The 121896-nt window shown below is 49.8% G+C and overlaps 1 protein-coding gene across 2 annotated transcripts; it reads left to right on the plus strand.

The window, feature by feature from the left end:
• Positions 1-27862: 27862 nt before the first annotated feature.
• Positions 27863-121434, plus strand: Znf236 (zinc finger protein 236). Of its 2 annotated transcripts, none has more exons than XM_047526301.1 (31): positions 27863-28133; positions 34009-34151; positions 35466-35630; positions 39271-39449; positions 40862-40986; positions 43794-43966; positions 45663-45806; positions 46292-46495; positions 47200-47428; positions 68520-68792; positions 69641-69844; positions 75695-75836; positions 76367-76627; positions 79616-79869; positions 80699-80800; positions 81505-81656; positions 83483-83586; positions 85752-85903; positions 87507-87719; positions 89876-90158; positions 92116-92219; positions 93316-93684; positions 94401-94546; positions 94640-94880; positions 95231-95410; positions 98245-98432; positions 111143-111274; positions 113816-114010; positions 115159-115288; positions 117813-117989; positions 119234-121434. In XM_047526301.1, the coding sequence occupies exons 1-31, from the start codon at positions 28079-28081 to the stop codon at positions 119353-119355; spliced, it is 5541 nt and encodes a 1846-aa protein (XP_047382257.1). In that variant the 5' UTR covers positions 27863-28078; the 3' UTR covers positions 119356-121434. The 2 variants fall into 2 exon arrangements, with proteins under 2 accessions (XP_047382257.1, XP_047382258.1); XM_047526302.1 differs by lacking the exon at positions 27863-28133 and adding an exon at positions 28449-29410.
• The last annotated feature ends 462 nt before the right edge of the window (positions 121435-121896 follow it).

A 121896-nucleotide genomic window follows, 5' to 3' on the forward strand; every position in this document is an offset into this window, starting at 1 on the left:
GGAGGGAGGACCACGGCAAGGTGACCCTCGGCATCCCCACCCCAGAGGCTTGAGGACAGTCAGCACGGCTCGGGTCTCAGGCTGACACTGGTTTGCTGTTGGTCACTCTGAAATGATGACAACGATCGCACCGTAGACTTGCCGGTTTTCACAAGATTTCCCACCTTGTTTATTTGCCCTTGTTTCTATGGCTACGAGCGTTCAGCCCTGCCTGTCCACTCATGTTCGTCTTGTCTGCTGTCCCAGTGGCCTGAAATGGGCTTCTAGTTGCTGCCCCAACCTGGGTGATTGCTTCAGATCTCAGTGGAGATAAAGTGAAAGCTTTAATTTCCTTCCTCTTGGGGCTGAGTGTCAGACATATCTTGCACATATCTTGCTTCTTTTGCAGAGTTTTCTGTACAGCAATTTCCTGTATCTCAAAACTGAGTCTCAGAATCAGAAAGCCAGAGCTGGGAGAACGTTGGCCCTCGCTCCAGAAAGTCCTGGGCCTGGGAAGACCTATGTGCCAGCCCAGGACCGCAGAAGCTCCGCTGCCTGACCTGCCCTAGAGTCGCTCTGAGAACAGGTCCTGGAACCACCGGTTTGCATAGGAACCTTGGAGGGCTTGGGGAGCCAGGATATGGGAATTCTGTGAATGACAAAGTATTAAGACATAAAGTCCATTGATGTTCTGAACCCAGGCGGGGCAGTGCGGGACAGGAGGCCACCCAGCGTCCTTCTGAGCACCTTGATGAGCCAAGCCTCCACTGCGGGTGGCGCCTGCGTAGTGGATGGCAGCTGCCCAGCTCCTGGAGCTAGGGACCCGCCCAAGCGAGTGTCCCCTCTCTCCCTCCCAGTCTTACCCCTCCTAGACAGCAGCACTCCAGAGGGGGCGAGGGGTGGTCCCTCAGATTAGCCTGGGCAGGCTCAGTGCTTGGTCCTCCCCTGAGTCCGAGGCAGAGGCTGTCCTGGGGGAGCCCAGGCTGGAGCAGGCCACTTCCGACCTCACCTGGCTGCCCCCTCTGGCTGGCTCCGGCCCCTGCGGCTCCTGTCATCTCTGGGTCTCTGCAATTCCTTTGCAGTCTTCCCCTCATGCCCTCCCCCACCCATCCCTGGACGATGGATGAGTCTCACTGTGGGTGAGGGGTGCGGTTTTGCCCTTGGCTCTCTGTCCTGTGCTGGGGGCTCATTTATACCCATCCCACCTGCCACACTGTCCCCAAGGACAAACCTCCCATCTGAAGGGAGGGATTAAAAAATCCAAAATTCTGTGGAAGAAACATGCTCAGATCACCAACAGGGGGATCGTAATTTAGAGATCATCAAAGGGTCAGTTGGCAGCTTTGCTATCCCAGGGGCTGTCTGGTCTGGGCAGGTGCAGAGGACCAGCAATTCCACATGGGAACTGCGGTCACAGCAGCGAGGCCCCCCGGGCGGTCAAGACGACTGGAAAAGAGCAATTCACTGAAGTCGGAGAGCCCGTGGAAGTTGAAACTCACGTGTGTCACGTCACTAGGCCACCGAGTGAAGAGGGCATAGCGCATGCTGCCAGAAGAAATGAGTCCAGAACAGGTGACGAACTACAGCAGGCCAATAAAAATGCACAGGAACAAATTTTAAATAGATGAAAATAAGAACAGGCAGAACAATGACCAGGAGAGACACGTGAGGAGACCGAAACCCCACAGCCAGCAAGCCTCAGGACAGCTGGGTGACGGCTAGCTGCAGGAGGACGCGGAGCCCAGCAGGTCCCAGGTCCCACTGGAAGGAGTGTGCACTGCTGCAGGCAGCTGGCCACCAGACCCTCAGTCAGCCTGTCCATAGCTGCTGGCTTGCCTCTCCTTGACCATGCTTGACCTGTCCTTGCTGGAAGTGACACTAGTTGCAAGAGCAAAAAGAAAAGAAGCCTAAGTTCCAGCAAAGTAGATAAGGCATTGCAATAACTGTCCAGTGGAACTCTACATAGCAGTGAAAAATGAGTGAAATACACACAGCATCACAATGTCGAAAGAGACGAAGAAGCACAGAAGCCAGCACAGCGTGATGGCACTTCTGTGAAGACGCACAGCAATGCCACCTGAGGCTTCGGCGTCCAGTGGTGGAGGCCGTGGAAGGATGGCATGATAAGCTCCACACTCTGTCTCCAAGGGCTCCTTCCTGGAGGTGGGAGGTGGCCAGCAGGGTGACACACGGGCCCATCTCATAGCTGGTGGTCTCCTGCACACTGGCCCTGGACCTGGAAAATGACCCTGCAGCTGTGCACAGCAGTAGCTGTGACCACACGGGCCCCTCTAATGTTTCGGAGGCCAGGCAATGGGGTATGCAGATGTCGGTGACAATCTTTCTACAGCATTGTGCATATTGATCAGTGCATGATCTATTTTCAAATCCAAAGTGCAGGAGTTAGAAAACCATAAAAATATTTCTACTTTGGAATGAAATAGGCTAACTCTGATGGTAGGATGAGACAGGAAGAGGAGAGCTTGCAGACAGAAAGGTCGGTGAGGAGAAACAAGCCTTGAGAGGGGAGGGTGCAGGCTGGAGACTGTCTCTGGCCGCTGCATCAGAGAGGAATGGATGGGGGTAAGCCAGCTGGACCCGGTGGCTGGCTGCAGGGGACCTAACAAGGACTGAGTTGCCAGTGCAGAGCAGCAAACACAGGGTATTGTATGAAGCAAGGTCGTTGGCCAAGGACAGGCAAGCCAGCCCAGGTGTGGACAGGATGACTGAGTTGTCAGGCTCAGGGGTCCCCCAGGTGTGTGGGAGCCTGAGTCCAAACACTCGTCAGCACTGGAGTGCCCGCGGTGCCAGCCACTCACACGCTGGGGGTTTTCTGAAGGGAATGGAGAGGACAGAAAGCTCAGGGAGGGCCTGCTGGGGTGGCAGGGTGCCCAGACGGAGGACTTGAGTGCATCTCAGAGGGCCACAGGCGAGGGGCTGAATCAAGGTCTGACACACTACCTGGGAAATGGGGAGGACCCTGGGAGTGAGGGAGCACTCTGCAAATCCCGAGGTCCCACGAGGGATGGTGTGTCTGCACAGTGTGCTTCAAGATGGCCCCAGGGAGCGCACTTGCCTGGGTGTCCTGAGGAGCATCAAAGGCATCCAGGAGAAGCTCTCCACCACACTGAGGTCTCCACCAAGTCCTGGTCCAAGGCAAGAAGGGAACGCAGGAAGCAAGACCCTGAAAGTGGTGTGGGAGGGAGGGCCGAGGTCGGCTGGCAGGCCGAGGGAGGGATGGGAAAATGGAGGGCAGGGGGACACACTTCCCTGTGACCGCCTGGCTCCAGGCTAGTATCGCAGGTGGTGGGCATTTTGTGTCCAGGGTTCTGTCTGAGAGGAATGGAGTAGGCTGCTGTCCTCTTTCAGTCTGGATTCACGGTGTCCCCTGCCTCTGCAGGGGGTCCACTCAGGGATCAGAGACTACAAAAAGGGAGCTGCAATCTGAGTTTGCTTGTGACTCTTTGGTAGGTTTTCATTTTCATTAGAGCTGAGTGTAGCTGTCCGTCTGTGATCACGCGGACAGGCAGGGACGCCCTGAGCCTGGAAGAAAGCCTGCCCCAGGGCCATCGGCTGTTCCCTACTGTTTCAGTCAGTTTTTCCCTGCTGCAACCAAAGGACCTGACAAGAACACTTGGAGGAGGAAAAGTTTATTTAGCACTCACAGTTTCGGAGGTCTTGGTACACAGACGGCTGGCTCCACTCCTCAAGGCCTGAGGTGAGGCAGAATATCATGGTAGAAAGGTGTGGTGAAGGGAAGCACATGGGGACACGGCACCAGGAAGCAGAGGGAGACTGAGCTTGGCTCACCAGGGACAAGAGACCCATCCCAATGACCCACCTGCAGCCATGCCCCAGCTGCCTACAGTGACCACCCACTTACTCCTGGTTAAGGCTCTCATAACTCAATCATTTCACCTCTAAACTTTCTTGCATTGTCTCTCACATGAGCTTTGGGGGACACCTAATATTGAAACCATAACATTCTGCCTCTGGCCCCCAGAAGTTCATGCTCATCTCACAGTGCTAAATACATTTAATCCATTCAAGAGTCCCCACATCTCAACAGTTCCAAGATCACCCAAAAGTCCAAGTCCAAAATCTCCACGGAGACGCAAAGTAAACTCTCAGTATGAGCCCCTCTGAAAAGCAAAAGCAAGTTACATATTTCCAATATGCAAAGGTACAGAGTAAACATTTCCATTCCACAATTGAGGCATAGAAGGAAGTGATGAGACCAAACCAAGACTGAAATCCATTTGAGCAAACAAGTCCTGTACCTCCACGGGCAGTGCCTGGGCACAGGGCATCCTGATGTTCTCTCAAAGGGCTTGTGTCTCTTGCCCACACCCGGCCTTGGTGGTTGCAGCTGGCGTGGCCTCTCTGTCGGCTTGTCTGTGCTCGATTCCTGCAACTTTCCTTGGTAGAAGTCCAGGACACCGGCATCTCTCAATCTCGGGGTCTCCACTGCAGCTTTGGCTTCCTTCTCACATTTCTATGCTTTGCCCTCTGAGGGGCAGCCTGCAGGGCCTCTGACCCTGGGGCACTCTGCCTGGCCTCCCAGGTCTTCCTTTGACATCTTGGTGGGAGCCTCCATGACCCCCTAACTCCAGCACCCTCCAGGCCTGCAGAACCAGCACTGCATGGTGGACGCAAGGTCTGCCCCCATCTCAAGCAGTAGCTGAGCCTCCAGGGACCACGGCTGCAGCAGCCTCCGAGCGCTTGACAACTGAGACGTAAAACAACTTCCTCGGCCCGTCTGTGCCAGCAGTGTGCCCACTGGTCATCTTCCTGAGATGGGGTCTTGCCAGTGCCCGAGATGCCCTGGAGCCATGTTTCCTATTGTCCCTGGGCAAAGTACTTAGCAGCATCTCTTTAACAACCATACCTTCCTTTACATTTTTCTGCCCAAACTGCAAGTTTTTCACATCCTTCTGCTTTGTTTTCTGTTCCTGATTATCACAATAAGTTTGGTTAAAAGCTGCCAGCAATACCCATGCCACCACCTGAATACTATGCTGCCTAGACATTTCTTCTGCCAGATTAAGGAGCCCATCACCTTTAAATTCAGCGTCACAGAAAGTCTAAGCACAAGGGCAAAATGCAGACAAACTTCTTAGTCAGAACATAACATGCATGGACTCTAGGCCAATTTCCAATAGAGTCGTCATTCTCTGAAGTTGTAACAGGGGTTCATTTTATGCTGTGGATAATAGCCCTTGCTGCTCTGCCACTGTGACTTATGTTTAAAATGTACATCTTTCTCCTCTCTCCCCACCTCCTCTCTAATCTCTCCCATCCCTAATCTCAGGGGAAATAGGATTACCTTTCTTCCCCATCCAAGGTCGAGTAATCTGTCCTTGAACACACACCAACCATAGGACAAGGTGATTCAGACCTGGGCGTGGCACCAGAAGATCTCAGAAATGACAAGCTCCCAAATTAACAAGTGAATTACAGTTCCAACAGAGAACACGTGGGATGTGGCCTTTGAGTCATCTCTTTAAATCCCCCTGTTCCTGCTGATGGGCAAAACCACAGCCTTTGGGACAGGAGTCCTCTTTCTCCTTTGCTAGCAAACTAATGAAATATCTTTTTCCTTTTTCTCAAAACCCTGTCCTCATATTGGATTGGCATCAGGGACGAGGCCTAAGCTTTCATTAACAAAACCTCATGACCCCAATCTTTACAGTGTACATTCTGGTCTTCTGAATTCCTATCATAATTGCCCATTCCATTAACATCCACTTACAATATTCTACAGCTTTTCCAGTTTGCATTGCTAAAATTTCCAAAATCCTCCCATAAATTTCATTAAAAAAAAAAAAAAAACCCAAAAGCTTCTAAACTACATGGTCGGTTAGTCACAGCAATGACCCTACTTTTCAGTACCCATTTCTGCTTTATTCAGTTTTTTCACTGCTAGGGCCAAAAGACCTGACAAGAACAATTAGAGGAGAAAAAGTTTATTTGGGGCTCATGATTTGAGAGGTCTCAATTCATAGACAGCTGACTCCATTGCTCTGGACCGGAGGTGGGGCAAAACATCATGGTGGAAGACCGTGGTGGAGCAGAGAGGCTCAGTACACAGCTCCAGGAAGCAGAGAGAGAGAGCTCTGCCCCACAAAGACCCCCAAAGGCTCATCCCCAGGGATCCGCCTCCTCCAGTCATCACTACCTGCCTGATGTTACCACTCAGGTACTCCCTACCGGAGCATTCATACACTGTTAGGGTAGGCCCTCAACCCAATCATTCCACTTCTAAACTTTCTTGCATTGTCTCCCACATGAGTTTTTTGGGAACGCCTCATATCTAAACCACAACACCCACTATCCGGTGGTTTCCTAGGAGGAATCATGGTCCATGTTCATGGTGGCACTGTAGAGGGCTTGCAGGGTGTTAAGCTGCGTGCGGGCCTCAGAGAGCAGCCCACTCTACTTGCACTTTACAACTTGGGACCTAGAAAGTAATGTGGTATTTCCTGGAATCACGTGGCTCGCCATCTGTTTTTCTGTGAACGGCAATTAACCCTCAGCATCTACCAGAAGTACACGGGAGAAAATAAGTCCACTTTCTTGAGTGTCAGAGAACAACTGTGCCTCTCCCAAGTTCTGAATGCAGAACCTCCTGTCTCCTATGATTCGACTTGACCCAAGCACAGGTGAGGAGTGTGTGGAAGGAGAGCAGACTGTGGCTCATCCTCACCATACCACCTGGGCAGCACAGGCAACTGACCAGAGGAGTTTCTCACCTTCAGGGAGAATTTGCACAGCTAACAGTTTCCTGACTTCAGATGCAAGAATGTATCTGTGTTTCATCTACTCAGAAGAAAAATTATTAGACTTTTGTGCCCACACCGAATAAAAACTGCTTCTGAGAACAGACACGATCTTTCGAAGCTGGAGGTTGGCAGGCCTGGAAAAATGCTCTGGGGACCTTCCAAGCCACGCTCAGGTGCTCCACGTACTCCTGCTTACTGACGTGGAAGCACACACATCAATCCTACTTTCAGATGGTAGCCACATCAGTCAAGTTCTTCCTGCAAAACACCTGGATGTTTTATGGAGACGAGATTTATTAAGTGTAATTAAGCAACACTCACCTACGTTTTATTTTATTAAATGTGGAGGCTGACTGCAGAGTTTGGAAATTTCTAGGCAGCAGGGTCAGAGGTTGTTTTATCTTTAATGGTCTCTTTGTTCAGAGCGGTGTGAGATGCACAGCTGGGCAGGTCGTGGAGCCTCCTGCAGAGCACGACCGCCCCACACTCAGCATCTCATGTCATAGCACCTTTGTGACAACTCAGGAGCCAACTTTAATGCACGGGTGTAACCTGAAGCCCGGGTCTCTGCGAGGCCTCCTCTGCTCCAGGAGCTCACCTGGGCCACAGCTCTGCGTCTGGTCGCATGTCTCCCCAGCTCCTCGGACTTCTCTGGCTTGAAAGAGGACTGGTCAGGTATTTTGTATACAGCTCCTCAGTTGGCATTTGTCTGGTGATTTGGTTGTGATCAGACTTCTATTCTGGAGTTTGGAAAGAAGACCCAGCACTCAAAACATCGCTCCTGATGGCATGTCAGAGTTGCATGCCTGTCACTGTGGGTTTGCGGCTTGGTCGCTTGGTGATTGTGGTGTCACTCAGGCATCTACGTTGGGGAGTTGCTTTTCCCCTCGTTAGAGGGACGTGTTAGTTGTTCCTTCCTGCAAGGTCAGTTGTTTCTTGCCTGGCATTGGCTGTGGACATGTCTCCGGGGTCCAGGACGCATGTGCTAGGCAGTTCTGCTGTGACTAGTCTCAGGCAGCTTTCTCAACAGTGAACAAAGACCCAAAAGAACTACTTATGGGTGGAAAGTGTATTCTGCTAATGGGTTCAGAGGTTCAGTCCATAGACAGTCAAGATCCATTGCTGTGGGCCTTAGCTGAGGCAGAAGAGCATGGTGGAAGGGCACAGCAGAGGAAAGCAGCTGGGGACATGGCAGCAGGGAGCAGAGAGAGACTGAGGCTGGCTCACCAGGGACAGAATATGGACCCCAAGGGCAACCCCCCGGCACCCACCTCCAGCCACACCCCACCTGCCTAGTTACCACCCAGTTGATCCCTATCACGGGATCAATGCACTGACTAGGTTCAGACTCTCATAACCCAATCATTTCACCTCTAAACTTTCTTGCACTGTCTCACACATGAGCTTTAGGGGCACCTCACCTCTAAACCTTAATGTGACCTAACACAGCTTCCCACCACCTGGAAGTCCAAGCAATGAAATGAGGAGTGCGTTGCTGAGCTGCTGATGCAGGATGAATGAGCCCTGCGTAAAGTGGGAGAGGCCCCAACTCCCCTGCACCTACCAGAGCTAGACCCCACCTCCACTGCGCCTACCAGAGCTAGACCCCACCTCCACTGCGCCTACCAGAGCTAGACCCCACCTCCAATGCGCCTACCAACCGAGCTATACCCCACCTCCACTGCACCTACCAGAGCTAGACCCCACCTCCACTGCACCTACCAACCGAGCTATACCCCACCTCCACTGCGCCTACCAGAGCTAGACCCCACCTCCACTGCACCTACCAGAGCTATACCCCAACTCCACTGCGCCTACCAGAGCTATACCCCACCTCCACTGAGCATACCAACCGAGCTAGACCCCACCTCCACTGCACCTACCAGAGCTATACCCCAACTCCACTGCACCTAACAGAGCTAGACCCCACCTCCACTGCGCCTACCAGAGCTATACCCCACCTCCACTGCACCTACCAGAGCTAGACCCCACCTCCACTGCGCCTACCAACTGAAGTATACCCCATCCCCACTGCATCTAGATGGGGCCTAAGTGGAGACAGTCACTTCTCCCTCAGTCCTTGGTAAATGCATAAGGAAAATACAGGAAGGACCCCAGAGGGCTCCAGGAAGCCGTTCAGGCTGTGGCATAAAGCAAATGCAAAGACCACGTGGGCCCAGCAGGGGGCAGCAGATACAGCCCCGGGAGAGCAACTCTGTCGCTGGTTTCTGTGAACCCGACCTCAGCATCCTTGTGGATAAAACTGGACAAACCCCCTTTGTCTGCCTCAAATGAAGTGAGAATCAAATGGTAACATGACGAAACATTGTACTAAAATGGGAGAAATGTTATATGAAATTGCAGAGTATTTGAAATTTCACAATGAAGTAGCACAATGCCCCAAATGAAGATTCGTGTTGTCCCTTTCATGTTGTTAATGATATCAAATTTCATCCAGAATTTTGATATTTTACGTATTCCTTCTTTAGCATTTTTTTTAGGACTAAATGCATTATTTTAAATAGTTTTGAGAAAGCTGACACTGTGTTTCTGCAGGTGGTTGACACCTTGGTGGGGATTGGGCGCACCTGCGTGCTGACCCCACCCCACTTCCACATTCTTCACGCTGCTCAGCCCCGGGTCATGTGGGAGGCTGCGGCGTGGGAGAGGCTGCCTCCTCTCAGCTGGGCGCGGGCGACTCAGAGGCACAGAGGATCAGGTGCTCATGAGCAGCCCTCAGAGACCTCACTCAGAAGATGCCCAGGCCCTGGTGGCTGCTCGGGAGAGGGCCCTGTCCCGCCTCCCGCCCACACCTCGCTCTCCTGGATGACAAGTCATGACCTCCAGACGTGGCCTGCCTCTGCACATGGGTGACATTGAACAGCATCGTCACCGCCACAGGCACGGATGGAGCTTCTGAAGCCTGGTGCTTGTTGGCACTCGGGCACCCCAGCCCCGCCCTGCACCTGTGGGCAGTGCTCACCCCATGGAGGAACCCTGCCCCTTCTCTTGGGTCGCAAAGGGCTTGATGGGAAAGTCAGGAGATGAGGCTGACGTGAGGAGTCCCTGCAAATTCCAGAGTGGACTGGGCAGCTTGTCTACTTAGAAGTCGTTATTGTTATTATTACTATCATTTTTGCAACAGGGCCTTGTTACTCACTGTGTTGCCCCAACTGGCCTTGAACTGGAGGTCCTCTGGACTCAGCCCTGGTAGCTGGACCACACCGTGGGCACATGATGCAGCCGGTTGGTTTCCACATTCTTAGATGCAAAATAAGCCAACTACCCTTGATCTGCTCCTGTGGTCCAGTGTCCGCGGCAAGCAGACACAGATACACTGTGTCCACAGACTGAAGCTCAATATCGTAAGGTGTGAGTTTCCCCAAAAAAGTCTATTTGAAATCAAAGTTGCCTTTTTTTTTTTTGTAGAAATTGACAAACTGGTTTTAAAATTCTGAAAATGTCAAAATGACTTAGAATAGCTTCAAAATAACTTTGAAACGGAAAAAAAAATAGAGTTGGAGAACTTAACTATGATTGATTTCAAGACCCACTATCAAGCTACAGTAATAAAGAACAGTGAGGTAGGGGTGGAAAGATAGGTACATAAATTAGTAGGGTAGAATAGACCAGATATATGGTCAGTTGCTTGAAGTAGTGCCGACAAGACCTTTTTTGGGGGGATTATAATCTTCTAAAGAAATGCTGTTAGAAAAATTGAACAGTTGTATTTTAGTAAATGAACCTTGACTCTTACACACCATATAAAAAAATCAACTCAAAATGGATAAAACTATAAAAGTTTTAGAATAAAACAAAATCTTAGTGACCTTGGGTTTGGCAGAAATTTCTTAAATATGATGCATGTGTACAAAAAACGTGAAACAATTGATGTTGGACTTCAAAGAACTTAAAAAGTATAACTGGGCATGGTGGTTCACACTTGTAATCCCAGTGACTCGGGAGGCTGAAGCAGGAGGATCACAAGTTGGAGGCCAGCTGGGCAACTTAGTGAGACCCTGTCTTAAAATTAAAAATAAAAAGGGCTGGGGGTGAGGCTCAGTGGTAGAGCGCCCCGGGTTCCATCCCCAGCACACAGAGACGTGTATGCCAGTCAGGCTGGGTGTGGTGGCAGCGCCCGAGGCCACAGCTACTTGAGGCGCTGAGGTGGGAGGTACTTGAGTGCCGGTGTTCCAGACCAGCCTGTGAAGCTGAGCAAGACCCATAAAAAAAGAAAGCGAACAAAGACACTGCTGCAGAAATGAGCAGGCTTGCCTCTCCTAGGAGCAGGGCCGCCCATGACACCCCGACAAGAACTTCCGTCCAGCACACCTGAGCAACTGCACCTTGGTAAGGCGAGGACAAGCCCATGGAGCCTGGGCAGAGGGTTGGAAGCGATCCCACATCAAGGAAGAAGCCCGAACGGCGAGCAGGCAGACACAAAGGAACTTGGAGCAAGACGTGCACACCCGCGGGAATGGCTGAGTGCGGGCACCAGGAGCCGCGAGGGTGCAGGGACGAGCCACCCCGCCCGTTGGGAAGGCACCAGTGCACGTCTTCTTGGAGCATCAAACGTGCTGACCACATGGCTTGAGAATTCCTCCTAGGAATTTACCTGAGAGAAGCGGAGCGCACATCCACAGGAGCACTCGGCACGGAGGCTCACGGCAGCTTTCTCTGTAATCAGGGCTGAGGCCAGGCTGGGGCCAGTGGGTCACTGCACTTAGGAACGTCTGCCGGTGAGGTGTCCCTAAGCTGACGCTGGGTGCCTCACGGGCTCACCCGCCTCTGAGTCCCATCTGCATTGGTCAATACAGCCCGTGTCCATCAGCGTCACGGGGCGCACACACCTCCTCTGCAACGAAAAGGGATGCGGTTTCCATTCACACGCCAACACGCGGGGGTGAAAGAAATCAGACAAACCAGATACACAGCGAATCATCCCACTGGATGAAATCTAAACTGAGCTGACTACAAGAAAACAAGTGGTCGCCTGGGCTGCAGACAGCGCAGGAGGGAGGGTGAGGAGATGGGGCTCTCCACGGGTGGCCCAAGACACTCGACGGACAGCGATGGTCTCACACCCGGAGACCAGGGCCGGCATTCCAGCTGCCCTCCGTATGTGCAGTCCAACGCAGTCCGATTACAGCTTGTGGAAGCTGCTACAAATAAAATACGGTGCAATAAAAATTTAAGGAAGAAACCCTTGGTGGATCTAACTGGATAAGTGAGACATGGTAGAGACAACTGGAAAGAACCAGAGTGGGCTAGATGTTGATAATTAGGGCTTTGTTGACATGTCTTAAAGATACAGCAATAGTGTCGCAGAGGTGAAGAAAATTCCAGGGTTAGGAAATTCATACCGCAGGGGCAAGATGATGTGATGTCTGTGATTTATTTCAAATAGTTCAACAAAATAACCTATAGAACAATGAGTAGATAAAGCAAATACAGCCAAACTATCAAGAACTGATGGATCTAGGGGTTCATTATATTGTATCCTAACTTTTTTATGCTTGATAGTTTTATAAATAGAAATCAAAAAAATTGATCAAGTATATTTGAAAACAATCAGATTAAAAAAAGAAAAATATTTGAATTATCAAATTCAATGGACATATTTAACTGGATACTACAGAAGACAAAATTAATGAACACATCTTTAAGAACTTACCCAGAATGAGAGAGAGAGAGAGAAAGAGAGAGAGAGAGAATGTGTGAAAGAGTCAGGAGTATGGAAGCTAAAGTGGAAGGCCTGCCACATACAACCAATCCCAGAAGAAAGAGAAAGGAAGGTGCCAAGAGGAGACCTGCAGAGACTATTCCTAAGAGTGATTCCTGAGAAGGAATTCTGAGCACTGCCAAGGGATTCCTGGGAGCTCGAGGGAGAGAAGCCCCCACTCAGGCACACCAGCCAATCTGCTGGTCGAGGAGGGCCAGCGCTGGAGGACTCAAGGGGAACAGGCCCGAAGGCTGCATCCATCTGCAGCAGGAGCCTCGTGAAAGTGGAACGTGTCAGTGGGCTGGAAGAAAAGGACGGTGAGCCTTGAATACTAATACCACAAAAAATATTTTGAACCAAGTGAAGACATTTTCAGGTAAACAAAAAATGAGTTTTGCCACCAGACAGCCTCATCCAGAGAGCTCCTCAGGAATGTGCAGGGCGGGGCAGGAAGCGATCCCAGGCAAAGCCACATGGACTGCATGTGGAGAGAAGCACCCAGCAGGCAAGTAGGCCAACCACAGCGACAAGGCTTCGTCAGATGCTGCCTTCTGCAGTTTAAAACCGTGGGGTATAAACAGGCCAGCAGGAGCCCAGCGTCAACCAGAGAGGTGAAGATGGTGATCAGCACCAGACTCCGGAGCACCACCGTGAGGTCTCCAAGGCGCCCTTCAAGCTAGTAGAGCAGAAAAGCAGAATGACAAAGCAGATCAACCAAAGAAGACCCGGATGAAGAGAGGATGAACTTACCACGCGGGACAAACGGAATGCGTGAAGTAAGGTAATAGCTGTGATATTTTCACACCGTGTTTTTAAAATCAGAAGACAAGTATAAAAAGACTCTGCATTATGTTCATAATGAAAAAACGCGATGGACATAACCCACATGTCCATGAAAATAAATAAATTGTGATATAGTCAATAATGAAATATTCTATAACAATGAAAATAAATGAATCATGGCCTCATGCTTCAGCATCGATGAATCAATCTCACACACACACACTGAGCAAAGAAGCACAACACAAAAGAAATCATGTGAACTTTAATGAAAGGTCAAAGTCAGGAGCAACTAAACAATGATTCGTTGATTTGAATCAATGTCTGAATTAACTCTAAGCCCACAGAGAAAAGGCCAGGAGAGCAGGCACCTCCAGAGGGACAGCATATGGGAAGGACTCCTAGGGACATCAGGAGGGTGGTCTGGAAGGAGCATTATGTGGCATACAAGGCTTGGCCTAATACTAGCACCTCCCCTGGTGGTGGAGCCAGGAAGGACATGTTTCAAGCTGTCTTGCATCAAACCGCAATTCAATTTTAAAACAAAAAATAGCAATTAAGAAATGAAAGACAAAGCCCCACATGGTGGTGCATCCCTGTAAATTCAGCAACTCAGGAGGCTGAGGCAGGATCCTGAGTTCAAAGTCAACCTTAGCAACTTAGTGAGACCTTGTCTCAAAAATAAAAAAAAAGGGCTGGAGATGTGGCTCAGTGGTTAGGTGCCCCTGGGTTCAATCCCCAGTACAGGAAAAAAAAAAAAAAAGAAAGATAGCTCTCCAGTGAAACTTCCAAGCCATCCACGGAAGATGGTCTGGAAAATCACCCGTGGTACGGGAGTGGAGGTCATGAGGAAGACCTGAGGAGACAGGCCTCTGGGAGACTGGGCCAGGAAGGAGTTAGTTGGTGTTTGGTCAGGAGCGCACTCAGGGAAATGTCCCAGCAGGGGCGACATGGAGCCTGGCTTTTAATGTTCTGGAAGGATCCACCTGGGGAGAACTTGTAACAGTAGTCCATTTTATGCTTTGAATATAGTAGCCCTTACCGCTCTGCCACTGTAACTTATTTTTTAAATGGATATGTTTCTTGCTCTTCCTCTTCCCCTGCTCCTCCCCAGTCTTTTCCCCTCCTTAATCACAGGGGAAACAGGATGACCTTTCTTTCCCATCCTGCAGAGATTTATTTATCCTTGAGCACACACCCACCATAGGAATGAGGTAATCCAGACTTTGGGGATGGTACTAGATCTCAGAAAAGGCTATCTCCCGAATTATCAAGTGAATTACAATTCCAACAGAGAAACGTGGGATGTAGCCTTTGCATCACCTCTTTAAAAGTCCCCTGTTCCTGTAGCTGGGCCGAATCACAGCCTCTGGGACAGGAGTCTCCTGTGTTTTTCTCAAACGCCTTCCTTGTATTGGACTGGCATTGGGGACAAGGACCCAGCTCTCTGCAACAAATTTATGGAAGGGTTTGCTCACCAGAGTTTGGGCAGGGCGGCCAGGCCCCAGGACAGTGGTCATGCATTAAAGATGTGGTACTCCCTCGCTGGCCCAGAAGCACAGGCAGAAAAGGAAAGCGGAAGACAGAACTGGGGGCTTTTGGAGACAAGGGGCATCTGGCTCCGGGCTTGGAATCGTTTCTGGAGCAGGTTCTGCCGGGGAAGGCTGCGGCTCTCCAGTGCAGAGAGCCAGGGCAGAGGCTCTGCTCGCCAGCGCGGGTCGGGGTCGGGTGGGCACGTGCGGCCTCGCGGCCAGGTCCGCGCGGTGCAGGGCACCAGTCGGCACCCATAAGACGCCCCCACTCCCGCAGCCCCCTTCCCCAGGCTCTGGAGGGGTGGGCTCTCAGCCTGGGGTGGGGCCTCCAGCTGAGGGTGGTCTCCGGGTAGGTGGGGTCTCTCCTGCCAAGGAGGGGTGCGGGCTGGGAGGCCTCTCTCGGGGCAGGGCTGGGGGGCCCTCTACCTCTCTGGGTGGTGGGCTCCGTGCTGGAGCAGGAAGACCCGCAGCTGTGGAATCCGCTGAGACCAAGGGTACCTAAGGGCCCCAGGGATGCTAAACCTCGGTGTGGGGTTTTACTGGGGGATGTTTACGAATCATGGAAATTAAATCATCGGCACTTAATCTCAGAAGTCTTAACGCCTAGACTCGGTTCCAATATAAATAAAACCTTTCCTCCTTTCAGGCTCATTATCAAGATTTTGAGAAATTTTAAGAAATCACCAAATGCTTCCACGGTATCAAGACAGCAATTAATGGCAATACTCATAAGGGTTGTAACATACTTGCCAATGTAAAATAATGTCTAGGAACCTATTTCAATGAAATAAATATTTTTCTTTAATGGAAATCTCATTGAAAATTATATTCATAGCAAAAATGAGCCTCCGTGCACCCTTCAGGGGTTGGACATCAATCCCAGGGCCTCACGTGTGCAAGGAGCCTTCCACCACTGAGTCATGCCCCCAGCCCCAAATGAGCCCCTTCTGCAAACTTCATTTAGAAGATCCTGGGTAAAATTCTTACATGTGTTTTAAATTATTTAACCTTTTATTTGAGACTTGCAAAATATATATAGTTAATATAAATTGAGGAAATGAAGATTTTAAATGCTTATTTTATTATTTACCTTTACTGTATCAAGTGGTTTCTACTGAATGTCTAATGACTCTTGAATCTTGTATTCTAAAAATGACATGAATTACAGATGCAGATTGACCAAAATTGTCACACACTAGGACTAGTGTGGCTTTCTGAAGTGCCCCTCAGGGTTGGTCTGAGTTGCACACGAGGAGAGACCAGATTCTGTAAGTACAGCTGGTCTCCTGTGCGCCGCGGTCATGAGATCATGTCGGTTCTTGCGGTTCTACAAATCATCGTCATCCCTCCGTCCTGTTGTGCTCTCAACGTGAATCTTTCAGTGACGATGGAGAATACATCGTGAGCAGCTTAGATGCCGTAAGGGGCTTGGAAGTTCATGCACCGTGAAACGCAGATGTCCAAGGACAGGGGGTGACGTGGTAAGTACCACCACAGAAACGGGGGAAATGTGGCAGAGCAGAGCCTCAGAGGGAAGTGGCCTGCGGGTGCTGAGGAGGAGGCACAGGGCGAGTACGGGCACCACAGGCCTCCTGCGGGACACAGGAAAGCTCTGGGTGAGTCACGCAGCAGCCAGCCACTGCACAGCAGGCGCGGTGATACGCTGTTGTGTGCGCAGCTCCTTGGGCCCATTCCCACAGGGCTCTCCCGCCCTCATCTCTTGGTTTGACACTTGGTGGAATTTTAAAGGTATTGAAGTGAAATAGCTTCATGGCTTATTAACTAAATATGGATGTTTCATGCTTTTCTGCTTTAAGTTGAGTGAGAGGAGAAAAGGAAAACATGCTTGTACACTTGCACGTCAGTGCACATAGACTGCTGCTGAAATCAACCTGGACGTGAGCGTGAGCCCTGTGTAGTACTGTCACCCTTCACACACGCAGGCCTGGGAGGGCTCCTGAGCACTGCTGTCCATCACTATTCAGGGGGCATGGTGCTCATCCATACTCAAAAGTCACCATCAACCAAGCAATGTTTTTACTTTTTGAGAATTACTATATGATCTGAAACATTTTTTGGTCACCCAAAACCTGTGATAGTACATATCACAATAAGACACACAGCTGCCATGAGGAGGACCTGCCCTGCCACCCCAGGAGAACATATATTAGGGAATTCAGTCCAAGTCCAAGGAAAGTATCCAGATGCATCCATGGAGCAAGGAGGGAGGGGGAGGGCCGAGGCAGCTAAAGAATGCAAGAGGCCTCAGTTCATCTCTTACCCCAAACCGTGACCCACAGGCTGCCAGACAAGGCAGTCTCAAGGTTGTTTTATCTGCACCCTCCAGGTTTCCTAGGCTACTGATTTGATTAAAGGTTTGGGCAAGACCTAAGAAACCTTCTAGAAGAATCCTTCACCAGAACCCTTAGGACTCGCTGCTCTCAACTCTGATGCAAAGCTCTGTGTTCATGAGAAACGCCTGGACTTGTACTGCCTACACTCCTCGAGGTTCGTTAGGCCACGTGATACTGCCGCCCAGACCTCTTCCGTGTTTGGAATTTAGTTTGAAAGCAGAGCAGAAAGAGAGTGGGAGACAACAGCGGGGAGGAGAGGGTAGTCTTCTTACCACTGGGTGTTCTTCTCAGGAGAGAAAGGCACCAGAGCTCTTCTGCAAGTGTGGCAGGCCCAGGGCTGTGGAGCCAGACTTTGCTCTTGTTCATAAATAAAGCATTGTTACCTTTTATAACAAACATTGCAGCAAGTGGAAAACCACCTCCTGCAGCCAGCCTCCAGGGGACTGAGAAATTCCAGTCCCTGTGAACAGGAGGAGGTAGGATTTGGAGTAATTTACCACAGTAGGCAGACTTTAGCACTCTTGGGGCAGCTGAAATTTAAAGACCTAAAAACATCTTCTTCATTAAAGTTCAGTGCATTCCATTAACTTGACATCCTCGAAAAAGTTATTAGAACAGAATTTCACTGAGGCGTTTCGCCTGGACCATAGGAAGGAGGAGTAGATTACCTCCAGGGCTCCCAGTGTGTTGGCAGGTGGGTTCCTACCGGCTTCTGGGGGCCTTGTTTTCAGAACCACCATGCTCCAATCAACCCTCTACCCTACCATGGCTGATCCAGCCTCAAGTCCAGCCTAGGGCCTCGGGCTTGCCCAGGCCCCAGGAGGGCTCAAGGCTCACTTCCCCTGCATTCTCCTTCCCCTAGACAACAGCATTTATTTGCCACATCCACCTTCCTACAAAAACTGAGTTTCTTCAGATCAGGTGGTTTCTTACTCACTGTTTCTATTCACATCACACAATGTTCCATGGAACACGTTAAATCGGTCTCAACCAGACAGCATTATTCCTCCCTCGCTGAGTGGTTTATGGAGAGGTCGACTGGTACCTTAGTGTCCGTGAGTAGTTTGTTAATGAGGACTGAGTTACAGTGCTGGAGCCACTGCCCAGCACGCATGAGGCCTGGAACTCAATCCCAGTACCACACAGCAATGACACAAAGGCCGAGTTCTGAGTTCAGAGTGAGAGATTGCCCTTCTTTGTACCTCTGTTCCTTCAGAGCTGCACACTGACCCCAAGGATAGCAACTAGTGATGACTGTGACTTTCTCTGGCCAAACCCCACTCAGGGACCTCTGAGCACTTTTTCTTTTCTTTTGGCACTGGAGATTGAACCCACAGATGAGCTACATCCCCAGTCCTTTCTGTTTTTTATTTTCAGACAGGGCCCTGTTAAGTTGCTGAGGCTGACCTTCAACTTGTGATCCTCTTACCTCAGCCTCCAAGTCATGGGGACTACAGGCATGCACCACCACGCTTGGCTCTCAGCACTTTTTCAACCAAGTCTTAATGTTTGGATTTCATATTGTTTCTGCTAATTCAGTTTAGCCAGAATCCAGCCCCCCACAATATCTAATTATCCTTAGTATTTGAGCAGGTTCCTCATCCAACATGTCTACCCCCTCCCCACGTGAGGTCTGATCACCTGGCCTGCCTCTAAAAGGAATTATTTGATATTGCCTATCAGTCCACCCACTGACCCCACCCTGCTTCTTGACTCTAAACCTACTTCTCCTTGTATTTGGGGTTGATCCCAATCTCTCTGTCCCACTGCAAAATCCCATGGAAGTGGTCCCTACATTTTGCATAAAAGTCATGCTCCCCTGTCCCTGAATAAAAATGTCCTTGCCGTCTTTATAACAAGTTTCATGAATTTTCTTTAACAGTGAAAACAAGTCCGGGAAAGGGAAAACGATAATGCTGGTTTTAGTAGCTACCCTGCATTGCAAGATTATTAGGCAAGTCCTTTGGAGCCCAAATATACTTTCATTTCTCCAATGCTGACACCAACCCTGTCAGGTTAAGTACTTTATGTGCACAGAAACAGGCTTCGTGTGCTTAGATAACATGTCCAGGTTCAGAGCCTTGGATGTGGCTTTTTTTTATCTTAATCCTATTCTGATGAGTCTCTACTGTATAGTGCAAGTTTTCATTGGTGTCCCAGAAAATCATATTTCCATGAGATTAATTATCATCCAAGTTTCTAGAAATAAATCTCTAATGATGCTCAAAACTCTCTCATGGAGGTCACTGTTTTGTATGTTTATAGAGAAGACTTTTAGTATTGACAGCAAACTCAGCCAACTGGATTTTAAGAAAATTCATTATCATTCCTTGGAGATTAGTGACTTTAAACTTAATAGTTTTTTCACCTGATAAAAATCAAAAGGAAGCCTCACTCTTGTGTCTGTGCATCATCAGAGTCAACTACACCCTACCCCCAAGGGACTGGAAAGGCTCCTGGCTTCCTCCCAAAGCCCAGCGGTTAGTGTCACCCACGAGTTACCTGCTGAAGCTTAGTAACACCACACTGTTTGCTTTAACTGTGATCTAGCCTTGAGGTCCTCGTGCCAACACCAGCTTTCTAACTGTATGCCACGAACCCTGGTGAGGATTACCCACTGCTAGGGCTGCAGTTCGGTAGCCTTCATTATGTGCAGAAATAAAAAAGACCAAAGACCATTTTTTAGATGCCATAGCAAGAGAGTCAGCAGCCACCAACATCTGCATTCTGGCAGAGACAGAAAGGCAGGTGGAGCAGTGGTAGAAGCTTCCCAGTGGAGAAAGATTCACTTCCCGGTGGACGTGCCAGGGTCTTGCTTGCCACAGGGAGTCACCCCATTTAGTGAGCTGTCCTCCAGAACTCAGCGATGCTTGCTTCTCTCCCTGGAGTCCTCAGCCTCTACACAGGACCTTCAGCCAGGCCTCCGCCCACACTTTCTTGTTCTACCTGCTTCTCAGGCCGGGCCCAAAATCAGGCTCTGAGCAGGCGGCTGTCTAAGGGACAAGACAGGCACTCGAACGGTGACGATGCTGTGAGGGGATGAATGAACGAGAACACCGAGGGATCCGGGCTTGGTGTAGAGGAGGCTGCAGGTCGTCGCTGACTCGGCCCTGCTCCACAGGCAGGGAGGGCCAGCTGTGCGCTGCCTGGAGCCTGCTGGACAAGAACTTGTCAAGACCTTCCTGTGCAGGGCCAGACATGGGGGCAGACATTCCAGAACCTACTGAGTTTAAGACACCTGCTTCTTTTGTAACAGAGTCCCTTTAAAATCAGAAGCCCCAGCCTCCTCTATTTCCTGGTAAGTCGTTTTCTGTGACTGAGTTTCCTCACACTGAGGTTGGAAACCGAGGAACGGGCCCCAGGGCGGGCTGGAACACTGGAACTGTGGCCTCTCTCTGGCAGCAGAGTGTGGCTTCTGTCCCCATAGACTGTACCACTATTGAAGGATAGGAAGAGGTAGGTTAGCTGCCCTTCAGGTTTGTCCTAACTGGGGTGAAATTCATTTCCCTTTTTGTGTTGTTTTCTCTTATTTCTGATATGGGTGGGTGACTGGATTTAGTTCATGGGAGCTCCAATAGGGCCTCTAGCCTGGGGTGCCAGTAAGACACTGTCTTGTTTTTTTTTGGTTCTGGGGATTGAACTCAGGGACACCTGACCACTGGGCCACATCCCCAGCCCTATTCTGTATTTTATTTAGAGTCAGGTCTCACTGAGTTGCTCAGCACTTCACCATTGCTGAGGCTGGCTTTGAACTCAGATCCTTCTGCCTCAGCCTCCCCAGTGGCTGGGATTACAGCTGCACCACTGTGCCTGGCATAAGACATGGTCTTTCTATCGATGAGGATATTTATGTCTCCGCTGGTAGAAATCAAAATGTGTAGAATTGACAGCAGTGCCAATAATTCTCAGCCACTGAACCAAAAATGAATTTTGTTAACAGGAGATAAAATTGACCCCTGCCTTCCAGGAAAGATGACCCAAACATCACATTTTATTTTTATTGATTCTTAAAAATTATGGTAAAACAAGCATAACACAGAATTCACCACATTGACATTCTGAAGACGTTCACAAGGCTGTCAAGCCAACACCACCACCCGCCTCCAGAGTGCTTGTCTTGGTAGACCAACACCGTCTCCGTTCCCTGCTCTCTCCACTCCCAGCCCCTGCACGCGCCCTCCTGCTCACTCTGCCAGTCTGGTTACTTGAGAGGCATCAGGTAGGTGGAGGCGGCTGCATTTGCCCTCTTCTGACTGGCTGGCTTTGCTTGACACAGGCCCCGTGGGGACAGAGCTGGATCAGACTCTACCATCGGGCCATGTGACACCACCATGCACTGCAGCCGAAGCCCTGATGTGCTGCTGGTATGAAGTGTTATAAGGGCACTGAGATTTTTTTACAGTTCTCCAGATTATTCTAATATGCAGCCAATTTCGGGAGCCACTGCCCTCATTCAATACATGATATCAAACTAGACTAAAATGCATGCACTTCCTAAAATAAACTCACATTAAATAAAAAAGCACAAATTCAAAAAGGAAAGCTGTATTTTGTATATACAAGGCAAAGTTGACACTAAAGACAATGGACACTACTAGAAATAAAGAGGGACATTTTGTAATTGGAAAAGTTCAAAAGGTCAGGTGTTTGTCCATGTTCTGTTGCTGTAACAAAAGAGCTGAGGCTGGGTACTTTATAAAGAAACAACGCTTATTTATTTCATACTTCTGGAGGAGGCAACCCCACTTCTTGGCCTTTGCCGAGGGCCTTCCTGGCTGCATTGAAACAGCAGAAAGAAGGAGAGGGAAGTGGCCCCCTCCCAAAGGAGACAACGTGGGGGGTGACCTTGTTTCATAACTGAGGTCCCACGAGAACTGTATCAATCCCCGCTGAGCGCAGTGCCCTCTGACCTAGTCAACTTCCCTGAGCCAGTGGATGGACGAATTTCCAGCCACCATCCTCTGGGGGCATACACGAACCACATCCCAACCAAAGCACCCAGTAATAGCCCTCAACATCGACGGGAAGTGATGGGACCCACAGGGAAATGGACACCCGGAAAACGTGGACCTTTCCCGACTGACGGGGAAAGCAAGCGCATGCGAACATTAGCACCGGCACAGGGCAGTCTTACCCCAGGATGAGCAAGTTGATAAGCAGAATGATCACCAAGTCCCCCACTTTCAGAAGTTAAGAAACGAACTTCTGATGAGCTCACGAGTCAGACGGGGGAAAAAAAAAAGGTCAAAGTGACATTCTGGATATGGCTGGTTCTGTAGTATGAACCTGCCCCCAAGGTCATGCACTGAAAAGTCGAGTCTGGCCCCTGGCACTCTGGACCTGGATGATGCAGCACAAAGGCTCTATGGACACTAGCACTGGACTCCAGGACCATGAGTCAAGTAAGTTTCTGTTCATTATAAGTCACCCAGTCTCAGGCATTCTGTCATAGCAGCAGAAAAAGGAGAATAGATGGTAATAAAATGACTAAACACAGGCCCTTGTGGGGTATGGGCGAAGTCGTGGTTAGAATATCATAGTCTCAAACACACAGTCAGAAAAGGAGGACGGCCAGAAAGTGAGACTCAAACACACAGTCAGAAAAGGAGGACGGCCAGAAAGTGAGTCTCAAACACACAGTCAGAAAAGGAGGACGGCCAGAAAGTGAAGCTGAGCTTCTGTTCCAGGTAATTAGGAAAAACAAATCTAACCAAAGTAGAGAGGAAGGAATGGAAGAAGGAAAGAGGGGAGGGAGAAAGAAAGAGGAAAAATCTACAACCACAAGAATGGGAGTTATACTCCATGTATATATAATATGTCAGAATAGATTCTACTCTCATGTATAACTAAAAAGAACAAATTTTAAAAACACATTCATGAAAAAGAGCAAAAATTAACGAAATAAAAACCAGACAGCATATTTTCAATTGACTAAAATGGGTTATTCCAAAAGACTGATAAAATCAAGATTCCTGCAACAAGACCTTTCCAGAAGAGACAAGGTCATATGAATCTGGGTTCTCCCTAGACATGAAACCAACAGGACATACACACAAAGATGTACGAGCATAGGAGAGGGACAGATGGGAACTGGCGCATGCCATGATAGTGGAGACCCGGGATGCCAACTGATTGCCTGGCTCGGTCTGAGTCTGAAGGCCTTCAGTCTAGGGGAGCTGACGGTTCTGAGAACTGGGCAGGGGCTGCTGGTGCCAGGCCTGGAGTCCAGGGGCCAGAAAGCCTGCAGGTCTGATGTCTGGGGCAGGAGACCTGTGTGCCAAGCTCTCCAGGCAAAGTACTGATTTGCCATTTCTTTCTCTCCTGGGCCCTTGGCTGACTGGATGGTGCCCCCCCAAACTGAGGGTGGGTCTCCCCATGAGTCCACGCAGACCCGCAAGCTGACTCCTGTGCAACACCCTCACGGCGCACCCCAAAGCATGCTCTACCAGGTTTCTAGGTGTTTCTAATCCAGTCAGGTCGACACCTGAAATCAGTTCTCTCACACAGGCAAGAGTTAGCAAGGTCAGGACGGAAGGGGACATTTGTACACATTCCAAGGGTCAAACAGGCTACACTAATGCACTTGAAAACTGATGAAATGACAAGTCTGTAAAAGTGCTGACACTGATATGTTTTAAAAAAAACAAAGAGTTCACTAAATATTTTGAAATTAAATCTGTAATTAAAAATGTGCCCTTAAAAAACTCCTGTCTCACTTGACGTCAAAAGTGACTCTAAGAAAATAAAGTGCAACTGCAATCTTCGAGAACTCTTCTACAGAGTAAAAGGTAATGGACACTTTCCAGTTTGTTCAACAAAGCCAGCATCATCCAGCTAGCAGAACAAAGACACCAAGAAAAAGGAAAGTGGAAGCCAGTTCATGTATGAAGACAAATGTAAAAACCTTCAACAAAACTCTACCAAACAAAATACAGCAATATGTACGGATATTACATTACGACTGAATTGGGCTTATTGCAGGCATACCAAGCTTGCTTGTTAATTCACCGTATCAACCGAATACATCAGGAAACTCCTGTGGGGGCAGGACATGTGGCTGTGGACACAGGTGGAAGCCCCGAGGCTGGAGGAAAGACTGACTGGAGGCTGACAGGTGCCCACTGCTACTCTGACCCAGGCAGAGACAAAACAGGTAGCAGTAACCAACCTAGTTCAGCTACTGAAGATGATGGAGGTTGGGGGGTTAAGCAAGGGCTGCAGTGAAGGGTAAACAGAATGATTCCCAGACACTATCCAACAATAAAAAGGGATGAGCTCCGAATCAACACAGATGATTTTCAAATTAACTGTGCTCAGTGGAGGGGCCAGGCCCCCTCTTGTGCAAACAGTACAAGCATGTTATTTCACATGTACTAAACTAGGGAGTTTGGGCTCATCCAGAGACAGAATCATGAGTGGCTGCCTGGGGAGGGTGGGAGGGAGGGTGGCAGAGGCAGGAGGGCCTTTCAGGGTGAGGAACGCGTTCTCTTCACATGGTGATGGTTTCGCCCTGTGCAGGTTAGGACCTGGCAAACCATCCACGTGATAGTTTACTGAATGCCAGTCGTACCACAGTGAGCCACTGGGCCAGGATCTCTCCTGGGTATTGGGAGGTGGGATGGCGGTAAGCGCTAGTGGCACTCACCTCCCTTTCCTTGGCTTGAGAGAACTGATTTCAGGTGTCGACCTGACTGGATTAGAAACACCTAGAAACCTGGTAGAGCATGCTTTGGGGTGCGCTGTGAGGGTGTTGCACAGGAGTCAGCTTGTGGGTCTGCGTGGACTCGTGGGGAGACCCACCCTCAGTTTGGGGGGCACCATCCAGTCAGCCAGGGCCCAGGACTTGAGAGCAAGGGTGTGGTGGTGGAGGTATAACTGCTTTATTTCAGTTCAGTTTGAGGTAAAGATGCAACGGTGCAGCTGGAAATGCTGAGAACATGGCTAGAAAACACCTGATACAGAGGACAGAGGTCTTGGGTCACAACAGTCCAACATTCGCATCAGTCCCCACGGGATGCCAAAGGCAGAGACCTTGATTTAAAGTGGGTTTCCGTGAAGTGTTCTCACTGGCCACGTAGCTGGGCCCACCTGGTTCAGGGCTCCAGTGATGATAATCCTGCATCTGGGCTGTGCTTTCTGGTTGCCTGACTCCTTAGGCTGCAGGTTTATGGGGCCAAGGGAAAAGCTCTTGCCCACATACATCTTCCTTTTTCCTCTGAGACGCCAGTGTCCTCTGGTGGTAGGATAGGAAGTGGCGGTGGCGTGGAGAAGGGGAAAGCCCTCAGGAAACATTCCTTAAGAAGGAGATGGGCGATGGGTGTGGTTCAGGGGTGTTTCCTCTGGACACTGTCCAGTCATCTGTGAGGTTCTTGCACGTTGTTTTTTTTTTTTTGGACTGGGGATTGAACCTGGGGTGCTAAAGCACTGAGTCACATCTCCAGCCTTCTTTATTTTTTGAGATAGGGTCTTGCTAAGTTGCTGAGACTGGTCTTGAACTTGCGATCCTCCTGCCTCCGCCTCTTGCTCTACTGGGATTACAGGTGTGGCTGTTGTGCCTGGCAACACTGTCTTCAAATGAGAAGGTACCAGTGTTCTCACTGCAGAGTTGCCTACTCTGTGAAGCTGAGCCTTTGCTTTTCCTTCATTCTGCTTGGCTCCAGAAATCTGTCTTTACCAGGGTTGCCATGAAGAAACAAGCCCACAAACCTGCGAAAGGGGTATGGCTGGGCATGATGCACATTCTTCCAAAGCAATTTCACCAAAGTAACTTCAGTAACTACACAAGATGGTAACTTTACAGAAAATTGAAGGCACAACTCTTAGTACTCCTTAGGAAGAATACACATCATCCAAACCACAGATCTGTCTGATTTTCTGGGTAATGGAATCTTGCAACTAATTATGCTCTCCTCTCTTCTTGGGCTAAGGAGTCTGGAATCCAATTTTAAATTCACCTTTTGTAACTAGAGGATTTGATGGATTCATTTACCTACTTCCTGTCTTTGGTTGTCTATTTTTTTCTTTCAACATGATTTCCTCAGATGTTTATTCACTCTGACAGGCATATATTTTTGTAAACTGCTTCAAATTCTCAGAACAAAATATGATTTAAATTCAAACGTATATAATCCAAATTAATTTATATGTCCAAAGTTTTCTATGATTGCCTTTAACCCATTTTCTCAGCTTTATGTGCTATTTGAGCCCTAATATGCATATGGAAATAACACTCAGACTTTGTCCAAACTTAAGTTCCTGTTTTGATGGAATTAGAAATAGTAAAGAATGAAGAGGTAAGCCGATTTTTGAATCTTGGATCTGTCTTTAGCAAATTACTTAACCCCTCTCAATCTCAATTTCTTCATCTGTAAAATGGCATCTCCCAGTATTGCTGTCAGAATTAAAGACATTTGATACAAAAGCATACAGCATTATTCAAAAACAAATGTTGATAAAACAATCATCACTTGCCATTGACTGGCTGGAAATAACCTCTCTGGTTTCTTGCTATTTTTTTAAGTATGAGAAGCTTATCTGTCTATTTGAGATTTTTCAGGAATTGGATGACTATATGGAAACACATATGGACATATGTAAAGCAGCTGACATGAAGTTCCCTTCTTGACTGGTCTTCGCCTGAAAAGATCTTTCCTAACCAACTCTTAAAATGCAACCTTTTTCTAAGGTTCAGTTAAAAAGCATTTTTCCTATTTTTCTAGTGGTAATTAGTCTTGCTTTCTCAAGATTCTCTACTGGATTTTTAAAAACCTGTGTTACAACTTTTTACAGGTTTGGCGTCTTTTTTGCCCTTCCAGGTTCCAAGTTTCTGGCCAGTGGATTGTTTTTACTTCTGAATCCCCATTAACACTGGTATGTGGACAGAAATCACCATCTATTGCTTTGAACTAACTTCACTGAGGCTAGTGAGATCACATTAGACTAATTCTGATTTCCTTGAGCAAACGGTTATTCTGTCTGGTCATTTATCATTTACTCTTAACCTGGCCTAAAACTTTGCTGCCCTGCGGGCATGTTGCTGGGTGGAATGACTGGGCAATACCAAAAATGCACAATGAACACACCTGAAACCCTTAAGTTTTAATACTAATATTTAATATATTACGGAAACATCACTGACTTCTGTCTATGTCCTCCAGGCTCAAGGTCCACCATCAGGGTGCACTTAGGTTCCCAGTCCTTTCGCTCTGGCAGGGATGGTCTGGCGTGATGCTGTCTGAGGCATCCAGAAAAGCTGCAGGAAGGTGAGGTGCTCAGCAGAGAAGTTCCTGAAATGAAGCCAACCTATGAAAACCCAAAGGAACACGGGTAAAATACAGGCTTGGCGCGAAGACCACCCCTTGGTTCACTGGTTCCTGCGGTGACTCCACAGGACTCCCAGACTTGGTGGCAGGCCGCCGGAGGCTGGGATGATGCTCAGACCCGCCACCCTTAGGACCCCAGCCCGAGGCCGGGCCAGGCCACGGGCCCTGAAGCCTGATGGGCTCAGCTGGGGCCCCAATGCCCTCCGCCCGCACGGATCGCCCCAGGGACCCAGTGCCACGGGCGCACAGGCCTCCCCGGCCCCCGTGCGCGCCGAGGGCCAGCCCGAGGGCTCCGGCCCGCGGACCCACAGGCCGCGCGCCTACACCGGCCGCCCGCGGACGGGCAGGTGACGCCGCCGCCCGCCGGGCCGCGCATGCGCGCCGCGCCGCCCCCGCCCCCACCGCGCCCGCGCCCAACGCCCCCGCCGCGGCCCGCGGGCCATGGAACCCGCCGAGGCCGGCGCGGTGCGAGCGCTGCCGCCCGCGCGTCCGGGCGCCGTCGCCCCGTGAGCCCTGCGGGCCGGTCCGGTCCGGCCGCCGCCCCGCCGGTGCCGCGCGTGCGCGCCGCCGCCGAGCGAGACGCCAGAGAGGGGTGGCCGCCGCGACGATGCCGCGGGGCCGCCCCCCGAAGCCCCGGGACGGCGCGGCGCGCGGCGACTCCGGTAAGGCCCGCGGCCCGAGTGCCCGGATGGGCGCGGGGCGCGCCGGGAGCGGCGGCGGCGGCGCGATGGCCGGCGGCGCAGCGCGGGCGGACGGATACGGGCGCCGCGGCCGAAACCTCCGCGCTGGGCCTACTTTCCGGGCGCCGCGGCGGCGGGGGCGGCGGCCCGCGCGGCCGCTCCGCGCGCCCGCCCCCCGCCCGCCGGGCCCGCGCCCGACCCCGGCCCCCTCCCCGCCGCCCCGCCCCGCCGCCGCGTGGGAAGCGGCCGCCCTCGGCCCCGGCCGCGGGGAGGCGGGCGGGCCGCGGGAGGCAGGCCGGGGCCTCGCGGCGGAGCCACCCGGCGGGCCGCAGCCGGAGCTCCGAGGGCGCCGGGAGCGCAGGGCGGGAGCGCCGTAGGCGCCGGGACTATCCCAGCAGCCAGAGCCCAGGGAGCGCAGGGCGGGCACCCTGAGCCCAGGAGCGCAGGGCGGGCACGTAACCAGCGACAGGCTAGCCCAGGAACCCGGACCTGAGCCCAGGGAGCGCAGGGCGGGCACGCAGCAGGCGCCGGGGAACCCGGGAGCGGGACCCTGAGCTCAAAGAGTGCAGGGCGTGCAGACAGCAGGCGCCAGGCGAACCCAGGAGTCAGGACCCTGAGCTCAGAGAGTGCTGATCGTGCACATAGTAGGCGGGCGAAACCAGGATCCCGAGCTCAGGAAATGCTTCTTGTGCATGCAGTAGGCGCTAGGGCTAGCCCAGGGGCCCGAGCTCCCCAGATTCTTGACATACACATAGTAGGTTCCAGGACTAATCTCAAGATGCCTGGACCCGAGATCTAAGAGCTCAGTGTGCACAGTAGGTCTCAGGAACTGTTCCTCAGATTATGCTTGGTGATACTTTGCTAAATTCATGAAGTAACTTTGGGTTTTGAAAACTTGCAAATGTGCCTTCACCTCTCCTCTGTCACGGGGGTTTAATCGCTCCTCTCACGCAGTTGATGAGAACGGTTGGATTGTAATACCCAGAGACTCTGCTTGTGGCGTTGGTGTTTTTGAGGTGGAAGGCTAATGGGTCCAGTGGCAAGGAGCACTGCTTGAGTGCCGATTTATTTCTAACCTTGGGAAATACCTGCCAGTACTTAGTCCCAGCCATATTGGTACTGAAGTGCCCCAGGACAGTTTGTGCATTTGGAAAGGACCCTGCACAGGCTGAGCAAGGATGGTGCCTGAAATCTGTACAGGAACGGTGGATTGCTCCTGGACTTCATGGACCTTTGTGTTTGTGTAGCTGGTTGCTTAGGTTAGTGACTCATTGTTAGACTTTTTTTGGGTTAATACACAAGCTCATTACAGAACTTGAATTAGAAGCAAAGATGGAGGCACCCAGAATAAGGTCAGATTTGAAGATGTAAAGGAGTAGGCAAGCTGGGCCTGGTGACACAAGCCTGCAATCCCAGTGATTTGGGAGGCTAAAATAGGAGGATCGCAAGTTCAAAGTCAGCCTCAGCAGTATAATGAGACCCTGTGGCAAAATGAAAAAATAAGAGGCCTGGGGATGTGGGTTCAATCCCCAGTACCAAAAAAAAAAAAAAGGTAGGGAAATAGTGTTCTCTGAAGCCTTTAAGGAGAAAGGACCATTGGTTAACTGGATCAGTGGGAACTTAGAAGCAAGACATGGCAAACCAGAAGTTATTATTGCTGCTGCACTTGACATAGTTAACAGGCATATAAATTAGAACGATGTCACGGACCTGGTGTCCGTGACAACTGTCAGAATTTGTATCCATTGTTGGTGGTTTCTTATTGCCTCTTGCTGCTTTGCCTTGCCATTATTTTGTTCATTTTTTAAAAATATGACGTATGCAAAGAATAAAGTGCAAACTGGGCATGATGGTGCATGCCTGTAACCCCAGAGACTCAGGAGGCTGAGGCAGGAGAATTGCAAGTTCAAGGCCAGTTTCAGCACTTTAGGCCCTCAGAAACAGACCCTGTCTCAAAATAAAAAGTAAAAAGAGCTGTGGTTGTAGCTCAGTGGTAATGTGCTCCAGGTTCAAAGCCCTCACCCTCCCAAAGCAGGAATAATGTAAGGTGCAGTGTCTGCTACTGGGAAGAAGGCTTGGTGGAAAGACAGCAGAACTTCCTGTCCATGGAACCTGCACTCCCCCCTCACCAGCTGGCAACAGTGTGCCCCTGGGTTCAGGCTCCAAAGCTAAGAGTAATTGTTTGTCTTGTTCCCCGTGTAAGCCTGGTAGCCTTTCCCTCAGAAATGTACTTGCAGGCTGCTCCATCCTTCCCTCTCCAAGGTGGAGCTTCTTAACTCGCCTCTGCTGGCTGTCTCCTCCTTGAATCCAGGTGTCAGCCTGGGTGATCTCTTCAGATATAACTTGACAGCCACACCCTGTGAAAGCTCTTGAGTGGGCTTCTTGTCCCCTGGATGTAAACCCTGCACCCCAATCAGCCTTGAGCCCACACCTTTCTGGGGTCACTAAAGAAAGTGCCAGGCTCAAAAGCGTGCTGCTGGGCTGTTGTCCAGGCCTGTTACTTCCAGGTGCCATCGAGAACTCCACGCTTCAGCTGGAAGTGAGGCTGTAGACACTGGCAGGTTTTGATTGGTTGTGGCTTAACATACTGAGTTTTGTTAATTTGTAATGTGTGTGTAGTACCTGAGGAAAGGGTTGTGGCCTAGGACACCACCAGGAAGGGTGTACTGAGCAGGAGGACGGCAGGCCCCATCCCTGGGGAGGCCTGGGCTGGAAAGTCTACTGAGGTGGGCCCTAGACAGTCCAGGGGCTCTGGATTTTAAGTTAGGTTCAGGGTGCAAACTAAAGCATGTTTGCTTTTTTTCTTCTCCAGTTGTACTTTAATTTGAATCATTTTTTTAAGTTTGTCTTTGAGCCAAATTAGTGTTGTATCATTACTGTTTGGGAGAAAAGACTTGCTGAAAACATGATTTATTATGTCTTCAGCTTTGTTTATAAAGGGAAATCTTGTTTCTTAAGATACTTTCTTTCTGGAAACGTCTTAGTTTTTAAGTGAAACGTTATTCTCAAATTTACAGGATCACTCCATGTCTCTTAGGGTTTATCTGTTGGTTGTGGTGAAGTCCCTGATCATCTTTGGGAACAGATTAAGAACTTCATCACAGAAGCTGTGAAATATTTTTATATCTGGAAATAGCCTTTTAATTTTGCATTTTAGAAATTTAGTTGAGGGACTCTTTTAGTGCTGTATACTTATCCTTTAGGTTAAAATACTACTAAGTTTTTAAAACACAGATTTAAATAGATATTTACTTATGCCTTTTTAGTATTCTTACCATTACTGCAAACGTATCTGAAGGGAATAACATATCAATTGATGCAGTCCCAATAATCATTTCACTCGGGCCTGTGGATTCATAAACATTTTAGTTTAATACAAACATTTTCAAAGTTTGTTGTATCTGGATGTAGTTAAGAATAAATAAAATCAAGTTTATGCATAATCTTTCCTCAGACTTTTTAAAATTTAATTTTTTTTTTGATACTTACTGGGAATTGAAACTAGGACCTTATGTATGCTAGGCAAATGCTCTACCACTGAGCCACATCCCCTCCGTTTCTAAATTTTGTGTTGAGACCCTTGAGTTGCTCAGACTGGCCTTAAACTGGCCACAAGCTTGCCATTGTCCTTTCTCAGTCTTCCTAGTACCTGGGCGTGCTAGACCGTACCTGAAAGTGGACTTTTTTATTTTCTTAAATGTTTGCAGTTGTGATCTTTTAAATCATTAATATTTCTTTTTTATTTGTTCTAATTAGTTATACATGGCAGTAGAATGCCCTTTGACACATCATATTTAAACGGAGTATAATTTCTCATTCTTCTGGTTATATGTGATGTGGAATCATACTGGTCATGCAGGCATATATGTACACAGAGTAATAATGTCAGATTCACTCTACTACCCTTCCTACCCCCATACCTGCTCCCCACCCTTCTACTCAGCCTTACAGTGAATTAGCATCTACATATCAGAGAAAACATTAGGTCTTTGGTTTTTTGGGATTGGCTTACTTTGCTTAGCATGCCATTCTCTAGCTCCATTCATTTAGCGGCAAATGATAATTTCATTCTTCCTTAAGGCTGAGTAATATTCCATTGTGTATATATACCACATTTTCTCTATCTATTCATCTGCTGAAGGATACCTAGATTGGTTCCGTAACTTAGCTGTTGTGAGTTGAGCTGCTATAAACATTGATGTGGCTGTGTCACTGTAGTATGCTGATTTTAAGTCCTTTGGTACAAACCCAGGAGTGAGAGAGCTAGGTCAGATGGTGGTTGCATTCCAGGTTTTCTGAGGAGTCTCCATACTGCTTTCCAAAGTGGTTGCACCTGAACCATTAATATCTCTTAAAGCTCAACTTTGCCCTTCACCCCAAGGATCTGCCGAAGAGTGAACTGCTGCTGTCCCCCTCTCCGCCCACCTCTGCTGCACACACCTGTCCTTGCTAAAAGGCAGGTTCTGCGCCTGCAGGAGGCTTGGCAAGCTAGGGACTGCAGTTTATCTTCTGCCCAGGAGCGTGCAAGGCTGTGGGAAAGCAGACCCCTGCAGGAGGAGAGCCTTTCCTGGCTCCAGGTTTCTGGGATCTCATGTTTTGGGATCAAATTCGATACAGAGTTGCATGGGATGTGTTTCTAGTCCCTGTGCAGTTCAGGTGCTTTATGTATTTATGTCTTAATTTTTTTACTTATTTTAAAGAATTGTAGTGATTTGTGACATTCTTGACAAATTCAGTGATTATTCTTTAATATTCTTTGCTGTGTTCCTTCTTGCTGGAGGGTACTTTAAAGTTTGTAGCATTTGCCTGATTGGCTTCATAGGAACCTTTGTGAAAACAGGATTGGCCAAAGTGCCACCTTCCCTTATCTCTTTGTACTTTGGCCCTGTGAGAGGACAGAGCCTTTTCTTTTTGACTTGATCTTGCTTTGCAGCAATTTTTAGAGATAGGTAAAATTAGAGAATTAGCTTTTAAAGGCTTTATGCTTCTGCTGGAGTTTGGCTTAGTGAGTGATTGAAGAAGCAGTGTGGATTATTGGTGCCTGTCAAGGTGATTTAGAGGTGACTACTTCAAGGTCCCTAGGGGATTGACGGAAATTAGGTGGGTTTGCGATGTTTAAGAAACTTCATTATGGCCTTTGTTTTAGTCAGCTTTTTCGATGCCGTGACTAAAAGACCTGACAAGAACAATTTCAGAGGAGGAAGAGTCTATTTGGGGGCTCATGGTTTCCGAGGCCTCAGTCCATAGGCAGCTGGCTCTGTTCCTTGGGGCCTGAGATGAGGCTGGCATCACAGTGGCAGTGCCCCGGAGGAAAACAGCTCACATGACGATTGGGAGCCAGAGAAATGCCAGAGAGTCCACCCGCCAGAGACAGAACGTGCACCCCACGTGCACGCCCCCATGCCCAGCTCCTCCAGCCGCAGCCTGCCCACCTCAGTCACGTCAGCTAGTCTGCACTGGGGAATCAGTGCGCTGGGTGGGTTCAGGCTCTCACAGCCCAGCTGCCTCCCCTCAGAACCTTCCTGTGTTGTCTCTCCTGTGTGATATTTTGGGGTACACCTCATGTCCAGACCATAGCAGCCTTATGTACCAGCTGCATGGTTATCAAGTCTCAGGAAACTAGTTTGAGGTTTCTAGAACTCTTACCAAATACTTGTAAGTCTCTTATACGCCAGCCATCTCAACATTGCTCGTTTCTAAGTTTGAAACATGTTCATTTAAAAGTTTTGCGCATTAATTCATCTCATATCCTTTGTAAACTTCTGGTATAGTTTTAAATGATGACCTAGTGATTTAGTTTTGTTTGTGCAATGAGCATAACACCTGGTATTCATGGTCTACACACACGACTTTGTAGATGGGATCTTACCACTGAATGCGGAGAACATTGACGATGACTGTCCGACTCCAAACTTCCACAAATGTGAGATCTGTCTGCTGTCCTTCCCCAGAGAGGCCCAGTTCCAGCGCCATATGAGGGATCATGAGCGGAATGACAAGGTAGGTGGGCCTGAGGCGGGGGGCTGAGGGGAGTCTGCATGTAGACAGAGCCCGCTTAGGATCCAGGTCCTGAGTCGTAGAGCATTCTGTCTGTGCACACACGTTGGCGCCTTACAAGAGCTGTCATTGAATGAACTTGTCAAAGTTATTCATGAGTGGACAAAGAAATATTTTTAAAATAGGACTTTTTTGGTAGTGTGAACTTCTTATATGAGTATAGAATTGGTGAATTTTAAAGTATTATTCTGCAGCATGAAGTTTTACCCTTATATGGTCTTGAAAGGCATCTGGATGTTTGATTGATTGACTCATTGATTTTTGCAATATTGGGGATTGAACCTAGGACCTTGAATATTGAGGTGAGCAGTGAGCCACATCCCAGCCCTTTTTTAAGAATTTGAGACCGGGTCTTGCTAGGTTGCCCAGTCTGGCCTTGCACTTGTCCTCCTGCCTCAGCCTGAGAGTGGCTGGATTACAGGGCGCACTGTCAGATGGAGTTCTAGCAGGGGCAGGGGCAGGGGCAGTACTGCCTGGCTTCTTTTTGCAGTGCTTGGGTTTGAGTTGGGGCCTGTGCATGCTGCGCATCCACTCTGCTTCAGGCTGTCCTGGCCTGCATGAGAGGCAGCTGGGTGCACACAGGAAGTTAGAGCCCAGGCACCTCACAGGCAGACTCCATGGCCCCTAGGGACAGCTCTGGCAGTCTAGGAAGGCGCGCGGGCTGGCTTGCTTGAAGTCTGGGTCAGAAAGGAGGGCAGTGCCACCTGCTGGGCTGCAGCTCCTCCCCCACCCCTGCGCCCAGGTGTGTCTGGTGCACAAGCGTGTGCTGGTCTGCAGCTCCTCCCTTCCTGTGCCCAGGTGTGCCTGGTGCACACGCATGTGCTGGGCTGCAGCTCCTCCCCCACCCCTGTGCCCAGGTGTGCCTGGTGCACAAGCATGTGCTGGGCCACAGCTCCTCCCTTCCTGTGCCCAGGTGTGCCTGGTGCACAAGCATGTGCTGGGCCGCAGCTCCTCCCTTCCTGTGCCCAGGCGTGCCTGGCGCACATGCGTGTGCTGGGCCGCAGCTCCTCCCTTCCTGTGCGCCAGGTGCACACACGCGGCCCTTCACCGAGTGCTGTCTGTGCTGTTGTCCTGCATCCTCAGCAGCATGACGGTGGCTTTGCTGTGTCCCTCTGGCTGTGTTGACTCAGGGCCCCTGTGGCTGAGAAGCGTTTGGAGAGCGTCTGTTCTGGTGCTCGCTGCTGCTCAGAAACGCTGACCCAACAGGTCTCTGGAAAGACTGGGTCTAGTGTCTTCTCCGCTGTTCTCTCCACACAGCCACATCGGTGTGACCAGTGCCCTCAGACGTTCAACGTGGAGTTCAACCTGACCCTGCATAAGTGCACCCACAATGGGGACGACCCGACCTGCCCCGTGTGCAACAAGAAGTTCTCCCGCGTGGCCAGCCTCAAGGCACATCTCATGCTGCATGAGAAGGAAGAGGTGCTCTCCTGCCCCCAGCTCACCAAGCATGCCTGCGGGTTGGCAGGTTTTACCTGTGGCCTGGTTTGTGTGTGTTTGGGGATTGAACCCAGGGCACTTTAACACCAAGTCGCATCCATAGCGACTTTAATGTTCTCTTTTGAGACAGGGTCTTGCTAAGTTGCTTAGGGCCTCACTAATTTGCTGAGACTGTTCTTGAACTTGCTGTCCTCCTGCCTGAGCCTCCTGAGTTGCTGGGATTACAGGCATGTACCACTGCATGTGGCTACATATGAACTAGTTTCAAAAGCCTTTTATATAGGTTTTCAAGTATTAATAATTATTTTAAAATTGCCTCAGTTAATCTTTAGTTCATTGATAAAGTGTTTTATTTTCTGATCCTGTCATTACCTTAGGGTTGGGCCATAAAACTTCCTTTTTTCCTTTGTGATGCTAGAGGTGGAACCCAGGGCTTTGTGTGTCCTGGACGAGTGCTTTGCCACTGAGCTGCGTCCCCAGCCTCGTGCAGGCCACGAGGTGGAGCCTGGGTGGGCAGCGGCACTTTTTCTAGCCCAGCGTGGCTGCATAGATCAAGAGCAGAACTTTCCTGCTGTGTCCTTTAGAGATGCTTTTTAAAATTTACCCTGATTTCCTCCAAAGTGGGGTGCAGGCTTTTGTATCCACTCTCCTTGCTGGGGTCCCTTTCGCTGTTGTCAGGACCCTGGGTGCCGTGCCTGGAAGCTTTGGGAGCAGCAGTCTGAGTGCTTCCTGGGGTCGGCACAGACAGCAGAAGGGGTCCAGTGCAGCAGTGAAAGCTGCTCATGAATTGGGTATGTTTTGTGTGTAGTCTACCTAAAATCAACTGAAAAATAGCTTATCTTAACACAGGTTGACAGTTTCTTAGGAACATAGTTTACCTTTTAGCTCTAGGTGCTCCACTTCTGAGTTTTCACTCTTAGAACACTGTAGGCTAATGTTTCCATAGTGCTCTATTGAGATGAACAGTCTGAAATCCAGATCGGTCTGTCGAAATAAGCCTAAAATGAGAGAAGTTAGCCCAAAGCGTGATACCGCTCCTAAATCACTGAGGAATGCTTCCTTGAAAGGCACATCCTTGTTGCGGTGTGGGTGATTATCAATTTAAGTCACTTCCTGTAAGGGGACCGCAGGGGTGTGGGGGCCACTGACTCCTGCACACGTCACCTTCAGACCCCCCTGCTCACCGGGGCTGTGCACAAGCCTGTGCTGTCTGGGCAGCACTGCAGTGAGCAGTGACGTGGAGAGGGCCAGGAGCAGCTGTCTGTGGCTGGTCCAGAGGTGGATACTTCAGGAGCGGGAGAATGGTGCTGGGACAGCTGGGCAGGGAAGGGCAGTGGAGGGCAGCCTAGAAAAGGGAGGCCCCAGGGCACAGGTGTGGTGAAGGCTGCTGCCCAGCCAGGGGCCTGAGCAGCTGGGAGTGTGACCTGGACAGATTGCATGCTCTGGGTCCTCAGAGATGTCCGTCTTGGGCAGGCTGGAGGTTGGTTTGGATATTGTGTATTTGCCCTGGTGACCTGCTGGCCACTTAGCATCAGTGCTCTTACTCGACAGTTTGTTTCTAGGGAGACTTGGTGTTATCCCTAGTTTGGGGAACACCTTAGAGCGGGCACTGCGGTCCCTGTATTGTGTGTGAGTCTTGGTTCTCCTGCCTGGGACTTCCTCAGGTGTGGCCCGAGTGCAGACACCTGGAGGTAGGTCCTGGCTCCTTTGGAATGCCGGGTGGAGAGCAGAGGGACAGTGGTGGCCCATCTTGGCTCTGGCCTGGGGTGCTCAGTCCTGCTCTCTCCAGCCTAGCAAATTGTGCATAAATCAGCATGTTCACAGTACAGGGTGGCCTTGTGGTGTCTTTGTGCATATATGAAAACACAACTTGATCCGCTGCACTCCCCAGCCCTCCGCACACTCCACCTGCCTTCCCTGACCCCTCCACCCTGGCGGTCTCCTCTGCTGTCATGGAGTCATCGGATGCTTCTGACGAATGTCTGAGATGTGCACACCTGGTCCTTTGCTGCAGCAGCTAGTGAAGAGAATGGGTGTGAGCAGAGCTGAGAGAATAAGGCCTGGAGGCAGATGTGCGGGTCAAGTTCAGTTTTGTACTTTGAGACAAAGACTGGGGGATCCTTGTTAATGAAGGACAAGCATTTTCTTCTTCCCAGCTTATAGGGATGAAGGAGGACAGGTCTTTTCTGTAGAGATGCAGTAAAGAAAGATAATTTTTTCTTTTTGTCAGGGTCCTGGAGTAGATTTTCTTTATTATCAGCACATTATTAACAATCTAGTAGTTCATTATTTTCTTAAATTATTCTACAGTAATGCTAATTTAAGGTTATTTAAGTTTAAATCATTGTTGGATTGCTGAAAGTATTTCCTTCATTCTTGTAATTTCCTGAAACACAATTCTAGGTAGGATCAGTTAATGGCCTGATTTTAACAAGGTTTGCATACATTTACAAGACTAGTATGAACAGTAATTAGAAGACATTTGAATGGAAAGAAATGCAATTTTTTAATTTGAAAGTATCAGTTTATGCTCATTGACTGATTAAACTAACTTTTTTCAGGTTTGGGGAGTTTGTTTAGAGGGACTGTAAATACTGGCATCAATCACTTAAGTAATAGTTGTATTACTCCAGTTGCCCCTGGAGTAGCTGCTGAGCGCTGACTTTGTACTGTAGTGCATCTTCTGCAAAGACCCCAGCAGGGTGGGCTTTGTCTCAGTCCTATTGTGGAGCCGAGAGGGTACACTCAGGCCACTGCAGCCTGTCACCAGCCCCCTGCAGGGAAGGTGGATTGAGCTGCAGCTTGTCTGGGCCAATGCCCGCTAGCTGCAGTGGGCAGCAGCAGCCCCCAACACGTGAGGTGCATTACTGACGTACACCCGAAACGGTTAAGTCAGTGTTTTCTTTTTGGTATGAGGGGTTGAACCCAGGAGCATTCTACCTCTGAGCTACGTGCCAGCGCTTTTTTAAAATGTTGTTTTGAGCAAATTCTCACTAAGTTGCCCAGACTGGCCTTGAACGGGTGATCCTCCAGCCTCCGCCTCCTGAGCAGCTGGGGTTACAGTGTGCACCACTGGGCCTGGTGGTCAGTTCCGATCTTTTTTTTTTTTGCGGTGGGCTTGTGCAGTCCTGTGTTTCATCCTGCCTGTTTCCAGCGTCCGGCACGTGCGCAGGCAGTTCAAGATGGACTGTGGGCCACACTGAACAGAGGATGTGGCATCTCCCTCTGGAAACGTCTGAGCTATCGTTGTGTTCAGGGGTCTGCTGAAGTACACTCTTTGCTTGCGCTCTCTCCTAGCCTGTTGCAGGGCTGAGGTCATTCTGTTCCTTTGAAGTTTTCAAGAACAGGTGAATCAAATGCCAATTGTTGAAGCCACGTGAATGTAGGGTTCATTTGGCTTAAATATTGTGTTGTTCTCTCCTCCTTTTCCAGTCTTTCTCTTCCAATGGAAATGATTTTTATACATTCAAATCTGGACCCAGTGATTATTTTTTGAGATGTGAAAATGATGTTTACTTAGGAGGGAAGAACTTGTGTGTGTGGGCTGCTCAGGTGCCAGATCTTTCAGGGAGCAGTGGTCTGGGATCGTCTGCCCTGGTCACAGCTGCGCTTCCTCCCCCAGAACCTCATCTGCTCCGAGTGTGGGGATGAGTTCACACTGCAGAGCCAGCTGGCCATCCACCTGGAGGAGCACCGGCGGGAGCTGGCGCACACCCGCAGCCATACCTGCAAGTCCTGCAGAGAGGAGTTCGAGACCGCCTCGGAGCTGAAGGACCACGTGAAGACGCACTATAAAGTCAGGTATGGCCTGTCCTCTGAGCTCGGGGAATGTTCCGTGTAGAGTTCCGGACTGCTTCTTTGTCGCGATGGGTGAGAAGTACTTGTGTGCCCCAGGTGGGACCAGTTGGCTGCTGCTCTGGCGCCACGCTGCTGTTCCAGCACACCTGGTTCATGTCCGCGGCAGGGCAGGTGCGAGCCATGGGGTAGACGTGCTTGGCTGGCTATGGTGTAAATGCTGCAGGACAGGTTCTGGCTCTGCATCTGTGGGCTGCTCTGCTGCTTTTATGATGCACTCGCTACCATTAGAGTGCCCGGGTGAGGCTTAGCATTGCGTTTTTGATGTTGCTTCAAAGGGCTGGAGATGACTGGGGCTGTCCAGGTGGTGATTACACACCCAGGCAGCTCTGGCTTCTAGGTGCTCACAGATTGAGGGACCAGCCAGCCAGCTGAGGGTGTGTCCTCAGGGAGCTGTCGTTTAGCAGGACCCTGTGGAAGTTTATCAGGGTGAGGCAGCTCTCTGATCCAGCTCCCCTAAGGAGGGCATTTGGAGGAAGGGGAAGGATGACCCAAGAGGGCAGCCAGCTGGCAGCGAGAGCTGGTGCCAGAATCCTAGCACTGGACTTCCCGTGTTGGGGGTGGGAAGGAGGCCAGGGTGATGTGTGCCTCCTGCAGAGGGTGGGCACGGGCTGAGTGAGAGGGGGGCTACTGTGCCAGGAGCCGGGGTTCTTGTCTGAGTGCAGCCCTTGGAAGGCTTTACCTACAGGCACAGGCTGGTCTGGCCACCGTGGAAGGAGAGTGCTGTCTGTGACGAGATGGTGGCTGGAAGTTGAGGGATGTTTCAGAGTAAAGCCAGCGACTTTTGGAGAGGGTTTTGGAGAAAGCACTGTGACTTCTGAGTTTCAAATTTGCACACCTGGGAACCTCTAGGTTCCAATGTGGTAAGGGGCAGGTTGGAAGATGTGGAGTTCTTTGTTGGATGGGTCAGGTCGGAGCTCCTGGCCAGCCAGTCACGAAATGAGGCCCGAGCCCACTGCCCAGGGGGTGACCAGGTGGTGGGACGTCCGGGTGTGGAAACCATCAGCCTCCATACAAAAGCATGCAGACTGCAGGAGGCAGCGTGCGTTGGCTTCCGCGTGCAGGCCGTGCCTGCCGGTGTCTCCGTGTCTGACCAAGCCGCAGGGCCCCTCCCTGCCAACTGCAGTGTCTTGACCCGGAAAAACCAAGTTTCTCTCTTCTCTGGAAAAAATTAAGCTCATGCTGCTAAATACACAGAACTAGCCATGTGTGCGTGTGTGGCTCACAGGCAAATCTGTGACTGGTGACAGTAGAACCTGTTCAGATGACCCGGCCCCTGAACTCTCTGGTCGTGTTCCTACTGTGCAACTGTAGTGTGAGGGAGATAACTTAACGAGCATCTCCCTCTGTCCCACTAGGGTGTCTGGTACCAGGTCTTATAATCGGAACGTTGACAGGAGCGGATTCACATATTCATGTCCACACTGTGGAAAGACGTTTCAAAAGCCAAGTCAGTTAACTCGACATATAAGGATACACACAGGTATGAAAAACATTTATTTTGGATGATGTATTATGTGGTTTGGAGAAAAGAAAATCCCCTCAGGGGTGGCTCAGCCTGGAATCTAACCCTGACTCATCCATAGCTTGCTGGGTAATTTTGGTGAAATTTCCTTATCTTTTTCTGATTTCATTTTCTTATGTGAAAAATGTGGACATAATATCTGTCATATAGTTTTCCTAAATTTTAAGTGGAAAAAATACATGAAATGCTCATGGAAAGTGCTGGGTACATTGTGGCTGCCATTAATGGGGATTTGATGTCATCATGTTACCTTTGGTGTGTTGCTTATCAACTCATTTAATCCAGGCGTATTTGTGGAGCCTTCTGTACAGATATGGCATCGGACCAATCAGATGGGAAATGAACAAGGGGCTGGGGCGCAGCTCCGTGGGGGGCATGTAGCATGCTCAAGGCCCCGGTTTCAGCCCCAGTACCTCAGCAAAAAATAAAACAGGGAAGCTGTCCAAGTGTTCAGTGTGGATTTGCCAAGAGTGTGCTGAGCACAGGGCCTTCTCTTTGTGACGACGAGGCTTTGCCAGCCAGGCCAGGGCCCACTTGCTCTGCTCGAGGGTTCCGACCCGAGCAGCATCGCAGCTGGGTGCTCTGCCGCGGGTGGGACTCAGGCAGTCAGTGATATTGTGGTGGAAACACATGACCTTCTCCAGGGAAGGCCTGTGAGTACTTGACTTGTGGGACCAGAGTGGCCCTCTGCTGTCCTGATTGGCTCCCTGGACAGCGGCAGAGCACGGCCGCTGTGCTGCCTGGGCGGCACTGTGGGTCGCTGTCCTTCCGCGGGCTCAGCGAGTGCCTGTTGTGTGTGGAGTTCCTCAGACCTCAGGACCTTTGATGTTTTCAGAGCGGCTGCTTGTATTTCTTCCTTAGGACGGGGAGAAGGAAAGCACTGCCTTCAGAATGGTAGTGCATTATATCGTAGAGTTTTAATTCTATTTTGTCTCCTTTGAAGTTTTAATAAACAAAAAAGAGTTTGAAAGTATTGTGTACCTCACCCAGAGAGGAGCCAGGCAGAATCCTCATGCCACCTTCTCAGATGTCATTTATCTTCACCTAGTCAGTGTCTGCCCTCGGATTTCCTCCTGTTCCTTCATAAATACATGCATCCCAGTTGCCCTCACCCTGGAGGTCGTGCTCTTGCCTTTGCACCCCTTCCCCATACATGCTCTTCCTGTTCTCTGGACTGCCTGGAGGGCTGGGGAGGCAGCCTGTCCATCCCCTGGCAGGTTCAGGTCAGCCCGTTCCATCAACTCACCCAGGCTGGCCTGGAGGGAGGTGGTGGTGGGCACAAAATAAGGACATTTATTGAGTGTCTGCCCAGGGAAGGGTAAGATGACCTGGGCTTGGTCTCTCTAGTGTGTGCCTCATGGTACCTGCACTTTGACACGGTGGCCTCCTGGTAGATTACTCCTTGGGTCTGCGTGGCCCACCCAGGTCCCATCTTGTGATGGTGGTGCGTCTCAGCAGTTGGGTCTGAAACAGGAAGGAAGCCTCCACCAAGTTCACCTGTGATCAGGACCTGGTTTCTAGGGGCTTCCTAGCTGCTGCCCCTCCTCCCCGGCCCATCCCCAGGGTGGGGGCAGTGCTGCCTCCTGTCCCTACCTCATCTCCAAGGTTGTTCTGTCTTGTTTAGTTACTTAATTAAGCCTTAGACTTGCTCAGAGAAGCAGGGTCCTCTGGTGTTATTTCTTATTTTTTGGTACCAGGGATTGAACCTAGGGGCACTTAACCACTGAGCTACATCCCCGGCCCTTTTTTATGTTTTTATTTAGATACAGGGTCTTTCTAAGTTGCCTAGGGCCTTGCTAATTTCTAACTTTGAACTTGCAATCCTCCTGCCTCAGCCTCCTGAGCCACTGGAATTACAGGTGTGTGCCACTGTGCCCGGCTCTTTGGTGTTATTTACGTCAGCTATTCTGTATTTCTTAGGAAGTGGGTCTTTAGTAAGACCTGAAATTAAACTAGTTTGCAACTGGGTCTTAACCTAACCCAGTTTTCCCTTCTCATTCAATCTTTCCTTCAGAGAATATTTGTTGAGTGTTAATCTGTGTCAGGTACTGTTCTAGTTTTTGAAGTGGAGTCCTGTGCAAAACAGACAAAACCTGGCCTTCCTGGAATAAAAGAAGATGGATAAGAATAAGATGTGAGGAGCCACATGCTGTAGTGTGGGAGATGAGGCAGGGGTTGGGGGTTGGATTCTCAGGATAGGGTCCCCAGAAAGCTGGAAAGCCATCTCCAAGTTGGTTGTTTTGCACCAGGGCCAAAGAATGTGAGGGAGAGAGCCCATGGATCCTGGGGTGGATGTTCCGGTCCAGTTCTTAGGTCCAGATGGGAGCTACCTGCTATGCTGGGGTATCAGCCAGAGGTGGGAGGGGGCAGGGGGTGAGGCTGGGAGGCATTGTGCCCCAGCCCGTTAGCCCTGGCTCAGTTCTAGAAAGGGCTCTTCTAGGTTGAGAGCAGCCCCTGCAGGCCACGGGGCTGTGCTGTGGGCAGAACCAGCTGGCATGTGGAGTGTGGGCAGAGGAGGGTCCACAGATAGGATGCCAGGTCCGTGGGAGGATGACTTGGTGGGAGAGCTGCCCTGGAGTCTGTGGGAGATGGTCAGAGATTTGGTTTGGTACATGTTGTGCTTTGATATATTGAGCAGACAGTTGTGCCTCTGAGTGTGGAATTCTGGCTGGAGGAATAGGGTTGGGGTTTTGATTTTGGGTAGCTTACACGTGTCTCTTTGCAGTCCTAAGATGCTCACACAGCCTTTCTTTTCCTCTCTCTAGGTGAGAGGCCATTTAAATGCAGCGAGTGTGGAAAAGCTTTCAACCAGAAGGGGGCGTTGCAGACACACATGATCAAGCATACTGGCGAGAAGCCCCATGCCTGTGCCTTTTGCCCCGCTGCCTTTTCTCAGAAAGGGAACCTCCAGTCCCACGTGCAGAGAGTCCACTCAGAGGTGAGCGGTGCACCTCGCATTCCACAGCCTGTGCGAGACACCTCACGTTAAGGTGAACTGTTCACCCTTAAAATGCAGCATAAAATTCAGAGTGAGTTTATGCTGAATAACCAGTTTTAGGAGAAATGTGTTTGGGAACCTTTTGGACTAAATCAATAAATATGTCTATGGAACCTTAGATGAGTAAGTATTTGAAAATAATCATGATATTTTTGTTAGTTAAGATCCGTCAGCCAAATAATGTCTTTCATCTCTTTAGCAAACTCAAAATGCAGGTGTAAGAATTTGAAAGACAAGATAAAATTGAGGGGAAGACAGCGTGGTTCTTATTGCTGACACCACTTAACTGAGGGTGGCCCAGTGGCCCGCAGATGCTGTGCTGGGCGAGCCTGGGCTGCTTGCTGTGCCTTCCTGCGTTTCCATCCACTGTGACTTCGTTCCTTTATCTCTGGGTCCTACTGATTGGTGGATTCTCTGGCATTATTTTTGTTAAGCAGGATAACCTTTGCTCTTACTAATTGTCATGATCTAGTGTCTTATTATGTTCTAATTGTAGAATATAAAGAAATAGTTAAGCAACACAAATACTTTGTTATGGATGAATTTAGTCCACAAAACTATTTTGTAAATAAAAAGTAAATATGTATCTTTTTAATATTTCTTTGGAGTTAAACCTTAAGCACCTCATAAGTGACTAGTGAGTCATTAAAAACATAGTAAAAACAAAGGTAGAGGTTGTCTTTGATTATAGAATAGCAGGATAAAATCTAAATTGAAGAAAACAATTTTAAATGAAAAAACCCCTACATACTTCACATAGTTTTATAAACAGATTCAGAATTCCAAATTCAATAAGTTATTTTAAAAAAAATCTTTATTACCTAGGGCCCAGAGACAGAAGGGCCCGTGACTAGGGCATGGTGCCAGTCCTTGGAAGGCCAGCCTGGGCATGTCCCTGGTGTGTTGCTGGGAGCAGCTGTGGTCTGTGACTTGCCTATGCCTTGGAGGATGTCCCGAGCCCTGTGCCGGGATGGGCAGCTCCAGAGTGGCCTCTGAAGAGTGGGTTGTGACTACAGCTCATAAATTTGGTTCTTGGTCAGGTGTGAGAAATAGACTGGGGCTCCAGCTGGCCGTGGACTGCAAGGAACCTTCCTCGCTGGTGGCGACTCAGCAGTAGTTAACATTTGGATGATTTCTCTGTTCACAGACATTCTTATTTTTACTTCTAGCCTTATTGTAGTTTTAAAAATTAGTCCTTGAAAATGAATATCAAAATTGGTGATGAAAAGTTCACACATGGTATGGTCATTCCTCTCACCTGCGTCTCAGGCCCTCAGAATCCACTTATCAAAGTCACCTTTTATCTTTCTAACCTTCATTACTGAACATTGTGTTCAGCTGTTGAAGAAACTGCGTACATGTTAGATGTTCTATTTTTTATTAAATTACAATAAATGAAGAGTATGTTTCTTAATTTGAACCATTTCTCATTTACAGAAAAAACAATAATTTCAGTTAATCTCAATATTGACTAAAGAGTTGGGTCATTGATTCTATAGCTGTGTAATTTAAAAGGAAAGAGTAATGTCGAAGACTTTTTTTCTCATTTTGAATGGAACGATAAATTATGACTTGCTGTAATTTAAGTAAGCTTAATAATTAATTATAGAAACAACTTTTCCTCTTGCTCTGCAAGGTCAAGAGTGGGCCTACCTACAACTGCACGGCATGTAGCTGTGTGTTCAAGAGCCTGGGCAGCTTGAATACACACATCAGCAAGATGCACGTCGGGGGGCCCCCGACTCCCACCAGCTCTGCCGAGACTGCGCACGTTATTACCGTAAGTTTAGGGACTTGGTGAGCAGGGGATTTTTTTTTTTTTTTTTTTAACTAAAATTCGTTATTTCAAACACAACCTTTAACCTTGAGCATTGAATATTTAGCACCATAAAGGGTCTATGAAGGTTTTCTGTGGAGATAAGGTGCTGCATTTTTTGTTAATCAGCAAAAGTCAATCTTTCTAAACTTCAGAATAATAGTAGATGATTTTGATTTAAAAACTGCCATCTGAACCCATAAAAGTGAGATAAAATGTCATTAATTCATGGACTTTCAACTCCTACCATCAGTGATTGGTAATTATTGAATATTGTTTATCTTTGCATTATAATTTGAGTTGCTAGCTTTCATGAACAGTATTTCTCCCTTTCTGCAATGTTAGGACACTGTTAGATTTTAGTGCTCTTGAGGACACTGTTAGTACCTGTTTCTTCTGGCAATTGAGGAGAAAGTTGTATTTCTCATGAACATGTTGCTGTGCTCCAGGCCACGCTGTTTCAGACCCTTCCTCTGCAGCAGACGGAAACCCAGGCTTCGGCATCCTCAAGCCAGCAGAATTCTCAGGCGGTGACAGATGTCATCCAGCAGCTTCTGGAACTCTCGGAGCCAGGGCCTGTGGAGTCCCATCAGCCCCCGCCGCCCGGGCAGCAGCTGAGCATCACCGTGGGCATCAACCAGGACATTCTACAGGTGAAGCACGTTTGCCTGCCTGCCTGAGGTTTCCACCTGAGTGCTGTCAGAAACCCGGGGTCATGGTGCAAGGTGGACAGGCAGGCTTGCCCGAGTCAAGGCTCCTGGCCAGTGTGTGCCCCGGAGGGGATACAGTGAGAAGTACGTGCCTGTTTCCTGGCCCGAGGACAGCGCACGATTCTAAACGTCCATTCACTAGTATATTAAAAACGCTGAAAACCCTGTTGTCTTTGCTCTGTAAGAGTAAAGGTGGCCCTCCTCCTCTTCTGTTAAGCCAGCTTTCCTCCTGTGCCTTGTGGGGAGGAGTGGTCCAAGGTGATAGGGAACCTAAGGGTACCCCGTGAGTGTCCTGAAGGTAAAGAGTGCAGCTCTTGCCCTGAGGTAGAGCCCAGCTCGTTGAGAGACAGCGTGGGTTGTCCGAGGTAAGCCTTCTGCAAGCCCACCGACTGATGATGCTAGTCCTCTTTAGTTAAGAGATGGACTGCTGGGCCCACTGTATTTTGGGCGGGGAAAAGGTGTCAAATGTCAGAAGAGACAGTACAGCCTCCAACAGTTGGGGGCCACTCTGGTAACTGCTTGGAGTTGTAGAATGTACTTCCGGAGTGCAGTTAGGTTCTGTGGGTGAAGCTGTGGCATCGTGGGATTGATTGGCGGCAGGTGTGGGCTGCCGCTGCGTCTAACCTTCTAGTTCTGTTCTGTCCCAGCAAGCCTTAGAAAACAGTGGGCTGTCTTCACTTCCAGTTGCAGCTCCGCCCAGCGACTGCAGCCACACCAAGACGCCTGCAGGGCCAACTGGGAGCCCTGATGCCACCAGCGCTTCCCCAGGGCAGGCAGACCCCACGGACACGGGGCAGGAGAAGGGGCCGGAAAGCCCTGAGAAGTTGGATAAAAAAGAGAAAAAAGCTCTAAAGAAGAAGTCTCCGTTTCTGCCTGGTAATTCTGTAGGCCTGCCTGTCAGGAGCTCTGGAGAGTGTGTGCTTATGTTAGGAAAGGGTCCCCCTCCTCTCTGGAAGTGGCCCGTCTGCGGCACCTTCCGAGTCTAGCTGTGGTCCCTCGGGATTGAGCGAGGGAGGGTGGAGCCACAGAGAACCTCTCTTCCTCAGTGCTGCTCCTACCTTCCGTTTCTGGAGCATGAGCTCGGGGCTGCCCGGTCACTGCTGGCCGGAGCTCCTGAGGTCAGACCCACTGCTTCCCTGGGCTCTGGCCTGCTGGCTCCCCTGTCCTGAGCCTCCTGATAGGTGCTTCCTGCTCGTTCCCCAGGCTGCCCCTGGCCACCCCCAGCCCTTCTCCACCTGAACCTCCTGTCCCACTGCATGCCCACCTCCACTTCTTGGCTCTGGTCCTCTGTCACCTCTCCCGTTCCTCTGGATGTCATCACTAGAGAGTGAGGTTGGATTTCCGCTGTTTCCAGGCACGCCTTCATTCCCCAAACACCTGTTTTCTGAGGTTTCCACCCCAGAGCATCTTCTTCATGGCCTTTCTCTGTACCACCAGAGTGGTCTCTGCAGGCCAGTCTCAGTGCTGCCCTACCACACCTCCCCCGGGAGCTCTCTAAAAGGCCAGCCCATCTTGCCTTGCTGAACACAGGTGGTGGCAATGCTTGGCTTCTCCCTGGGGGGTCACTGTACACACACACACTGCAGTTGTGTGCCCCTTGTAGGTGACACGCCCTCCCTGGCTGGAATCGGTCTGTCATCTCTGAATTCCTTGGGACTCGGTGTGCTTTGCAGTGGAGCAGGTGCTTGTCAAGAGTTCCCGACTGCAGACCTCGCCCCTGCTCTGGGCAGCACGTGCCTTCTTGTTGTTGTTGTCGTTGTTGTTGTTGATGGACACAATACCTTATTTTTTTAAATTTATTTTTATTGTAAACAAATGGGATACATGTTATTTCTGTTTCTACATGGAGTAACAGCATACCGTTTGTGTAATCATACGTTTACATAGGGTGATGATGTCTGATTCATTCCATTTTTTTTCCTTCCCCCACCCCAGCACATGCCTTCTTGCTGCAAAGTGTGGGGCAGCTTGGTGGCAGTTCTTTCCTAGAGCACATTTTCTCACTGATGACATGAAGCCCTTCCTTGCCCTACATGCCCCTTGATCTGACCTGCTGCTCTCAAGTGAAAAGGGTTTCTTGGTCCCCAGAGGGGAAAGTTGGGGAGAAAGAGCCCTTTCCACATACTGTGATCAGCTGGAGCTTAGCCCTACAGGTCACAGATGTTGTGCTAGAGAGACTGAGGCAAACACAGCTTGCGAGGTGTTTCTCCGGAGTTACCGTTGGCTCTTGTCTAATTATTGTGCTAAATTAAAGATGACTGGAGCATGCCTGTGATCCCAGCTACCTGGGAGGCTGAGACAGAACTGCAAGTTTGAGGAGAACTTGGGCGACCTAGCAAAACCATGTCTCAAAAAATAAAAAAGGGCCAGAGATATGGGGGTGTGGCTCTGAGGTAAAGTGCCCCTGGGTTAAGGCCAGTGCCCCTGGGTTAAAGTGCCCAAAAGAAGATGCTCTTACCTGGCTGTAGGCCACTGAATGGGAGTCATCTGCTCCACAGGCTGGACTTTCCTTCCTTCACATGCCGAATAGCTGTGGCCCCTCGGGTGCAAAGATGCACTTCACCAGGATGCCCCCTGCCCACAGGTACTGGAGGCGCCTTCTCTCCTGCGCCTGCAGGGAACCTTCGTGTGGCGTCCTGATAGGAGTGCTGTGCTCATGCGCTAGAAGGCCTGCCTGAACTCATTTCCAGAATGCTTAAATAGATGAAGTACAGAGGACTGGACAAGTGTGTGCTCTTCTAGTAATTTTAGATTAGATGTGGTCCTTTACACGTTCACAAGAAGGCCAGTACTTCTCGTTTTAAATCTGGTAACTCAAGCGCGATAACTGATGGGTCCAGTTTCTGTATGAAGGTGTTCTCCATGTTTGGAACTTTCCAGTGATCTGTACACCTTCAGTGAAGAGGTTGTGTCTGGAAGCACCTTGCCAAGATGGAACGCCATGTGACAGCCAGGAGTACCCTGTGCAAAACTGTTCTTGTCTCCTAAGGCACAGTGTTTTCTTGATAGCTTGTAATGGACCCTCATTACATCCCCAGATTGAATGGACTCCATCATGTAAAGTTACTGTTTTAGGTTTATTGTTTTGTCGAAGCCAATGTTAAAAACATTTTTGGTAGAATTTCCTTGTTATATTAAGAGGTCTGTATACTATTTGAAAATTTAACAAATCTTATTATGACTGTCAGGTGACTTACAACAGGTAGATCATGGTGTATTTTCAGTGGAATTTGGAGTTTACTGCTGTGCAGTATTGACCATCTAGAAATCACAGTGAGAGGTGTTTAGTGGGAAGCTGGTGATTTAATCATTCAGGTGTAAGAATGGTGTGTTGTTGCCGTTCTGTGTGGAAACTGTTCTCAAAACATGGGCACACTTGATCTTTTTAGGTCAGCGTGGTGTTGCTCAGTGTTTCTTTTTTTTTTTTTTTTATTTTTATTTTTACAGACTGCATTTTGGTTCATCATACACAAATGGGGTACAACTTTTCTTTTTATTTTTAATTTTAATTTATTTTTATTATAAACAAATGGGATACATGTTTCCGTTTGTACAAGAAATAACAGCATACCATTTGTATAATCATACATTTACATAGGGTAATGATGTTTGATTCATTCTGTTATTTTTCCTTCCCCCCTTACCCCTCTCACCCCTCCCACCCCTCTTTTCCCTCTATACGGTCCCTCCTTCCTCCATTCTTGCCCCCCTCCCACCCCCCATTATGTGTCATCGTCCGCTTATCAGCGAGATCATTTGTCCTTTGGTTTTTTGAGATTGACTTATCTCACTTAGCATGATATTCTCCAATTTCATCCATTTGCCTGCAAATGCCATAATTTTATTATTCTTTATAGCTGAGTAATATTCCATTGTATATATATACCACAGTTTCTTTATCCATTCATCAGTTGAAGGACATCTAGGTTGGTTCCACAGTCTGGCTATTGTGAGTTGAGCAGCTATGAACATTGATGTGGCTGTATCTCTGTAGTATGCTGATTTTAAGTCCTTTGGGTATAGGCCGAGGAGTGGGATAGCTGGGTCAAATGGTAGGTCCATTCCAAACTTTCTGAGGAATTTCCATACTGCTTTCCAGAGTGGCTGCACTAATTTGCAGCCCCACCAGCAATGTATGAGTGTACCTTTTCCCCCACATCCTCTCCAACACTTGTTGTTGTTTGTATTCTTGATAATCGCCATTCTAATTGGGGTGAGATGGAATCTTAGGGTAGTTTTGATTTGCATTTCTCTTATTACTAAAGATGGTGAACATTTTTTCATATGTTTGTTGATTGCTTGTAGATCTTCTGTGAAGCGTCTTTTCATATCCTTAGCCCATTTGTTGATTGGGTTATTTGTATTCTTGGTGTAGAGTTTTTTGAGTTCTTTATATATTCTGGAAATTAGTGCTCTATCTGAAGTATGAGTGGCAAAGATATTCTCCCACTCTGTAGGCTCTCTCTTCGCATTGCTGATAGTTTCCTTTGCTGAGAGAAAGCTATTTAGTTTGAATCTATCCCAGTTGTTGATTTTTGCTTTTTTTTCTTGTGCTATGGGAGTCCTGTTAAGGAAGTCTGATCTTAAGCCAACAAGTTGAAGATTTGGACCTACTTTTTCTTCTATAAGATGCAGGGTCTCTGGTCTGATTTCAAGGTCCTTGATCCATTGTGAGTTGAGTTTTGTACAGGGTGAGAGATAGGGATTTAGCTTCATTCTGTTGCATATGGATTTCCAGTTTTCCCAGCACCATTTGTTGAAGAGGCTATCTTTTCTCTATTGCATATTTTTGGCACCTTTGTCTAGTATGAGAAAATTGTATTTATTTGGGTTTGTGTCCTTGTCCTCTATTCTGTTCCATTGATCTACCTGTCTATTTTGGTGCCAATACCATGCCGTTTTGTTACTATTGCTTTTGTATAGTAACAAAGCTATACAAAGTTTAGTATTGCGATGCCCCCTGCTTCATTCTTCCTGCTAAGGATTGCTTTAGCTATTCTGGGTTTCTTATTCTTCCAGATGAATTTCATGATTGCTTGCTCTATTTCTGTAAGGTACATCATTGGGATTTTAATTGGAATTGCATTGAATCTGTATAGCACTTTTGGTAGTATGGCCATTTTGACAATATTAATTCTGCCTATCCAAAGACATGGGAGATCTTTCCATCTTCTAAGGTCTTCCTCAATTTCTTTCTTCAATGTTTTGTAGTTTTCATTGTAGAGATCTTTTACCTCTTTGGTTAGATTGATGCCCAAGTATTTGATTTTTTTTTTTTTGAGGCTATTGCAAATGGAGTTGTTTTCCTCATTTCCCTTTCAGCTGTTTCGTCACTTGCATATAAAATTGTTTTAGTTTTATGCGTGTTGATTTTATGGCCTGCTATTTTGCTGAATTCATCGATGAGGTCTAGAAGTTTTCTGGAGGAGTTTTTTGGATCCTCTAAGTATATAATCATGTCATCAGCAAATAGTAACAGCTTAAGTTCCTCTTTTCCTATTCGTATCCCTTTAATTTCTTTGGTCTGCCTAATTGCTCTGGCTAGAGTTTCGAGGACAATGTTGAATAGAAGTGGTGAAAGAGGACATCCCTGTCTTGTTCCCGTTTTTAAAGGGAATAGTTTCAGCTTTTTCTCCATTTAGAATGATGTTGGCCATGGGCTTAGCATAAATAGCCTTTACAATGTTCAGGTATGTTCCTACTATCCCTATTTTTTCTAGTGTTTTGAGCATGAAGGGGTGTTGTATTTTGTCAAAAGCTTTTTCCGCGTCAATTGAAATAACCACATGATTCTTATCCTTAAGTCTATTGACATGATGGATTACGTTTATTGATTTACGGATGTTAAACCATCCTTACATTCTAGGGATGAACCCCACTTGATCGTGGTGCACGATTTTCTTAATATGTTTTTGGATACAGTTTGCCAATATTTTGTTAAGGATCTTTGCATCTATATTCATCAAGGATATTGGTCTAAAATTTTCTTTCCTCGATGTGTCTTTTCCTGGTTTGGGTATGAGGGTGATATTAGCTTCATAGAATGCGTTTGATAGGGTACCCTCCTTTTCTATTTCCTGGAATACTTTGAGAAGTATTGGAATGAGATCTTCTTTGAAGGTCTTGTAGAACTCGGCTGAGAGTCCATCTGGTCCTGGGCTTTTCTTGGATGGTAGGTTTTTAATAGCTTCTTCTATTTCATTGCTTGATACTGATTTGTTTAAATTGTGTATGTCCTCCTGGTTCAGTTTGGGAGGATCATATGTCTCTAGAAATTTGTCAATGTCTTTAGTAGTTTCTATTTTGTTGAAATACAGATTTTCAAAGTAGCTTCTCATTATGTTATGTATCTCAGTGGTGTCTGTTGTGATACTTCCTTTTTCATCACGAGTTTTAGTAATTTGAGTTTTCTCTCTCCTCTTTGTTAGTGTGGCTAAGGGTTTGTCTATTTTATTTACTTTCTCAAAGAACCAACTTTTCGTTTTGTCAATTTTTTGAATTGTTTCTTTTATTTCAATTTCATTGATTTCAGCTCTAATTTTAATTATTTCTTCTACTTTTGCTGTTATTCTGTTCTTCTTTCTCTAGGGCTTTGAGCTATAATGTTAGATCATTTAGTTGTTGACTTTTCATTCTTTTCTGGAATGCGCTTCATGCAATGAATTTTCCTCTTAGTACAGCTTTCATAGTGTCCCAGAGATTTTGATATGTTGTATCATCGTTCTCATTGATCTCTAAGAATATTTTTATCTCCTCCTTCATGTTTTCTGTTATCCATGTTTCATTCAATAGCATAGCATTTAGTCTCCAGGTGTTGGAGTAATTTCCCTTTTTTATTTTGTCATTGATTTCTATTCTCAGTCCATTATGATCTGATAGAACACAAGGCAGTATCTCTATTTTTTTGCATTTCCTAAGGGCTGCTTTGTGGCATAACACATGGTCTATTTTAGAGAAGGTTCCATGTGCTGCTGAGAAGAAAGTGGATACACTCATTGATGGATGGAATATTCTATGTATGTCTATTAAGTATAGGTTATTGATTGTGTTATTGAGTTCTATGGTTTCTTTGGTTTTTGTTTGGAAGATCTATCTAGTGGTGACAGTGGTGTGTTAAAGTCACCCAGAATTATTGTGTTGTGGTCTATGTGTTTCCTGAAATTGAGAAGGATTTGTTTGATGTACAGGGATGCACCATTGTTTGGGGCATAAATATTTACTATTGTTATGTCTTCCTGATTTATGGTTCCCTTAAGCAGTATGAAATGTCCTTCTTTATCCCTTCTGACTAACTTTGGCTTGAAGTCCAAAGGATGGAAACCCCCGCTTTTTTACTGAGTCCATTTGCGTGGTAGGTTTTTTCCCCATCCTTCCACCTTTAGTCTGTGGATGTCTTTTTCTATGAGATGAGTCTCTTGTAGGCAGCATATTGTTGGGTCTTTCTTTTTAATCCATTCTGTCAGTCTATGTCTTTTGATTGATGAGTTTAGGCCATTAACATTCAGGGTTATTATTGAGACATGATTTGTATTCCCAGTCATTTGGCTTATTTTTGGCTTTTAAGTTGGCTTGGTTTCTCATTTGAGTGTTTTTTCTCTAAGGTAGTTCCTCCCTTTGCTGACCTCCATTGTTGTTTTTCATTTCCTCCTCATGGAATATTTTGTTGAGAACGTTCTGTAGCGCAGGCTTTCTATTTGTAAATTCTTTTAACTTTTGTTTATCATGGCAGGATTTTATTTCATCTTCAAATCTGAAGGTTAGTTTTGCTGGGTATAGGATTCTTGTTTGGCAACCATATTCTTTCAGAGCTTGAAATATGTTGTTCCAGGCCCGTCTAGCTTTTAGAGTCTGGGTTGAGAAGTCGGCTGCTATCCATATTGGTCTCCCCCTATGAGTAATCTGATGTTTTTCTCTTGCGGCCTTCAAAATCCTGTCTTTATTTTGAATGGTAGGCATTTTCATTATAATGTGCCTTGGTGTGGATCTGTTGTGATTCTGTGCATTTGGTGTTCTGTAAGCCTCTTGTATTTGATTTTCCATTTCATTCTTCAGGTTTGGGAAATTTTCTGACATTATTTCATTGAATATTTTGTTCATTCCTTTGGTTTGTATCTCTGTGCCTTCCTCAGTCCCAATAATTCTTAAATTTGGTCTTTTCATGATGTCTCATAGTTCTTGGAGATTCTGTTCATGATTTCTTACCATCTTCTCTGTTTGGGCGACTTTATTTTCAAGATTAAACATTTTGTCTTCATTGTCTGAGGTTCTGTCTTCCAAGTGGTCTAGTCTGTTGGTGATGCTTTCCATTGAGTTTTTTATTTGGTTTATTGTTTCCTTCATTTCAAGGATTTACATTTGGTTTTTTTTGAGAATCTCTATCTCTTTGTTGAAATGATCTTTTGCTTTCTGCACTTGCTCTTTCAGTTTATTGATATTATCATTCATTGCCTGCATTTGCTCTCTTATCTCATCCTTAGCTTTGCGAATCATCTTAATCATGTATAATCTGAAGTCCTTTTCTGACAGTTCTTCTAACATACTGTCATTGGATTCTATTAATATAGAATCTAGATTTGTTTGGATCATTTGCTTCCCTTGTTTTTTCATGTTGTTCATGTATCTTCCCCTCTACCAGTGCAGATCGGGGTATTGCAGATTTCCCCCTATAGGCTTATAGTGGCCCTATATGTTTCCAAAACCCTTTCTTTAAGGGGAGATCAATATTAGCAGTGCCCAATTCAGACACTATGCAATCCTAGACCAAATAGCCCCTATGGGGACAATAACAAAATTGTCATAATAAATAGAATGAGTTCAAATATTATCTTCGGTAAAACGAACAGGTTTGTAGTGAGGTCTGCAGTTTCTAATGGAGGACAAAGAGGATGCAGAGGGATGTAGAATGTGGCTGTTAATGGGATAAGAAAAGAATATACAGAAGTTCTAGAAAATAGAAAGGGTGAGAGTGTAGTCAAAAGAAATTGGATGTTAGCATGCAAAAGAGGGAGAAAGAGACTTTGAGGGAGCAGGTAAACAAAAGAAAGAGAAAGCAAGAAAAGTAAAGAAATAAAAACTTAAATTTTTTAAAAAGGAGAAAAAAGAAAATCTACTGTATAACAGTAGATTTTATAGTAGTAATGAAACCTCCCAGTGTTCAGTAGCCTGATGCATGAGACGTACCTGATAATGAGCTTCAAACCTCCAGCAGGCATCTCAGGATGGGATTTGCTCCACCTAAAGATCCGAGCTATGGCTTCCAGGATTATCCAAGATGGCCGCTCTGGCTTCGAAATGTGTTGGCAAATGGGGAGCTGCAGCTCAGGTTGTGGACGTGGTCAGCTGGAGGTCCTGGAGGCGGGATGCAGTTGGTCAGGCAGGGGTCCTGGAGGTCCAGTGTTTTTGGTGTGGTTGTGGAATCCTGGAGGCTGGGTGCAATCAGTCAGTCTGGGGTCCCGGTGATAGGGCGCAGTTAGTTGGTTTGGGGGTCCTGGTGGCAGGGAGCAGTCAGTCGACGTGAAGGCCCCAGAGGCAGGGAGTGATCAGTCGGGCTGAGGGATCCTGGAGACGAGGCTCAGCCAATCTGGCCAGGGGTCCTACGGGGCCTGACTGTTGTCTCAAAATGGCGGCAGCCACGTGTACTCAAACCTGCAGGTACTGTAACAGAGAACTTCCAGGCAACAGCAGGCAGCTGGTGCTCCACTGGTGGTCGGCGATCTGTTTGCTGACTGTTGTTGGACGATCAGGAGGTGAACCTCGTGCGTTGGGTGATGTATAGGTGTAAGGCAGGCGATGGACAGGCGAGAGGCAGGCAAATGGTGAATGATAGACGCCTGACAGTGAGCAATCTGCCAGGGTACAACTTTTCATTTCTGTGGTTGTACACAATGTAGAGTCACACCATTCATGTGATCATACATGTGCATAGGGTAATGATGTCTGTCTCAGTTCACGATCTTTCCTTCCCCCACCCTACCCTGTCCCATTTTCCTCTATACCATCCAAAGTTCCTCCATTCTTCTCTTGCCACCCTCCGCCCCCATTATGTATCATCATCCATTTATCAGAGCAAACATTTGGTCTTTGGTTTTTTGGGCTTGGCTTATTTCACTTATCATAATATTCTCCAACTTCATCAATTTACAGGCAAATGCCGTAATTTTATTCTTTATGACTAATATTCCATTGTGTATATATACCACAGTTTCTTTGTCGATTCATCTACTGAAGGGCATCTAGATTGGTTCTACAATCTATTGTGAATTGAGCAGCTATGAACATTGATGTGGTTGCATCTCTGTAGTATGTTGATTTTAGTCCTTTGGGTATAAACTGAGGAGTGGGATAGCTGGGTCAAATGGTGGGTCCATTCCAAGTTTTCTGAGGAATCTCCATACTGCCTTCCAGAGTGGCTGCACCAATTTGCAACTCCATCAGTAATGTAAAAGTGTGCCTTTTTCCCCACATCCATGCCAACACTTATTATTGCTTGTGTTCTTGATAATAGCCATTCTAATCGGAGTTAGATGAAATCTTAGGGTGGTTTTAATTTGCATTTCTCTAATTACTAGGAATGATGAGCACTTTTCATATATATTTTTTTCACCCTTATATCTTCTGTGAAGTGTCTATCCAGTTCCTTAGCCCATTTATTGTTTGGATTCTTTGTATTTTTGGTGAAAAGTTTTATAAGTTCTTTTTAAATTTTGATGATTAGTGCTCTATTTAATTTGCACGTGGAAAAGATTTTCTCCCACTCTGTAGGCTCTCTTTTGACATCATTGATTGTTTCCTTTGCTGAGAAAAAGCTTTTGAGTTTGAATCCATACCATTTATTAATTCTTGCTTTTATGTTTTGCACTATGGGAGTCTTGTTAAGGAAGTCTGATCCTAAGCTGACATGATGAAGATTTGGGCCTACTTTGTCTTCTATTTGGTGAAGGGTCTCAGGTCTAATTCCTAGATACTTGATCCATTTTGAGTTGAGTTTTGTGCAGAGTGAGAGATAGGGGTTTAATTTCATTTTACTGCATATGGATTTCCAATTTTCCCAGCTCCATTTGTTGAAGAGGCTATCTTTTCTCCATTGTATTTTTTGGCACCTTTGTTTAGTATGAGATAAATGTATTTTTGTGGGTTTGTCTTTGTGTCCTGTTCTGTACCGTTGGTCTACCTGTCTGTTTTGGTGCCAGTACCGTGCTGTCTTTGTTACTGTTGCCCTGCAGTAGAGTTTGAGGTCTGGTATTGTGATGCCTCCTGCATCACTCTTCCTGCCCAGGACTGCTTTGCCTATTCTGGGTGCTCAGTGTTTCTTGGCCTGGGGTCATTGTCATGAACTTTGGTCATTGTAGGGTGCTGTCACAGACTCTTGACTGTGCAGCATATGGCCCAAGGATGCTGCCACTTTTAGGGTCACCTGCTTTTAAAAGTACAGTCATCCTTGGCAATCTATGGGGTTTGGTTCCAGGATCCCTGCAGGTACCAAACTCCAAGCGTGCCCAGATCCCTTCTGTAGGACAGCCTAGTGCACATCCTCCTGTGCACTTGAGACCATCTTTAGGTTGTTTACAATGTCTAACAGTGTAAATGCTGTGTAAAGTTGTATACTCTATTGTTTAGGGAATAATGGCAAGAAAAATATCTGTATATGTCCAGTGCAGGTATAATTTTTCCCCCAAACATTTTCGTCTGCTCTTGGTTTAAAAGCCAGCTGTAAACTTACTATCCTTGAAGCAACCCTTCCCTACTGAGGTTAAGTCTTGTTCTGGGCTCAGTTCTGTTCTGTTTGCCTGTTAATTTAATGTTAATAGACATTATCCCATGATTCTCTTGAAATCCCTATGGTAGAGCTTATCTTTCATCCTCTTCAGGATTAACTTGGTCTTTATCCAAGTCTGTATGTCTCCTCTTATTAATGTCAGCTGGTTCCTCAGATCTTGCAGATCTTTTTCTCTTTTTCCTTATTTCATTGCCATGAGCCATCTTTAGGTTTCTGTCTGTGTATGGAAAGGTGATTGACTTTCATATGTCAATTGTGAATTCAGAAACCTCTTCTGTTAATTGTGGCGGTTTGTCTGTGGCTATTTGGCTTTTCCCATGGACACTGGTGTCATGTGAGAATGGCACTTTCCTCTCTCGCCCTGCTGGCGTGGCCTCTGGGTGTGGAGGCCGTGCCACAGGGTGCGCTTCCTTCCGTGTGCAGTGGGGTGACCTCCATGCTGCTAGTTGAGCCAGGCTTTCTGTGACAGGCTCTGTGGACGCCTTTTGGCTTCAGGAAGTTCTCGGCCATTGTTAGTTTGCCAGGAGGTCAGTTTTTTTCTTCAAGCCTGTGAATATTATCAAATACTTTCTTTTCCTCTGTTGCTGTGATCGTATTGTTTTCATCGGTAATGTGATGAATTATAGTAGTTAGTTTATGAATGGAAGACAAACCACATGTTCCCTCTGGGCTGTGATCTTTTTGCCTTTTACTTTTTGTCCTTTATTTTTCATTTGTAAAGAATTGTTGGATTTGCTCAGCTGTTTTTTTTATTTTGCTATATAAAATTTATATACATTTTTATAAAATTTGTCCATCATCAGTACCCACTTTTAATTAATTTTGTTAAATTTATTCTGTTGTAGAATACACACTAGTATTGAAACAATATAAAGAAGTGTTATCGTAACTAGAGGTGGTGCATGCCTATAATTCCAGGTGCTTAGAAGGCTGAGGCAGGAGGATCATAAGTTTGAGCCCAACCTGGGCCACTTGGCAAGGCCCTACCTCAAAATAAAAAAAAAGAAAAGGCCTGGGGATGTAGCTCAGTGTAGAGTGCTCCTGAGTTCAGTTCCCAGTAGAAAACACATTTTTTTTCATTACACAATGTTAGTTTCGATAGTTGTATTCTATCTAAACTTGTTTATAGATATAAAAGAAAGTGAAAGTCTTCATGAAAAATATGTACACTGTTTCAACTGCTATGTCTTTATAAAGGACATGGCTTCAAGTTTCAAATAAAGTAATTAATGTGGCAGGATGACTGTGCTGTATCTTTTAACAGCATATTTTTTTTTTTTTCTTTTTTGTGGTACTAGGGATTGAACCCAGGGCCTTGGACCTCTGGACAAGTGCGCTACTACTGAGCTGTACCCTACCCTTAATGGCATTTTTATGTTCAATAGCTTGCGTCAGCATGCAAGCATCTTCTTTTGTTGTCACCTAACCTATATTTAGGGGAAGTTATGCCCATTTTATAGGAGATTCCCAATACATCATTGCAATAAGCTCAAAGTAGTGTTAAAAATTCCTGATTATAAAGTAGGCACAGGGAGGTCCACTCCTCAGAGCTTTGCTCCCTGAAAGAACACTTAAGTAACTTTCGAAATTGTAGCATGAAGCTGCTAAAGCACTTGACAGAAATTCTGAGGTATGTGTAGAGTGGCTTGCACAAAGGGACAGTGTCCTTGCTGTGGTGCTGGATGACCTGGGTCACCATGGAGGGCCCCATGTCCTTGCTGATGATGCTGGATGACCTGGGTCACCATGGAGGCCCCGTGTCCTTGCTGATGGTGCTGGATGACTTGTAGGTCACCATGGAGGGCCCCATGTCCTTGCTGACGATGCTGGATGACCTCTGGGTCACCATGGACGGCCCCGTGTCCTTGCTGATGGTGCTGGATGACCTCTAGGTCACCATGGAGGGCCCCATGTCCTTGCTGATGATGCTGGATGACCTCTGGGTCACCATGGAGGGCCCCATGTCCTTGCTGATGATGCTGGATGACCTCTGGGTCACCATGGAGGGCCCCGTGTCCTTGCTGATGGTGCTGGATGACCTCTGGGTCACCATGGAGGGCCCCATGTCCTTGCTGATGGTGCTGGATGACCTCTAGGTCACCATGGAGGGCCCCATGTCCTTGCTGATGATGCTGGATGACCTCTGGGTCACCATGGAGGGCCCCGTGTCCTTGCTGATGGTGCTGGATGACCTCTGGGTCACCATGGAATGTCCCATGTCCTTGCTGACGGTGCTGGATGACCTCTGGGTCACCATGGAGGGTCCCATGTCCTTGCTGATGATGCTGGATGACTTCTGGGTCACCATGGAGGGCCCCATGTCCTTGCTGATGGTGCTGGATGACCTCTGGGTCACCATGGAGGGCCCCGTGTCCTTGCTGATGGTGCTGGATGACCTCTAGGTCACCATGGAATGTCCCATGTCCTTGCTGACGGTGCTGGATGACCTCTGGGTCACCATGGAGGGTCCCATGTCCTTGCTATGGTGCTGGATGACTTCTGGGTCACCATGGAATGTCCCATGTCCTTGCTGATGGTGCTGGATGACCTCTGGGTCACCATGGAGGCCCCGTGTCCTTGCTGATGGTGCTGGATGACCTCTGGGTCACCATGGAGGGCCCCATGTCCTTGCTGACGGTGCTGGATGACTTCTGGGTCACCATGGAATGTTCCATGTCCTTGCTGATGGTGCTGGATGACCTCTGGGTCACCATGGAGGGCCCCACGTCCTTGCTGACGGTGCTGGATGACTTCTGGGTCACCATGGAGGGCCCCATGTCCTTGCTGATGGTGCTGGATGACCTCTGTGTCACCATGGAATGTCCCATGTCCTTGCTATGGTGCTGGATGACCTCTGGGTCACCATGGAGGGCCCCACGTCCTTGCTGACGGTGCTGGATGACTTCTGGGTCACCATGGAGGGCCCCATGTCCTTGCTGATGGTGCTGGATGACCTCTGTGTCACCATGGAATGTCCCATGTCCTTGCTATGGTGCTGGATGACCTCTGGGTCACCATGGAGGGCCCCATGTCCTTGTTGATGGTGCTGGATGACCTCTGGGTCACCATGGAGGGCCCCATGTCCTTGCTGACGATGCTGGATGACCTCTGGGTCACCATGCAAGGCCCTGTGTCCTTGCTGATGGTACTGGATGACTTCTGGGTCACCATGGAGGGGCCCATGTCCTTGCTGATGGTGCTGGATGACCTCTGGGTCACCATGGAAGGCCCCGTGTCCTTGCTGATGGTACTGGATGACTTCTGGGTCACCATGGAGGGCCCCATGTCCTTGCTGATGATGCTGGATGACTCCTGGGTCACCTGGAGGGCCCCGTGTCCTTGCTGATGGTACTGGATGACTTCTGGGTCTCCATGGAGGGCCCCATGTCCTTGCTGATGGTGCTGGATGACCTCTGGGTCACCATGGAGGGCCCCATGTCCTTGCTGACGATGCTGGATGACCTCTGGGTCACCATGCAAGGCCCCGTGTCCTTGCTGATGGTACTGGATGACTTCTGGGTCACCATGGAGGGGCCCATGTCCTTGCTGATGGTGCTGGATGACCTCTGGGTCACCATGGAGGGGCCCATGTCCTTGCTGACGATGCTGGATGACCTCTGGGTCACCATGGAAGGCCCCGTGTCCTTGCTGATGGTACTGGATGACTTCTGGGTCACCATGGAGGGCCCCATGTCCTTGCTGATGATACTGGATGACTTCTGGGTCACCTGGAGGGCCCCGTGTCCTTGCTTATGGTACTGGATGACTTCTGGGTCTCCATGGAGGGCCCCATGTCCTTGCTGATGGTGCTGGATGACCTCTGGGTCACCATGGAGGGCCCCATGTCCTTGCTGATGGTGCTGGATGACCTCTGGGTCACCATGGAGGGCCCCATGTCCTTGCTGACGATGCTGGATGACCTCTGGGTCACCATGCAAGGCCCCGTGTCCTTGCTGATGGTACTGGATGACTTCTGGGTCACCATGGAATGTTCCATGTCCTTGCTGATGGTGCTGGATGACCTCTGGGTCACCAATGAGGGCCCCACGTCCTTGCTGACGGTGCTGGATGACTTCTGGGTCACCATGGAGGGCCCCATGTCCTTGCTGACGGTGCTGGATGACCTCTAGGTCACCATGGAGGGCCCCATGTCCTTGCTGATGATGCTGGATGACCTCTGCGTCACCATGGAATGTTCCATGTCCTTGCTGATGGTGCTGGATGACTTCTGGGTCTCCATGGAGGCCCCGTGTCCTTGCTATGATGCTGGATGACTTCTCGGCCACCATGGAGGGCCCTGTGTGCTTGCTGATGGTGCTGGATGCACCTTGGATGATGGTTGAGGGTGCTTGTTCTTAATTTTCCTGCATAGCCAGGTGAACCAGCATCATCTGCACATCTGCCAGGTAAGAGGTTCACTTTAAAGGTATCAGGGGACATGCAGGTGATGTGTTTTGCAAACAGATCCCCGTGACTGTACTTCCCCAGAGTTGCCAACTTTGAGGGATAAGATGCTCCTCTGCCTGTGGATCTCTTATGTTCCACTGCTCCTTGTGTGATGGCAACCAGCCCTTGTTCTACACTCTCTTCTCCTGATATGCTGTGACTTTGCTCCTTCTCCCTGCAAACACTTGAAGGAACGTGGAGTTGCTCCTCTGGAGCATCTGCTTCTCCTGGCAGCCACTGCCACTCTCTTCATGAGTGCAAGCACGTGCTGACCATGTGTGAAGCAGAGGGCTCAGCATTGATGGCCACAGGGTGCCTGTGGTTCAGACGTGGCCTGAGGAGTGAGCTCCTGAGGTGCTCCCTCGTCTTGGAGCATGTGTCTGAGCAGTGGGAGGGATGAACCTGCAATGAGGGAACATGTGAGCCAGAGCCCTTCTGTAGGGCACAGCTGAGGCTGGTAGAGTGTTTGGATCAGTCCAGAGGAACTTGGGAAGTGCTGTGTTCTTTCTGGCTGCCTGCTACAGGGGGCTTGCTGGTTTCCTGGCGTACCTAAGGGCCAGGCTGAGAGCATGTGCTGGAAATGCCTGCCTTTGGATCTTGTGCCTACAAGCTTTCTCACAGAATGCTAGACTTTTCCATTGCTGGATGCAGCAGTTTCCTCATGAATGCTTGCTTCCTTTCTGATGGGTATTTGCTGTCAATAACTAGCATCCAACGTTGTGAGAATGGAGATGCTATTCAACGAGGACCGGGAGCTGCTCTCGGTGGAGATAGCTCTGGAGGTCTGCGTCCCATTTGCAGACCCACGGCGGGAGCAGCAGTGTAGACAGCAGGCCAGCGCTCTGACCTGGGCCTGCACAGGAAGGCCGCAGAGCCCTCAGGCGGAGGGCAAGCGCAGTGCTGGTGCTGCTGTGTGGCGCGGCGCTGAGGACCCCAGCACCTCTAGTATCGGCTCCTGATGCTGCCAGTGTGGGTCCTGCCCGCTTCTGAGCCATGCCTGGGGAAGGGACCGCAGGAGGTGCTGCCAGAGCGTCTGCTCCATAGCCCAGTGTCACGCTACTAAGCCACCACGTACTGCAAGGTCTGTCAGAGCTGCAGCGGAACTGAGAACTCCGGGCAGCAGCTGGAAGCCACCCAGGGTGACACCGTTCCACAGACATGCCTTCTTGTCACCAGCTTCCTTTCCAAAGATGTGTTCTTCCTCAGAAGTGAGGCTTTCCACAGCAGCCAACACGCCGTCCTCTGTCAGCTGTTCACTGATCTGAGCACTGTCAGTCATTTCAGATTACAGAGCTAATGAAAGCAAAGCCCAGCGTTAGGACGGTAACTCCACTGTCAGGCGTCAACGCCTGCAGGCGCATGGCTGCTTTTGTTTCAGTAGTTCACAGTGCCTCCGAAGCTTTCCCCTTGTCTCTCTCTGAAGGAATTTGGTCCGTCTGACTCTCAGCGACTGTCCTTTCTACTCACCAGCCTGGAATAGCAGGCCTTACCTTGGGCGGGAGCCCTAAAGAGTTGGCTACTGAAGGGAGAGGAAAGGGCATCTGGGGTCCCCGTCTGTCTGGCCCGCCCTGGGGTGGGACTGATGGAGGCGAGACACGTGGGGCTTCCTCTCCTGGCAGACGTGAGGCCTCCACACTCCTGCCTGGCCTGCACTTACGGGCTTTGTCTTGGGGTGCCCACCTGATCCTGTACCCGGCTGTCTTGACGTGTGGGTCTCTGGACTCGTGTCTTTCCTGGTTTTCGCTGTTTTCATCTGGCGAGTGTACCCAGGCCATGCCCTTCCTGGACGTCACATTCCTGCCTTCCGAGTGAGCCGAGGGCCACCTCATGGATGCAGGAGCTTCTCGGCATTGTGCCCTCCATGAAGCTCATCCGCAGGGTCCGCACTGTCACTCCGCAGTGTGAGCACCTGTCTCAGCACCTGCAGGGCTCGCCACACGTGTTGGTCATACGCCAGGCCTGCCTGCCTCGCCACTAGTCAGTGCAAGGGCAGGGATGATGGAGCCTGGTACCGTCCTTGGTGCATGGGAACGCTTTTCTTGGAGTAAAGCTGGGAGGTCAGACCTACTGAGAAGCCACACCTGGGCTCTGGGGCCATGTGGGCCCTCTGTGAACGTTGGCCCCACTGGCCCTCACATCCGGGCTGGTCCATTAGTCTCTCCCACCCGTAGACTGGCTAAGGAGGGAGCAGATGGGAGAGAACCGAAGGAGGAAATTCACATGTTGTGTGTAGAATGGTGCCGGCACGCGGCGCTTAGGGAACGCGTGCTTTTCCTGTGGTTTCGTTTTCATCAGGATGTGTGCTTGTGTGTCTCTGTATTAGGTTCTTTTTTCCACCTGATACCTTATTTTTTAAGATTCCTCAGTGGTGTTCCATTTTATAGATACGTCGCAACTTATTTAATTAACCTATTTATTAAATACAGGGCCGTTCCACTTAATTGCAGTCTTTTGCTATCACTGTGCTGCTGTGGGTATGTTGCAGCTATGTCATTCACACATGTAAATTTATCTGTGGGGCACATTGCTACAAGTCAAAAGTTTCAAAGGGTAAATTCTATAAAGATTGTTTTAAGATTTTAATTTTGAAATAATTTTAATTTTAATAGAAATGTTTCGAAACAATACAAAGAATTCCCATATACCTTTCATCCAGATTCCCCCAATGTTCCCATCTTACTGCTTTTGCCTTCTCTACTTGGCTGCTTTTCTCCTGGATTCTCTGAGTGGCCTGCAGATGTGACCCCGCTTTAACTCTGAACTCTTCACTATGTATCGCCTAAAATCAAGAACAGCCGCACCTAGCCACAGTGCATCACCACCAGCATGTTGCTGCTATTCAGTCCTAGGACCGCTCACAAATTTCATTTTTTAAATCAGTTATGTGTTTGTTAACAAAAGGAAAATTACTTTGTTTTGAAAATATTTATTGTTTTGTTTCTACTCCCAATAACAGTGTCTTGGAGTATCTGTTTCCTCATAGCCTTTTCAAAAAATTGTTAATAAAAATTTTGGGGCCTCTGTACTCATCCGACAGGTTAAAAATTGGTACCTTATTGTCCTGTAAATTACATTCTCTTACAAAACTTAGGTTGAGAGCTTTTCATATTAAAGAACACCTGTATTTTTTCTGTTAGATAAATTCTTGATTTTCATGACTAGAATGCATTAAAGATGGTGGTATTTTGTAATTATATTTGTGACACACATTCTTTTCTAATATGCCTTTTTGAGTTTAAAAAAAACCTGTTGAGAGAAATGTTTGTCTATATCGCCAAGTTTGTCAATCATTTTTGACTTTTGGGCTTGTGTAATATTTAGACTTCAATACCAACTTATAGAAACATAACTTCCTCTTTTATCCAGTGCTTTTACACTTTCATGTTTTAAGTTAAATCGATTTCAGTTCTTTTTGGCTGACCACCAGGTGTCCAAACACCATTGGTGAGTAGGTCTGTATCTCGCCGCCTTGCCAGATGGCCCCCTGGACCGACCCGCTCCAGCTCTCCCTGGGTCTTCTCCCTCTTCTGCTCCACTAGTCCACCAGTCGTTTTATTCATAGGTTCTGGTACCTATGATTAGGCTTTATTGTGCGTTTTAGTAACTAGGAAGCCTAGTCATCTCTTAATACTCTTTTTCTGTTTGAAGTATATTCTTGATAATTTTCCCATATTTATTTTTTCAGATTCATTTCTGCTAATGTTTCCAAAAAGTCAGTATGTGAATAATAAATTAAATCAGAGAGAATCGATGAGTTTAATTTATTCATCTTTTTCTTGTATTTCAGTAGTATTTAAAATTTTTCTTGTAACTATTGTTTCTAAGTAGAAAGGGTGTTTTTATTAAATCTTATGTATTAAAACTTGGATTCCAGGTTTTTTAGGTTATATATCATTGTAACACTGCAAATTAAAGGCAGTATAGAGGGGACTTTCCCTGGCTCTAATACAGTGGCTCTTTATATTTTCCTGTTCGGTGCTATGTTGATGTTTTGTTCACCTCTTCCTGTGTTTAGACTTTTAAAAAAGTCTCAGAGTAGACAGTGATTCTTACAAATTCCTTTTCTGGTAGAGAAGATTATGTGTTTTTTTTGTTTTTTTTTTTTTTTTTCTTTACAAACATGTTGACATGTTTGAGGAGGGACGCTGCTGCCCTGTGCTGGAGCTTGCCTCGCGGGATGTGGGTCTCGCAGTGCGGCCTCCCCTTTGTCACAGTAGCACCTGGATTCAACCTTTCATCTTTGCACATGCAGGTCACACTTTGAGACAGCTCAGGACTGCCAGTTTGGAATCTTTGTTTCAGTTTGTTCCCAGAAATAATTAGAACTTGGTGACAGTTTTATATTGTGTCTTCTTCATATTTAAAGGTATATTTTCATTTTTGTTTGGAAAAAATCAGTTTCAGAGATGAAATTTTAACTTTGGCTAAAAAGTTATAGTTACGTTATTGTTTTTCTTTTTTATGTAATATTCTTTCCATGTGAATTATTCTTGCAAAGACTATTATCATTGAAGATTGATTTTTCTCCTTTTACAGATGTGGAAATTTTCTGTATTTGCTGATAACAAAAAGAAATGAGATTTTTCTTTTCCCTAACAAAACTTTTGTCTGTGCATACACAGTAAAATAAATTTGAGTTGAAATTTTCTGGTGGATTCATTAACATGACCAAAATCTTTTTGAATTTATTTGAATTTATATAACTACTGTAGAAACTTATTTAATTTCATATAAGTACATTTAGTCAAACTTTTTAAAATAAACAAGCGTGCTTATTATATTTAAAATCTTCATGTAGGTTAGAAATCATTTTGCATATTTACATAAATTTTATTTGTGATCTTTGCGTTAGGAGTAGTTTCAGCCTTGATTTGGAGTTGAATAATAACAGTAAGTAGTGGCAGGAGTCTTGTACATACGATCATGGGACTCTAGTGTTATGTACCGTTTTTTTGTCAACTGTAAATCTCCCTTTGAAGCTGAAGGATTTACATTTGCTGACTATTTGCATTCATATTACTTTTTATTTGTGGTGTGAGATAGGCTCAGTAAATAGTTATTCAGACATCATCCCTGTCTTCTTGTTCCCAGAGTTGGTGAGCCCCTATCACCTGCCCTGGCTTTATGCAGGCAGCTGGTGCTGGCTTGTGAACTGGTTTGCAGATGCTGTGTTCAGCTGCTCCCTCGTCCTGCCTATCTGTCCTGGAGGTCTTGCCTCAGTTCTCATGGAATGTCAGGGCCTCTTCTAGGTTAAACCATTGTAGTTGGTAACTTAGCCATGGGGTCAAGGTTAAAAAGGTCTCCGTGTTCAAGGTTAAGCTGTTCCCTGGGTAATTTAGGGTGGGGTTCAAGATTAAGTTGTACTCTGGGTAATTTAGGGACAGGGGTTCAAGATTAAGCTGTTCCCCTGGTAATTTAGGGGCGGGTTCAAGGTTAAGCTGTACTCTGGGTAATTTAGGGACAGGGGTTCAAGGTTAAGCTGTTCCCCGGGTAATTTAGGGACAGGGGTTCAAGGTTAAGTTGTTCCCCTGGTAATTTAGGGGCGGGTTCAAGGTTAAGCTGTTCCCGGGGTAATTTAGGGGCGTGGTTCGAGGTTAAGCTGTGGTACGTTGGCCTTGGGGTCCTCCCCGCGGCTGACGCAGCCCTTGCATGCGGCGTGGCGGGCGCACGGGTGCGGCAGGTGCACGTCCTCCGCGCCCGGCCTTCCTGTGCCGCTGGACTGCCCTCCTCTCCTTGTCGCCCCAGGCTCCATCCGGGAGGAGAACGGCGTGCGGTGGCATGTGTGTCCCTACTGCACCAAGGAGTTCCGGAAGCCCAGCGACCTGGTGCGCCACATCCGCATCCACACCCACGAGAAGCCCTTCAAGTGCCCGCAGTGCTTCCGCGCCTTCGCGGTGAAGAGCACGCTGACGGCGCACATCAAGACGCACACGGGCATCAAGGCCTTCAAGTGCCAGTACTGCATGAAGAGCTTCTCCACCTCAGGGAGCCTCAAGGTGCACATCCGCCTGCACACAGGTGCGCGGCGAGCGGGCTCGGGAGCAGCCGGGAGACCAACCTGGCCGCGGGCCGCACAGCCTGCGTTGGGCCGGGGCGGGAGCGGGCCTAGCTCGCCTGCCGCCGCCACTGGTAGGGCAAGAGAGGTTCGCAGGAGCGCCTCCTCTCAGAGTCACAGCTTACCTAGATGTGCTCAAGGCGAACTTAGGAGCTTAGGAGGGTGGAGTTCAGAATGGTGCGGCTCCCTCTCCCAGCTCGCACTCACTGGCAGGTCCCCTCCTGCACCTTCAGCCTCCCTCTCCCTGTTGGGCTGGCTGTGTGCATCAGAATTTAAAGGAATTGGAATTACTATTGTTATACCCTCCTTTGGAATCTGCATTTTTATTTACCAGTAAAATTAGGAAAAAATTCTCTCAGAAAAGGAACACAGTAGAAGATGTTAGGATATTATTACTTGGTTGTTACTTACCCCTCCTGCTTGTCAACAGCGACTGACAGCTCTTCAGACCCCGGTGTACAGGACCTGGAGGTGGGTCTTGTCATCAGGGGCAGCAGCAGCTTGAGGGATGAGCACCCTGGCACATTTCCTAAGGAGGACCAGTGGCTCGAAGCCCATAGTTTACAACTTTAGACTTTGTCCTGAAAAAAAGTGTTCTTTGTAATGTAAAATGCTCATATTATGTGTCCTCTGTCATTATGCACTGTATATAAACAAGAGAAAATAATTTATACAAGCCTCGAAATTATAAGTATGGAATGACAAATGAATATGCAAATCAATATTGGGAATACTAACATTTTGTGTTAGAATTTTTTGCTGAGTTCTGACTTCTTGAACTAATTCTGAACTGTGCTCTTATTTTTATTAGGAGTTAGACCTTTTGCTTGTCCTCACTGTGACAAAAAGTTCCGCACCTCAGGCCATAGGAAGACCCACATTGCTTCCCACTTCAAACACACGGAGTTGCGGAAGATGAGGCACCAGCGCAAGCCTGCCAAGGTCCGCATGGGCCGGGCCAGTGCTCCGGTCCCCGACATCCCTCTGCAGGAGCCGATTCTCATAACTGACTTGGGTAAGAGGCGTCTGTCAGGTGCCTTCCTGTGCAGCACCTATCTGTGCGTGCTGCTCAGCAGTGTCACCTGCGGGCCGATGGCATCTTTGTCGAGCACCCCTCTGTCTGTGGACTAGTATCTTTCACAGTCAAGATGAAAATCGGGAACTACTGCTCAGTATGCTTTGGTTCAGAGGCGAGCAGTGCATTTGTGGAGGTAGTAGTATGCAATCCTCATTAAAGAGGTGTTTCTGCCTTGGTGGCACCATCAAGGTGACAGGGGGTTTTAATATAGAGCACGCGGCATGCCTTGTGTTCATTGAGAAGTCCCAGGAGGTGCGTGACACAGTGAAGCAGTTTGAGCTGCTTTAATCTTTGCATCGAAAAGAAAAAACTGCCTGCTTTTAAGTACCCTTCAGGCTCAGTGATATTATAGACAAGCCAAACCATGAATCTGGTAAGTAGCCAGAAAGAGAACACTGTTTGCCAGTATCCTTGGGAAAATGATCTTTTTAAGTACTAGAGCAAAATTCAAGAAACCTCGTTTTAGTCCATTTGGTCTGCTGTAACAGAAATAGCATGAACTCATCCCTTATAAATAATAGACCTTTATTTCTCACAGTTCTGGTGACTGAGAAGTCCAGGATCAGGGACTGGCAGATTGGGTGCCTGGCGAGAGCGCCCTTCCTTGGTGGCAGCACTTTCGGTTTGTCCACACTTGGGGGACAGAGGGGCAGGCGGCTGTCCAGGGCTTTTCATGTAAGGCAGGATCCTCTTCATGCAGGCTCTGCCCTCCAGACCCAGTTGCTTCTCCGAGACCCCCGTCTTTTTACTGTCTCTTTGGGATTAGATTTCAGAGTATGAATTTTTTGAAGGGATACAAGCATTCAAACTGTACCACTAATTAAATGCTGTGTATGAATTTAGGTTTTTATGTAGTCCCTATGAATTTCCTAGGCAAGATAATCTAGTCTATAAGCAAAATTAACATCAGACAAAATATAATTGTGTATAAAAAAGTTCAAATAGTGTGCAGATATATATTTTAGGTTGAAATGAATCATAGACCATCAATAACATGATCAGTAGTCATGAACTTTATATATTTAAGAGCATTGCGTCAAAATGTATTAACCAAAAGCAATAAGAAGGAAGAAGTTTTCAAATTCTCAAGTATGATGAGAGATTCGCAACTACTAAAAAGATCAATTTAGATAAACACGGTAAGAAGGTTTGAGTACACACATTAAGAAGGGTATTTTAATAGCTTTGTATGGTCTTTTCCCTTAAATTATACACTCTCAAATATACATGAAATAAAGGTCCACATTTTATGATATAGGAAAATGTCACTGAAAAGTTCCATGTAAACATGAATTCAAAAAATAACTATCTAAAATTTAATTTTAAGGGAAAGCAAGACTTGAAACTGAAATTGTTTATAAATGCGAGTGTTACATACACAGGTCAGATAGACCAAAGATGTCCTCAGAAAAATTAAGGCTTTTTAGTATTTCCTATTAAAAAATAAGTATGAAAATTACGAGTTAACTCACAAGCTAGAAAAATGTAAATAAAAAAACAGAAAGGAATTAGTACATGTAAAAGAATTTAAAATAAAATAAATTTGATTATTTCACAAAACTTAAAAAAAAATAGTAAAATAGATGACTTGTCATTGATAAACTAAAGGGAAAATGTGAAATTGTGTGTGTAAGCACAGATACAATTGAGGTGAAAATTGTTTGTAAATACCTACAATTAGTTGCTAGAACATTTGAAAATTTGGATAAAGTGGCTCTTTTCCTGGGTAATGTTCCGACCGCAGTTGACCTTAGAAGAAAGGGCCAAGCTGCAGCGCAGGGCAGAGGGGCGAGGCGGTCTTGTGTCTGTGTTGAAGAGCTGGGGCTGGCCTCCTGGGTGTCTGGAGGGTGCTTTCGTGTCCTTTCCAGCTGGGCGGCTTGGGGACAACCCCCTCTGGATCGCTGTGACTGGAGTCAGATGCCGAAGAGGCCGTGAGCCCTTGATTGAATGATGCCACCGTTCTCACTCCTACTCTGCGGCTTTTCCGGGTTAAGTGGAACCTCTGCTGGGCGCCTTCCTAGGTGCTGCACCTTGACCCTTTGTGGGGCTGGACTCTGCTGCCCGGGCTGCTTGAGGGACTATGCTGCAGGCTGTTTCTCAGCTCAGAGGCGTCGTTATTTGCACGTGTGTTGCTGTCTTGGTGTGGAGCTCCTTGGGGTTACAGAAGGGACTTGCGGGGTGGAGTGGAGGAGAACTTGTAGGCAGCTATTCACAGGAAACAATTTTTGATTGATTGGGAGGCTGCATGGTCTAGTACCTGCAGTTATTTACAGCACGAAATACTTGTCTTAACACCAGTACCACCTTTGGAAAAGTGTCAGAATGCATATGCGTGCGTAGCAAGCCGCTCAGCCTCTGACTTCACAGAAGATGGCTGGCTGCGTGGTGTCACGTGGCCACCTGTTTAAAATGTGCACTGCTGCACAGGGGCTCACGCTGCCTTCCATGCTGCCCACACCCTGCTGCTCACTGTTGTGGACATGTTGGGGTCATGCAGCGGGCCATGCCCGTGGGGGACCTAGACCTGGGTCTTCTGGCTCCTGGGCAGGGCTGAGGCTCAGGTCCTTTGCACATCTGCTGCCAGTATCCTGTGCTCCAGAGGTGGGGCCAGGGAGCCGTGTGCACAGCTCTGGGGTGGCCTCTGCTGCACTCTTGGGGGCTCTTCTCTGAAGCCCAGGGACTGATGTTCAGATACTTGAGGTACAGACTGGGGACCTGTGGCCTCAGGTCGGTTGTAACGCAGGTCGAGTAGCTTTTGTCCGAAGTGCTTGGGAACAGAAGTGTTTTGGATTTGTGTGTGTGTGTGTGTATGAGATAAAGCTCTTTTGGGTCTGTTATGATAGAAGGAATTCTAGGATGTTTCAGGGATGTTTCTAGTGAGTTTTGTTACATTAATTAAGTAAACTCTGTCCTTGTCTTTCTTTGAGATAAGCTGTTTCCTTTTAAAGATCAAATATATTAAAGTATTGCTGATCCAGTAGAAATGACCAAGACATTCAGCACCTTAGCGCTTACATGTTTTATTTATCCTTAATTTCTTTCTTTAGAGTTTGAAACCTCATAATTGGCCTAATTATTAATTTTACGAATTTTGTTTAGGCAAATTAGTGAATGTAAAAAATGAAGCATTTGAAAAATGACTGTTATTTTACTTAATGTCTCAAAATAGGAACTTCTGCCCCAAAAGGTCTCAGAATCACATTGGGATCTGTTTTAAAAATGCACGTACCTGAGCACCACCTCAGAGATGAAAACCACATGCCTGAGAGGAACCCTAAAACTGCTGTGCACCCTGGGATGGTTGGTGGTGGTGTTCACGCCAGTGAAAAGTCAGAAGTCATTGAAATGTCCTTCTAGGGGCTCAGTGCACCTGGTGCCACTGTGCACGCGTCCAGAGGATGAGTGGAGGGACCTGGAGAGCAGGCAGGTGTCGGTGAGAAGCATGGCCAGGTGACTGCGGAGTGTGTGAGTGGGATTCGCATGGGACGCCACACGCCTGTGCCTCCTCAGCAATGCTCTGCATCACTAGTGGTCCCCGGCTGAGCGCTGGAGCCAGGAGGTTCAGTACGCCTGGTCATGACCAAAGGCATTGCTTTTGTTAGTTGCAGTTATTTTGTTTTTTTATTTGTAGTTATTTTGGAGAACAGCCACATTAGTTTTTTTATTCACCTTCCTGAAACTAATGGGGTTCCCCAAACACAGTGAATATCAAATAAATGTCGACCATAAGACCATTAATAAATGAACTTGGTTTGAATTTATTCTTACCTGAATTTCCCTAATATCTTAGATGCTGAGAACAGGAGTTAGTTGAAGCAGCTGCATCTGTGTGTCCTCCTGCTAGACAGTATTGTGTGAACTCACAAACTTGACCCAGAGTTGACAACTCATGGCCTAGGGAAGACGTGAAACCAAGCAGGGAGTGGCAGGTGCTGAGGCAGACACCGTAGAACACAGGCCGGGGCAGGTGTGCCGAGGGAGTGGCGAGAGCATCAGGGTCCAGAGGGGTGGGCCAGTGGGTGGACGATGGCCAAGGGGGTGGGTGGACGATGGCCATGAGAGTGGGTGAATGATGGCCATGTGAGTGGGTGGATGGATGGCCAAGTGAGTGGGTGGACGGATGGCCAAGTGAGTGGGTGGACGGATGGCCACGTGAGTGGGTGGATGGATGGCCACGTGAGTGGGTGGACGGATGGCCAAGTGAGTGGGTGGACGGATGGCCAAGCGAGTGGGTGGACGGATGGCCAAGTGAGTGGGTGGACAGTTGGCCAAGCGAGTGAGTGGACGGATGGCCAAGCGAGTGGGTGGACGATGGCTATGCAAGTGGGTGAACACGATGGCCAAGTGAGTGGGTGGACGGATGGCCAAGTGAGTGGGTGGACGGATGGCCAAGCGAGTGGGTGGACGATGGCTATGCAAGTGGGTGAACACGATGGCCAAGTGAGTGGGTGGACGGATGGCCAAGTGAGTGGGTGGACGGATGGCCAAGCGAGTGGGTGGACGGTTGGCCAAGCGAGTGAGTGGACGGATGGCCAAGCGAGTGGGTGGACGATGGCCAAGCGAGTGGGTGGACGATGGCTATGCAAGTGGGTGAACACGATGGCCAAGTGAGTGGGTGGACGATGGCCAAGTGAGTGGGTGGACGATGGCCACGTGAGTGGGTAGATGATGGCCAAGTGGGTGGACGATGGCCACGTGAGTGGGTGGACAATGGCCAAGTGAGTGGGTGGATCGATGGCCAAGTGAGTAGGTGGACGGATGGCCAAGTGAGTGGGTGGATGAGGAGATGGTGGCTGGACGGAGATGAAGAAGCAGGTCTAAGAGACGTTGGAAGAGTGTGGTCTTCGAGACTGGCAAAGGGAGCGCGACCAGACAGGGAAGGGTTCTCAGAGGTCTAAGACACTAGCGTGTGGACGGAGAGAAGGGTGTTGCACGCATCCGCCTGGGAAAGTTGGGAGGAGCAGTGGGCGTTAGGGGAAAGAACTGAAGCACCCTGGACCTCTGGGGAAGGTCAGGAAAGTGCTCAAGAGATGTGCGGTTACTGCACAGAAGCTGGTGTTCTGCTGAAGGAGGCAGGAGGGGAGAGGGAGGGTTGGAGCCTGGTGGTGGCAGAGGGAGGGCCAGTCCAGGGCTGGCCAGGACTGAGTGTGAGTCTGTCTTCTGGTGCTTGGTGCCTATCAGGTGACTCAAAAGTTGACACTTCAGTTTGTCCTGAATGATGTGTATTGAATCCTCTTTATAAATGAACAAACTAAGGAAACCCTTTTTGGAATAAAAGCATGTAAATTCATAAATGATTTTTAGTAATTTTGCTATTTGTAGATTTTGTAGAATGAAATTTCTGTGACGATGCTGACCTTCTTAGAACAGACGCTCCTGTTATAATCAGTGGTGTTTTGAATTTGTCAGAGGAGCTCAAGGGCAGTATTTATTTTGAGTAAATAAGGAGTCTGAAATCCTGACCTCAATTTTGGATATAGTCATGTAAATTCCATGTCAACCAGTGCCTTTATAGCACGTACATGTAGACATTCACAAAGCGCTGGCTGCAGACTTGAGTGAAATAATGGTGACAGCAGACACGCTCTCATGGTGGACAAGGTATGTCAGTGTGTTGGTATTTCCCCTAGTTTTTTGCATAGTTCCTAACACATTAAAATCGCGTTTGGGATGCTGGCTTCTGCAGCATCCACGTTTCCATCTTTAGGGTAAAGCAAGTACATCTGACTTTTAATTCTATTAGCGCTTATGTTGAATCATTCCTGCCTTGTTTTTTTTGGTTTGCAGGTCTTATCCAGCCCATTCCAAGAAACCAGTTTTTCCAAAGTTATTTTAATAATAATTTTGTAAATGAAGCAGATCGACCATACAAATGTTTTTACTGTCATCGCGCATATAAGAAGTCCTGCCATCTTAAACAACACATCAGGTGGGTTGCGGGTCCAGAGAGGGCGTGCACTGCAGTCCAGAGGTTTGGTGATCTGGGGACCTCCAGAAGAATTGGAATGGTATTGTTAGGTTCTGGTATCTAGAATGTCATATTTGACCCTCAAATGTTGGTAATTGATATTTTTATTCTTTGGTGTCTTGACTAAGATATTTTACTCAGAAATTGCTGCTGAATTTTATTGGTATTCCCATTATATTTTAGTATCTGAAGCTTTCAGGAAATATCAGAAGCGTTTGTTTTCTTTGGTGAGACTGCAGCTTAGGTTTCCGGGTGTTCCGTGGAGCTCGGGTGCTAGCCGGAGTGCAGACGCAGGGGAGTGGGGCTGGATCCTGAGGGCATGGCGCAGGAGGAGGCCGGACCCTGGAGGCCGCTTCTCCGCTCTCGGGGGCGGCTGGTGCCAGCACTCCTGGCTTAGCTGCCGCAGCCTCTGCTATCTGGCCCGGAGCGTGGTGAGCGGAGGTGCCAGGGGGTGTGAACGTGAGGAAGGTGCCAAGGTCGGTTCTCTGCAGGTCGCACACAGGGGAAAAGCCTTTCAAGTGCTCTCAGTGCGGAAGAGGCTTTGTGTCCGCAGGCGTGCTCAAGGCGCACGTGCGGACGCACACGGGCCTCAAGTCCTTCAAGTGTCTGGTCTGCAACGGGGCCTTCACCACCGGCGGGAGCTTGCGCAGACACATGGGGATTCACAATGACCTCCGGCCCTACATGTGCCCCTACTGCCAGAAGACCTTTAAGACCTCGCTCAACTGCAAGAAGCACATGAAAACCCACAGGTGGGTCTTCGGGTCGGGACTCCCGGTGGTGGTGGGTGCGCTTCTAAGAAGCAGCCGCCTTTGGTTCCCGTGGTGTCACTCGTGGTTGCGGGTGTGCGGGCCACAGACCCCGAGCGCCAGTGACCAGATCTGCTGAGTGCCACAGACGAAGCCCCAGTGTCGCCATCCTGAGTCCCCTGAGGCTGTCTGTGCTAGGTGAGCCCTGGGTGTCCACTCCCTCCACAGGGGAGCAGGTACTGGACAGGCTGCTGGCCCTGCCTGTTGCGGTCAGGTGGTGCGGGGCTGGGCACGCCGTGCTTTCCAGCAGCTATCGGTGCATCTCCGAGGTGATGGTCCTAGGCTTGGACTTGAACCTGTGTCTGGGCAGCCTCCGACCCATCGTTCAGTCGCTGCTGCTCCTCTCCGGGGGAGGTCATTTCTGACCAGAGCTGGCTTAGGGACAGGTGTTCCTGAGGCCCCGTGGTGGGGTGGTCAGACCTGTAGAGCCAAAGTGTCACCTCTGGCTCACGTGAGGTGAGTGACTAGGTCCCATGAGAGTGTCAGGCTGTGTGCCTGGGACGTCAACGTTAGGGGTGATTGCAGCGTGACCTGGACGCATCTGCCTGGACGCCCCGAAGCCCAGCCCCAAGTGCTGGGTGACTGGTCTGTGGCGGTTTTGTCGTCACCTGGTGTGTCATGGATCTGAGGACCAGGCTGGCTTGTCAGCACCAGCACTGGTCCCTCCTGCTGCTGGGACCCGCGGGGGAGCCGTGTGGGTGGTGCCTCTTGGTGGACCTCACAGGAGCTCCGTCAAGCTGTGCTGTGTTCACAGGGACGCTGCGCACCGTGCACGTGCGTGAGAAGCGGGTCTGTGTTGTGCAGACGCTCAGGATGCTGGGCTCTGCCCACAGGGCAAGACGGTGGCTCCCCTTTTGGCTCCGGAGCCTAAGTGCTTGCCTGCCCGGCAGTGTGTCGAGCCCTGTCTTCCTCCATTACGAACCTGGCCTTGCCGTGTTCCTGCTGGGCTAGGACTGGGAACATGGCTTTTGGGCCCTCATTGGTGGACATGATGGCCAATGCTGCAGTTACGGGGTCAGCTGTGTGACGTGGAGCATCATGTGAACAATGTGCCTGCAGGAGATGGTCATGGGACTTGGCAGCGTCTGACCTTGAGGTGACAGTCCACTGGCTGGCCAGCCTGTTTGGGGTGCTTTCTCCCTCTGGGGTTCTGCCCACAAAGAGGCAGATGCTGTTGGGTCCCTTTGACATTTTGGAGGTTCCCCAAATACCACACACTTACCCTAAAGACTTATTCTCATGGTTCCAATAGTAAGGGTGTGGGGAGGAGCCCGGGCAAACAAGCATCAAGGCCTCCCCGACCCAGCCTGTGAGGCCTGCGTCCTGGGGAAGCGTGGTGGAGGCTGACGTCACTGCGTCACTGCCAGAGCTGTGGTGGCAAAGGCCTGGTGGTGTGCTTGCTTGCTTCTTTTAAATTGTTTTTGTTCTTTTTAGTTATACATGACGGTAGAGTATGTGTTGACGTAATATAACACACAGAGTAAAGCTTATTCTAATTAGAATTCCATTCTTGCAGTTGTGTGTGATGTGGAGTTTCACTCGTTGTATATTCATCTATGAACACAGTAAAGTTATGTTCAGTTCATCCTGCTATCTTTCCTATTACCATCCTCCCTTTCTTCCCTTCCTTCCCCTTTGTCTAATTCAATGAACTTCTATTCTTCCCTCCCTGCCTGCCCTTATTGTGGGTTATTATCCACATATCAGAGAGAGCGTTTGGGTTTTTGGGATTGGCATATTTCACTTAGCATGGTAGTCTCCAATTCCATCCATTTATTGACAAATGCCACGATTTCAGTCTTCTTTATGGCTGAGTAATATTCCATCATGCATACATATCACATTTTCTTTATCCATTCATCTGTTGAAGGGCACCTAGGTAGGTGCCATAGCTTAGCTATTGTTAGTTAGCTGCTGTAAACATTGATGTGGCTGTGTCACTGTAGTATACTGATTTTAAGTTCTTTGGGTATAAGCCAAGGGGTGGGATAGCTGGATCAAATGGCCGTTCCATTCCAAGTTTTCTGAGGAATCTCCACACTGCTTTCCAGAGTGGTTGCACCACTTTGCATTCCCACATCCTCACCAAGATGTATTGTTGCTTGTATTCTTGATCATTGCGATTCTGAGTGGGGTGGAATCTTAGAGCAGTTGTGATTTGCATTTCACTAATTGTCAGTGTGATTTCTGGCTTCTGGCTCCAGAAAATGCTGGAGGTAGGGAGAAGAGTGTGAGGAGGCAGGTTCCTAGGCTGTGGTGGAGCCCGTGGTGGTGCTCAGTGGGTCTGATCAGGAGTGTGGGGAAGGCAGAGTGGACGGCCTCTGGTTAGGTGGCAGGTATGCTGTCCATTTGGTCAGTCAGGCCATTGTTGGAGGCAGCCACTAATTTTGTTGTTCATCTTTCTCTTTGAAAGAGAAATACCTTGGTGAATATGTACCGCATGTGTTTTGCACGTGGATGTTGCCATGAGCAGCATGAGCACAAGGCCACCTGGAATGTGACTCGTGGTGGGCCCAGGGCCACGGCAGGCTGGCTCCTGCGGCACTGCCCTTGCTGGTGGTGCGTGGGCGGGTCTGGAGAGGAGCTGGCCAGGACAGGTCACTCGGAGACGTGGACCCGTGCGGCAGCGAGTGGGGAGCTCCAGTGTTGAGCTGCTGCGTCTTTGAGGCCTTCCTGTGCTTCGACTTTGGGTGTGTCTTGGCTGTCTCTCGGGAGCCTCCGTGTCCTTCGCTCTGCGACGGCACTGGAAGCAGTGGGGCTCCCTTCAGAGTCACCAGTAGTGTGTGAGTTTAGCTGGTCGCCGTCGCGGCTTCACAGTGAAGCCCCCTAAGAGTGAAAGCACGAGTTTTGCAGTAAATCACAACTTCCGTGACCAGATCCCCAGCAGGTCTGGCCGTGTCTAACTGTGACTCGCCGTTGCTTTTCCTGAAGATACGAACTTGCCCAGCAGCTGCAGCAGCACCAGCAGGCGGCCTCAGAGGGCGACGGCACCGAGGACCAGCCTGGCATGCAGGTGTCAGCTCCCATGCCGGTGGAGATGGAGGGTGCGGCGCTGCAGCAGGCTCCCGAGCCCGTCGCGGCTGACCCCGAGGCCATGCTGGACCTGGGGTCGCAGCACGTGGTGGGCACAGAAGAGGCGGCCCTGGGGCCACAGCTGACGGATCAGCCTTTGGAAGCGGACGAAGGTGGGTCCCCTTATGCTCTCCAATCCCACTTTACTCTTCAACTTTACTAGACTGTTAAGGGCGAGGGTTTTTGTTTTTTTGGTCTTAAACTCAGAGTCACCTCGCTTCTTGGCAGCAGATTTTGGAAGTCTTTGAAACCTCAGGGCTGCATCACAGCCTACTGTCCCGATCCAGTGCAGTGCCTTTCTGTTTGTTCAAGCGGATGCACACTCTGTCACGTGCACCTGGAAGCACACTCCAGGATCTTGTGTGTGCTTGATGACCTGCAGTGCCCTTCACATGTCCAGGACCTCGTTCCTCCGAAGCGTGTGCTGCACGTCAGTCGCGTTCTGCAGCAGTGCCCCCAGGCAGGGTCCCGGGCTGATGCAGTGCTCTTGGGTGCCTGGCTCTTGACATAAAGCAGCACACGGCTTCCTTCGACTGTAAAGTCTGGTACAAGCAAACATAGCTCAGCTGTGGCAGTGCGCACAGCGTGTGCTGACTGCTTTCTCACTCAGCTCCCTGCCTCGCCCAGGCCTGTCAGCATACAGGCGTGCGTGCTGACCTCGGGGACGTGTCCCACTCTCTTCTGGTCTGGGGGCGGCTACACGCTGCTCGCCCCCTGCAATGCCTGGGGTCATGTGCTCCCAGCAGGGTTTTACCTACTTCTGGGAGTAAGTGCATTTTAGAATATTACTTTATGGAAATATTAGAGCAATGTCCTAGCCTCCCTGTTACCTTTTCAAAATAAAGAGGCTGGCTTTTGAAAAGGTGCGAAGCCCACGTGTGGATGATGCGTCTGAAAGCGAGCGGCCTCAGCACATGGACTCCTTCTTCTGTTCTTGTGCAGATGGGTTTGCAGGTGCCCAGGGCCCTCTCCCAGGGCACATGGACCAGTTTGGAGAGCCGACTCCTACGCAGCAGTCCTTTGAGCCATCAGGGCTGTCTCAAGGTCAGTCGGTCAGGGCGAGATGGGCAAGCCAGGTGACCTACCCCAGGTTCACTTTCATGAACCACATTAGGTGTTTCTCTAAGTCCCCCCTAGAATTTATGATTTCAAACCAAATAACGTTTGCATACTTTATATAATATTTTAAAATTGATGACACAGATGTTGTGGTCTGGTCACATCTTCTGGAAGCTGACTTTCACAATCATTCCACACACAGTTTCTAACCACAGACTCTGGAGTAGGAATTGGGATCTGAGAGTAGTTGGTGTTCGTGACTGGTTTCTAAAGCCTGCACCAAAGTCATCTTTGTGGGGTGCAGACCATCTTGGAGCTGCTGATAAAAATGAATCCTGAGTCTCAGAAAGTAGAAATGTACCTTTAGACATTTTTAAATTTATAAACCCAATTTTTTTTTTTTTTTTTTTTTTTTTTTAAGTACTGGGAATTGAACTCAGGGGCACTGGACTACTGAGCCACATCCCCAGCCCTATTTTGTATTTTATTTAGAGACAGGGTCTCACTGAGTTGCTTAGCACCTCATCATTGCTGAGTCTGGCTTTGAACTCTCAATCCTCCTGTCTCGGCCTCCTGAGCTTCTGGGATTACCCAGCAGCCCCTGTGCCCAGCTATAAACCCAATTTTAAAATTTTCTTGTATAAACACTGTTCTATTTTCTGTAGAACTCTCTTTCTAATGCATTTCAGGTTTCACAGTGACGGATACATACAATCAACAGACTCAGTTTCCACCTGTGCAACAACTACAAGATTCCAGTACTCTTGAGTCGCAAGCACTGTCCACGAGTTTCCACCAGCAGAACTTGCTGCAGGTCCCAAGCTCCGACACGATGAACGTAGTGAGTGTTTACAGGAGGGCCAGTGTGAGTTACCCGGGCAGATGCTCTTCTGTCTCGCTGTGGTCATGTGGAACTTGCTGGCCTCTGAGGGCATGCCCACTGCTGTACTGCTAAGCCTTGGGCATTGCCTGTGAAAACCTCCGTGTCTAGCATGCAGACTCTCTCCTTGAAACCTCTTGACCTGACTTAGTGAGTTCAGCAGCATGATGTGGCTTTGCTGTTTTAGCTGAAGCCAGGAAGTCAATAAGACTGGGCAATAAAGTTAGAAGGATATGGCTTTTGCACAAGATCTAAGTGTTTTTGTTTGTGGAATCTTAAAAGAAATAAGTTAGAAGGAAAGTAAAATGAATGCTAACATATTGAAATTATTTAATCATGTAATTAAAATTTTTAATATCTTATTCAAGTTGGAGGCATTTAAGTTTTGTTTGATTTTCCTGTTATTAGAAATTTTTTAGTAGTGATGAAAATGACCAATTAATTGCTTTCTTCTTTTCTTAAAATCTCTTAGTAGCTTTGCCCAGTGGTAGACCTGAGCGTATGACAAGTGCTTTCTCGTGGTTTGACACCATGTGGCTGGAAGCAGGTGCCAAGTCTGGAGTAGCAAGCTTGCTCTTTAGTAACTTCTCCTCATCCAGGGCCTGTAGGAACCTGTGGCACAGCAGGGGTAGCAGATCCTCATCCAGGGCCTGTAGGAACCTGTGGCACAGCAGGGGTAGCAGATCCTCATCCAGGGCCTGTAGGAACCTGTGGCACAGCAGGGGTAGCAGATCCTCATCCAGGGCCTCTAGGAACCTGTGGCACAGCAGGGGTAGCAGATCCTCATCCAGGGCCTCTAGGAACCTGTGGCACAGCAGGGGTAGCAGATCCTCATCCAGGGCCTCTAGGAACCTGTGGCACAGCAGGGGTAGCAGATCCTCATCCAGGGCCTCTAGGAACCTGTGGCACAGCAGGGGTAGCAGATCCTCATCCAGGGCCTCTAGGAACCTGTGGCACAGCAGGGGTAGCAGATCCTCATCCAGGGCCTCTAGGAACCTGTGGCACAGCAGGGGTAGCAGAATTGCTGTCCCATCTGGTCCTGAAAGTCAGGCGAAAAATCAGAAGCAGCCCTTGGTCAGCAGGCTGGTGGGCTCCACTGTTTGCACACTGCCCTTGCCTTCCAGGAGTCCAAGGCCTAGTTGCCCCTCTGGTTCAGAAGTGGTCGGCAGGCCTTGGCCAGGCTGGGCTATGAGCCTGTGTTGTGGGAAGGGTCACGGTGACTGTTCTATGTGTGACCGTCCCTAGGGTGGGTGGCAGGTCCTCTCTCTCGCCCTGTCGTTTGTGACAGGAGAGGAGACTTCATCTTTTCAAAAGTCGGGTTTCATTCACCGCCAGCGTGTTCACCATCTGTCCATCACTGTGACAAAATAACTGAAAGAATAACTTGAAAGGCGCCTGGTTTCAGGTGTGTGGTCCACGGCCAGTGGCGCTGTTGTCCGTCTTCGCCCCGGCAGAGCCTCGTGCGGCCAGCAGGCAGCGGGCCAGGAGGGGCCTGTGTCCTTTACCAGGCCCGCTATCCAGCGGCACCACAGGCTGGCATCCATGCCGGTAGCATGTGGCCTCAGGGGCAGCTGCAGTGCCACCGCAGCAGCTAGCGAGAGTCCAGCCGATGGAGGCGTCTCTCCTACAGTACGTCAGTGGTGCAGCGGACAGGGAGGCGGCCAGCACTGCTGGTCAGGTCCGCCTGTGGCCCAGCGACGGCAGGGGACTGCATCCCGCCCTCATCCTTGGTCGCGCATCACTGCTGACAGAAGTGTAAGCCCTGCCTCTGCGTCTCCTCGTTTCAGGCAGCGCGCTTGATTCAGGAGAGTTCCCAGGAGGAGCTGGACCTGCAGACGCAGCGCCCCCAGTTCCTGGAGGACGGCGAGGACCAGAGCCGTCGCTCCTACAGGTAGTGCCACCCGCTGGCTCCCGCCTGCAGTGCCGATGCGGTGCCCGCCCTGGCGCGGGGCTGGGCGCTCGGGTCCCTCAGACTCTGAAGTGGGGCTGGGCGCCTGCTCCTGTGGGGCCTGGGCCAGCAGCGGCGACCCGCACAGCCTGCTAGCGGCAGGGCCAGGTTGGACTGCAGCTTCCTTCAGCCGCACACCAGGGCCTGGGCCTCAGCTTCTGTCACCGTGGCGAGCCCCGTGCCCACCCAGTGGCACGTCTCTGCCCCAGGCCCTGTGCCTTCTAGGTATAGCTGTGCCGGGCGCAGGTTCCCGTCTGCACGGCGCTCCTCACAGAGCGCGTGTGCCCACTCACCATGGAGGGCCCGGTGGACAGGGAGTGAGACTGCCGTCTTCTTAGAAAATGGAAGATGAGTTCCGCCAAAGGAAGCCAAAGTGAATGTTGTCTATAACAGAGGTCGCCTTGGCTTTGCTGTGTTCTGATAATTGTATTCCTTTCTTAAAGTACTTTTTGAAGTCTTAATACTTTTGTCCAGAGTCATTTAACAAAAAAAAACAGGTCATTTTAACTAAAAGCTCCTCTTAAAAACTGATGAACTGCTTTACCTCAAAGGAATGCTCTCAGTCAAGGTTTTAGAAAGTGAGTGTTCTGCTCTTCTGCTAAGCACACCCTTCTCGAGAGTCCCTTTCCTTTCTGTGCTGTTTGTTTTCCAAGCAAGAGCTGAAGTGCCTTGAACCAGCATTTGTAGGTGTTGGCTCCTTCACATTTGAAAGGCCGTAGACCAGGAACTCCGCCAGTTTGCAGATTCAAGAACACGTGGGAGCGTTGGTCTTGCTTTGCGGACCCTTGGGCTGAGGCACATACGGACGGCTTCTTGGCTCTGCTGTTTCCAAGTGTGACTGGCGAGTTCCATGGTCCTGGGTCACCGGCTCCCCAGGTGTGAGCTCTGCTCACGGTGTTCATCTAGCACCTGCTCTGGGCATCAGCACTGTCTGAGTGAGCCTCAGCCTCAGTGCTCCGGAGCTGCCTCCCTCGAGGGAGGAGGTGACGGGCAGGCTGTGCAGGAGCCCGCAGGAGCGCAGCAGGAGCAGGCACTGAGGCCACGGCCGCCGGTAGGAGGGGAGCCACTGCTGCTGAACAGTGGCGGAAACTGGGTGTGTTCAGAGGCCAGTCCTGCGGGACTTACCACAGGGGTGCAGGAGAGAGGATCCAGGAGCACCTCAAGATGTGACCTGAGCACCTGCTGTCCCCCTAGAGGGCAGTTTCGGTTTGGTTGCTGGGATTGATGGTTGAGAAGAATGGCATGCACATGTCCTTCCCACCAGCCTAGCACTGGGGGGTCCAGGCTAGAAGCCCACATTTGAGAGTTACCAGTACAGGGACCAGTATTCTTGCCCAAACGAGTGGCTCAGAGCCTTGTGTCCTGGCCACTCATGAGGACGTGTGTAGGAGAGGAGCAGCCATGGTGTGGAGGGGTCTCTGGAAGTGCTGAGATGCAGGTCCTTGTCTAAGGCCCACCGCTGCCCTTCCCTGTGGCGTGGGACGGCGTAGGCAGCAGCATGCCTCCTGGGGATGGGGCCTGAGCAGACTTGCTCCAGGTGGGCTGGGTCCCCACTCTCCACCTGGGCTCACGGCGGGCTCCCCAGAGCCGTGATCAGGGTGAATGGACAGGCAGCCTTATGGGCGGTGGATCCGGGCAGCTGGTCGGACGCATTAGGGAAAGTGATTCTAATCTCTGAAGCAGCTACTGAGAGGACGCGACCCTGCATGGCTGTGCATGCAGAATAACTAGCACCGTCTGCTTCCTTGAAGTGTTAACCAAGCCAGTGTGTGGGTTGCAGGTGCAGGGCGGTCTCGGGCAGTGGCAGGCGTCAGTGTCCCCACAGCTGTCCTGTCTGTGTTTGAAGGGTTTCTGAGGAATCGCCTGTTTTGCCTGCTGGGGAGCCACTGCAGGACTTGTTAGTCTGGATAGAATGAAGGGCATGGACTCCTCACCCTGCAGAACCCGGTGTGGCCAGTTGTGGCCACTAGTGGTACCATCTGTTGTGCTGTCCAGCCTGGGCAGCAGGCCTGGCCTCTGCCGCAGCCCTCGCTGGGTGCCTGCCACAGAGCTGGGCCCGTCCTCCTAGCTGGGCTGGCCCTGCTCTGAACTCTGCTGTCTGGTTGCAGGTGTGACTACTGCAGCAAGGGCTTCAAGAAGTCCAGCCACCTGAAGCAGCACGTGCGGTCCCACACCGGGGAGAAGCCCTACAAGTGCAAGCTCTGCGGGCGCGGCTTCGTCTCCTCCGGCGTCCTCAGGTCCCACGAGAAGACACACACAGGTCGCTGTCCGCTTTGTGCGCATGGCCGTGGCCGTCGTGTGTGGCGCGGCAGCTCCGCGGGGGGCTCCCCTGCTGCCATGGCACTGCTCCTGGTGCGCCGCGGGGCCACCTGTGCCGTTCAGGACCTCTTTATCTCTGGCCGGCCTCCCCTCGAGGGCCCCACCTTCACCTTCGACCTTCTGTTGTTCACGGATGGGTCTGCGTGGACGTGCTGTGGACGTGCCGTGGACGTGGCGGCTGCCACCTGTGGTGTTTCGTGACTGGCTTCTTCCGCTTGGCCGGCACGCTCAGGTGTCTGTGTGTGACCCGCGTCAGCTCTGCTGTCCTTTGCGGGGCTAGTGTGTCCCTTCTGTGGGCCTGCCACTTTTCACTCACGTGCTGCCCATCATCAGGGGACATTGGGGTTACTTCCACTTTTTGACTATTTGAAGAACCCTGCTCTTGACCTGGGTGACCTTTGTTTCTGTGTCTCTCCTGGACACAGAATTGCTAGGATACAGGATGACACTTTTTAAGCTCGTGAGTGTCCTTGGCTCTTTCCTAAAGTGGCTGCTCGTTTGCAGTCCCAGCAAGTGTGGGAGGGCCCGCTACTCCGCGTGCTTGCCAGTCTCACTGCTGGCTCTTTTCACCGGGTCCACGCAGGGTGTGGCCCCTTGTGGCTTTGGTGTGTGCCTTCCGTGGCTCCTGGGCTGAGAAATGTCTGTGCTGATCCTGTGTCCGTTTTGAAGGCAGATAGTTTGCCTGTTGTTACTGAGTCCTAAGAGTTTTTTGATATATTCTGGTCATTGGACCTTTATCAGATACATGGTTTACAATCAAATATATTTTCAGTGTATTATGTTTATCTGTTGAACGCGTTCAACGTACATAGCTAATGTTAGTGACACGTGTTTGTTACGCTACGTGTTCTGTACAGGGCTTTGTATCGGAGGGAAGAGGAGCCGCCAAGGGCCAGGCTGGCATGGACACGCCCCCCGGGGTCCTTCCTTGAGTTGTTGATGTAGAGGAGAGAGGGCTTGGGGTCAGGCCTCCCTGAGATGAGCCACAGATGCCCAGTGGACTCCTCCTGGGGCACAGTTGAGGCATTTGCTGTGGCATTGAGGCAAAAATGGACTTGAAACGCCACTTGGGTCCACCTGGCACACGCACTGCCAGCTTAGGTGAAGACGCTGGAGATGGAAACTCCATCTCCATTTGTTTTTTGTGGTGCTGGGGATTGAACCCATAGCTCTACCACTGAGCCACATCCCCAGCCCTTTTTGTATTTTATTTTGAGACAGGGTCTCGCTAAGTTGCAGAGGCTGGCCTCGAACTTGCGATCCTCCTGCCTCAGCCTCCCGAGTAGCTGGGATCACGCTGCGCCCGGTGACTTGGTTTGTTTTGAGAAACGTCTTCTCAGAGACTGTTAGTGTCAGTAGAGAATATGGTAAGATGTGCTCCGTCAGTTTCCATGCTCTCAACACAGTCCATTTCGAAAGCTTGGAAACACAGCGCAGACACCGTCTTTAAGTCCCAGCTTATTGACATTCTTTGCTTTGAGTGCGTTTGGGCTGGTTGTGCGGCCGGGTCCTCCCCAATGCTGCTGTCTCCTCTGTCGCCACAGGGGTGAAGGCGTTCAGCTGCAGCATCTGTAGCGCCTCGTTCACCACCAACGGCAGCCTCACGCGTCACATGGCCACGCACATGAGCATGCGGCCCTACAAGTGTCCCTTCTGTGACGAGGGCTTCCGCACCGCCATTCACTGTAAGAAGCACATGAAGAGGCACCAGCCGGTCCCCTCTGCTGCGTCGGCAGCTGCAGAGACCGAGGGAGGAGGTATTTTCCGTTTGTTGCTTCGAGGTTTCTTAGCCAAATGCTGATGGAATTAAAGTGACGTATGCACCACCCGTGTGTTAGCCGGGTACCGCTGGCGCTCGGCAGCACCCTCAATTTTTAGAAATGAATGCACTTTATTCCCCAGTGTGAAACCCTCATATGCCTTTGAGAGGAGTTGGAAAGGCCTGGAGGGGACGGTGTGACTTCTGCCGCCGTGGAGGCCTTGGCACGGAGGAAGCGGTGTGCCCCAGCAGCGTGGCCTCTGTGCGGGCTGCTGGAACCCGGGTGGCGTCCCTCCTAAAGTCTGTCCTGCACTCAGGGCGCAGACAGCGCGGGCGGCGGCAGGCGAGGCAGCTGCGTGGAGCTGCCGGGCTTGTCCTGCGGCTGCCCGTGGGTGGAGGAGCAGCCAGCCTCTGCCTCCCCAGGTCCACAGCAGCCGGCCCTGTGGGAGCCGTGCCTGCGGCCAGACCCGTGTCACCTCAGGCCGTCTCATTTGGCTGCCCAGGAGCTGGGCAGCGGGCGGCGGCTGCTCCTAGACGTCTGCCCAGCCCCACCACCCGTGCTTCTGCCTTGGAGCACAGCAGTGGTGTCTCAGCAGAGCCCGCCTGCCCCACAGCGGGAGCGCGTCGCGCACGCTGGGTCGCCACGCGGGTGCTGTGAGGCTCCCCTGCCCTTCTCACCATGCGTCCTGCGGGCCTGCTGCTCCCGTGGCCGCCAGTGCTGTCCTCACCACACTGCCGAGGGGAGGTCGTGTTGATGAGGGCGCCAGGGCATTTGGTCAGTGTCTCAGGAACCAGGTCGGCCGGGGCTGCGGCCCCTGCTGGGTGCGTTCCCTGTTCTGCGCTGGCCGTCTGCTCCTGAGGTCCCACGTGTTCCCCTGAAGCGAGAGCAGCAAGGCTCAGAATCCACCCCCCAGGCAGCCAGAGCTGTGTCCTCCACGCAGAGGAGCCTCTTCCCGAGGCAGCTCTGGGCTCCTGCTCCCGCCCTGGCTCGCGGCGTGGTGTGTGCCAGGCTCCAGGGCTCAGAGAGTCTTTGTTTCCGTTGGTTACACTGCCACGGGGTCAGTAAGGCGTGAGAAGCAGCCCAGGTTGCTGCAGGTCCAGCCCCGCACTGGGCACGTGAGGAGCTGTGCTGGGCCTGCTGGGCCTCCTGCAGCACGGCCCGCCCGCTGCTCTGGCCTCCCGCCTTGGTCAGGAGGCCGCCTGTCGCTCTGCCCCGCCCAGGCCCGGGGGAGGGCCGGGTGTCTGCTTGTCAGTCACGGCCCGTCCTGCCTGTGCCCCTGGCGCTCTCCTGCTTATCGTGCTGTGTCTCCCTCCCGCCTCCCCTGCCGTGCTGCTGCCCTGTCGCTGTGTTCTGACCTCTCGAGACCCTCAGGCATCCTCCCACTTCACTGCCAGCCTTGGGGGACGCGTCCGTGACCCGACCCTTCTCCCTGAGCCTGGAGCCGTGCTGTGGAGCCCAGCCCGCTGCAGACGCCTGCTCTGGGCCTGCCGCTCTCCCTGCCCGCCCCTCCCCCCCATCCCCACTCTCAAGGACCCCAGGTCCTGACTGGCCCCGTGGGGCCAGCACTGCCCTCTGTCGCGCGTTTCCTGGGTTCCAAGTCTGCGTCCTGTGTGGCGCTGTGCTCTCACCCCCAGCCCAGGCTCCCATTCTTGTTCTCCGTCAGCTGAAGTGTGCCCTGCTCTTCCCCGAGAGCCATCTGAACGTGCGTGCGTACGTGCGGACACTCGGTCTCAGTCCTCTCTTTGTAGTAAGTTTTTAAAGTGGGCTCTGCTAATTCGCCTGCTTGGTCCCCGTTCGGGCTTCTGGTTCCCTCTGATGGCAGTCTGCTTGCCCGTTCCTAGTGGCTGTGTTTGCGAGCACTGCGGGTTCGCCTGGACCCCAGCAGCTTCGAGCCGCCCGCTGGTCCTTGTGTTGGGGTCAGTCCCAGTGTCCTCAGGGTCAGCAGCCCCCCCAAGGCCTATCCTTCACGTGCCTGTTTCCTTCCCCGTCTCACCTGGCTTTTCAACAGAACAGCAGTGGGAAAGGCAGCTCTGTATCATCTCAGGAGCAGCCTGGGTTGGCTGTCTCGACCTCGTGCGCAGCTAGTGTTGATGGACCTGTTCTGAGCACAGCTGCGCTTGGTGAGGTTTTGGTCCTCTCCTGTGTTTGGGTAGATATGTGCTTGGAGGAAGAGGAAGAGAACCCAGACAGAAGTGCCTCCAGGAAGTCTCGTCCCGAGGTCATCACCTTCACGGAGGAGGAGACGGCCCAACTGGCCAAGATCCGGCCGCAGGAGAGTGCCACAGTGTCCGAGAAGGTCCTGGTGCAGTCGGCTGCAGAGAAGGACCGCATAAGCGAGATGAAGGACAAGCACGCGGAGCTCGAGGCCGAGCCTAAGCATGCCAACTGCTGCAGCTACTGCCCCAAGAGCTTCAAGAAGCCCAGCGACCTGGTGAGGTAGGCCCTGCGGTCTCGTAGGTGGCTCCTGGAAATGCATGCTGGGATTCCTCTGGTGCTCCTCAGGGCAGTGCGGGAGGCTGGCTTCTGCACGTGCCCTGTGTGCAGCAGCTTCGGGAGTGGGGCTTCAGGCGTGTTGACTCTGTGGTAACCTCCCTGGAGTAGTCAGCAGCAGGCCTGTTTCTCTGTGCACTGCTTGTGCACAGTCCTGTGTGGTTGCGATAGTAGTAAAAAATAAAACATTTGTTTACTGAGGAAGATGGGGTGCTAGGCTTTGAGGGGTGCAGAAGAGCCAGATGCCCTCCTGCCCCGGGGGCTGCTGGTCTGTTCGAGGAGCGCACGTCAAGCTGGAAACCACGGGAGGAGTCGGGCCAGCAGCTAAGAGGGCGATGGATGCACGGGTGGAGTGTGGCAGGCGGCAAGGAGTCCAGAACCAAGGCTGAGGCAGAGTTAGGAGCGGAGGACTGTGCCGCTGGGCAAGGTCCAGGTCCAGACTCTCCCAGGTTCCTGAAGTGTCTTTCAGAAGTGGGACTGCTTAGTCTTTGCTCTAGGGTATAGAACTATCTAGACAGATAGGCATAGGCAGCTTAGTAAGTAGAACTGCTAAGATTTCAAGGTGGCGGATGTGGCAGTCTGCTCCAGAAAACACACAGGGCATGTTCCACGTGCTCTGGACCCACAGAGTGCTCTGCAGCATGGTGGGGGCAAGGCGGGAGGTGTGTGGGCTTGGGGAGCCCTGGGGACATGTGCACCTTGTGAGAAGGGGATGTGCACGGCCAGCGAGGACCGTCAGGTGGAGAACGCCCAGAGCTGCGTGGCGGGGGCTGGAAGGGCCTTGTGTGGAGTGCTGGACGGGCCTCGAGCTGCAGCCCAGGACGGGACCTAGGTCATGGGAGCTGTGCTGTGAGGGTGGGGACATGCAGCGGAAAGCCAGCTCTGGAGGGACGGGGGCGTGGCACCGAGTCCAAGGTTTTTGGAGTGCGTCTGGCCGGGAGGCTGAGGAGCTGGCTGACAGGGACAGTGCTGTCACCGTGGGAGGTGGGGGATCATGGATGAGACAGTCAGCCTGCCGCCCACTGGGGGGTGTGAGGTGGTGTCTGAGTCCACACACCCTTGGGACATCCCCCAGGCCGGCAGGGAGGGCGAGCTGGAGACGAGGCCGCCTCAACGCACAGGACAGGAGCCAGTCCCAAAAGCAGTGCACAGCAGCCAGCTGGCCCGTCCTTCCCTAACAAACCTCCAGGCTGAGCCTCCCTTCCTGTCAAATCGGGTTCACAAGGAGACACACCAGGGCGGGCGAGGGCTGTGCCGCCCTACAGGGAGGGCCGCTGTGCGCCTCTGTGCTTTCCGGAGGTGCCCACACCTCCCACCTCAGCCTGTGATGCCACTTCCCGCTGACTCCTGTGTACCCGTGAGTCGGCACCTCAGACCCCACTTGTCCTTTGTAGTGGTGACATCGGGTCTGCTCGGCAGCCCGGGGCTGTCACCAGCCCCAGTGCTGGATGCCATGTGCTCCTGCAGGCCGTAGCCCCCAGAGGCTGTGTCCCCGAGCGCCTGCTTGCTGCAGGTGTGGTGAGATGGCCTCCCCCAGGCCCCAGGGCTGCACTGGCTGCTGACGAGGGCCCCACCCAGCCTGTGCCTTGGCCGTTTCTTCCGTGAGTTCCACCTCACCCACCTGTCTGCTCTGATGTGCGCTGTCTTCTTGCTGATTAGCAAGAGTTCTTTCTTTTTTAAGAAATTAACCTTGTTTTCATTTGTCTTGCAAATATTTTTGTTATTTATATTTTTAATGATATTTTTCACGTGTAGAGTAAAGCTCAAAATTTGTATTTGGCCAAGTTTAATCAGAACCTAGGAACACATGATTCTTATTTATATGGTTATGAATTTCAAATCATAAAGTTGTCAGTGTACATATTTAAAAATAAAACCACTGAATCGCAAGTGTCTTTGTTAGGCATGTTCGAATCCACACTGGAGAAAAGCCGTACAAGTGTGAGGAGTGTGGGAAGAGCTTCACGGTCAAGTCCACTCTGGATTGCCACGTGAAGACCCACACAGGTACGGACGGCCTGGGCAGGCCTGCTGCTGCTTCTGTTTCATTCCCATGTGTTTCGCACACTTTGACACTTTGTCAGCATCATCGAAAGCTTAAAAGTCAGGATCTGTGAGAAAGTGGGTATAAAAGGATTTTTCCCCCTAATCCTGACATGAGGAAAATGGTCCAAGAAAAGGAGATGAGATCTTGAAGTCGCGGGTCATGTTCTTCCTCTGGGTCTCGTCTGGCCGGAGGGGTGTCTCCTGCAGCCTGTTGAGGCTTCTTGAAGGTGGGGGCTGTGGAATCCTACCAGCCTCCAGTCGCCATGCTGTGCCCTGGGCTGGGAGGTGCCCCCACCCTCGGTGCCTGCTCAGTGGGCTTTCTGCAGCTCCTGTGGATGGGAAGCAGAGGGTGTCTCTGAGAATGCTTCTGGCGGCCCTTTCTCCATGTGCAGTGCCGGGGTGACCCATGAGGACCCAGTGTGAAGTCCGGGCCTCCTGTGGTCCCCACCTGCATCACCCCTGCTGAAGCACTTGTTCCTGGGCAGCAGAGGGAAAGGGCGGGCCAGGAAGCTTTCCTACCCAGGCTCTCCCAGGGCAAAGCGGAGAGCCTGGGCTGGCAACCCCTGTGTCCTGGTGGCCTTCATGACCCAGGTGATGGTGAGAAGAGCTGGGAAGGAAAGAAGTGGGTATGTGACCGGCACATGGCGCATGGTCCCTGAAGGGTCCCTGCCCGGTGCCAGCCACACTGGTTGTCCCCATTTGACAAAAGAGATCAGAGATTAGAGATTAGCTAAGGTGCTGAGTGCCCTTTGTAAAACCAAAGAGAAGCCACACAAGTGGCTAAGTCTGCTAAGTCTGCACCTTGCTTCCAGTAACCATCAGGCAGACACCAGCAGAGGCGAGACGGTAGTTCAGGGAAGGGCACAGTTGATGTGGGTGAGCACGCACTGGCCTCAGGCTGTCAGCAGCATGCCCTGGGGCTCTGCACCTGGCTGCCAGGTCGGTAACCTCTGTAGAGCACTTGGGCCCAAGGATCCCACACTGCCTGCCCTCGCGGCCCCGGGGGTCAGGAGCACGCCGTGCCGAGGCCCCGCTGACGCTTGGCTGCTCTCCGCAGGTCAGAAGCTCTTCAGCTGCCACGTGTGTAGCAACGCCTTCTCCACCAAGGGCAGCCTGAAGGTGCACATGCGTCTGCACACGGGAGCGAAGCCTTTCAAGTGCCCTCACTGCGAGCTCCGCTTCCGCACCTCGGGCCGCAGGAAGACGCACATGCAGTTCCACTACAAACCAGACCCGAAGAAGGTCAGAAAGCCCGCGGCACGCAGCTCGCCAGAGGGACTGCAGCCGGCCAACCTGCTGGGCTCCTCCTCCACGGACCCTAACGTGTTCATCATGAACAACTCCGTGCTAACAGGGCAGTTCGACCAGAATCTGCAGAATCTGCAAGGACTGGTGGGCCAGGCTATTCTGCCTGCCTCGGTGTCGGGTAAGAGCCGAGCTGGGGAACGACCCCTCTCTGTATGCTCTGCACCCCTCGTGTCCCGGGTGGAGGGGTGCAGTTTCTGCAGTGGAGTGTGCCCTTCCTGGAGCCTGTCCCTTCTGAGGCCAGAGGAAAGGGGAGTTCATCTTCCACTTCCCGTCTGCCACGTGTGCTTCTTAACACCTTAGCACTTTGGTCTGCTTTTGGTTTTAGTGGCCGAGATGTGTTTCTCCGTACTTGGCGTTCTTTTAGGTTCAGTAGTGAGAGTTGATTCCGGAACACTCATTGGTGTAGCTTCCAGTACAGTGGAGTTACTGCGATCCCCGGGTCACAGTCTGAAGAAAGCGTCCCGGCTGCCGGGTTGTTCATAACTGGCAGGAAGCCCAGCAGTTCTTGGCTGCAGCAGACGCCTTGGTGCCTCGCAGCACAGTTGCAGCTGGACTGGCGTTTCTTGGGCACTGCTGTTTTCAGACCTGGGTCTTACCTGTGGACTCTCTTTGAGCCACTTTTTGGCATGTTTTCAAAATAGATACTCCTGATATTTATCTCACAGGATTTGTTTTGTGATGATTCAATTAGATAATGTATGTGTGTAGTGAAAATACCAGGATTACTTTAGTGAGTTATGTTAACATTTATAAAACTTATTTAAAAATCCCTGTGTGAAAATCAGATTCGAAAAGCGTTCATGGTGTGACCCTTCCCTTCTCCTTCTCTGGCAGCTGGTGGTGACCTGACGGTGTCTTTGACGGATGGGAGCCTGGCCACCCTGGAAGGCATCCAGTTACAGCTGGCTGCCAACTTGGTTGGGCCAAATGTTCAAATTTCCGGAATCGATGCCTCCAATATCAACAACATCACGTTGCAGGTGTGGTGACTGCTGTGGCTTCTGTGCTTTCGCCTTGTCCCAGTCACTTGGAGGCTCGCAGGGTCCATGATAGGCATCCGTGTTGCTTTGCAGATCGATCCCAGTATTTTGCAGCAGACGCTGCAGCAGGGCAACCTGCTCACGCAGCCGCTCTCGGGGGAGCCTGGCGCGGCCCCACAGAACAGCTCTCTGCAGACCCCGGACAGCACGGTGCCCGCCAGTGTCGTCATTCAGCCCATCTCAGGCCTGTCCTTGCAGCCCACAGTGACGTCTGCCAATCTGACCATCAGCCCACTGTCTGAGCAGGATTCCGTGCTGACCACCAGCAGCAGTGGTGAGACCTGTGTTGGTGTCACGGTCCTGTCCTTCCTGGGGTCGAGCGAGCTCCTCTGAGTCCTCAGCCTGCTTGCTCGGTGCGCCTCTGAAGGGCTTGTGCTGGCAGCCACTGTGCTCGTGCCCCGTCTGGTTTTGTTGCAAGGCTGTCCACGTGGGCTCATACACGTGTCCCTATGGTGCTCTGGATCAGACCCAGGGTCTTAGAGGAAGTAACTGGAGGCGATGGATGGGTCATTCTGAATCTTTATCTCTTTGAAATAACAGTTTAATTAAATTACTTTTAATACACCTGAGGATAAATGTGCAGTTTTGGATCTCAGCTATGTTTTGCTTTGTACTGATGAGCAGGGACCCAGGACCTCACTCAAGTGATGACTTCGCAAGGTCTTGTGTCCACGTCCACGGGCCCACACGAGATCACCCTGACCATCAACAACTCGAGTCTCAGCCAGGTCTTGGCCCAGGCGGCGGGTCCCACAGCCACGTCGTCCTCGGGGTCTCCACAGGAGATCACCCTGACTATCTCTGGTTAGTAAGTTTGCGTTTCCAGCCTCCTTCCAGCTGCGCTGACCTCTGTCTTCCAGAATCAGCTCTGCAGAAAACCAGGATTCAGTGAGCACTTGTCATGTGGAGAAATCCAGGCTCGGTGAACTCCGGGGCTGGAATTCAAGGCTTGTAGTTTTCTCAGGTCACTTCCTATAAGTGGAGGCGACTACATAATTCGCAGATTAGTCTTTAGAGAGTCTGTGATTCCACAACACTGTGTTCAGCAAAGAGCAGAACAGATAGCTTTGTGATTCTTGCTCATGTTCCATAAACTGGAGACAGGTTACTGGGTGGACGCTCTCAACGAGGACGTCCTAGAGACCTGTGGTGCTCACCTGCTCTTTGTCCTCAGATGTCTACTTAGATTAGATAGAGAAATTCAAAATATGGCAGAACATTGCACAGCAGGTAAACCGGCCCGAAATATCAATGGGCAGGAGCTCACTCGAGGTGGGCAGGTAAGCTGTCCTGAGGTCGGTTAGCACACAGGCGCCCCATCTCGGAACGTGTGCCTCCCTGGGTCCTGGCTGGCCACTGGTCTCGGTGTGCTCTGGCCTGTGCTGGCGTCCAGCCTGTCTGTCTGGCATGCTTTGTGCCCATGGTTCTCAGCCCTACGCTCTTTGTGTGAGCCGGGAGTCATTTTCTAATGTGAGGATTTTTATGTGCTGGTGTTATTCTGATAACTTGTTGAATATCGGCACGTTTATGCTCGCTCACTTAATCCTCATAACTATCCCATGAGGTTGTCCTTGAAAATAAGAAAGCCATTTTGCGGACAGTGAAGGTTCCTTCCGTGGAAGCCCTGGTGTGTAGCGGGAAGCAAGGTGCTTCCCCTGGAGCCAGCCTGGTGGCGCAGCAGAGCGCGCTCCCCGCCGCCCGGCCGTGAGGCACCCAGGATGTATCACTTTTATTTCAGTAAGATTTTTGCAGAAATTAGCAGTGGGATTAAAAGAAAGGTCATGTTGAGAAAGCGGAAACCTTTGTTTTTCAGGATGGCGTCTTTATTCCTTTTTCACGTGAGAACTCGAGGGCTTGTTTTTTGGGTGGAGCTTTGCTTTTGAATGGCATGCTGGGAGCTTTAGATGCGATTGGACAGCAAAATTAACATTGCCTCTTAGTAACTCAGTGACTTTCTGCTTTCCTTTTGTATATCTGACTTTTAATGTTGGAAATGAAGAAAGTTATTTTAAGCAAGCTGTGCTGTCCGTGAGATTAACTTTGTACCCCAGTGTGGGGGGCGTTGAGCAAGGCCCCATTCTGCCTGATTCTCGCTTTCAGTTCAGGATTGTCTTCTTTGGTTTCCTGCTGTGCTTTTGTTTCCTCTGTTTATGAATAGTGGCCGTTTTCTTATGCTTACACATATATTAAAACGTGTATTGGATACAACTAGTTTTTGAAGTTTTGGCTTAAAAGTTTTGTCCTAGGAGAAAACTTCAAATCAGTCACTGAGGTGAGGCTGTCCTAACACTGGGCTTAGATCTCCCTGTGGTTTTCTTGTGGCAGTGGAGAGTGACTGGGTACAGACTCCAAGCAGCTCTCCCTCACCCACTCCGAGTAGGGGTAGGAAGCAGGGGATCGAGCACCGCTACCGGAAGCACAGACGTGCTGGGCAGAGTTTCCCTTAGTTTGTAGAATGGACTTTTTTTTTCTTTCTGTTAATTCATAGAGTCAGATGCTTGTGAACACTTGAGCATGTGCGTGTTAGGTTTTGAAGGCTTCCAGCAGCTGATGAGGTCCCGTGTTTGGGGAAGATCAGCCATTGAGTAAAAGGCAAAAACAGTCCTTTGCTTCCCCAGATCAGCCCAGTTGTCAATAAAAAGCGAAGCAGGAGTCAGACTAGCTGCAGCTGGACGGTGAGCCCCCGCGCTGCTCTGCTGGTGGCGAGGAGCTCCCACCTGCTGCGGGCCTTGGCTCCCAGGCTGCAGGCTGTGCAGCACAGTGTCAGGCTCCACAAGGGTGGGTCCCTCGCCACTTTGTGTTTGCAGAGTGGCAGCTGCAGGTGAGAAACTGGCTTTGCTGTTGGACAGGCTCCTGGCCGATGCAGCGGGGTTCTCAAGGTGCTGGCAGAGGGTTTTGTTTTTTTTTGTTTTTCTCCATATTTGGGGTGAGCTTCCTGAGCCAAGGCTTCAGTTGCTGTCTTGAACGCGAGGACGGAGCGTGCGTGCGGCCGGTGTTGGTGCTCACGAGCAGCACTGTGACAGCCTCAGGGGCTCTTGCAGGCTGGACAGTCCCTGTGAGCCCCTCCTGCTTGCCAGAAGGGTGTGTGGCATCTGCTCTGTACAAGAAAGGCCTGGCTCTGCCCCATTCTGTCCCAGATAGCTTCGTTTCTCCTAGCACTGACTGCCAGGGGAAGTACCCAAGTTTTGTTATCTTTCCTGAAGAAACTGAAGACAGCAGGAATCAACATTCAAAGGTTGCACGAGGGTTCTTTTTTGCCTGCGTTTCAGAACCAGGGGACACTGAGGTGAAGACCCCAAGGAGAGCAGCAGAGTGAGCTGGTTCTGCCGCCAACCTGGGCCCAGCTCTGCTCAGTCTGCTTGTTTTCTTCAGTGGTCTCTGGTCCTGGGAGTCCTCATCTGGGCTTTCTCTCTACGGGGTAGCAGTGACTGGGCTGTGGGTCTTATTTCCACTCTTCTTCTACTGATTGTTTCCAACATTACTGTAAGCACAGGGCGTGTGAACTTAGCTATTGAGACACTAAGAAGGTCCTTCCCGTGAGATAGGGTTAAAGGTCTGACTGTCCTTTGTGCACTGCGGGACCGGCCTCCTGCCTGGTGTTGCTCCCGACTGACTGCTTCATCTTGCCCACCTCACAGAGCTCAGTCCCTCCAGTGGGAACCTGCCTTCAACAGCACCAGTGTCGCCGTCGGCCATCTCCACTCAGAACCTGGTCATGTCTTCGTCAGGCGTGGGAGGAGATGCCAGTGTCACGCTGACCCTGGCCGATACTCAGGGCGTGCTGTCGGGAGGCCTGGACACAGTCACACTGAACATCACCTCTCAGGTGAGCGTCCACAGAGGGCAGCACGGGGCCTTTCAGAAGGTGACTGTAGAAACTTCATAAGTTCACTCTTTCCCACTGTGTATTGTTTTTGTACATTTTCTTTCAAAATAAAAATTTGTTTAAATAGAGTAACATGTTAGACATAAAAAGGGGATAAATTTCAGGCAACACAGCAAAGCACAAAAATTAAATGAGAAAGACCCTTCAATCCAATACCAAGGTGGAATCACGATGCGCGTTTTCATTTAGTTGTTCCTCTAAGTCTTTGTAGTCACACACACAGATGCATGTTTTTTACAATTTCCAGCAGTTTGTTCTTATATATACCATGTGGTATAAACTTGTGTTGTGGACGTCTTCTCTTACAATTTTAATAGTGGAAAACCTGGTAAGTGGCCCTACAGCATGTATGTCTGTTGGTGAGCCGTGCCAAGGGGTACTGTGCTGTTTGCGGGGTGTGGTGGGGAAGTTGCTGCCCTTGCCATTTAGGTTCCTGGGTGCACGACTGGATCCAGGTGTGTGCATTTTTACGTGACGCCTTGAGCTGAAATGCTGGAAAACTTTTCAGAGCCTAATTTGAAAATGAGAATGATAAATCATGATTAACCACAGTGAAGATTGATCATAGTAGAGCTAAGTCAGACTCTTGATGGTTGACCTGAAGGCCCTGTCCCTGGCTGATGGACGGAACATGGGTTCTGTGAACTGATCTCTGGCTGTCCTAAGAGCAGCACTGGCAGTAGAGTTAGAAAGTGGGCTTCTTTCCACTCGTTTGCTTGTCTTAGAGCAAAGCACATTCTTTGATTGTTCCATTCCTGCTTTTCGGGCTCATTGTACAAGAAAAACAAGATCTCGGCATTGCAAGCACCTTGGCCCCACACCTGTTTTAGCACCTGCTGGAGAAACCGCTCTGTTGTCTCACTCTCGTTCGCCAAATGGCATCTCCTGCGCTGCTCCAGGGCAGGGTCAGCCTGGTCCATCCCCACAGCCACAGATACACCCTTGAAAGGCTTGCATGCTGGCGAAGGGGGCTTTCGCCCGCACTGCTGGCCCACCCTGAGATGACCAGAATGGCTGCAGGGCCTGTGCTCCCTGGAAGTAGCAGCTGCAGCGGGTAGCCCTGCGTGTGTCCTGCCTTGCTTGGCCCTACCGTGCTTTCCCTCAGGGCACCTGCCTGCCCAACCCAGGACAGAACGTTTGTGGCCCTAGGAAGCCAGTACACCACAGCACGGTAGCCGGCATGTTCCATCATTGCATCCTGAGGTCTGAGCAGTGAGTACCTGTATCTCAGCACATATTTACTTTCTCTTACATGGCAGTCAGTCTCTGTTGCACCTTGCTGTTGTATACCTTCTAAATGTTAAAAGCTTAAACAACCACCTTAAAGTGTAAGTGACTGAAACATATTTTTAGAGGCAGGGGCTTAACCCCTTCATGGAGGGTTAGCTGCTTTAACGCTCCCCACCTGTGACCGTTGTTAGGCATCATGGGAACAGTTAGACTATCAGATCTGTCAGCAGGCGGGACAGGAGGCCGGGTGTGATGGCACCCCAAGTAACGTAGCATCCAGATAGCACTTGACTCCTGGCATGAGACCCGTGGCAGCTGAGGCTGGACTCGTCTTCTGGCTTCTTCCTGCTGCTACATTCCTGGTCAGGGTCAGCGGGTGCAGGAGTGAGTGGAGCCTGCTTCCAGCTGCCTCCGTAAGCCTCTGGCCTCCCCAGGCGAGGGCCTGGTGCCTCCTGTCCTTGTCGAGCTGCTTTTGTGGCCCTTGATGCTTCTTTTGTTATGTAGTTTAAACTCTGGTAGTTAAAGAGGTAGCCATGAAGTCAAAGTTATTTGAATTATGGATTCAATCAATTTAATGCTTTGGATAGGAGGTGTGAGGATGAAGTTGATTAGAAGCCTAAATGTTTCAGTAGTTGTGAGAGTGATTTTCTGTGTTAGATTATATCACATTGAGCCAGGTGCAGTGGTACACACCGGTAATTCCAGTGGCTCAGGAGGCTGAGGCAGGAGGATCATAAGTTCAAGGCCAGCCTCAGGCACTTACTAAGGCCCAAAGCAACATTGTGAGACCCTATCTCAAAATTTTAAAAAATCATAAAAAGGGCTGGAGATACAACTTAAGAGCAAACTCCCCCTGGATTTAATCCTTAGTATCCCCCCACCAAAAAAAAAGTGTATAAGTGTATGTATTATTTATCACTTTGAGAATTATTGATTATAATTAAAGTGAAAGTGCAGTAAATGCTCAGCATCGCGGGTGAGTTGTGTGTGGAAGTCTGAGTGTTTGCTTGGGCTGTCTGCGTCTTCTGCAGAACACGGGCTGTGGGCTTCTGGTACTGTGCTGCTGTCACTCACAGAAGCCTGTGAGCAGGTCGGAAGGGTTTTGCTAAGAGCATGTGTGGCCTACAGGAGGGTCTTCAAAGAGGGCTTGCGAATGAAGTGCCGTGTGACTGAGCCCTAGGATGGACAGACGAGGGTGGCCTGGTTCAGGGAGAGACCCGGCAAGGTGGGTGACTTTTCTTAAAGGGCGCTGCCCTGTGACCACCCCCGACTTGCTCCAAAGTCCAGAGCACTCTGTTTGGCACAGGAGGCTCTCCGATAGCTGCCTGCTGTCACTGGCCCCTTCTCTTGTCCTCTAGTCCTATCGTCCCGGACTCGCCTGTGCGTGCTGGCGGCCACTGCTGCAGGTCTGCCCTGTGCCCTCCTTGAGAGCCCATGCCACCATGAGTCCTGTCCCTGCCGCCTAGTGGGTACTCCCACCTGGACACCTGACCCTCCTGCTCAGCCCGCCTGGGCTGTGGGCTGCGGGGCACAGACTAAACTCCTGCAGGAGAGCTGGGCGTACCTCTGGAATTCTTTGGGGTTTGCCAGCCCTGCGTTTGTTACTGGGCTTTAAGATCTTAAATACAAAATCTAAACCCCCAAATGATGAATTAGCATCATTGTCCCTCCTCCCCGCAAAAAAGGAAAGACAAAGAGAAAAAGCAACTTGAAGTATTCCAATAGAATTGTGTAGATTCATTTGAATCTGTTAACTGGCAAACTTCATATATCCTACCTTGATGTAATAGTCTGAAAACTTGAAGAAAAGCTTTCTGAACCTTTCTTAAGAACTTCATGAATGGCATTCCTCTTACGTATATGTAATAGATGCTTGTATAATTGAAATCACTGTGTTACCAAGAGCTTAATGAACAAATAAGAAAATGTCAAATTGTAAATTATTATTTACTGTTATAAAAATATGACCTGAAACTTAAGAGGTGGTCATGAGAATTAGCAGTTTGTGATGGTGAGACAAGTGATAGGCAGCTGTCAGTAGGAGATGAGCTCATGGGGTTTATGTTGGTCCTGCCATCTCACGTGCTCCTCAGGTTAGGGAGGAATGGAACGAGAGCCCTGAGAGGGTCAGGCTGAAGAATCTGTTTCACCAGGGTCCCAGGGAACCAAGAGGAAGCAACAATTAAATATGTAATCACTATGGATGTTTGAAAGTTTTGAGTCACAGATGTTAATTATATATTACTTTTTTACTTTGTATAGTTTGTGAAAGAAAGAAAAGTGGTTCTAAAAGCAAAAACATTCTTTTTTTTTAATTTATTTTTATTGTAAACAAATGGGATACATGTTGTTTCTGCTTGTACATGGAGTAACAGCATACCATTTGCAAATTCATACATTTACAAAGAGTAATGATGTTTGATTCATTCTGTTATTTTTTTCCTTCCCCCCCACCCCTCCCACTTCTCTTTTCCCTCTATACAGTCCCTCCTTCCTCCATTCTTGCCCCCCTCCCACCCCCCATTACATGTCATCATCTGCTTATCAGTGAGATCATTCGTCTTTTGGATTTTTGAGATTGGCTTATCTCACTTAACATGATATTCTCCAATTTCATCCATTTGCCTGCAAATGCCATAATTTTATTATTCTTTATAGCTGAGTAATATTCCATTGTATATATATATATGCCACAGTTTCTTTATCCATTCATCAATTGAAGGACATCTAGGTTGGTTCCATAGTCTGGCTATTGTGAATTGAGCAGCTATGAACTTTGATGTGGCTGTATCTCTGTAGTATGCCGATTTTAAGTCCTTTGGGTATAGGCCGAGGAGTGGGATAGCTGGGTCAAATGGTAGGTCCATTCCAAACTTTCTGAGGAATCTCCATACTGCTTTCCAGAGTGGCTGCACTAATTTGCAACCCCACCAGCAATGTATGAGTGTACCTTTTTCCCCACATCCTCTCCAACACCTATTGTTGCTTGTATTCTTGATAATCGCCATTCTAATTGGGGTGAGATGGAATCTTAGTGTAGTTTTGATTTGCATTTCTCTTATTACTAAAGATGGTGAACATTTTTTCATATGTATGCTGATTGCTTGTAGATCTTCTTCTGTGAAGTGTCTGTTCATATCCTTAGCCCATTTGTTGATTGGGTTATTTGTATTCTTGGTGTAGAGTTTTTTGAGTTCTTTATATATTCTGGAAATTAGTGCTCTATCTGAAGTATGAGTGGCAAAGATATTCTCCCACTCTGTAGGCTCCCACTCTGTAGGCTCTCTCTTCACATTGCTGATAGTTTCCTTTGCTGAGAGAAAGCTATTTAGTTTGAATCTATCCCAGTTATTGATTCGTGCTTTTATTTCTTGTGCTATGAAAGTCCTGTTAAGGAAGTCTGATCCTAAGCCAACAAGTGAAGATTTGGACATACTTTTTCTTCTATAAGATGCAGGGTCTCTGGTCTGATTTCAAGGTCCTTGATCCATTGTGAGTTGATTTTTGTGCAGGGTGAGAGATAGGGGTTTAGTTTCATTCTGTTGCATATGGATTTCCAGTTTTCCCAGCACCATTTGTTGAAGAGGCTATCTTTTCTCCATTGCATATTTTTGGCACCTTTGTCTAGTATTAGAAAATTGTATTCATTTGGGTTTGTGTCCTTGTCCTCTATTCTGTTCCATTGATCTACCTGTCGATTTTGGTGCCAATACCATGCTGTTTTGTTACTATTGCTTTGTAGTATAGTTGAAGTTCTGGTATTGCGATACCCCCTGTTTCATTCTTCCTGCTAAGAATTCCTTTAGCTATTCTGGGTTTCTTATTCTTCCAGATGAGTTTCATGATTGATTGCTCTATTTCTGCAAGGTATGTCATTGGGATTTTAATTGGAATTGCATTGAATCTGTATAGCACTTTTGGTAGTATGGCCATTTTGACAATATTAATTCTTCCTATCCAAGAACATGGGAGATCTTTCCATCTTCTAAGGTCTTCCTTAATTTCTTTCTTCAATGTTTTGTAGTTTTCATTGTAGAGATCTTTTACCTCTTTGGTTAGATTGATGCCCAAGTATTTTTTTTTTTTTTTGAGGCTATTGCAAATGGAATTGTTTTCCTCATTTCCCTTTCAGCTGTTTCGTCGCTTGCATATAAAAATGCTTTAGATTTATGCATGTTGATTTTATAGCCTGCTATTTTGCTGAATTCATTGATGAGGTCTAGAAGTTTTCTGGAGGAGGTTTTTGGATCCTCTAAATATATAATCATGTCATCCGCAAATAGTGACAGCTTAAGTTCCTCTTTTCCTATTCATACCCCTTTAATTTCTTTGGTCTGCCTAATTGCTCTGGGTAGAGTTTCGAGGACATTGTTGAATAGAAGTGGTGAAAGAGGACATCCCTGTCTTGTTCCCGTTTTTAAAGGGAATGGTTTCAGTTTTACTCTATTAAGAATGATGTTGGCCATGGGCTTAGCATAAATAGCCTTTACAATATTCAGGTATGTTCCTGCTATCCCTATTTTTTCTAGTGTTCTGAACATGAAGGGGTGTTGTATTTTGTTGAACACTTTTTCTGCGTCAATTGAAATAACCATATGATTCTTATCCTTAAGTCTATTGACATGATGAATTACGTTTATTGATTTACGAATGTTGAACCATCCTTGCATTCCAGGAATGAACCCCATTTGATCGTGGTGCACAATTTTCTTAATATGTTTTTGGATACAGTTTACCAATATTTTGTTAAGGATCTTTGCATCTATATTCATCAAGGATATTGGTCTAAAATTTTCTTTCCTTGATGTGTCTTTTCCTGGTTTGGGTATGAGGGTGATATTAGCTTCATAGAATGAGTTCGGAAGGGTACCCTCCTTTTCTATTTCCTGGAATACTTTGAGAAGTATTGGAATGGGATCTTCTTTAAAGGTCTTGTAGAACTCAGCTGAGAATCCGTCTGGTCCTCGGCTTTTCTTGGATGGTAGATTTTTAATGGCTTCTATTTCATTGCTTGATATTGATCTGTTTAAATTGTGTATGTCCTCCTGGTTCAGTTTGGGAGGAGCATATGTCTCTAGAAATTTGTCAATGTCTTTAGTAGTTTCTATTTTGTTGGAAAACAGATTTTCAAAGTAGCTTCTCATTGTGTTCTGTATCTCAGTGGTGTCTGTCGTGATATTTCCTTTTGCATCATGTATTTTAGTAATTTGAGTCTTCTCTCTCCTTCTCTTTGTTAGTGTGGCTAAGGGTTTGTCTATTTTGTTTACTTTCTCAGAGAACCAACTTTTTGTTTTGTCAATTTTTTGAATTGTTTCTTTTGTTTCAATTTCATTGATTTCAGCTCTGATTTTAATTATTTCCTGTCTTCTGCTACTTTTGCTGTTATTCTGTTCTTTTTTTTCTAGGGCTTTGAGCTGTAATGTTAGGTCATTTAGTTGTTGACTTTTCATTCTTTTCTGGAATGCGCTCCATGCAATGAATTTTCCTCTTAGTACAGCTTTCATAGTGTCTCAGAGATTTTGATATGTTGTATCATCGTTCTCATTGACCTCTAAGAATTTTTTAATCTCCTCCCTGATGTTTTTTGTTATCCATGTTTCATTCAATAGCATATTATTTAGTCTCCAAGTGTTGGAGTAATTTCTGTTTTTTATTTTGTCATTGATTTCTACTCTCAGTCCATTATGATCTGATACAACACAAGGCAGTATCTCTATTTTTTTTGCATTTCCTAAGGGCTGCTTTGTGGCATAACATATGGTCTATTTTTGAGAAGGTTCCATGTGCTGCTGAGAAGAAAGTGTATCCGCTCGTTGATGGATGGAATATTCTATGTATGTCTATTAAGTCTAGGTTATTGATTGTGTTATTGAGTTCTATGGTTTCTTTGGTTGGATTTTGTTTGGAAGATCTATCTAGTGGTGACAGCGGTGTGTTAAAGTCACCCAGAATTATTGTGTTGTGGTCTGTGTGATTCCTGAAATTGAGAAGGATTTGTTTGATGTACAGGGATGCACTGTTGTTTGGGGCATAAATATTTACTATGGTTATGTCTTCCTGATTTATGGTTCCCTTAAGCAGTATGAAATGTCCTTCTTTATTCCTTCTGACTAACTTTGACTTGAAGTCCACTTTATCTGATATAGGGATGGAAACCCCTTCTTTTTTGCTGTGTCCATGTGCATGGTATGTTTTTTCCCATCCTTTCACCTTTAGTCTGTGGGTATCTTTTTCTATGAAATGAGTCTCTTGTAGGCAGCATATTGTTGGGTCTTTCTTTTTAATCCATTCTGCCAGTCTATGTCTTTTGATTGATGAGTTTAGGCCATTAACGTTCACGGTTATTATTGAGATATGATTTGTATTCCCAGTCATTTGGCTTATTTTTGGTTTTTAAGTTGGCTTGGTTTCTCATTTGAGTGGTTTTTCTCTTAAGGTAGTTCCTCCCTTTGCTGACCTCCATTGTTGTTTTTCATTTCCTCCTCTTGGAATATTTTGTTGAGAACGTTCTGTAGTGCAGGCTTTCTATTTGTAAATTCTTTTAACTTTTGTTTATCATGGAAGGATTTTATTTCATCTTCAAATCTGAAGGTTAGTTTTGCTGGGTATAGGATTCTTGTTTGGCAACCATGTTCTTTCAGAGCTTGAAATATGTTGTTCCAGGCCCGTCTAGCTTTTAGAGTCTGGGTTGAGAAGTCGGCTGCTATCCATATTGGTCTCCCCCTATGAGTAATCTGATGTTTTTCTCTCGCGGCCTTCAAAATCCTATCTTTATTTTGAATATTAGGCATTTTCATTATAATGTGCCTTGGTGTGGATCTGTTGTGATTCTGTGCATTTGGTGTTCTGTAAGCCTCTTGTATTTGATTTTCCATTTCATTCTTCAGGTTTGGGAAATTTTCTGATATTATTTCATTGAATAGGTTGTTCATTCCTTTGGTTTGTATCTCTGTGCCTTCCTCAGTCCCAATAATTCTTAAATTTGGTCTTTTCATGATGTCTCATAGTTCTTGGAGATTCTGTTCATGATTTCTTACCATCTTCTCTGTTTGGGCGACTTTATTTTCAAGATTAAATATTTTGTCTTCATTGTCTGAGGTTCTGTCTCCCAAGTGGTCTAGTCTGTTGGTGATGCTTTCCATTGAGTTTTTTATTTGGTTTATTGTCTCCTTCATTTCAAGGATGTCCGTTTGGTTTTTTTTGAGAATCTCTATCTCTTTGTTGAAATGATCTTTCGCTTCCTGCACTTGCTCTTTCAGCTTATTGGTATTATCATTCATTGCCTGCATTTGCTCTCTTATCTCATCCTTTGCTTCGCAAATCATCTTAATCATGTATAATCTGAAGTCCTTTTCTGACAGTTCTTCTAACATACTGTCATTGGATTCTATTAATATAGAATCTAGATTTGTTTGGATCATTTGCTTCCCTTGTTTTTTCATGTTGTTCATGTATCTTCCCCTCTAGCAGTGCAGAGCTGGGGTATTGCAGATTTCCCCCTATAGGCTTATAGTGACCCTATAGGTTTCCAAAACCCTTTCTTTAAGGGGAGATCAATATTAGCAGTGCCCAATTCAATAGTATGCAATCCTAGACCAAATAGCCCCTATGGGGACAATAACAAAATTGTCTTAAGAAACAAAATGAGTTCAAATATTATCTTCGGTAAAACAAACAGGTTTGCAATAAGGTCTGCAGTTTCTAATGGGGGACAAAGAGGATGCAGAGGGATGTAGAATGTGGCTGTTAATGGGATAAGAAAAGAATATACAGAAGTTCTAGAAAATAGAAAGCGTGAGAGTGTAATCAAAAGAAATTGGATGTTAGCACGCAAAAGAGGGAGAAAGATACTTTGAGGGAGCAGGTAAACAAAAGAAAGAGAAAGCAAGAAAAGTAAAGAAATAAAAACTTAAATTTTTTTAAAAAAGAGAGAAAAGAAAATCTACTGTATAACAGTCATACACTAATGAAACCTCCCAGTGTTCAGTAGCCTGATGCATGAGAGGTACCTGACAATGAGCTTCAAGCTTCCAGCAGGCTTCTCAGGATGGGATTTGCCCCACCCAAAGATCAGAGCTACGACTTCCAGGATTATCCAAGATGGCTGCTCTGGCTTCGAAATGTGTTGGCAAATGGGGAGCTGCAGCTCAGGGGTGGACGTGGTCAGCTGGAGGTCCTGGAGATGGGATGCAGTTGGCCCGGCAGGGGTCCTGGAGGTCCAATGTGTTTGGTGTGTTTCTGGGATCCTGGATGCCGAGTGCAATCAGTCGGTCTGGGGTCCCGGTGATAGGGTGCTGTCAGTTGGCGTGGGGGTCCTGGTGGCAGGGAGCAGTCAGTTGATGTGAGGGCCCCAGAGGCAGGGAGTGATCGGTCAGGCTGAGGGATCCTGGAGACGGGGCTCAGTCAGTCCGGCCAGGGTTCCTACTGGGCCTGGCTGTTGGCAAAAACATTCTTAAGTAATTTCCTTAAATATATTTTCTGATGACATTTCAGTTCCTGTGGTGAGTGAACTTGATCGACTGTCCGGGGCCTGGTAGTGACCTGGGAAACTTGCTGTCACATCAAGCTTTGGTCATCAGTGTCCAACCCTTGGTCATTTTTCAGCATTCCCCCGCTGGGTGGGCCATTGGCATTCTCAGGTCTCGCCAGCCCCTAGTGGGTCCAGCGCCCTCCCCTGGCTCAGGCGCAGCAGCTGGGCGGCGCAGCACTGGCCTCCCTGGCACGGTCGCAGGCCCAGGCATTGGGCATGCGTGCTCCAGAGGGTGTTCCCATGCCCGTGGGGAGTGCAGAGTTCTGCCGCTTCTGCCTCAGAGGGACTGGGTGCAGCGAAGAAGTGCGCGGAGTATAGATCACGGTGCAGCCCAGCGAACCTTGGGCAATGGCGTGTTAGTGGGTTCACTTGTGACATGCGGATTCTCCAGTGTAGACTTTACTGGACTCTAGATTTCTAACGAGGAATTTGTGTAAAGCATACTCGATATTTGACTTTAGACTGGGAATGTCTGAATTTGTGAGCCAACAGTGATTCCTATATATATCAGCATTTCTGCCAGGCAGGTTTTCATTTTTTATCTTGTCTTTGATTAAAAAAAGAAGAAACCTGAACGAACAAGTCCAGTTTGACACCATTTTTCAGATAGTGTAGGCAGGTGGTGCTTGCAGTGTGCCACTGACACCCTAGAGGTGTCACCACAGTGGGTGAGTGGAAGCAGCCACAGCCTCCCAGGCAGCGGTGATCATGCACCACCACAGCCACTCAGGCTGTCCTGAGCTCCTGTGACAGTGTGGCATTGCAGCGTGTGACCATTCATACTGTCCTGAGCTCCTGTGACAGTGTGGCATTGCAGACTGTGTGGCCATTCATGCTGTCCTGAGCTCCTGTGTCAGTGTGCCATTGCAGACTGTGTGGCCATTCAGGCAGTCTGAGCTCCTGTGTCAGTGCGGCATTGCAGACTGTGTGGCCATTCATGCTGTCCTGAGCTCCTGTGTCAGTGTGCCATTGCAGACTGTGTGGCCATTCAGGCAGTCTGAGCTCCTGTGTCAGTGTGGCATTGCAGACTGTGTGGCCATTCATGCTGTCCTGAGCTCCTGTGTCAGTGTGCCATTGCAGACTGTGTGGCCATTCAGGCAGTCTGAGCTCCTGTGTCAGTGTGGCATTGCAGCGTGTGGCCATTCAGGCTGTCCTGAGCTCCTGTGTCAGTGTACCATTGTAGACTGTGTGGCCATTCAGGCTGTCTGAGCTCCTGTGTCTGTGGCACTGCAGACTATGTGGCCATTCATGCTGTCCTGAGCTCCTGTGTCTGTAGCCTTGCAGACTGAGGGCCTTTCCAGCTGCAGCCGCCCTGCTGTCCTTTGCCCTCCCTGCCTGCCTGTGCTCTCTTCTCTGTCCACTCTCTGGCTACTGTTGCTGGTGTCACAGACTCCAAGCAGTTTTGTACATGGTAGGAAAATGGCATGTCTGTTTTAAAACAAGTGGTCATCGTTTTCCCTGGACTAAGTGTATGTGAAAACTTAAATCGCAGCATGATTTCATTCCACAGAGTCCACCCGCATATTTAAAAGGACAGTTTTTTTATGGCTGAACGGTTCTCCACCAGGTAACCATGAAAGGCAGTCTATCAGCTCAGGTGACTTGGGTGGGCCTGGGGCCTCCAAGTCCCTAGAAGCAGGGAGTTCTAGGGTTCCCATCAGGAGGATGCAGGATGACCCGCGTCTCACACTCTACCCCATTAACACGTAGTTACTAAGTGTTTATTGAGGACAAGAAAGTCTACCCGGGCTCCACAAATGTCCGTCTCAGCAGGCCGAGTGCAGTGTTTGTAATAAGTCTTACATGGGAGCAGCTTGGTTCCTCTGGATAGGGAATGGATCATGACTTGTCACAGCCACACGGTGCAGCGCATTGGTAGTGCATCACCACCTGTCAAGTTGAGGCACATTCACTACCCCCAGGGAAGCCTGGTGCCCTGTCACTCACACCCCTCTTCTCCCTGCCTGGGCAGCCCTCTCCTGTGCCTCTAGCCCCTAGGGGCCCTTCAGCTTCTTCTGTTTCTGCCTGTTTCCTCCGTGTGGAATCATAGAGCATGCGGGCTTTTGTGACTGACGTTTTTCAGTTTGCATGGTGTTTTTAAGGTCCATCCACGTTGCAGCTTGTATCTGTGCTCAGTTTTTTACTGCCAGATACTATCCCACTGTGTTCGCTTCCTGTCGCTGTGACGGCGTACCTGAGAAAGTTCGGGGAGGGTTTCGCCACTGTGTTCGCTTCCTGTCGCTGTGACGGTGTACCTGAGAAAGTTTGGGGAGGGTTTTGCCACTGTGTTCGCTTCCTGTCGCTGTGATGGCGTACCGGAGGACGTCTCAGGGAGGGAGGGAGGGTTTCTTTTGGCCCATGGTTGACCCCATCGCTGTGGGCTTGTGGTGAGACCTGTGGGAAGGGCAGAGCAGAGCTGCTCACCGCATTCCAACTGGGCGGCAGAGTGAGGGCGGAGGGTCCGCAATGCCCACCACCTCCCAGGATCCCCTGCGCTGCGAGTCCCTCTGTGGAGAGAGACGAGACCCCTGGTGGTCCACCCACCCCCAGGCTCACCTTCAAACACTGCTGCCCTGGGGACCAGGTCCTTTCTCAGTCCGTGAGCCTCTGGGGACGGTCCTGGCCCACACTGCCGCACCACAGCTTGCCTTTGTGTGCCTTTGTGCATTCCTCAGTTGGTGGCATCACACTGTGTCCACTCTGGCTGTCCATAGTGCTGCCGTGACCTTTGTCCTCAGGAGTTCAAGTGGACCTAGATTTTCATTTCTCTGGTGCTGTGTGGCCTGGTGAGTCTCGCTTTCTGCAGTGGCCGCGCCACGGAAGGGCTTTTGAATTCTGCCTGACTGGTGGGTGCCTGGACGCGCAGTGAAGTAACCACGATCCTTTGCAGGGCCAGCAGTTCCCGGCGCTGCTCGCGGATCCCTCTCTCTCGGGCCCAGGTGGCGCAAGCTCGCCGCAAGTCATACTAGTGAGCCACACCCCGCAGTCTTCGTCAGGCGCCTGCGAGGAGATCGCCTACCAGGTACACTGGGTCCATGTTGTCCCCACACGTGGGCTGAGGCAGGCGTGCTGGGCTTCGCAGGGGGCCCGCAAGTGGGGCTGGCTCCGAGGAGCCACAGGGCTGCGCCCGAGGACAGCGGCTGCCTTGTGGAGGCGGCCCTCCCTGGCGCTCTGCCCTGTGGTGTGGTGTCCCCACCTCCAGCCGCCCTGCTCCACGTGCGTCTGCGTGGCCCGCGCGTCTGCACGTGTGCTGGGCCCGTCCCCACGGCATGGCCCGTCCCAAGTGGGAGCCGTTTGGCAAGAGGTCAGAGTGCTGGAGGCTTGGGGTCGGCAGAGCGGCCCTTCGCCCGGGCTGAGTGCACGTGGCATCCCTGCCAGCAGCCCTGGCCCAGCAGCAGGTCCCCGCCAGGCTCTGGGCCTGCGAGCGGGACCGAGGCCACTTGGTGGTGGGAGGAGGCCGCCCCGCCTGCTTCTGCTTCTTGAGGTCCCTCCACCCCATGCACTTGCTACACACACATACACACAACACACCACACACACTACATACACACCACACATACTGCACACACAAACACGCACAGCATACCACAGACACCACATACACATATCATACCACACACACAACATGACACCACACACACACAAACATACCACACACAACATACCACACAAACACAGCACACAGCACTTACCACACACATATCACACGCATAGCACACACATGCACACCACTTAACACACACCATGGCATTTACCACACACACCTCTCACACACATGCATAGCACTTACCACACATACACATCACACACACACAGCACACACATGCACAGAACTTAACACACACACAGCACTTAACACACATCCACACACCACAGCACTTACCACACAAACACAGTGCATACACATATGCACAGCACTTAACACACGGCACACACACATGCACAGCACACACATATACCACACACATGCACAGCACTTACCACACACACATATGCACAGGAGCACTTACCACACAACATGCAGAGCACTTACCACACACACATGCAGAGCACTTACCACACACACATGCACAGCACTTACCACACACACAGCACACAGCACACACACAGATTGGAAGTACCTGATGTCTGGCTCCGACACCGTGTGTCTCGGTGACCTGAAGGTCACACCACATGCGCTCTGTCCCCCCTTTGGCAAGTGTGATTCGCAGGTCTCCCCTGCCATCCGTGTGCCTCTGGAGCGCTGAGGCACGTGGCTGTGGAATCAGCAGAGCACTGGGGACTTTCCTCTACAGCAGTCACAACAGCCAGCGGCTCAAGTCCAGGTTGTGACCTGGGCTTCTGCCGAGTTTGGAGCCTGGTTTCCGACCTGGTCGCCTGCTGATTCTTCCTTGTGCTGACAGTGATTTTGTGGACCTTGTTTTTAGAGTCAGTCTCTTTCTGTTTTTTCCCAGTACGGGGTTGACCCCAGGGGTGCTTCCAGCTCTTTCTATTTTTTATTTTGAGGTACATCTTTCTAAATTGCAAAGACTGGCCTTGAATTGTGATCCTCCTGCCTCAGCCTCCAGATGAGCTGGGGCCACAGGCATTGCTGCTGTGCTGGTCTGTTTCTCTCCTGAATGAAGGGGACCAGATGCTGACTTGTGGCTTTGCAGAGTGGACTCTGGCTACAGGCAGCCCTGTCTCTGTTGCTGTGACTTTTGGCGCCTGTTTCAGATGCGGAATGCTGTGTGCTCCGCACTGTGTCCTTTCTTTTACCCACGTGACTTCTTTCTTTTTTGTATCTGCAAGCACAGAAGAGCTTTGGACGTCATTTTTGACAGGGTTTTAGACTCTTGGCTCACGAGGAGTTCCGTTTGTTTTCTGCACACGGGCGTGCAGAGTCGCCCCTGGCATGCCCCGTATTTGCAGTATCTTCTGGGTTTGGGTTCCTTTCCTCCCTCAGTCTCTTCTGTCCAGAGCGCCTGTGGCAGCCCTTGGCCATGGTCCAGCATGTCGCTTTAGCCCGGGCAGTCTGCCGTCCACAGTAATGGCCCTCTGCACGTGTGCTTTTGAGTGATGGACGGTGGCACCATGGAAGCGATCGGGGACAAGCTTTAGTCTAAACAAAGGCTACGGGCTTTCCTAAGGATCATCCTGGTGCCATTTGCCGAGACGGCCCTCTGCCAGAGCCGTCCTGCTTCTGAAGCAGTGTGGCTGGTGCTTGTGCAGCCTCGGTGGTCCCTGCAGGCCAGGGTTGCCGCTTGCCTGAGCCTGTGCCCAGGGGTGCCCAGTGCCTTCCCTGCACCCCTCGCGGGCCGCACGGCTCTGGCAGGCAGGTGGCCTTACTCCTGTGTTGCTAGGCTGAGGAGAGGGGCTTGGTGTGTCAGACTACCTGGCCCAGAGTGGCCAGGAAGGAGTGGTGGGCTGACCTGCTCTCGGCCAGTGACTCCAAGGGTGCCGGGCGGCAGCACGGAGGGCATGGCAGGAGCGCGGCCGCGGTGCCCAGCCTCAGCGGCGAGGTGTGAGCAGGTGTGGCGCTGCTGTGCTCGTGAGTCTAGTGACCGCAGACCCGTGTCCCCAGGTGGCCGATGTCTCCGCCCTGGCCCCCGGCAGCCAGCCTGAGAAGGACGGCCCCGCACACCAGTGCCTGGAGTGCGAGTGCAGCTTCCCCTCGGCCGCCGTGCTGATGCGCCACAGCAAGGAGGCCCACGGCAAGGCGCGCATCCACGGCTGCCGCGTCTGCAGGAAGGCCTTCAAGCGCGCCACGCACCTCAAGGTAGGACCCGGGCCCGCCACGCCTGGGCGAGCACGACTCGAACGCGCGTCCGCGGGGCCCGCGAGTGGGTGCTCCGTGCTTAGCTGCTGGCCCTGGGTCCAGCCCACCCAGTGAGGCAGCTCGCCTCCTGTGCTCGCCCTCAGCCTTCCGCTCTGGGTCACGACCCTGCAGCAGGAGACTGAGGACATACCGACGTGACGTCCTCCTGAAGAGGCGGGACTGGCCACAGACATGGGAGGGGATGGAGGCCCCAGGCAGCACTTTGAGGAGTTCAGTTTCACTCTGCCCTCGGGTCAGTTGAGGGAACCCTGGTGCCTGTGGGCAAAGAAAATGGTTCCAGAAGCAGGTGGCTGTGTCCTCGGAGAGCTGAGTCCCACATGATCATATGTAGATGTGACAGAGACCAGGAGGGCAGAAACCCAGGCTGCGCGGCAGAACGAGCCCAGCTGTGTGCACGCGGGTCGGGCAGCCCTGTGGCGCTGCCAGCAGACGTGCCTGGCTTGTGCTCAGGCCCAGCTTGAGTCCACCGCCCTGTGCAGCTCTGACTCTGGGACGCCACCTCTGTGGAGCCCGGTTCTCGTCTCCCGCCACCTGGCTGTCCTGGGCATGGGTAGGGCGGCACCTTCACACCTGGACACACTGAGAACACAGCAGCGGCCGTCCTCAGGAGCCTGCAGCCCAGCAGACGCCAGGTCTCTGAGAAGACGCCAGCACACACGTAGGATCACTTGACAAATGGATAGACGTGCAGCATCCAAGGCACAGAATGGCAGGGTGGCTGCAGAAGCCCAGGCTCCCTGCCAGGCGGTAGCTGTGTACCAGGAGAGCCTGCCCAGAGCTTCAGGTGTCTGCGGGGAGCCTGCCCTGGCCAGGACTTAGGCAGACTCGGGTCAGACAGCAGCCGAGCAGGGCTTCCCAAGGCGCTCTCCCTCGACTCACTGCTAATGTCCCCAGTCTCCTGGGGAAGCCCCAGGCCCCTCACCCTCTGACTGATGACCGGCCTTGTCCTAGGCAGGCCATCAGACCTCAGCCCTTGGTTGACCTTGCGGCTTATGGGGTCTTTGCAGTGACTGGCCTTGCTTAGCTGCTCAAGCCTCTCAAGTTCTGCTGTGCTCTGACGTGCCCTCTTACCCTTTCCTGTCCTCCAGGAGCACATGCTGACGCACCAGGCTGGCCCTTCCTTGAGCTCTCAGAAGCCCAGAGTGTTCAAGTGTGACACTTGTGACAAGGCGTTTGCCAAGCCAAGCCAGCTGGAGCGACACAGCCGCATCCACACAGGTAAGGAGCAGGCAGGGCTTCCGGACAGTCGGTGTGGACACCCTGGGTGGGGCTTTGCGTTCTTCACGGGCCTCGTCCACACGTTCCATTCTTCCCTTGCTTCTGGTCGTGTGCTGGCCTCACTGGCTGCTTCAAGGGAGAGTCTGCTGCTTGCACCGTCACCACAGGAGTGGAAGCCATCAGGCGTGTGCTCCTGGGCCACCTTCCCTGCCTCCAGCCGAGCAGCGGAGGGCTCCTGCCTGCCCTCCAGCCCACATCCTCGTCTCTCTTCTGTCTGCAGACTTCCTGTCCCACCTACCTCTGCCCAAGCCTCTTGTCCTAGGGAAAAACAAGCACAGAGACTGCCTGGGGCCACTCTCAGCCCGTCCTGCCCCTGTTCCAGGGGATCGCCCCACCTCCTCCTGCCCCATCACCCCACATTAGCCATTCACCAGGACCAGGTCCCTCTGGCTGTGTCCACTGCTCCCTGCCCAGAGGCCAGCAGACAGACCTGTGAGGGAACCTGAGGCCCTCATCCCTTCCACCCGGGGCGTGCAGACGCACCCCTCTCCCCACATGCTGCCCGTTCCTAGTCGCCTGCCCTGCTCAGCCTGCACTGTCCTCCGCCTCCTGCTGGCTCCTGACACCTCTTCAGGGGCAGCTCGCACATCTCTTCCCCAGGGACCCCTGTAGCTCCACGAGCCTCAGGGCCACCCTGGCCCATGGTGCCCTGAATGGGTCTGTCCTCCCACCCCGCAGCTCAGGGCACGAGGGCTGCCTGTCTTGTTCTCGGCTGTGGCCTGGGCTGCAGGCTCCGATCCTTGTACCACCCGGTGTGCAGCACAGGGACTGCGTGAAGAGCAGAGGTCTGTGCTGCGGCTTGCTAAGCGCCAGCCAGCCCATTTCCTTTAGAATGAGGTAGAGGCATCGCGAGGGAGGCGGAGAGACCACTGGTGTGGACATCAGGGTGACATGGTGGAACCACGGTCCCTTCTGGTCTGCAGTGGAGTTTGGTGGAACTCCACAAGTGGACCTGGTGGGCTGTATGGCACAGTGGCGACTGTGACCCTCCCTGGAGAGCTGCAGCTCAGTGCAGAGAGCGCCGTCCACGTTGAGCCAGATTTCCACTGCACCTAAGGTCTCTCATGCTTTGTTAAATATCTGTGACATTTCTAAAACTGGGGGCTGAATTGTACCGTGTCTATGGTTTTAGTGTGAATATTTCCATTTTCTCAAGTATTCACTGCTAATCAAACTGGGGACATTAAGAATTTAAATGTTTTTATTTGATATTTTAAAAGCACCATTTATATTCCTGTCTCTGTTTCTCCACTGTCTGTAAGTAAGAGGGAATGGCAGCCGCCCCTGGCGTCCCCGTGGCTGCATGGGTCCTCTGGTGGTAACCGTAGACACCCGCGGCTGTGACCTGTTTTCTGATTCGCAGGTTGCCTCGTGCCATCTCATGTCCCTTGATGAGCCCTTTGTCACATTCTCATTTGGGGGGAAGTCCTGGCTAGATGCCCTCCTCCAGTGACTGAGCCCTGAGAGCAAAGAAAGTGCAACCTGAGCCACCGAGGGCTCCAGGCTGAGCAGCTGCTCCTGCAGCCGCTGGGCTCCTGGGGGCCTGTCCGACCTCTCAGGTCGCTGGCATCCTTTCCAAGTCGTCTGCGACCTCAGGAGATGCGAGGGCGGGGAGTGGGTTAGCTTCTCCCCTCACCAAGTCATGCTGGGACGCCAGCAGTCAGGCCTCACCAGTGCCCAGGTGCTCTGGGAGGCTCCTCCTGGGCCGCCCCAGCCTCCTGTCACCTCGGAGTGCAGCAGCATGGGTGGCCTCCGTCCTTCCTCCTTGCAGCCCACAAACGTGGAGGAGTGAGGGCTGTATTGCCAGTGGTGAGGGCGAGGGCAGAGGCCCTCTCTGCTCTTCACGGCCCCCGCGGCCCCACAGAGAAGGAAGAATGGGCCAGCACAGCTCATGCCAGAGCCCGTTGGCACCGGGCACGCTGGGAGGAGCAGCGGGGCCTGCAGTGCAGGCGGGCACTGGAAGCCTGTGGGAAGGGCCACTGCACAGAGCAGCAAGGGGAGAAGCCACGCCACCCCGGGGATGGGGAAGAAGGCCCCGGAGGGGGACCGCGCCCTGGTGGTTGTCCAGGTGGCTCCTCGCAGGCGTTGGACGTGGCAGCTCTGCCCTCCGTTGTTCCACTTGTGCATCAACGTCAAAGCAATGAAATAGAACATTAAACATGCATCCCTTTTACCATACATTAAATGGATTTGATTCTCTGTCCTTTCCGCACACAATGCATCGGAGATGTGTTATGTGAACTACGTGTTCTGCTTTTATTTCTGCATGCTTCTGTGCCTTTGGGTAGCTTTTGGTCAGTTTTAGTTTGTGTCTTAGCATGGAGTGGATTCTCCAGAGTCCTGCTCATCAGCAGTCTGCGCGACAGCACTGGGAAGACCATCACTGTGGTCTTTTCAAAAATCGTACCTTTTTTCCGAAGGGGTATCATTCCGCGAACGCGACTGACGGTGGCTTTCCCTGCAGGAGAGCGTCCGTTCCGCTGCACGCTCTGTGAGAAGGCCTTCAATCAGAAGAGCGCCCTGCAGGTGCACATGAAGAAGCACACCGGGGAGCGGCCCTACAAGTGTGCCTACTGCGTCATGGGCTTCTCGCAGAAGAGCAACATGAAGCTGCACGTGAAGCGGGCCCACAGCTTCGCAGGTGAGGCCTCCCTCGGGAGCAGCTCTCGGCTGCGAGTCTTGTGCACCGTTCCATGCAGTTCGCACAGTGGCCTGTGTGGCATGCGTGGACCTAGTTTATGGGGGAACAAGACCTGGTTGCAGAGGCCAGGAGTGGTGAGGTCCTGTGGGCAGAGCAGGCCCAGAGGCCAGACCTTGGTCGCTCCAGTCTCTAGTGTGGTCCTGTGCCACACGACGAGGCTTGGGTCAATGGCAGGTGGCCCTGCTGGTGTCTCAGCCGTCCTGGCAGAGGGACACGCTGGGGCAGTCTGCACACTGATGTGCCTGAGTGGGGCGCCACTCACACACGTGCATGTAGAATCCGAGGAGGCCAGACGTCCCGTTTATTAGTCAAGGAAGTAGAAGTTCCTCAGGAGCAAGGTGCCACCCAGAACCTGCACCCGGGCAGCTCTCTTGATGTGCTTGCTTCTTACTAGACAAGCTGTCCACAGTGAGCAGTCAGGGCCGGGCATCCCAGGCAGCTGCACCATGTCTGACTGCAGTATTACTGGAGGCCCTGCCCTGTGCTCATCAGGTCAAGGGCTATTTCAGTGCCCAGGGAGCGGGGTCAGCCTGTCTCCTGGGCCTCAGTTTGTCTGTGTTGATCCACTAGGGCCTCTCACAGCAGAGCGGGCGGTGGCAGTGTGAGCCGAGGCCCGTCCCTCTCGCTGTTTCCCACGCAGAGCCCAGCACCAGGGCCTTTACTTAAGGAAGAAACGAGGACAGATGCCCCAAGTGGGCCGCCTGGTGCCAGCAGCTATGCTGGGAGTGTGGACGTTAAGTCCGCCAGGAGCTCTGGCGTGAGCAGGGGTTTGCAGCTGTTCGGAGTGACTAGTGTGTGCACGATGGTGCGCTCTGCGAGTGATGGCAGGCAGTCCTTCGTGCGTCCAGCGGGCTGCACCTGGAGGTGTCCAGGGCATCCGAGGGGTAGAAGGAGCAGTCCATACTGGGGGAGTGTCCCTCCAACGCCTGCTCCGCAGAGCTCCTGCTTTCCTTCCTCTTAGACAGCCGTCCCCGTGCACATGGGCTGCTAGCCGCTGGTCCCTGGTGCCCTGTGGACACTGAGTGCCCGGTCCTCGTTGCACCCCATGCTGACTCACCCACAGAGTTGGTCAGCCCAGCTCAGACCCTTCTTTCTTTCCCTGAGCGGAGAGTCGGGTGGTACGGTCCTGCTGGCTGGTTCTCCTTGAAGGCCTCTGAGGCTGCTTTCCTTTTGCTGCCTTGCAGGGACCTTGCAGGGCACAGCTGCTGCCCCGCAGCAGGATGGGGAGGAGCTGAGGACCTTGCACCTGGAGGAGGTCGTGCAGGACGCTGCGGGCGAGTGGCAGACCCTCACCAACGTGTTCTGACGCAGCCGAGGGTACCTGGGGCTCCTGAAGCTACCGGTGAAGAACACAGTGCTCGGAATCTCTGTTTTGAAGCTTCAAGAGTTGAAAATGTACCACGATAGTTTTTTAGCTATAAAATTATTTAAAGAATCATTGTCTTTCAGAGACTTAGAGGAAAAAACTGGGAAAAATGTAAACATGTTCTCATTTGTCCACGAATCACTGAACTCAGGTACTACAACAGTCAGCGTCACGCTCTCCATGGCCAGTGTATCCAGTTAAAAAGAAATTAACTGGATCTTACTATCATTGTAGTGTGATTTCTTTGTATTAGCAAAGACAAAAGTCAACATGGAAAAAGTATGTAAGATTTTCCTTCATGCTTTCTGTTCTAAGAAGCATCGCTTACAAAACAAACCTAAGATAGGTGCGTGAAGTTGAGAAGAATGTCGTAACACGCAGGGAGGTCCCTCTCGTTTTCCTCTGTGCATTTTGAAAGTCAGTAGTAGGCATCTCTTTCTAGCCTGTCCTACGTGAATACAGCTGACACCTGAGAGATGGCTGGACCACCTCTCCCTCACGGGCATCTGGTCACCAGCTGGAAGAGCCAGGGTCTGGGGCACCAGCAGGGAGAGGAGGAAACCCGGCCCTAGCCGGATCAGCCGCCCACAGGTGGTGACAGACCTGCCGTGTGCGTCTGCTTAGGCACAGGGCCCGGCCGCTGCGGAAGCTTGAGCCACAGGCTACAGGAGGAAGTGGCAGGATGGCCTCCTGGAAACAGGTCATGGCCACGCTGTCTCCACAGGAGGCTTGTTTGCAGGTTAAGGGTGAGAACCCCCAGGACCCCATGATTCCTCTTCATGCATAAAGAGATGTGTCTTTTATTTCAGGGAATTCTTTAGTGTCCTCAATGGTGCCCGCTAGACACGTCCCCACAAGCCCCACCCAGCTGGGGCACAGCGCGGACGTGGTGTCCGCAGCATTCCCAAGGCCGGGGCTCTCCGCTCCGTGTTGGTTCCCTTTGGGTTATTTATATGTTCTATATATAAATACTATGTACATAGGTATGGGCCTCTGTGTGGCTGAGCAGTATATTTTGTAAATAGAGCACTAGTCCCTGTCCCGGTGCGCGCCCAGGCTCCCCCAGGAGCTCTTCGCCCGCGTTCACGTTGTTAATAAATGGATACCTTTCCCTCTGTAACACAAAGCTGGGTTTCATTTTTTCTGAAAGATAATTGTCTTTGTTTTTCTCTCTGCCTCCCTGGCTCCAGAGGAGAGTTGTTTCGTTGTAAATATCGTGTGGACTTTGTATATCGAGAGGAGTCGCTCAGACTCCGGAAGAGAGACGTTCCACTGTTACTCTGCAAGGGCATCTTCTGGCATTGTCGCTCACTTGTGTGTCTGTATATAAGTGATATTGCGCTGACGTGAAGACTTTTGTTATGTGAAAATATTTAAGTCAGAAAACTGTTGAATAATATTACCTTTTTCCCCCAAACTACTTTGTGTATTGTATATTTTTTTAAGAAAAGAGAAGCCTTATTTGACCTCTTGTGAAGCTGGACTTGTGAACCCTGCGGCCCCAGAGGCCATCCTGCTCACTGGGCGGCAGCATTTTCAGAAAAACTGTAACTGCAAGAGTTTTAAAGGCTCTGCTTTTAATGCACTTTTTCTTTTATAATTTTGTATTAAAATATTTTAGATATGTTGATTAATTTTAGTGAACAAATGTCCCCAAAGTTGAAATTATTGGAATTTAAAGTTTTTGTTCTTGCTGGTTTATTTATTTTGCTTTTAGCATTAAATGTCATCTCAGGACATCTCCAAAAGGGGGTGTGTAGTTCCTAGTTGTGTAGAGAGCAGAGTATAGTGACTGTATGGTTCATTGCTGTTTAAGTAAGGCCTTACCACGTTAATCTGAAGCCTACTTTTATTTTGGTTAAAGAAAAAGAAAAAAATTATCAATAATCCATTCTGTGTCTTTTCTCAGTTTATTAGCAGGCAAACACAAGATGTGTATGTATTATTTGGGTTTACTTTTTAATCATAAAAGCTGCTGCTTTGCAAAACATTCCTTGAAAATACAAGGTTTTGAAATGATATGATTTCACTTGAATGTTTGTGGTGTACAGGTTGATCTTTGTATTTTACTGGCTAATTAAGAAGTTGTTTTAGGAAAGAGATTCTAGCCTCATGCGTAACCAGGGTTTTGAGGATAGAGCGCTGTATTTTTAGAACCATTTTCACCAGAGCATATCTGCTTTGGAATAGCTATAAATACAAAATGACATTAAGAAATGTGATTAATTTTTTCCTTTAGAAATATTTAAGATAAAATCGTTTGGCATATGAATTAATTTCAAGTTCAGATATGTTTACCAGAGAAGAACTTAGTGATATTCCTTTTACCTCTGAAGCCCAGACCATGGAAGGTAACCCTCCAAGTGTCTTCCTGAAGAGCTTCAGACTAAGAATCAGGGTATGGCGTGGCCACGGGTTCTGCACAGCGCCACCAGGGTCACCTGCTGCCACTGCCACACAGGCTGCTTTTGCGAGTTTGTA

The sequence above is a fragment of the Sciurus carolinensis genome, chromosome 15 (genome assembly GCF_902686445.1).
Source record: "Sciurus carolinensis chromosome 15, mSciCar1.2, whole genome shotgun sequence".
Lineage (NCBI taxonomy): Eukaryota > Metazoa > Chordata > Mammalia > Rodentia > Sciuridae > Sciurus > Sciurus carolinensis.

What these genes read in the sequence shown, in the direction of transcription:
- Znf236 (XM_047526301.1), top strand. Translation starts at nt 28,079, where the DNA reads ATGCCGCGGGGCCGCCCCCCGAAGCCCCGGGACGGCGCGGCGCGCGGC. An exon ending in GCTGACCACCAGCAGCAGTG is followed by an intron (nt 94,881 to 95,230) that starts GTGAGACCTGTG and finishes ACTGATGAGCAG; the next exon opens with GGACCCAGGACCTCACTCAA. An exon ending in AGCGCGCCACGCACCTCAAG is followed by an intron (nt 114,011 to 115,158) that starts GTAGGACCCGGG and finishes CCTGTCCTCCAG; the next exon opens with GAGCACATGCTGACGCACCA.